General features: G+C 34.6%; 18 protein-coding genes across 21 annotated transcripts; 11 read left to right on the top strand and 7 right to left on the bottom strand.

Moving 5' to 3' along the window:
• Positions 1-2,161: 2,161 nt before the first annotated feature.
• On the bottom strand, positions 2,162-10,583 carry ago (F-box and WD-40 domain protein 7). The gene is made up of 3 exons (XM_077438387.1): positions 10,243-10,583; positions 6,654-6,748; positions 2,162-6,372 (listed from the first exon to the last, which is right to left on the bottom strand). The coding sequence occupies exon 3, from the start codon at positions 6,361-6,363 to the stop codon at positions 4,627-4,629; it is 1,737 nt and encodes a 578-aa protein (XP_077294513.1). The 5' UTR covers positions 6,364-6,372; positions 6,654-6,748; positions 10,243-10,583; the 3' UTR covers positions 2,162-4,626.
• Positions 9,205-10,579, top strand: LOC143917074 (uncharacterized). Its single transcript, XM_077438497.1, has 2 exons — positions 9,205-9,534; positions 9,799-10,579. The coding sequence occupies exon 2, from the start codon at positions 10,086-10,088 to the stop codon at positions 10,431-10,433; it is 348 nt and encodes a 115-aa protein (XP_077294623.1). The 5' UTR covers positions 9,205-9,534; positions 9,799-10,085; the 3' UTR covers positions 10,434-10,579.
• A 2,258-nt stretch (positions 10,584-12,841) lies between the features above and the next one.
• On the bottom strand, positions 12,842-17,380 carry LOC143910810 (sodium channel protein Nach-like). Its single transcript, XM_077429408.1, has 3 exons — positions 17,233-17,380; positions 16,684-17,147; positions 12,842-14,353 (listed from the first exon to the last, which is right to left on the bottom strand). Exons 2-3 carry the CDS (start codon positions 17,132-17,134, stop codon positions 13,926-13,928), a joined length of 879 nt encoding a protein of 292 aa, XP_077285534.1. The 5' UTR covers positions 17,135-17,147; positions 17,233-17,380; the 3' UTR covers positions 12,842-13,925.
• On the bottom strand, positions 17,229-20,726 carry LOC143917273 (sodium channel protein Nach-like). The gene is made up of 7 exons (XM_077438759.1): positions 20,635-20,726; positions 20,364-20,558; positions 20,297-20,299; positions 19,794-19,947; positions 19,190-19,320; positions 17,428-17,515; positions 17,229-17,318 (listed from the first exon to the last, which is right to left on the bottom strand). The coding sequence occupies exons 1-7, from the start codon at positions 20,724-20,726 to the stop codon at positions 17,229-17,231; spliced, it is 753 nt and encodes a 250-aa protein (XP_077294885.1).
• A 95-nt stretch (positions 20,727-20,821) lies between these two features.
• Positions 20,822-28,474, bottom strand: LOC143917282 (sodium channel protein Nach-like). The gene is made up of 5 exons (XM_077438769.1): positions 28,448-28,474; positions 27,548-27,878; positions 21,496-21,691; positions 21,316-21,422; positions 20,822-21,160 (listed from the first exon to the last, which is right to left on the bottom strand). The coding sequence occupies exons 1-5, from the start codon at positions 28,472-28,474 to the stop codon at positions 20,994-20,996; spliced, it is 828 nt and encodes a 275-aa protein (XP_077294895.1). The 3' UTR covers positions 20,822-20,993.
• Positions 28,475-28,763: 289 nt separating this feature from the next.
• Positions 28,764-30,791, bottom strand: LOC143917293 (sodium channel protein Nach-like). Its single transcript, XM_077438779.1, has 6 exons — positions 30,571-30,791; positions 30,278-30,484; positions 30,038-30,194; positions 29,829-29,974; positions 29,638-29,741; positions 28,764-28,873 (listed from the first exon to the last, which is right to left on the bottom strand). The coding sequence occupies exons 1-6, from the start codon at positions 30,789-30,791 to the stop codon at positions 28,764-28,766; spliced, it is 945 nt and encodes a 314-aa protein (XP_077294905.1).
• Positions 30,792-36,896: 6,105 nt separating this feature from the next.
• On the top strand, positions 36,897-47,826 carry LOC143916457 (uncharacterized). Its single transcript, XM_077437579.1, has 3 exons — positions 36,897-36,962; positions 47,372-47,619; positions 47,689-47,826. Exons 1-3 carry the CDS (start codon positions 36,941-36,943, stop codon positions 47,797-47,799), a joined length of 381 nt encoding a protein of 126 aa, XP_077293705.1. The 5' UTR covers positions 36,897-36,940; the 3' UTR covers positions 47,800-47,826.
• Positions 47,827-49,059: 1,233 nt separating this feature from the next.
• tadr (torn and diminished rhabdomeres) lies at positions 49,060-58,828 on the top strand. Its single transcript, XM_077429004.1, has 12 exons — positions 49,060-49,437; positions 51,503-51,646; positions 53,710-53,981; positions 55,719-55,853; positions 55,932-56,089; positions 56,175-56,416; positions 56,506-56,658; positions 57,089-57,235; positions 57,310-57,485; positions 57,567-57,732; positions 57,823-57,978; positions 58,052-58,828. Exons 2-12 carry the CDS (start codon positions 51,517-51,519, stop codon positions 58,183-58,185), a joined length of 1,869 nt encoding a protein of 622 aa, XP_077285130.1. The 5' UTR covers positions 49,060-49,437; positions 51,503-51,516; the 3' UTR covers positions 58,186-58,828.
• On the bottom strand, positions 58,696-66,082 carry PNKP (Polynucleotide kinase 3'-phosphatase). Its single transcript, XM_077429016.1, has 7 exons — positions 65,786-66,082; positions 63,801-64,153; positions 60,372-60,689; positions 60,047-60,292; positions 59,452-59,601; positions 59,094-59,299; positions 58,696-58,999 (listed from the first exon to the last, which is right to left on the bottom strand). Exons 1-7 carry the CDS (start codon positions 65,964-65,966, stop codon positions 58,864-58,866), a joined length of 1,590 nt encoding a protein of 529 aa, XP_077285142.1. The 5' UTR covers positions 65,967-66,082; the 3' UTR covers positions 58,696-58,863.
• Positions 66,083-76,942: 10,860 nt separating this feature from the next.
• Positions 76,943-79,159, top strand: LOC143917302 (odorant receptor 67c-like). Its single transcript, XM_077438789.1, has 7 exons — positions 76,943-77,081; positions 77,185-77,257; positions 77,654-77,853; positions 78,278-78,480; positions 78,608-78,712; positions 78,818-78,973; positions 79,056-79,159. Exons 1-7 carry the CDS (start codon positions 76,943-76,945, stop codon positions 79,125-79,127), a joined length of 948 nt encoding a protein of 315 aa, XP_077294915.1. The 3' UTR covers positions 79,128-79,159.
• Positions 79,160-83,037: 3,878 nt separating this feature from the next.
• LOC143919532 (acetyl-coenzyme A transporter 1) lies at positions 83,038-89,034 on the top strand. Of its 4 annotated transcripts, none has more exons than XM_077441892.1 (10): positions 83,049-83,178; positions 83,271-83,560; positions 83,635-83,863; positions 83,946-84,226; positions 84,296-84,450; positions 86,308-86,504; positions 86,581-86,700; positions 86,781-86,960; positions 88,337-88,576; positions 88,674-88,981. In XM_077441892.1, the coding sequence occupies exons 2-10, from the start codon at positions 83,523-83,525 to the stop codon at positions 88,836-88,838; spliced, it is 1,605 nt and encodes a 534-aa protein (XP_077298018.1). In that variant the 5' UTR covers positions 83,049-83,178; positions 83,271-83,522; the 3' UTR covers positions 88,839-88,981. The 4 variants fall into 4 exon arrangements, with proteins under 4 accessions (XP_077298027.1, XP_077298036.1, XP_077298018.1 ...); XM_077441917.1 differs by having other exon boundaries at positions 83,049-83,173; XM_077441901.1 differs by lacking the exon at positions 83,271-83,560 and having other exon boundaries at positions 83,038-83,178; positions 88,674-89,034.
• On the top strand, positions 88,716-94,937 carry LOC143919554 (uncharacterized). Its single transcript, XM_077441931.1, has 2 exons — positions 88,716-88,849; positions 94,099-94,937. Exon 2 carries the CDS (start codon positions 94,135-94,137, stop codon positions 94,882-94,884), a length of 750 nt encoding a protein of 249 aa, XP_077298057.1. The 5' UTR covers positions 88,716-88,849; positions 94,099-94,134; the 3' UTR covers positions 94,885-94,937.
• Positions 94,938-100,117: 5,180 nt separating this feature from the next.
• On the top strand, positions 100,118-101,192 carry LOC143919562 (uncharacterized). The gene is made up of 2 exons (XM_077441942.1): positions 100,118-100,203; positions 100,339-101,192. Exons 1-2 carry the CDS (start codon positions 100,162-100,164, stop codon positions 101,143-101,145), a joined length of 849 nt encoding a protein of 282 aa, XP_077298068.1. The 5' UTR covers positions 100,118-100,161; the 3' UTR covers positions 101,146-101,192.
• Positions 101,193-106,635: 5,443 nt separating this feature from the next.
• LOC143913564 (uncharacterized) lies at positions 106,636-109,204 on the top strand. Its single transcript, XM_077433443.1, has 2 exons — positions 106,636-107,174; positions 107,247-109,204. Exons 1-2 carry the CDS (start codon positions 107,133-107,135, stop codon positions 108,054-108,056), a joined length of 852 nt encoding a protein of 283 aa, XP_077289569.1. The 5' UTR covers positions 106,636-107,132; the 3' UTR covers positions 108,057-109,204.
• A 4,718-nt stretch (positions 109,205-113,922) lies between these two features.
• On the top strand, positions 113,923-115,068 carry LOC143911105 (uncharacterized). The gene is made up of 2 exons (XM_077429850.1): positions 113,923-114,015; positions 114,088-115,068. Exons 1-2 carry the CDS (start codon positions 113,986-113,988, stop codon positions 114,874-114,876), a joined length of 819 nt encoding a protein of 272 aa, XP_077285976.1. The 5' UTR covers positions 113,923-113,985; the 3' UTR covers positions 114,877-115,068.
• Positions 115,069-118,839: 3,771 nt separating this feature from the next.
• Positions 118,840-120,595, top strand: LOC143921592 (uncharacterized). The gene is made up of 2 exons (XM_077444976.1): positions 118,840-118,942; positions 119,026-120,595. Exons 1-2 carry the CDS (start codon positions 118,901-118,903, stop codon positions 119,806-119,808), a joined length of 825 nt encoding a protein of 274 aa, XP_077301102.1. The 5' UTR covers positions 118,840-118,900; the 3' UTR covers positions 119,809-120,595.
• Positions 120,596-120,610: 15 nt separating this feature from the next.
• On the top strand, positions 120,611-121,752 carry LOC143921691 (uncharacterized). Its single transcript, XM_077445076.1, has 2 exons — positions 120,611-120,755; positions 120,857-121,752. Exons 1-2 carry the CDS (start codon positions 120,711-120,713, stop codon positions 121,664-121,666), a joined length of 855 nt encoding a protein of 284 aa, XP_077301202.1. The 5' UTR covers positions 120,611-120,710; the 3' UTR covers positions 121,667-121,752.
• A 1,761-nt stretch (positions 121,753-123,513) lies between these two features.
• On the bottom strand, positions 123,514-125,784 carry LOC143917312 (cationic amino acid transporter 4). Its single transcript, XM_077438798.1, has 6 exons — positions 125,643-125,784; positions 125,326-125,574; positions 124,286-125,256; positions 124,026-124,224; positions 123,742-123,903; positions 123,514-123,677 (listed from the first exon to the last, which is right to left on the bottom strand). The coding sequence occupies exons 1-6, from the start codon at positions 125,782-125,784 to the stop codon at positions 123,514-123,516; spliced, it is 1,887 nt and encodes a 628-aa protein (XP_077294924.1).
• Positions 125,785-144,179: the final 18,395 nt, after the last annotated feature.

Below are 144,179 nucleotides of genomic sequence, written 5' to 3' on the forward strand. Positions count from 1 at the left end.
CACAGATTACCGTATTTATATATATGATATGATATTCCAAATAGACAATAAATATGTAAAGTAATGTGAAATATCGACAGTAAAACAGAATGGTTGTATATTATAAAAATTAATAACATATTTTAATCAGGCTATTTGTTTACTGAAGTAAAAATTAATTATCAAATAAATACAGGTCAATATTAATATTCTTAAAACAATTCTCAGCAGAGGTATACCAATATTATCGGCACATTTAGCAAATATGTGATTTTGTGTCCCTTTATTACTATCATTATTATTAAAGAATTTTTTATTTTTCCGAAAAATATAATGAAAACTATACCTATTCGGTATTAAATCGAAAACTATTCGGTCAAGAATAAAATGATTTTTTTAAGAGAATTACAAGAAATAATTAAAATAAAGTACTTACCGTTAGTGAAATCAGGTATGATGATGATTAGGGCTTCTGACCCCTGGGTCGACCCAGGACAGACATTCCCGGGAATTCACGGGCTTTTTGTTGTCCCGTGTCCCGGGAATTCTTATATCAAATCACAACAATTGGATTTTAAAAAATCTTGAAAATATACAACATTTTCACGACTGCACGAAGGGAAATAATAAATCAAATACACAAAGAATCGTAAAATATTCTCAAAGGTTTTTTGTTTAGCAGTACATATGTAAGTACAGCGCATTGCCAGAACGTGAAAGTTTTATGAGCATAATGGTTCTGTGCATTTGGCCAAAATCGTTTCTTGTAATTCTATTTTTGGAAAATCTCGATACGGAAGGATGAATTATTTATTATTACCTTACTGATGAATTATTCCGAGTATTGAAAATTAAAATCGAAGAAAGAAGAAGCCTATAACTGATTTTTTTAACATAAATTTTTAAAATTTATAATTTTATACCGAATAAAACATTCTTTAAATGTTGTAATAAAAGCGAATTTATATCATATGGTGAAACTATTATGAAGGGAGTACATATATCCTTCTTGTATTGACGATTCCACAATGGAAGACACTTTTTTAATGAAGAATTAAACAAGGAGTTATCAAAGACAAATATGTATACAAAATAACGTAAATAAAAATAGCCTCGACTTTAAAAAATAAATTAAAATATACAGGCTGACAGAAGAAAAAAACGATAATTTAAAAAAATTGTTTTCGTCCCTTTTACCAATAAAACCAACTTCGACCAAAACTGAAAGAGTTTTTTCCATTGCTGGAAATTTTTGTACCAAATCTAGAAATAGACTTTCGGATTCTCATTTAAATATTTTAGTATTCTTAAGAAGCTACTTTAAATAAGTTTACTTTTATGATTACATTTTATATTATGTGTTGCTTACTTTTTATATTTTATAAATGGGTGTGACCAGTATTCTCGTGACCAGTTTTAGTGTGACGGGTGATCACGTGTGACCGATCTAGAGCGACCGGTTCACATTTGACTAGTAATCACCGAACCATATCAACAGGCGCAACACTACCATAGTATGTATATAATAAAATGGTACTTGCTGGTTATACATATGGTCACATCTGAGCAACGAGTATACACACTTAATAGTACATAAAAAACCTGAATGGCTTCTAGGTGTTGAAAACAGTTTTAGTACACAACCAGTGATTTTCTTTACATCGAAAAATATCGATGAAAATCGAAAACGCATTTTCCTATATACATATTATATCTACATACATACCTACATAGTACATACAGAGCCGCCAAGAGAAAATCTGGGCCTTGGTGCATTCTTTTTCATTACACATACGTAAGACAATTTTATTTGTCATTAATTATTGCAAGCTTTTTTTCCGGATTTTTTCATTATTAATTTTTGGCCAGTATTGCCTTATTGCAGAGAATCTCTTTAAATGGATTTGGATATTATATAACTATGCAACAGTTGCCGAGTCATACCACGATGTTTTTTATTTGAAAAGTCAATGCGTTTTCGATTTTTATCGATATTGTTTGAAGTAACGCCAATCACTGGTTGTGCACCATTTGCGTACTGTCACTTTACTAAAAACTGTTTGTGACAAATTCATGTAACTGCCGTGTATATACATAAGTGTTGTTGCAAGTGTGTATACTCGATGCTGGGATGCGCCCGCATTACCAATAAAGTGAATATAGTATTAAAAAAATTAATTTTAACAAGTTTTTATTGAATAATTGTTTCGTTATAAAATCATCACATAATCATATATAAAATACATAGTTAAATTTTTCATATCTATCAATGAAAAAAAATAATTGAATTTCCAAAATAATTAAATGAAAGTTGACACATGAAACGTGATAACTTTTCAAAAATAAACGCTAGTAAAAAATTTCGGATTGTACTATTTTTCACTTGCATTTATAAAAATATATAAAAATTAGATTTTTTTTATTGTTTAAATTAAATTTAAAAGTTGACGATTTGAAATCATAACGGTGACAATAGCCATGGTGGCATAGCTAACATTTTTTTTTAATAAAACAAAATTTAAAGAGAAATAAATATAAAACAAACATTAAAATTCATTTCATAGCAACAGTATTAATTTCGAAATTATATGTATCAACTTTCAATTCAACACATGTTAAACTTAAAATTTTTCTCAAAATACAAATGAAAAAGTTAATCAAAAAATGAGCAATGAAAAATATAGTTAAAACTAACAGTTCTTTTTATATTATACAATGCCCGACGAATCATTGTGCCTATTTCAAAGATTTACTGTCATCGCATAATAATGCAATTACTCTGGACAAATTTAACATTATTAAATAACATCGCAACATGTTAATACTAAGCAATTAAATTATCAACTGTTAAAATGTCAACACATCATCAATCGTCTTACCCATTTGTAGAGCCCTTGTAAAGCTTAAGATATATTTATTAGTCCTCGTTAATAATCGTAAATAGCTAAAACACAAATAAGTATAAATGGTTTGGAATAAAATTATACAGCTTTGGTGTCAACTATTAACGATTTTTTCCTCGGATTAAAATTACAAAATACATTATTGAATTTCATTAAAGCTCGAAGATTCTAATTTACAACAATGGCATTTTTTTTTTGCAAAATCTGCAAAACCGTTATAACTATATAAATTAAAAATTACATTTACAGGTTGAAAATTTTACGTTTGACATCTAAAATTTAAAAAGAAATTAGTCAGTCATTTTTTTTAATCGTTTTATGCACATCAATCAATACAAACGTATAATAAAAAAAAACATAATAAGAGTATAAATAATTGTATATGGACTAAAACTTATAAAAGGTATGACTTGAATTATTATCTCGGCTATTCGCCGACACTATACGAAAATACGAGTTTTAATATTTAATTTAGATGTACTTGAATCATACATACAACTCGAATTTGAAATTTTTCATATTTCCGTGTTTACATTGCATTTCACTGAGTGACCCGTATTCTCATGTCCATTTTTCCAAGCAATATTTTATAAATGGGCTAAAAATTAACTATAAAATAATATATTATAAAATTTGAGTAAATCCTAGTACATGCGTGTAGAGAAATACATATGTCAAAATTTCACTTCGAGGAGTATTTGTACTTTTCATATACATTATAGGTCGGCATGAATCTTTCATTGATGCATAGAAAATATGATTTCGATAGATCTTTCTGGCACAAATCAAGGTTTAAAATGGAATTATGAAGACCTCTCTAAATAGCTACATATGTAAATACATGGAGTTTCAAAAAAGTGAAAATCATAATAAAAAATACATAAAATCATAGCCTCGGCTTACGGTAAATAAATAATGAGTACATACAAAAACATACAAATGAAAGTTGAATCGATACACATTTCATCTAAACCTATTGCGGTCTTTAATCATTAGCATACTTATATTATGAGAAGTTGACCATGTTAGCAAGAAAGTCTTTCGGTGGTAGTGATGTGTATGAATACATTAATACATAAAAAGTATTGATGAAAAATCATGCACATCACATCATGGTCAACTCCTTGTAAAAGACCTACAGATTCGTCAATATTACGAATGAAATGTTTAGGACAGACCTACTCTGGATCAATTTGAATTACTAACTAAATATATATACACATATAACAAAACAAAAACTATCTAAGCCTAGATCTAATAAATCAGTCTTGATAATGCAGAAATTGTGCACAAGCACAAGATTTAATCGTGTACACCGATACATGTAACTATATACCGTTTCATTGTATATCGCTAAACGCTACAAGTGTACAGACCTGATTTTAACAAAGTAATTAAAACAAAACAATAATTCTCGGAAAACGTCTTGATATTCATATCCTCTTTAAATGCGTGCGTTTAAGTGAATAGTTTATACCGAGAAAAATAACATTTCAGTTTAAATGGCATTTTGACACTAATAGTCCTTATAGTTAAAAGTAAAAATTCATTCAACAGTTTACAATAATCAACATAACCAACTAAAAGTTTGAAATATAAAAGAGAAAAAAATATATAAAACAATTTGAATGTAGATATAGAAATTCATGAACAGAATCAACAAAATTCATAAGCCAGAATCATACCAGACGGCACAAATGTTAACAACGGCATAATTTATAAAACAGGAATTATAAAAGTTCAATTAGTCCTCGCATTTGAGGCAGGCACCTGGCACATCAAAGTCTAAAACCATCAGTTTAGTCTCTTCTGTGCCATTGCGAGATCCAACTGCACACACGAGTTTGGTCGGAGACGCTCGTATCCTCCAAACTACACCGCCAGAGCCACCTGATCCGAGTGTGACTAGGTTGCGTATGAATTCACCAGTCTTCAGATCCCATAACTTAACAGTTCCGTCGTCGGAAGACGTGATTACAAAACGACTGTTCGATTGCAACGACGTCACGGCCGACTGATGCTTATTTGAACCGGAGAGCGTGTGCAAACACTGACCCGTATTGATATCCCACACTTTCACGGTGCTATCGGCATTGCCCGACACTAAGATGTTTGACCTCAGCTCCATTCCGGAGATGAGAGAGCGGTGGCCGTTCAGCGTGTGCTTCAGAGCGCCCGTCTCCACATCCCAAACCTTGATGGAGGTGTCGAGGGATCCACTGATGACGTGGACGCCGTCAAATTGTAAGCTATATATCCTATTAGTGTGGGACGCCAAGGTATGGAGACATTCCGCAGTCTCTGGATTCCATACTTTAACGTAATAGTCATAAGCGCCGCTGACAACTAACCGTCCATCATATTGAACACATCTAACGGCCGCTAAATGTCCGACCAACACCCTCAAGCATTTGCCCTCAGACACTGACCAAACGCGGAGTGTGGCGTCTCGAGAGCCGGACACGACCCTGTCCTTGTAAAGCCTCATGCAGCGAACAGTTGACGTGTGACCGGTCAACGTTTTCAAGCATGCGCCCGTGTAAGCATCCCACACGCGAAGTGTTCTATCTGTTGAACCACTGATCACTATGCGACCGACCATCTGAGATGACCATACACCGCCCGTATGACCGACCAGAGTGAGGAGACATCGGCCCGTGTTGGCAGACCATACTTTAAGCGTAGTATCGTCAGAGCCGCTCAAAATCTTATTTCCATAAAACTGGAGACAAGTGATGACATGATCGTCGTGCCCTTTGAGAAATTTCGCCGTTTCGGCGCTTCTCTTAAAACGCCAATTATTTTCAATTACATGATGTCGCATGTAAGCCGCTTTCCACGAGCAAGCGGTGTCCGGCATAGAGCTGGGCCTTTTCCGCATAGGACCGATTCCTTTGCGTCTGCATTTTTCTTTCCATAAAAGTTTATCGTCAGTGAGGAACCTCCAATAGCGACATGTTTGAGCAGCTCGGAAAAGATCGACCGGTTCAAGGTAGCCGAGAACGGTCAAAGCTAGTTCACGAGGTAACAGAGAAATGAAGTCGCGTTGAAACAAGGGCTCAATAGCCTGCATCATGTGTCTTACTTGATCGGGCGCGCATCTCACAATAAGACTATCGATTGCAACTTTGCGCTCCGCAGGTGACCACTGTACAAATTTATTTAGCCAATGTCGCAGATCTGGTGGATTATTTTGTTGCATATTATTCCTACACGATTCAACTCCTGTCTCGCTGAATGGTTTCTTAACAACTCCGTCTCCTGTGGATGGACTATCATCAGCTTTGCGTTTTCTTCTAAATCTATCAACCTCATCGCCCGATTGAATGCTTTCATCGTATTGATGTTCACTATCGGAACCACTGGAACCAGCAACTTCGGCTTCATAATTTTCTTCTTCAGCACAAGCCTCATTCTCAGATTCGTGGTTCGGTACACATGTACAGACAGCTTCCTCTTCCTCGTCCTCCAATATCAGCATTCTTACGGTCTAAAAACACGATAAACACCTCATTAATACATACATATTTTATCGAAAGGATTAAATTAATATTTTATTAAAAGAAACCATTGACTGCTTACAGTAACTTCGATAACAGTAGAACATTAAAATATACATTTTATTATAATGTGTAAATATATTACATTAAATTTTCTTTTGATTGTTTTTTATTCACTATAAAGCTAATATAAAAACATAGGAATAAGAAATGTTCATTAGTATGTGAACATATTATATTATGACTGAATATAAAATTATTAAACACTGACCTGTTAATTTTGATTGTATCATACGTTCACATTATTCAAAAATGCAAGTATTCTTGTTGACCTTAAACACATGTTAACCCCAGTTTCTATGGAATCTGAAAAAGAAAAACATTTAATGTATATTTTCAGACCGAAATAAATATAATTCTTAATAGAATACTGACATTTTTTCCTGATAATTCAATCAATTTATTCAATTAATGAGAAGAAAAAGAATTTAAAAAATCACATCTTAAAATGATGTTGAATATTCAAATTTTGCACAATACCAATTTTTGTAATATACAAATTGTAACAATGCTATCTACATATAAACTTGCAATTACTGTCGTTTTGCATTTAAGATTTAAAAACAATTTTTTTACATTCGATATTTTTTAAATCAAATAAATATGATATTAAAAAATTAAGCGTCAATTGCATTTTTTAAAAGTAAATAATTTGAGAAATGAAACAAAAACCATTTTACATGATGCTTTAAATACATGTAAATGGAAAAAATTATCAAAACTTTATTTAAAACTAATTTCTCGAATAAAATCCTGATAATTCAAGTTAAAAATATATAAGAATCCTATTTATCTAATCTACCTAATCATTAATGAGTAATTTTTGGGTCCTTGATGGCGCTCCTACTCGCTACTAACTGATAGTATTTAAAACGAAGCAGCGTAAAGCATGGCTAGCTGTCACGTCATTTTCATACAACGCTACGTAACATTGTAAGACGTAAAATACCTTTCTGTTTTTATTTCTAACTAGCTGAACCCGGCATGCTTAGTAATGCCAACGCATTCCAGTTTCCCCGTTCCCGTTTTTGGGCGATTTTTTTTACAGAAACCATCGCGGGCATGCACACAATAACTCGTGGAAGTTTCATCACAATCGGTTGAATGGTATAGGAACGCATACGACAAAGACAAACAGATAGACAGACAGACAAATAGACAAACAGACAGACAAACATTGATTAATATATATTTAATATATATGTAGATCAACTATACTCCTTAACAAACCATTAATGTTACATCCAAGACAATTTAGCCGACTAATCACATCCTTTTTTTCATTTATATACTTAACGATCCATCAATCTTCACTGAATTACCGTGATTCGATATTCAACAATAATTGGTTAATAAAAAAAGAAATTCACAAATTTGAAAATCATGTGGCTGGTTTTTATTTGAATGCTAATTAATTAATTTTACAAGCCCACACGGCAAATGATAATTTTTTCTCCTCAGATGTTAGATTTCTTCGGAATGTAGTGCTGGTGGTGGATGCCGTGCACTCCATAGACTGTGGGACACACGAATACCTAAATCCTCAAAAAGCAGGCAGTTTCAGAACTCCACAACATACAGAAAAAGGATTTTTTCTTACTTTGGCCGTATTGCCCGGAAGAATGTGGAGAGTATGGAGAAGTATGTGAGTATTCACTGAAACACAAGAGGGAAGGTGATAATGGTTTCCCATAAGGTGATTGGATCAAATTAAAGAACTGATGGGATAATCCCTAAACGCCGCTTTCAACTCGGCACAAGACCGAGAGGAGTAGAGGTGGATCGTTAACCGGATTCCAGGTGATAAAAAACGACCACCACGCTCAGCATTGGGTAAACGAGGAAGAAGGAAAGGATTGTGAAATTAGCTAAAGTATTGAATAGAGTTATATTTTACAAGTCAGCTGGACAGGGAAAGTAGAAAAGTAGGATTAAAAATTAACGTAGATAAGACCAAACTAATGTTCAATAGTTATTGCATGCCTGATAGCATTTCATTAGATGATAAAATAGTAGAAGTATTAAATAATTATTTATATTTAGGTCAAATAATTGACACGTCCGGTAGTAAAGAAGAAGAGATAAAGAGACGTATGAGATTAGAATGGAGTGCATTTAGACAAATTAATTTTAAATCAAAAATGCCACTCAGAAGAAAAAGATCTTCGATCAATTCGTATTGCCAGTGATGATATATGGATGTGAAACTTGCGACATTGAACGCCAAGATACTACACAAAGTACAATACACTCAAAGAAATATGAAACGCTGCATGCTTGGCAAAACAAGGAAAGACAGGAACTGGACTACGTGGGTGAGAAGTATGACATGGGTAGTGGATATAGTAGATAGAGTAAAGAGATTGAAATGGCAATGGGCGAGCCACGTGGCTAGAAGAACGGACAAAAGAAGTGCTAGGATGGTACCCGAGAGAATGCAAAAGGGTAATAGGAAGACCGCAGGGAAAATGGGTAGACGAAATTAGGAAAATGTGTGGGGTGAGATGGACGAGTTGCGCAAAACAGACGGGTGGAAACGTGTTGGAGAGGCCTTCATCCAGCAGTGGATGCGAGCGGCTGTAGATGACGAATCTTTAACTCTTTGAAGCATAGAGGTATCAAAAAGGGCCCATTTCTTTTTATCTTTTGCTGCATGGTGGGATGCAATTTATACCACTTCGAAAAATTAAAACTATTTGAAGCACAAAGGTTTATATGTCCCACTAATTAACATTATGTGCAACACGTGACTTTTTTTTGTTTCAAATATCGTGCCGCAAAGAGTTAAGGCTTCTTCGAAAATGAAAAAGTTACACCTGGGTGTCGTTTCTTTTTATTACAAGACTTTTACTAGTTTCACCGAATGCATTCGCAAGACGTTCCTTCCTAAAATATTTAGATCGTTTGAAACATCGCCATTTTGCGAGGTTTGGCCCTCAATCGAGATCTATCTCGATTGTTTTCGCTTCTCGTTGATAAACATAATCTTTATATACGTTTAAAAATTCAAAAATTTTTATTACAGTTTTTGTTCGAACATAAAACGGTCGTTGCGAGGAATGGTAAACGGACTACTAGTCATATGTGAACCAGTCACAGGACAACCGGTCGCTCTAGATCGGTCACACGTCATCATCCGTCACACTAAAACTGGTCACACCAGAAAATTGGTCACACCCAAAAATTCGACCAATTTTTTATTTTTGTGGTCAATTGGTCACACTCAAAAATTAAAAATTGGTCGAATTTTTGGGTGTGACCAGTTTTTTCGTGACTAATTTTCGAGTGTGACGGGTGATCACGTGTGACCGATCTAGAGCGACCGGTTGTCCTGTGACCGGTTCACATTTGACTAGTAATCACCAAACAGGACAAAATATACTCTTTCTCCCATCTATTGCAGCATTGACTGAAATAATATATTAATTAGCCACCGATTGAGTAACCATCAAATCCAATCCACTTGGATCTTTATCACAACTTGATTGGTTGATAATTTTGAAACAAGTGAAAAAGGGCGGAAGGAGTGGGGGGTGCCACTTTGAGTGGACATGAGTGGTGTGGATTGTACACCTGTCAAAGCGAAGAGAGTCGAGTGTACGGGCGAATCGTTCAGTGCGCATGCGCGTCCGCGTGTCGGGGGATGCGGGGCGCGGGCGGGGGTGCGCCTGGAGGTTATGCGCGGAGGGGACCACTCGACCACTCGACCGCTCGATCGCTCGATCGCTCGATCAGTCGAGCGGGGAGCGGGGAGTGGCGAGGGCGAGGGCGAGGGTCGCTCGGGAGCACGAGGTCATTACCGTGGAGGGTCGCGGATCGCGGATCGCGGATCGCGGATCGCAAATCGCAGAGCGCACAGCGTGAAGTAGCTGGTGGCTGTGACGACTGTCGAAGCGATCCTCGTTTCCGTCCACGCTCGAGCGAGCGATCGATCGATCTCGACGAAGACGAAGACGAGGGCGATGATCGCGATTGGAGCCGCGCCGAGTAGCAGTAGCAGTAGCAGTGGGGTAGAAGTGGCGGTGGCGGTGGCTGTGGCGGTGGCGCCAACTGACGGCAGCCGTAGTAGCGGTGGTAGCGGCAGGCCGCAGACCGCACGACCCAGACCTGCCCGTCACCCCGACGCGCTCCAATCACGACCATTACCGATATTTTACGCGCTCGCCAATAAATATGTATAATCAACGACGACAAATATAGACAACGCTAATCTTAGCAGGGCTGTAGAGCCCTGAATGACAGGCGCGTAACTACTATGCCGCACGGGCATGCGGCCCTTTTTAATTTAGGGTCCCAAAAATTTTTCAAATAAAAATCTTGAAAGTCATGTTCAAATTATTCATGTGACTAATATGAAACAATATTTAAAATTTGATACGCAACATATTGCGTGTGGAATGTTCACCCATTTGTACTCCTTATCACAACATTCAATAGTTTTCCATTGTGGTACAGTAATAATAATTATCTGCAATTATTTATTTTATATTGTTGCAAGATTTATTTATTTAACGTTTTGTTGACCATTATGGCATTGCGGGAAGAACCTAATGCCCCACAATGGCCTACATAATAAAATAAAATAAGAGAGGGAGAAAACAAAAGATAAAATAAAAAAATAATAGATACAACAAAAAGCAAAAGCATAAAATTAAGATGCAAAAAATTAAAAAAAGAAAAGTAAAAAAAAAAATAATACAGCATTTAACACAATCATAAAAAACTTTATAGTAATTAAAATATAAAATAAGAAAAAATACAAATAAGGAAATGTCTTGCACCTGCAGCCTGTTCCGATAAATAAGAACAAGCTACAACTACAAAACATCCCTGCGAAGCCCAAATGGAAGAGAGTAGATTAAGATTCCACTCATCCATCACATTCAAATTAAGAAAGTAATGATGAGCGCAGGTTACCAAACAAATATATTAAAATAATATCCGATAATCTACGCTCACCGAGGTGGAAAATATTGCATTCAGAGACGGCAGCAATGATTTCATTGAGATGTCGAATAGCTCTTGGTATAGGAGCCATTCGAAAAAGAACTGTGGGAGCACGAGGTACAACCATTAAATGATGATATCTATCATGATGATATCTTTGATGAAAACGATGTTTAAATAAAATGTCTTCGAAAGATGTAATTGCTTAATATGCGACTTTAAAGGCAAGGAAAAAGAACATTTAAATTATGTGTACTAATTCCCAATTTAATTTAATTTAAAGGGGGTATTTTCTAATATTTACATGCGGGCCCAATTTTTCTAGTTACGCCACTGTCTCAATCGAATGTTTATCCATACGTTACGTATTTAATAAAAAATCTCACCGTACATATTGGGTGCGCACACTTAGTAGCGTCTTTGTCCGTTACGACCAATTGTATTTCGCGGTTCTTCCAGGGGATGTCATTTAGAGGGAATAAGGAGGGGAATTTGCCCCCCTCCCCAGATCTGGCTAAGCCAGGAGCATGCGTGAACATGCGTCGAATGGGTGAACGAAATATATTTAAAAACGGGCGAATTCCACCATATTATGACATATTTAAATAATGACTCCAATCAATTTCATGATTATTTACAAATAAACATTTAGATGTGCTACTTTGGCGTGTCATTTATTTACCAGCGGACGACACATGTAGTCACGCAACAGCAAAATTTAATAGAAATACTTTAGATCATGGTGTTGTGGCAGCCCTGAGGTACTGGCCGTTAAACCATCGGTTGGCCAGCACTTCGAGGGAAGCAATCACTTCCTTTCCGGCTGTGGATATAAATTTTTGTGCACTAACACCGTCGTCTCACTCGCCCCATCCCTATAGTGTTTATAAAATGCTAAACAATATCAAAATATAATCAACACAGAAGAGAATGTACCTATTTTTACAGGGTTTTTATTAGTTTACAACCTTTTTTTTTATAAAAACATAATATTTTCGATGCTATAATATGATCAATATCTTTTCATCGTTGTGGCGGTGATATGAAAGAAAAAAGAAAACGTGATAGGGGTGGGTAATATAGACCAATACTTCGATGTAGCGTAGAGGAGTGAGATAAATTAAAGTCTGCTTAAGAACAACGTTTTAAAATTCGCAATAGTTCAAAATAATTTATTGTAAAAGGTAAAAAATATTTCAAATGGTATGTATAATTATTTACCACCTGAATCATATAGTTAAAAAAAGTACAGAAACATTGTGTCATACAACGACTTTGAGATCATAAGTTTTACCATTATCACGTGATAAAACTTATTTCTTTAGCTAAAATAATCATAACCTTGAATAATAAAGCGTATGTAGGTGATTTTATTTGCCATTATTGATATATTATTATCATTAATTTGTAATGCTTAAATTACATTGTTGAGTGTTGAGGCCAACTGTCACTAGTTTGATAGGTGTTTGCAAATTGTCAATTGCCGAATTTACTATCTACAACAATTGCTCTTTTTATAATTAAGCAGAGCTGTAGAGCTGAAGTCAGATACCAGGCGTTTTAACCAGAATCGGAGTCATTAAATATTGAGTGACTCCTAATCTAATTTCGCATTTAAACGCATCCTTTCCACATCTTTGGTCAAGATAATGCACTAATTATTTACATAACCTTCAAAGTATAAGTATTTTGGGAGAATATAAATGTTTTTTGATGTCTGATTGCATTTACCTGATTAGATCTCCAACTTCTTTTTTGTGGGGGTTTCTGAATATATGGTGTTATTGTGAATAAAAATATTAGAGATTGTCTAATATCTTATATTTTTTTTTACAATATTATCACATCGTTAGTATTGCCTAATTTAACTTGTTTTTATTTAACACATCGAGTGCTAAAACCCGAAATTTTAATAAAAGTGATGGAACATACATTCTTGAAAGGGCAGAAGTTGAAAATGTAATTCAAAAATTCATATGAAAAATATTACCAAGCTTGTATTATATTAAAAATTTCAATGAAAAAAAAAAACCGTTTAATTTTATAATCCGTCGCGATTCACCAAACTTATCACAGAACCAATTTATCTATCAAATTTTAATGTTTACTTCAACAGAGCTAAATAATGAGTTTTTTACACACTTCGACAAAGCTATTGATTATTGAAAAAAAATGCTAAAATTTCTGCTGCGGTTTTCGGTGATCCGATCGTAGCATTATTTAAATTTCATTGTTCAGTTTCTTTAATCATTATATATGTATGGATTTTATTGTTGTAATAAAAAAGCATCCTGTATTTATCCTTATTCTCATAAAACTGCCCTACATTAATCTAGAAAAATATGATAACCATAATTAAATCTTAATATTGTGAACCTCTATGTAGAAAGAATAATTAATCTTTTATTACTCAATTGATTTATTAATAATTACATTGTATGTTACAGTCGTGCATGCAAACTCTAATTTACTTTGTCATAGTTAATACGTATGAGTAAGTGATAGATATAATATATTTTGATGATAATAAAACAACTTATTGATAAAAAGTTTGGTTGAAGTGTCTGTTATTATAATTGTATCTAGTGTTATTATGATGTAAAGAGTCAGCTATCAGAACTGAACGTCTGTTATTATAATTATATTGAGTGTTATTATGTTTTAAAGAGTCAGATATCAGAACTGAACGTCTGTCAATATATGGTTGTATGATTTGTTTTCTCTTGTTAGATTTTTGTATGCCGAATTTTCCCTTCTTTAATTTGAGCTTATTTGTTATATTTGAAATTCTCAAACTGTTCGATAGTTTTTCTCTCCAACTTTGTCGATTTTTAACTTTAATCACAACTGTTTCATCGCCTTTGAGTGCGTTCCTACATCCGCGAACCAAAAGAAAATAAGGTAACTCAACCAAACTCAAAATGCTAGCACCAAGGAAAAGTCCAGCCGTGCCGCCCATCGATACTGAAACATTCAATCGATTATTAGAAGGGTGTATATGTTCACAATAGAGTAATCAGAACATAATGATAAATGGTAATGATAATGTTTGGCCAACCTACATTCCACAATTTGCTTCGAGATGGCGTGACTATATACTATATAATTCAAAATGGGTTAGATATTACGTAATATTCAATAAAAATGGGTAGGGTGAATGGACGCATGTATAATTTTGTAACGTTTTCCATGTAAAACATAATTCCTATGAGTAGTTAGATATGTACGTTATGTAATTCACTCTTAGAAACTTTCAAGGTTTCTTTTGTGACATTCATAGTACAATTAACTGTAGGTATATGAAACATTTTATTGAAGTTTAAAATTGACCCATTTGATCATGACCATAATAAATTGTACCAGTTTAACCAGTTTAATATACATATATGTATTTACACATTTATGATATCAATGCAACGTTGTTCCCAGATTTTATTTATATTCGGTCATTTGGATGATATTATGAGACAACGATGCTAATAGTTGTAATTTTCATTTCATGACAGTCAAATATTAATAAATCATAAATTATTCTCATATTGCTAAATCAGGTAACGTTTTGAAGAAAAACAACTTAGATGCAAGATTTTATTAATTAAGAGTAATATTATATTATGACACCAGTCGCAAAATTCGATTTTAAATTTACGTAATATTCGACTAGCATTACTAACAGTTACCGAAGCAGTCGAATGCTGTGCTTCAAATGGCATTAACTTATAAAAAACATTAATATTCGTCAAACATGATTATTAGGTACACATTTTTATATATTTATGTTACACATTTGCACATTTTTACTGGTTGCTTTGGTGAACAATCCTCAAATTCTTGCAGAATTGAGCTTCAGTGTTCCCAGCTAATTCAAGTACATTAAATGCCGCAGTTTGTTCTCCTCTCCTGTGGTACGTACCAATTTGATGGCTTCGTCGCCTGTCGCAAGGGACATCGAGCTCTTCAACCAGATTTTTGTTAGCTCGGGTTTGTTAATTCTAAAATATGCTGGTCTGGATGAGGAATTGTTTAATTTAAGATCGTAATGGTAAGAACACACAAAAAAGTGCGGTACGGGACGCGTAGGTGGACTCTAGCTGTGAGAGGCATATCTTCTTGTCACTATTAATTCGTACGATATTTATTATTTTGACAAGTTCTACATTTCTTTAAAAATAGGAATCACCGTTATCTATTACTAGTGGTCTTACCTGGCTTCGCTTGGTATTTGTAATATAAACCTAATTTAAGCCTATTTATCTAGGTAACACTCCTTTTTTTTTTTTATTAAATTTATTTGAATCGAAAAAAAAAATTCAAGGACAGCCAATCAGACACGAATGTTTTTTTTTTATATATAAGAGAATCGGAACTGAAATTAGGAACCGGGAATCGGAATTGGAAATGAAACATCAATTCGGATCCGGAACTGAAACATCAATAGGGATCCGAAACTGAAACAGGAATCCCGATCTGGAACTTGAACAGGAATCCGGAGCCGGAACTGGAAAAATAATCGGGATCCGGAACTGAAACCGGAACCGCAATCTAAAGCGACATCGGAATCGAAAACGGCATTGAATTCGATATCGATATCTTTGATTTGTTCGATGACGTCACGGATTCTACGAACTAAAACTTACATACAAAGTCTCTTTCGAAATTATATATTAGATTGTCAAACCTATGTATGTCAATACAAGGTTAAGGGCGAAATCACACAACATGGAATGCGATATGTGGTACATCGACAAGTTCTCCTACATTTCTTAAAACCATGCCGGCCGTACGGTCGTGGTATACGTGCCAGGTATGCCACATTTTTTTTATATATGTTTAAAACTATCTAAAAAAAACGTCCCACATACCGCGCTGTGTGATTTCGCCCTAAAACATCACTGAAAATACTCCAGAAGGGTGAGGTTTACGAAGGGACGCGACTGTACAGATTTGGCCTACCAGCGATTTACCTTAAATGTGTTCTAATATTGCATTTTTTTTAAACATTGATTTATTTGTTTCGTATTTATCTTTATTCCTTTCCTTACTTTGTTTTTGCAATCATATTTCTTCTTGTATCTTTATTTTTACTTTGATGGCCAAAATTGTAATTAAAAAAAAATAAAATATGTATGGGTGTATGAATTTTACAAAAAAATATTCCAAATACTTGTAGATCTCGAACCTTCCCTTCTTTTAGTAGTAGTGGATATTTTTGATTAAATCACCGCTATTCTTTTCCAAATGCGATATGTAAAATATTATGAAAACCAATTGGTTGAAATGCTATTATCACTCACCTACTAAATCTAGTGGTCCTCTGACTACGTTCCTCTTAAAGCGTTCAGTAGGCAAGAAGTCTAAAGATATTTCGACTCTCGAATGCGAATAACTAGTCGCCATTCTATCATCGGCTATTATGGTGATATCGATTTCGGTACATGAGGGTTGACAATCGCAATAAAGCCCCGAGCGACTTCCCCAAGCTGCCCTCAGCACGGAAAGTTCTCCATAATGGTCATGGAGACACATGAGTCCTTGCAGATCGCAATGTTGACTTTGAGAAGTATTAGGCATAAAGAAATTCGTGCAATTGCATATTGCAAGTTGGGCATTTTTCCGACATTGCACCGTACATGCGCTGTAAGAATGATGTGTGTATACAGATGGTGGATTTTCATCAGGATATTGGCATCTTCTACGATCTATTGACACTTCACGAGCTGCCAAATCGTTCTCGATGCTCTTCATTGCAATGTGACGCCTATAATAAATAAAAAAGTAGATACCAATTAGAAATTTTACTTCGATTCACCATTTTTAATTAAAAACGCAAGTGCGTGACTTACTTGTAGTGAATGTTTCCGGCAACGGCCAGTATGTCGGAAGTGAGAGATGTTAGAGCTGGTACTTCTTCTTCGCCAATTATGTAAACCTACATATGAGAGTTCGTTATTAAATAATTACAGTCGTACTTCGTATATATGTACATACATATGTAGGTACTACGTGTTTTTATTTGAATGTATCAATCAATGACTTACGTTTGCCGGAACGTGGACATTAAAAGATATGATACCGGGACCAGTTAATTTGTTATTGTTCATCGTTAAAGATTTACCGTTTGGATTCCTGAAATTCAGAAATTATACAACCTCATTAAATAAACAAAAAATATATTATATATTCTTTTTCCGGTCAGGGTGTGGTTTTTATTTTAGAATGTCACAATTTTCCTTTAATAATTCATCACAAATCAAAGCTGCTAAATAATCCATCCGCTATAGGAAGACACTCAGAACGAAAACAAACTGAGTGGTATGGGACGTCACGTGTCCTTGGCTTCCCGCTATGACTGAATTCGGGTGTACTTGCACGTGCAGAATGCATATGTTTGGGTGGTCGCACGTATATGCATATCCATATGCAACCGACAAGTTTCTCCTACATTACTTCAAATATGGGGATAAAATATCACCAAAAACACTCCAAGAGGTGATTTTTGGAACTGTGTACCATGTATATAGCCTAGAAGTGCTGCATTTTTTCGCATGTTTCAAAGTATCTAAAAAAATATGAACCACGTACCACTCAGTGTGTTTTCGCCCTTAAGAAAACGTACATGCTGTCCTATTTAGCCTTTCAATAGTGTTGTAAGATTGCGGTATGGCTATCGCCATGTTTGGTGATTGTGGCGGAAACCAATTAAGTGTGGCGATAGCCATACCGCAAATTTACAACATGATGCCTTTAGGGCCGGGCCCCGCACCGCTCAACTCGCGAACAACTTGGTTGAGGGCGACCAGACCAATGCATGCAGGTAGATGGGACATGCCACACTCGTCAACTTGTTTGTCGCACACATTTCCATACATTTTTTCGTGTCGCGCAACAAGTCGGCCGACAAAGTTGTACGGTGCGGCCCGGACCTAAATCCACTTGTTTGGAGTCACCTAGTCCCCTTGTATCCTGCTCGCGAATACGCAAGTAATGCATGTGCGACAAAATAGTTAGATTTTCACGGCACGCCACAGGTATGTATGTACATATGTATATATAATATATATTTTTTATGACATAGACAAGTATGGAAATTTAAAAAAATATGTTATAATTATCAGTACATTATTTAAGAAGATCGGGCCGTGACCACTGACGAAGCCGAACACTGACGAAGATCATGCTGTGACCACATGCTCATTTGTACGTGGACGGTCGGGAGAGAGTACGGGAACGGAATGAGGGGAGGGGGGGGGCGATGTGAATTGACCGCAAATTCTGTGTATGCTGAAACTGTTAGAGATAAGAGCCTCAGTTGTGGTTCATGTATCGATTTCTTTCCAAAACCACCCGTTAAAACATCAACGGGCACAATGCTAGTTATTTTATAAAAATTAAATTTTAGCAACCGGCTAATAACACTGAGCAACAAAAAAAAAAAACTACCAGAGTGGAGAATAATCAGTATTAAGTTTGACCCACTGAATTCGAATATGATAATTATTTTTGTTGTATTTATGATTATTCTTCAGGATACTAATAAATAATGTATACATTGCATCAATTTTAAAAAATAGTTGAATTTTATATCGTTTTACACGAATCGGGACAGTATTTTACATACATATATACTTACATACATACATGCACTCGGATATTTTGTGAAGAATGGCTATGTATTTATTCATAATGGTATTTATTAGTTTCTATATGTATGTATATGTATGTATGTAATTCCAATTTATGTAGCTATAGTAGGTGCGGCCACTAGATTTGCAACTATGAATTCTGCAGTGTAAATTTTACCTTCTTTGAATGGAATTAATCGCATAACAGGGTCCGAGTTCCGTGTCTAGAGGCAAGAAATATTCACAACAATCGAAAAAGTCATCCACCCACGTGCAGTTGGAAAGCATTTCGTCGCATTTACTGCGAACCTGAAATAACAATGTGCAAGTAATATTATATTAAACTAGCTGAACCTGGCATGCGTTACAATGCCAGAATAAGGCATGCAATTCCCGTTCCCGTTCCCGTTTCAAGTCATGGTTGGAGCTCAACGCCGTGTCGTCATAAACCAATTCGAAAAGTGGTTACCAACAAAAACATTTTCTTGACTATACAATGGCCCTTCATAATTTCGTGTCGGTAAAATCGTAATTGCGAATATTAAGTGGTTTTTTCCCGTTTTTATTTCACAGTAAGCTTCCCGGACATACAACAAATCCTGAAAGTTCCATCGTAATCGGTTGAGTGGTTTACGAGCCTTTATGAGACATACAGACAGACATACAGACAGATAGACAAACAGACACTTTTCAGAGGTAAATTGATGAAAGCTGCCCCAACTAGTTATTTATTATCTCACTTTAAATTTGTCTTATTTCTATTAAAAATAATTCAATATTACCATATTTGCGTAATAAGTGAAGTTTCCCTTAGGACAGTTCGGGTCTGCGTCTTGAGTGGCGCAAAACTGATATAAATAGTAGCTCACTCCTTTATAGAAGGCAATTTCTTTCAGCACTTCTTCCAGATTAAAATCGTGCTCCGAGGTCCATAACCTATACAAATAACACTTTACGTAATGATAGTAAAAATACTGAGTATACATACGATAAAAATATATAATTCAATAAATTTTGCAACCTCGTTTTTTTTTTTAAATATTACCAACTTTTTTCATATTGTCACTTTTCGATTTTTTAATATTTAAGATTTTATATACATATTTATACTTTATTACTTACATATACCTACACATATATGTACATACATATGTATTTTAAAGCAATCAGTCATTCAGTAAAGTACCATTGATTTAAAAGTAAAACATCGAGTTGAATGTATTCTTATTTCTTTAATACATTTATGGGGTACAGTTATAAATTTAGACATAGTTGACCAAAAAACTTGCTGTACATAAGGAGAAATAAATAAATACAGAATATTACAATTTTATTGTTGTGAAAATGCTTACTTATCGGATGCTTCTTCAATTCTGTCGTTGTTTTCAACTTCACAGATGGTTAAAGATGGGAATTCTGTGTTCCATTCTTTGTAAGTGGTTTCCACGACAAACGATATGGGATTGTTCTTGAAAGCGTCCCAGGAAGCGTACATCAATAGAATTGAACCATACCATGATATCAACAAGCAAATAAACCAGAAAAGTCTAAAGACATTTAGACAGATTTAAAATTAAAGTTTAACTTTTGATTTAAATTTTTTTTCATTTTCATCATAATTACCTTTCTGACCAATGTATTTTTCTATCAATACAAAATCTGATTCCATGAATCGATGTATTTTCTAAAAATTCTCTAAAAATGATTCCTAACATGATGGATTGTAATTCTTTTCCATTCCATAGATGGATACAAACTGAATCGTAAAGTATAATTTAGGATGTTATAAAGGGAATGACAACAACTAGATGCTTGTGATAATACTACCCTTTGTATTCAAGTATCATTTATTTTGTATAATACAGTACAATACAAAAATCAAGTGAATGATACAAATCTAAGTTGATTATCTATAACTACAATATTTGTGTGCATATTAAATGAATCTTCACCCATATTGCTCGAACAGAAGCACAAAGGTTTTATTTGCGTTTGTAGTTTCGCAGCTCTTCCCAATACAACTGTCTCATTTCTGTCTGTCTAGGACGACGAAACTTCGTAGCAGGTCCTCCAAAGAAATAGTAGAAAATTTCCACAACACTGATAATGCTACCACCCAATACCAAACCACATAATCCTCCAAGGCTACCTGGAATGCAATTTAAATGTCATCTACCACTTTGTATGATTAGTATTTAGCACAATGCCGCTAGACCGGTCAGTCGAGAGCTGCGCAATATTATGCAAATGCTTAAATTTCATAATTTGTTATATTAATATTGTATTATAAACATTGATACTTACTGAGTAAATCGTACCAATTAAACAAGAGACCGTGCACCAGGTGAACGACGCTATCTCTTGAGAAGAATACGTGCAAAACGAGGTGATCTACAAAAACTATACCTTTTCTGAAATCATCAATGGGTGTTTTTTTTTAATACCTAACTATTTAAAATAAGGTGTAAGAAAAAAATGGCATACTTAATTTTTGCTTTATCCATATCCGGCTGGCTATTGACCGAGGCTGGTTGCAGTGGAATCGTATATTGATGTGGACGATACATAGCTTCTTCGCATGATGGAAGACAAAAAAAGCATGGCGGCTGTAATCCTTTGCCGGCAACTTCTCCATTTTCCAGCAGTAAATCTTCGCCGGACCAAGCCTGAGCCCAATTGTCTAAAACATATTCGAATATCAATTCAATAATAATATTAAAATTAAATTATATTGCGTACGAGTACATATTATATATATCATAAAAGTACTGCACTACTGAAAAGCCAGCAATTTTCCAGTGAGCTATCACTAGAAAGAACAAAAATTTTCTTTAAGTCATCAAGTTTTCACTATATTATACATACATGTACGGCTGTATGCTGAAGAGAGGGGGGGGGGGGGGAGAAGGTAAAATTTCCTGGGGTCCGACTACTTTTAAGGGCCTGGTCCGAAATGGTAAGCGAAGTATATGAAGCCTGCACATTCCCGTCTGCCCAGCGGTGACGAATTCGTCATAAACAGTCAAGTACTTCATTTTTTTTTATTTTTAATCACTCTTTTTTTGTCGCTAAATTAAATTTTCCCCGGGGAATTTTCTCCCGGCACCTATGTATACATGTATGGTTTAATTATAATAGAGCAAAGATAAAATTGAATAAAATAACAGAATGTATTAGTTATGTAAGCAATTTTTGGTAAAAAAAATCATAAAAATCTGATCAAGGATTGATATTAGATACCAATCATTCAAAAAGTTGAAGTTTCTCACGAGCAACTGATAATGTTTAAAAGCAGAACCGATCTCTTCAAAAAAGTAGCCGAGACCAACTATAAAAAAATAATGAGGTAGGATTAGAATAAAACAACAAAGGAGATCTGTGAATAAAATCATACTTAAAAACAAAGCTACGAGGCAAAATTAGAATTTGTTTCTAAATAGGTTATATAATATTTAAAAAATCAGATAACGTGCATCCAAAATATATACCACGGGGAGTAGTCTATATTATCAAAAATATCACCCAAAGATAAAAAAAGCTTTGTAAAAAAAAGCCGTCCGTCAACATACACATGAACATACATACATATATATATATATATATATATATATATATATATATATATATATATATATATATATATATATTTTTACATATATACCAGGAAGGCCTTACAGGTAAGCCTTAATGCGCCTTCCTGGCCAATTACAAATTACAATTACAATTAGAATGCAGCATTTTTATTACAAGTCGTTGAATTACGAGACACTGAAAAACTCGCAAATTAACGAGACATCTATGAATTGTACATAAATTTTATTGTACATTAATCATACTTCAAATAGTGGTGACATAGTAGGTAGGAAGGATTTATAGCCAATTTTTAAACGGGAACCGTTTCAAAAATTAAATCAGAGAAAATTGGCAAACTCTGATAGGAAACGATCGACCTGCAGTCACAATATCCAAGTCTGACCAGCAGCACTACAGCTGAACTCCGAAAAATTCTTTACCAGTCGAGGTCGGCTCATGGGATCGAACCCGGCGCTTCTCGGTGTTAAGCAGAAGCTTAACGACCGAGCTATGCTGCTGGCTATGTATGTATGTATGTACATATATATGCACTAGCATATCCAGAAATGTCGCGGGTTGAGCGAGCTCGGTGCGGACGTGTGTTTGTGTGTTGTTCCCGATAAGTATGTAGAATTTTGTGTTAAATTGGAGCTAAAGAGGAGGTGCTGGGATGAGTATGTAGCTCTTCTGGCGCCTCGCAAGTTAGTACATATTCAGAATCATTACCTATGCTTGATTTCATATTTTTTAAATGGAATTTAAATTTATAATATTTTCATATTTACATAACTACCCACATAATTTCGATCACATTTCTTTTGATAATAATTTACTATTAACGTCGATTGATTTATTAATGATAGTATTGATAATATTTAACGTTGAATTATTTCATATTTAATATTGAGTGAATGGTTTGATATTTAATGTTGAATTATTTCATAATTGATTATTTAATGTTGAGTGTTGAATTATTTCATAATTGATTATTTAATATTGAGTGTTGAATTATTTAATATTTAGTTTTGATAATTTAATATTTGATATTGGATACTTGTACTCAACGTTAACGTTATTGTTTGGTACTAATTTCATAAATATTATGATTGTGAATAAACTGTCTATATATGTAAATATATCATAAATGGAAACACACGTCCGTCCGCACGGAGTAATTAATAAGCTCAGAGCAGAGCTCCATGCAACCGCTCAGGTCCCCAAGTTGCAAATAGGGGAACGACTCTTGCAGTCAACTGCCATGGCGACATGGTGGTCCTGGACAAGGAGCGCTGAGATAAGAGTGGTGATGAGTGAATCCGTGGTAAGTTTCACTCTATAAAATGTCACACAACACTATGACGGTCTCAGGTCAGCGGCGAGTAAGTGCCGCCGCTTAACAAAAGCACAACCCGGTTTTCAAAGGTACCGTATCATCTTTGACAGAGAAGGAAACTCTATAATAAATCCCTGGTAGTGGGCAGCAGCTCTGCCAGTATAAGATGTCAAAACATTTACTGCGCTGTAGAAGGAAGTGGGAATCCACTGCAGTATTCTCCCAAGATAACTATGATGTACAAAAATAAAAGTGTGAAGAAGTCTGACTCTCCGGCTGACACCCGGCGCCTTCGAGGTTCCAGGTCTCACGGTGTGAAATTGGCTACTGGCCACATGCATGTGACTCACCAGGCATCATGTGGAAAATATGCGACTGGAGAAACTTTACGGAACAAATCCAAAATAGGTACTTGGAACGTTAGAGGACTCCTGAATCCTGGGAAAACACTGGTTGTTGAGAAAGAGATGTACAGTCATGGGCTAGATATACTCGGAATCTCGGAAACGCACTGGAAGAACAACGGCCATTATAAAACTTCAAATGGAAATACGATATATTTTTCTGGTAACCAAGATTCGTCACATAGCGGTGTCGCGGTGATCTTAGCATCTAAATTAACCAGTGCACTAATTGGCTACAACCCCATAAGTGACAGACTTATACACTTAAAACTCAACACGCATCCGTATAAACTAAACATCCTTCAAATATATGCTCCTACTGCAGATGCCGAAGATATTAAAATAAATGCGTTCTATGCTTCACTACTCGATACATTGTCAAATATCTCAAACAAAGAAATGACCATCATTCTTGGTGATTTTAATGCCAAAGTCGGTAATAATAGCAACATTGATAACATAGTAGGTAAATATGGATTGGGTATTCAAAATGAGAGAGGAGAGAAACTTATAAGTTTCTGCATTGAAAATAAAATGTCCATTATGAATACTTGGTTTCAACATCATCCTAGGCGATTGTACACTTGGATATCTCCTGGGGATCGTCACCGCAACCAAATCGATTATGTATTAATAAATTCTAGATGGAAATCATCGATACATAACGTCAAAACATATCCAGGTGCAGATTGCGGATCGGACCATAACTTACTTGTTGCTAAATTTCGACTGAAATTGAAAATGATTAAAAGACATCAAAATAAAGCAATTAAACTCACCAATGATGATGTAATTAATTTTGGCAATGTAATCAGAGAAAAAGATGCAGAATTCCAAATAAATCCTAATGTAGATGTAGAAGAGTCTTGGAAAATTTTTAAAGATCTCATAATTCGGTATGCCAGAAAACATCAAACACCGCAAAATGAACATCGTAAGTCTTTTATCTCTGATTCAACTTGGGTTAAGATAAAAGAACGTAAAAGACTTAAACAAACTGGCATAACATCGACAGAATATCTTGAAAGGTATGCAATATTACATAAAGATATTCAAAGGAGTTGTAGGCGGGATAAAGCTAAATATATAAATGACATATGTGAGGAGATAGAAAAACACGCATTAAAGAATCAGGCAAGGGATATTTTTCACAAAGTAAAAATCGTCACTCAAAAATTTTCACCCAAAACTTGGACAATAGATGATCAATTTGGAAACACGCTTACAGATATTGATGTGATACTCAACCGATGGAAAGAATACTGTTCGGAATTGTACAGTGGTAGTTCGTCGACCTCAATTGTTTCCCTAATTGATGATGTCAGGGAGCCTGACATATTGACATCTGAAGTTGTAAATGCCATAAAGAAACTGAAATGTAAAAAGTCTCCTGGCAGCGATGGTATACAAGCTGAACTTCTGAAAGAGCTTGGTGAAACTGCGATAAAGGCGCTATGTAATATGTGCAACAAGATCTGGGTAAACGGAGTATGGCCGAAAGATTGGGTCAATTCAATATTCATTCCCTTACACAAGAAAGGATCTACAAAAAAATGCGAGAATTACAGGACCTTAGCCTTAATATCGCACTCTAGTAAAGTATTGCTGTATATAATTAAAGATCGTTTGAGCAGTTACCTTGGATGGCAAATACCGAACGAACAAGCAGGGTTTGTAAAAGGCAAAGGGACGAGGGAACAAATACTGAATATACGTCAACTCATTGAAAAATGTCGGGAGTTTCAAACTCCAGCCGTTCTTTGTTTTATAGACTATAAAAAAGCTTTTGACTTTGTGAACTGGGACTATCTGTGGAAAGTTCTACTGGACATGGGAGTCCCCATGCATCTTGTAAAGATAATACATAACTTGTATAATGATAACAATGCAGTAGTTCGAATCAATTCGCTAAACTCGACAAATTTTCGAGTACAACGTGGAGTAAGGCAAGGGTGTATATTATCTCCAGACCTATTTAATATATATGGAGAGTATATAATGCGTAGAGCACTGGATGGTTGGAAGGGTGGAGTGTCCATTGGTGGTAAAAAACTATCCAATCTTCGGTATGCGGATGACACAACGCTCATAGCTAATAATCATGAAGAAATGGCCGAACTGATCCGTCGTGTTGAGACAGAGAGTAATGTGCTTGGCCTCCAGATAAACCGCCCCAAAACAAAAATTATGATAATTGACCGTCACCAACAGCTGCAAAACAACAACTCAGCTTTAAACGGTATAGATGTGGTTGATAATTTTGTCTATCTGGGGTCACTCATATGTAACAACGGCGGCAGCGAATTGGAAATATGGCGCCGGATTACATTAGCAAAATCGGCAATGTCACAACTAACGAAGATTTGGAAGAATAGAGCCATTACAACTGCTGTCAAAATCCGTCTCGTGAAGAGTCTCGTTTTTTCTGTCTGCCTTTATGGTGTCGAGACGTGGACCATGAAGGCGGCGGATAGACGGAGAATCGATGCCTTCGAGATGTGGTCCTGGAGACGGCTACTGCGCGTGCCTTGGACCGACAAACGCACGAATGTGTCTATTCTTGAAGAATTGAAAATCAAGGATAGATTGTCAACAATATGCCTGAAACGTATATTGCAGTTCTTCGGCCACATTGCACGAAGAGGTGAGGAGAGCCTGGAGCGGTTGGTTGTGGTTGGTAGCGTCGAAGGCAGAAGAGCCAGAGGCAGATCCCCCGCACGCTGGACTGACCAAGTATCTGCAGCGACGGGCGCTTCCACGGTAGCAAGTCTTCGCCTGGCCGAATTTAGAACTGAATGGAGGCAGCTGGTTGACCGCACATCATAGTCACGATCCTCAGTGATGAGGGAACCGACAGCAATATATATATCCAGAAATGTAATGTAAGGCTCTGTAGATATGTATGTATATATGCACTAGCATATCCTTTCAAGCTTAGTTATGTACGTGACCTTTGAATTATCACGTACCTGAAAACGCCACAATAAAAAAATCATGCAATTATGTAAAATTAAAATAGAAAGACCTAATACAGAAATCAAAATATATTGTGAATAATGAATTTAAATGTAAAATTAAGTATTTATACATTTGAAATTAAAATCGTTCAAGGAGGGGGGGGGGGGGCATAGTACCCATAGCACCCCCATTTGATTCGCCTATGTATGTATGTATATACTTATTAAAGATCGAACAGAAAATTTCTTAAAACAATATGGACACTAACCCTCCCATCTTTTCAAACACATGATGGCAGTGAGATCGCATACATCGTCGATAAATTGAAACGGTGCGAAGAAAGGTAGACAGCCACAGGTGGTGTGCATATTCCTCAGACGACAGCTGAGCATGCAATCGCTGAAAGAATCGACGAATTTTTTCTTGTCCGATTCGAAAAGACATCCTCGGGTCGATGGTGCCAAACTTTCAACGGCACTTGTGCTAGTTATTGAAACGGCGTCCAATGAAAGGTATACTTCTGTCCTAGGGGCTGTGGGTATTTCATAGCAACCGCCACTGTATACATCGGGATAGTCACCAGAGTTGAAAATCAACACCTGAAAATTATAAATGTTTTATTCAGCATAGAAGGTTATCTAGAACAATGTTTCAACTACAATGCAAGTGCCGAACAATTGAAACATAAATCAAATGAAATATGTATGAAGATAAATTAATAGATAGCTTATTTAAATCTATGTATAAATAAAATTGAATGGAGGTGAAGGTATGTATTTTTTCAGCAGTATTCGGTCCGATTCTGAAACTATAAAAAGCTGGAAGATAGTTTTATTTTATTTATTTTTATTATATACATATGTATATACCAGGAAGGCCTAATAGGTAAACCCCAATACGCCTTCCTGGCCAATTACAAACAATGCAGCATTTTTATTACATAAGTCGATGAATTACGAGACACTGAAAACTTGAAATTAACGAGAAATATGTGAATTTTACTTGTACATAAATTTTATTGTACACTAGCTGAACCCGGCATGCGTTGCAATGCCAAAAATATAATGATTTTCCAGTATTTTCCTATACTTAATTTCAAATTTTGACATAAACTCTTAAGGTCCAGCTTCAGATATGTGTAATGTATGTATGGTAATATGTAATCTACCTCGACTCGGTATCCCAACTTTTTCATTTCAGATTTATATTTAATATATAATTCCTAATATACATTCTAAAAACAGGTTAGTTTCTATGACGATATATTTTCTTTTCGATTCAAATAAATTCGGTCCCGGCCCCGGGGGTACCGAAGGCTCTGGGGGTGAAGGCGGCGGAGGAGCAGGCGACGAGGCAGGGACGTCATTTCAGCTTTTTCTTAGGGGGTCCATTGGTCCATTGTGATATTATATTTGCGGGCTGTCGCTGAGTTGGCTGTCACCGAGTTAGCTGTCGCAGGGCCGAAATAACGCAGTGCCCACTCATCACGGTGCTGAATCATCGCGTCGTCGAGAAAAACCTATCGCCGAATCGGTCTCGTCGCCGAATTGACCGGGTCTCTTTCTAACAATTCGCTCCACAGGTCGAAACATTTCTAAGAATTTTACCCAAGGAATAACATTTTACAAAACAAAATATAACTTTTTTTCCAAAACTAATGGGTGGCAATTGCCCCCCCTATGCCCCCCCCCCTCCCAAATGACATCCCTGCGACGAGGGCTCAGGTGCGGAGGGCGCAGGCACCGGATTCTGGTGTACATATAATTTCGAAAGAGACTTAGTATATATGTATGTTTGTTTGTTCGTGACAGTCAATTTAATTAAAAAAAACAAATGAATATTCAAATAAATTTAAATAAAATAAATCTATTCAAATAAATTTATATAAAATAAGTCTATCCAAATAAATTTAATAAAAGGTTTACTATAAGATTAGTCATGTTTAAGCGGTTTATATTACAAATACCGAGTGAAGCTGGGTAAAACCACTAGTACTTATATAAAACACATATTCGAAAAAGTTTCACATACTGAAATACTTATTTTACGAGATAAACATTAGCTTTTAAAAATGTTTTGTAAGAATTAATTTTGAAACGTTTTTAAAATATTTTAAAGGTCTGTTAATAGTTTAAAATCTATGAATGATTAGTGATTACAACATGTCTCGTATATTAAAGATATTATATACATGTATTCAAAAAAAATTTTTATATACAATATACAAACTCCTGTTTAAGGAGACAAAAAGTTGAGAAAACGAGTCTCGAGATATGTAAGTTGGTACAATGGACCAAGCGCACCTTATAATAATATAATATATGAATATATGTACACTAAATCCAGCATTCGGCACACTCGTATACAGATAATCTTCAAGCATTGGATTCAACAATACAGATAGGCCACGATCTTGTCCAGACATTGCCATTAATTTTGGTCCTTTATCAACAGTCAAATTACTGAAATTATTGATTTACTCACCTTAATTTTATAAATTTTGTTGTGTTAAATATATATTATTATTATAAGTTAAATAATTTAAATACGTTAGAAATGCGTCGCCTATTCTTCCATAATTAAAAATACAACAGAAACCTTCCATAGTTTTGCGCATTGTGAAAATTTGCGAACATTCTCTTGTAACACCTCGCCATATACAACGAATCAATATTTCATCGCAACTGGGCGCCAGCTAAAATATAATTTATTTTTATTTTAATAAAGCAATTTATAAAAATTGCACGAACTGCCGTACATCTCTCATCAGTGTCTCCAGGTTATAAGGTTCGAGGATGCCGTGAAGCGTTTCCATTTCATCATCTTCAGGCATCTCCAAATCTAAAGCGAGACCCAAGAAACTCAGCAACTCAACTAATTTTTCTACGTCATACGGCAGGGACTTGTTGGCAATTCTGAAATGGAAACATGATTGAATATGTACACACATCATTGAATTGTTCATAGTAGGTAGTTTAGTTAGATTGCGAGCTTTTACAGCGACTCGGCTAGTTTTGTTGCTTTGGCACGACTTATTTTATTGTAGGGGCATATTGCTACAGCAGGATGAGGTACAGTAGAAAGAGACACGTCAGTTGGGGCACGTGTTGTAGCCACAGGGGCTAAAATGGCTCCATTTCCGGCTACCCACAGTAGCCAAAGTGCTACTCCAGTTGCTACAGCATGTACTATGCGCCACATCCATCTGAATACAAGTAAAAAAATATTTAGTTTGATATGTAACACCTAGTTTTTGTATGAATTTTTAATAGGAGTTTAATTTAGACATACCTTTCCCAATTTTCCATGGTGTCGTCGACGATATATTGATAACAGTTAATCGAAGAATTTTCGAAATATTCCTTACCGGTCTTTTTGAATCTACCCCAACACACGCCAACGAATGTCTTCAATTTTTCAAACGAATTTAAGGCAAACTTTTTAATTTTGAAATTATTTGGGAGCAATCCTCCATTCTCACCTCCCATAACAATATTTTTTCGTCTGTTCATCTTGGGTATATTATTAGATTTGAAATAAAATAAATCAAATTATTTTAAAAATTAAATTTATACGAAAACATTCCAATGTGTCGACGGAATTGAAATGAATCGTTATATTTGTGAACATTTCAGTAGTGTAGTGAAAATCAATATTTATGATTGTATTCAAAATTTATGAGAAAGCTTTACGAATTGTACCGGATATCCGGCACAAGCAACTTTTATGTGTATGTAGATGAGTTTTAATACTATAAAGTATATTTATACTCGGGATAAACATCTCATAAATAAAATGTTAAATTATCGGGTAGTGCAAACGATGTTCTTTAATATTCATACTGTCACGTTCCAGGGGTAGTTAATCGTTTAAAAAAGTTTATTAGGATGATGACGATTCAGCCAACATTCCAATCAATATTTATTTTTTTTATTTTGTATACATAAGTTATGAAAAATACTAAGGGTGCGGCTTACATAGCCGATTCAATGATTTTAATGTTTTTCCAATCACAAATATTTTATCTTATCGCAATTTTATAGTTTTGTTATTCCCATGTATGACCGTGTGAACATTCCAAATTAGATTGAAAACTCAGTATGGGTATAGTACGTAATAATACATATATGTAGTATATACATACATATGTATGTATGCACACATGTATATGAATTCAATTTTAATACCGATTGAAGTCGACATATAAAAATGGTAATAACACAGTATTTTATTGGTGATCAGACAACTGAACGCACTATTTTATTAGTATTACTATTTCAAACTTTTTGTGGGTTATGTTTAATCTAATATATAATTTGGAAAGAGACTTTGTATATATTTATGTATGTATGATTCGTTCGTTGGTTCGTAGATTTTTTTTTCGATTAATAGGCGCCGATTTGATTTTTTTCGATTCAAAGGATTTGAAGGCGCCCCGGGAGCGAGGGCGCTGAGGGCGAAGCCCTAGGGGGCTCAGCCGCGGGGGTGCAGGCGCCGGATTCTGGTATACATATAATTTCGAAAGAGACTATATATGTTTGTTTGTTCGTGACAGTCAATTTAATAAAAAAAAAGCAAATGAGTATTCAAATAAATTTATATAAAATAAAACTATTCAAATAAAATGAATAAAATGTTCAATATTAGATTAGTCATGTTTAAGTGGTTTATATTACAAATACCGAGCGAAGCCAGGTATTACAGCTAGTAGACTATAAGTTCACATGTCGAAGTGTGATCTTATGTGTTGAACAGTCATGTGTTCAGTTGTCATAGAACCATTTTTTATTATATTTTATTAAGTCAACGAAGATGAATCAAAAGATACCGTCATACGTACTTACGACAAGTGGATGTACTAATGTACGTAGGTACGATTTAATTGGACACTGTTCTGGCGCACGTTGTCCAAGTTGTGCAACAGAATTCGAGGACAATGGGTTGTTAAATTACTATAGTAGTTACATATGTACATATGTATGTGTATCAGAAGCTCAACACTCACGCTGCATTGCGTTGGCCAATGCAAGGCAATAGAAAATGGTGAATCTTCGACGAATGGAAGCGCAACCATAACAATCTTGACCCTGTTACGTGACTTGTGCGTAACAACATTTTGATCGGAGCACCTATATACATACGTATGTATGTATGTAGCATTCGAATGTATGGGGTCAAATTGAGTTTTATACATTTTAAGCTATTTATAAATAAATTTCTTAATCACGATTTTCAAATTTCAACATTGGGGATTAAAAATAATTTCCACTAATTTTATGTACATACATACATATATGTGTGTACAATACAGAAATTTTCAAATAAATCATCCTCTAAAAATTCGATTTGTGTTCATGACTATTGCAAATAAAATTTTGGTGACGTGACAACATAAGGTGATACCGGCTAGTCACTCCATTCTAAAACTTTATCAAGCAGAAACTAATCTACATACTTACATGTATTTGTATGTACAATGTCATTTACGACTAGTCAGTACGAATCGATAACTTAAATTTATACCCAATTACTATGTAAGTACATACATACATACATACATATCAGTGGTGTGTCGTAGAAATCTCTTCGTTTTTATCGCACAGCCTTGCTTACGTATGCGCGAGCAGGATACAAGGGGACTCAGTGACGTCATACAGAGTCCCGTCGGTACATAATATAAGCATTCTTATGAGCCTCCATGTTTTCGACTTACACGAGAATAACAATTTTAAAATACGAGTATACATAACGATAATCTAACTTTGATTAGAAGATGATGCTCCAAATTTCAATAGAAGATAAAATTGCCCAATCTCTCAATATTAATGTCTTGCGGACAAATTTAAAAGCCGATAAAAACCAAAAAGCCAAACAATAAAATAATAAACAGGTGAATTCATTTTACTTAAAGTTGAAAACTTTTGTAATTTTCAACTTTTTTAATTTTTATAATTTTACAAAATTTTGTTAGTTCCATGCTTAAATTTTATTTTTTTATGTATTTGAATATTTTTTTTAGCCTTACACATAAGCGCATTACATCCGCGAGCCGGCATTATGTATACAATTAAAAGAAGTAAATAAATATTATTTTTTGAAATTTTAAAATATCTTTGATGTCTTAATAATTACATTGTTTCACATGTGTACTAACATTTTGAAAGAAAGTTATTGTCAAATATACGTAATATGGAATTTTATGGGATATGGACATACTTTAGAGTTCGAACTGAAGTAAATAAATTTGTGTATGTACATACATAGTAAATACTTGCGTATAAACACTTGCAAAATATTCTATTGCAAAAAAAGTAAAACAAAACAGTCAAACTGTGCAGCTAATTTCCAATGAAAAAGTCAAACGTAAGCTCGATTAAAACCATGTCAAGTTTGAAAATTTCGCCTCATCGAACATAATTTTAGTTAAATAACCCAACAGATTCAAAATAGAATTTACCTTGACCCAAACCGATTACTTCTGTTTACCGTTTTCAAGGTATTGACTCATCCAATACTTTCGACGTCAAATTGCATTCTATTGATGAACCTTGGAATTTCATCTTATCGCGAATTTTAAGTTATTTTAATGTATTCGAATTGTTTTTTTATATAATTTATTTATATTAGTGGGATATTTGTTGATCTGGGGCATTGATCTATTGATCTTTCATGCCAATACCTAGTTTGCACGACGTGGACGTGTGATTCCATGGAAATGCAGCATGACATTATTTTGACCTATAATAAATTCTTATATCATATAATCAAATTTCAATTCACTACATAATAATAATGATAATTTACTTATTTAGACCACTATCTAAATTTACAGTTTTTTAATTAGAACCAGCAGTTTTTTTATACTACCTCTCAGTAGGTACTCTGTCTATGAAAGTTTTACGGTTTGTTTTTACAACTTTGGGATACATATATTACATACAGGGTCATTTATTCGAATCAATCAAATTCGTGATAGGAGGAGAAGTGAAAACAGCTTGACTTACTGCAAAGGCAATATGTAAGAATAATAATAGTAATAATCATTATCGAAAGTTATCGAAATTGATGAGTAGACGAGTGCTTTGTAAGATGACGACAATATATGTATGTACTTAACGCGTGATGATTGCATCAAAGTATGTACATATGTGCATATAATATGTATGTAATTTGTTTTTGGACTTTTGATCACGTAAAGTGTGTTGCAACTTTATTATTTAATTGTATTTGATCCGTTGATTTTCCTATTTTCTAATTTAAAACTAAGAGTTTGATCGCGCAAGGTTCGAGTTACGATCTACAATAAGGTCAACTGATATTCGAACCTTTGCTAATTGAAATCAGGGGTCTCAAACCTTTCAGAACGAGGGCCAACTAGAAATATTTTAAAATTTAGTATACAGTCAGGCCAAATTTCACAGTTTATATTTTATACTTATGTATGTTTATATGTATGTATGTACATATGTATATACCAGAAAGGCTTATAAGTCATCCGCTGTAAGAAGAGACTTAGGTAAAAAGTTAGTACATATGTACATGCTATCTCTTTCAGCGCCTCTCGACCAATAGCATTTCATATAGAAAATAAAAAAATTGGACGTACGAAATGCTATTGGTCGAGATGGTGTGAAAAGGACAGATTTTCACAGTTTTAGTTCAGGTTTTAGTTCACAATATCCTAAAGGGAAAGAAATTTCCCAAATAAAAAAAGACATAATATTTCGAATCATCAATTGTTGTATGGAACAACTGGGTCTACGTGACGAGACAGAATGTTAAATTACAGAAAACAAAAATATCGGAAGGCAAAGATCGAAAATCGAAAGATCTTAAGTCGAAAGATAAAAAAAAAATGGTGCATGGTAAACGGTACATACTCACGTACATACTCACTTAATTTGCGCGAGCAGGATACAACAGGAACAAGAGGAACAGGCTTTTCCTCCCGTATTAATGTGCGCGCGCAGAATACGGGAGGAAAAGCATGTTCCTCTTGTTCCTATTGTATCCTGCTCGCGCAAATTAATTGAGTATGTACCGTTTACCATGCACCATTTTTTTTGATCTTTCGACTTAAGATCTTTCGATTTTCGATCTTTGCCTTCCGATATTTGCGTTATCTGTAATTTAACATTCTGTCAAGTCACGGAGACCAGGAACAACTATGTAAGTCGTCTGTAAAATTTGGCAATTTATAAAAAGGTACGACTGATCTAGATTTAGATAATGGGTATCGCCGGTCTTGGAGGCTTAAGGTTTCTGAAAAACGGGTCTACCCCACGGGATCGAATTAGAAATGCACGAAAAACCAAATATCGGAAGGCAAAGATCGAAAATCGAAAGATCTTAACTCGAAAGATAAAAAAAAGGGTGCATGGTAAACGGTACATAATCACGTACATCCTCACTTAATTTTCGCGAGCAGGATACAACAGGAAAGAGAGGAACATGCTTTTCCTCCCGTATTAATGTGCGCGCGCAGAATAAGTGAGTACGTACGGTTTATCATGCACCCTTTTTTTTGATCTTTCGACTTAAGATCTTTCGATTTTCGATCTTTACTTTCCAATATTTGGTTTTTCGTGCATTTCTAATTCGATCCCGTGAGGTGCACCCCTGAAAAACACATGGCTACGAGTATTACTTTTACCCACCAAGATTATTCAGAACAAATCTGTACATATTTACATAGACATATTCGTAAACTCGCCCCTTTCAAAGGCTATATATAATAATTAATATTAATGCTATACAAGCTAGAGTGATTATTGCAAATTTGTTTTTCGATGATTAATTTTATTGAAAATTTACGATTGTGATTATGAATTTTTATTTTGATGTATTTATTTTGTCTTTTTGTTTTTTGTTATATGTTATATTATTTTTATTATTTCATAATTTTTATCATATTATTATTCTTATTATTTTGATATTTTTATTATACTGTTATTTCTATTTTTTTTTCTTTTTGTTTTCTCTAACTATCTTACTCTATTATCATTTTTGTTTCTTATTTTAAATGTTTGAGCTTTTCTTTTTTTTACCTACATGTGAAAATTATTAATGGTTTACTTAACATAATTATGTTTTTTTACTATCAATCTATGTAACTTAATAAACTGTAAATTTTCCAAATAAATAAATAAAAATAAATAAAATAAAATACACTTTCACTTCACCTAGATCTCTTCAATACAATTCGAATGAGGAGTTTAAGCAGATTCTCATGGATACAGAGGTAATATATGACCAAAATATTATTAAATGAATGAATTCTAGTTTAATAGTAATCTTTGTCATTGTTTGCGACTAATGGAACACTCCAAAGATATTTGTCATGATAATACAGCCCCATGGTTTGGATACGAAGCGAAACAAGAGTTCGTATCGAATTCAAGGATAGCTTCGGATATGATTTGCATTGGATATAACCTGATTGCATTCGAGTCTGTGCAGCGAGAGGCGGCATAATAGCAGTTCCGGATCTGGCGCTTATGCAAGACGTTGCTGACCAGCCGATAACTATGCTGGTGGTGGTGGTGGAGTCAGGATCGAGAGAGGGGCTCGCCATCATCATCGTTGTCTTGGGAGATCACCAAAGTTGACCAGTTGACCATTCAGACGACGAGTGTCGACCGTTACATTCCCTTCCATCATCATGCTGAAAGGCATACAAAAGCGTGAGTGTTTTGACAACTACTATGTTACCCGGAGGTTGCCTTAAAATTTATCCATGTTTGTCTGCTATTTTTTTATGAATACTATTGGTAAGTTTGAGACGGAAATTGTTGCACAATAGTCGTGTCAAATGCATCGCGTTTTGCCGGTTGGATAATGGTGTAAAAAGTGTGTTGAAATGTCAGCCAAAAGTTATGACCGCTAATAACGGGTGTGAACTGTGTGAATCGAGCTCAATTAAAATATGTATGTACGTATATTCAGCACATTGGAAAATATTCAAGTAATATATTTATGTATGTATACAAAAAGTGTTTATAAACATGAATAAGTTGAATGTTTGTATGTATGCAAATAAATCTATAAAGTTTTCAATTCAAAACCACAACATTTTGTATACAATTTCACGATTCTCTAACTGCATTGAGTATAGACTGCATGTTATTGGAAGGGGTATGCAACCGAAGTCAAAATTCATACAAATATTTTAAAAAAGTTTTTCAATCGACTAGTAATATTATAAAATATATGTATAATATTAAATATTTGAGTCTAAAAATGCATTTGTTTAGTTTCTAGTCAAAATATTTGTGACATCAATTGCCGCTTCATTCTGTTTTAAATTATTATCTACCTAATTTTAAATGCAAATTCATTCCTCTTAAGAAGGATTGTTTCACTTGATGCAATATATCAATGCCCAAACTTCGCTTTACGTGAAATATGCGACTAAGCTCCAAATACATATGTACATATGTATGTGTATTTACACAATACTTCGTATTAATATATGTATATATATATATATATACATATATATGGGTATGGACAGAATCCAGGCGACAACATTTTTGACCTTTCTAAGATGAAAAAATCCCAATTCCAATTCCAATTACAATACAAATATTATAAAATATTCAAACGAAGCCATCTACTTTCAAATTGAGTGGGTAGATAAAAATAATCTCGAGTTTTCACGAAAACTACATATACATATGTACATACATACATACATACATGTGTTATCCACATGTAGGTTGCGTACAAAAAAATCAATAAATTTTATAATATTATAATTTAAAATTACATGAAATTTTTATTAATTTAGAAAAAGCCAACGAAAAGATGTAAATATTGACTTGATTTTATTTTAATACTACTAAGAATAAAGATTATGGTTCAAAAATAGCGTTTTTTTATTTTTATAATTAAAATTAATCTTTTATAAAAAATTGATTATCTCTATGCTGTATCTATGTACATATGTACATATATAGCGTTCAGAAGTGTTAATCTTTATACGATTTTGACCGACAGTGTATGTATATGTACATACCTTAAGTACAAAAAAATAAAATATATTGAATCTATTATTATGTACAGATTCCTATTTTTTTAAACATACATACATATGTAATGAAAATATATTCTCAGTTTATTATATGTACATACATATGTATGTATGTTTATTCAAATATGATCCAAAAGAATACAAATTATTCATTATATTGCTGTCGGTTCCCTCATCACTGAGGATCGTGACTATGATGTGCGGTCAACCAGCTGCCTCCATTCAGTTCTAAATTCGGCCAGGTGAAGACTTGCTACCGTGGAAGCGCCCGTCGCTGCAGATACTTGGTCAGTCCAGCGTGCGGGGGATCTGCCTCTGGCTCTTCTGCCTTCGACGCTACCAACCACAACCAACCGCTCCAGGCTCTCCTCACCTCTTCGTGCAATGTGGCCGAAGAACTGCAATATACGTTTCAGGCATATTGTTGACAATCTATCCTTGATTTTCAATTCTTCAAGAATAGACACATTCGTGCGTTTGTCGGTCCAAGGCACGCGCAGTAGCCGTCTCCAGGACCACATCTCGAAGGCATCGATTCTCCGTCTATCCGCCGCCTTCATGGTCCACGTCTCGACACCATAAAGGCAGACAGAAAAAACGAGACTCTTCACGAGACGGATTTTGACAGCAGTTGTAATGGCTCTATTCTTCCAAATCTTCGTTAGTTGTGACATTGCCGATTTTGCTAATGTAATCCGGCGCCGTATTTCCAATTCGCTGCCGCCGTTGTTAGATATGAGTGACCCCAGATAGACAAAATTATCAACCACATCTATACCGTTTAAAGCTGAGTTGTTGTTTTGCAGCTGTTGGTGACGGTCAATTATCATAATTTTTGTTTTGGGGCGGTTTATCTGGAGGCCAAGCACATTACTCTCTGTCTCAACACGACGGATCAGTTCGGCCATTTCTTCATGATTATTAGCTATGAGCGTTGTGTCATCCGCATACCGAAGATTGGATAGTTTTTTTCCACCAATGGACACTCCACCCTTCCAACCATCCAGTGCTCTACGCATTATATACTCTCCATATATATTAAATAGGTCTGGAGATAATATACACCCTTGCCTTACTCCACGTTGTACTCGAAAATTTGTCGAGTTTAGCGAATTGATTCGAACTACTGCATTGTTATCATTATACAAGTTATGTATTATCTTTACAAGATGCATGGGGACTCCCATGTCCAGTAGAACTTTCCACAGATAGTCCCAGTTCACAAAGTCAAAAGCTTTTTTATAGTCTATAAAACAAAGAACGGCTGGAGTTTGAAACTCCCGACATTTTTCAATGAGTTGACGTATATTCAGTATTTGTTCCCTCGTCCCTTTGCCTTTTACAAACCCTGCTTGTTCGTTCGGTATTTGCCATCCAAGGTAACTGCTCAAACGATCTTTAATTATATACAGCAATACTTTACTAGAGTGCGATATTAAGGCTAAGGTCCTGTAATTCTCGCATTTTTTTGTAGATCCTTTCTTGTGTAAGGGAATGAATATTGAATTGACCCAATCTTTCGGCCATACTCCGTTTACCCAGATCTTGTTGCACATATTACATAGCGCCTTTATCGCAGTTTCACCAAGCTCTTTCAGAAGTTCAGCTTGTATACCATCGCTGCCAGGAGACTTTTTACATTTCAGTTTCTTTATGGCATTTACAACTTCAGATGTCAAGATGTCAGGCTCCCTGACATCATCAATTAGGGAAACAATTGAGGTCGACGAACTACCACTGTACAATTCCGAACAGTATTCTTTCCATCGGTTGAGTATCACATCAATATCTGTAAGCGTGTTTCCAAATTGATCATCTATTGTCCAAGTTTTGGGTGAAAATTTTTGAGTGACGATTTTTACTTTGTGAAAAATATCCCTTGCCTGATTCTTTAATGCGTGTTTTTCTATCTCCTCACATATGTCATTTATATATTTAGCTTTATCCCGCCTACAACTCCTTTGAATATCTTTATGTAATATTGCATACCTTTCAAGATATTCTGTCGATGTTATGCCAGTTTGTTTAAGTCTTTTACGTTCTTTTATCTTAACCCAAGTTGAATCAGAGATAAAAGACTTACGATGTTCATTTTGCGGTGTTTGATGTTTTCTGGCATACCGAATTATGAGATCTTTAAAAATTTTCCAAGACTCTTCTACATCTACATTAGGATTTATTTGGAATTCTGCATCTTTTTCTCTGATTACATTGCCAAAATTAATTACATCATCATTGGTGAGTTTAATTGCTTTATTTTGATGTCTTTTAATCATTTTCAATTTCAGTCGAAATTTAGCAACAAGTAAGTTATGGTCCGATCCGCAATCTGCACCTGGATATGTTTTGACGTTATGTATCGATGATTTCCATCTAGAATTTATTAATACATAATCGATTTGGTTGCGGTGACGATCCCCAGGAGATATCCAAGTGTACAATCGCCTAGGATGATGTTGAAACCAAGTATTCATAATGGACATTTTATTTTCAATGCAGAAACTTATAAGTTTCTCTCCTCTCTCATTTTGAATACCCAATCCATATTTACCTACTATGTTATCAATGTTGCTATTATTACCGACTTTGGCATTAAAATCACCAAGAATGATGGTCATTTCTTTGTTTGAGATATTTGACAATGTATCGAGTAGTGAAGCATAGAACGCATTTATTTTAATATCTTCGGCATCTGCAGTAGGAGCATATATTTGAAGGATGTTTAGTTTATACGGATGCGTGTTGAGTTTTAAGTGTATAAGTCTGTCACTTATGGGGTTGTAGCCAATTAGTGCACTGGTTAATTTAGATGCTAAGATCACCGCGACACCGCTATGTGACGAATCTTGGTTACCAGAAAAATATATCGTATTTCCATTTGAAGTTTTATAATGGCCGTTGTTCTTCCAGTGCGTTTCCGAGATTCCGAGTATATCTAGCCCATGAGTGTACATCTCTTTCTCAACAACCAGTGTTTTCCCAGGATTCAGGAGTCCTCTAACGTTCCAAGTACCTATTTTGGATTTGTTCCGTAAAGTTTCTCCAGTCGCATATTTTCCACATGATGCCTGGTGAGTCACATGCATGTGGCCAGTAGCCAATTTCACACCGTGAGACCTGGAACCTCGAAGGCGCCGGGTGTCAGCCGGAGAGTCAGACTTCTTCACACTTTTATTTTTGTACATCATAGTTATCTTGGGAGAATACTGCAGTGGATTCCCACTTCCTTCTACAGCGCAGTAAATGTTTTGACATCTTATACTGGCAGAGCTGCTGCCCACTACCAGGGATTTATTATAGAGTTTCCTTCTCTGTCAAAGATGATACGGTACCTTTGAAAACCGGGTTGTGCTTTTGTTAAGCGGCGGCACTTACTCGCCGCTGACCTGAGACCGTCATAGTGTTGTGTGACATTTTATAGAGTGAAACTTACCACGGATTCACTCATCACCACTCTTATCTCAGCGCTCCTTGTCCAGGACCACCATGTCGCCATGGCAGTTGACTGCAAGAGTCGTTCCCCTATTTGCAACTTGGGGACCTGAGCGGTTGCATGGAGCTCTGCTCTGAGCTTATTAATTACTCCGTGCGGACGGACGTGTGTTTCCATTTATGATATATTTACATATATAGACAGTTTATTCACAATCATAATATTTATGAAATTAGTACCAAACAATAACGTTAACGTTGAGTACAAGTATCCAATATCAAATATTAAATTATCAAAACTAAATATTAAATAATTCAACACTCAATATTAAATAATCAATTATGAAATAATTCAACACTCAACATTAAATAATCAATTATGAAATAATTCAACATTAAATATCAAACCATTCACTCAATATTAAATATGAAATAATTCAACGTTAAATATTATCAATACTATCATTAATAAATCAATCGACGTTAATAGTAAATTATTATCAAAAGAAATGTGATCGAAATTATGTGGGTAATTATGTAAATATGAAAATATTATAAATTTAAATTCCATTTAAAAAATATGAAATCAAGCATAGGTAATGATTCTGAATATGTACTAACTTGCGAGGCGCCAGAAGAGCTACATACTCATCCCAGCACCTCCTCTTTAGCTCCAATTTAACACAAAATTCTACATACTTATCGGGAACAACACACAAACACACGTCCGCACCGAGCTCGCTCAACCCGCGACTTATTATTCATTACCAAAGTTTAATTTAAATTATTCATTACCAAAGTTTAATTTAAAATATCAATCAGAAAACGGGCAAATTGGATATGCGATAAATATGCCGAAATAAAAAAAATATTTAAAATGTAAAAGATTACCCACAAACAAAGTTCAAATTAAAAGTGCTAATTTTTGTACCCGTCATTGTTATTATGGAGTATAATCATGGTTTACTTCAGTGATGCACAGCCTTTTTGACAGATGGGCCAAGTTATCTTATACATATGTATTTTTTAATTGTTCGCGGGCCGCAGTGCGTAAAATTGTTAAAAAATTGTGATATTCAGATTGAGCCGGATTTAGAAGAGGAAATACTTTAGACTATTCCACTTTTGAGGCCCCTCTAAGTTTTGGGGAAAACATTAATTCTGAATATTTTTATGGGGGTTGAAAGTGCTTATTTTAAAATTTTCAAATTACAATATTTCCTGTCTTTGAAATGATAAAAAACCACTAAATAAAAGTCATACGCCGCATATCATTTGATTATCCTAATTTTAATATTATTTACATATCAAAAATTATTTAAATACTTTCAGGTTGCGCCGAATGCAAAATTTTTTTAAAGAAAGTTATTTTTTTGAAAGGAACCATTCTAAAATTATATAGATATCAATGTAGAATATGCAGCGGATAAAGATTCGTTATTGTATTTTGACATGGGTATTTTTCATATTCAATGAAACACTGGATGATATAGTAAATCATTTTGGGCCGCAACAGATATATGTATGTACATATGTACATATGTTCGGGCCACATGTGGCCCGCAGGCCACGGGTTGTGCTTCTTTGGTTTACTTTAAGGTCATAATTAAATATATCTAATCATGATCATCAAAGTGAATAGATGACTGAATTAATAAGTGAAAAAACAGTTTACCGATATTGATAAAACTTGCAGTTTTGTATTTAGGTCACGATGATGATGATCAGGTGGAATAACATGTTCCTTACACCAATATTCAATCGGCCATCAATCAGGGACGGTATGCGAGCGTTGGCCATATGTATTGTATAATATAATGATCGTTTGGGCAACTCATCGCTTCTCCTTTCTAATTGTGTTTTGATTGCCACTAATTGTGATCTTCGACCGGAACAAGAAGTATTGGAGCCGACTATAGTGGAGATGCAAGGTCGCCAAAAACTCAAAGAATTGTGTCAATGGACACTGAAGCATATTTCTTCATAGGAATTCACAAAAGTCATCTCAGGTCAAGTTTGGCCTAAGGGCACTCAAAGTCCATCAAGGAGATCTACATATTTTAAATTTTTCATCGCATAATTTTAAAATTTGATGCTATTTCTATCAGAACTACTTCTGAGAACCATTATCTCCTTGTAATATTTTTCGTGGCTGCTACAGGGAATATTGAACACTTATACGCAACTCATCTGGTATCATGACTAAATTGGATTTCATATTAATACTCCACACCGTACAATTTTTCTTACTCACATTTTGTTCAAATCATGCATATTGACTTATTGAATTTCAGAGATACTGTTTGACGCTTTATGATATTTTATTAGATGGTACAGAGTGTACGGGTACATTCGGCAACAAGCTGGTGTTCACTTATTCTATTGAAGTGATTTTGTGATAAAATGCTAGTTAAATAAATTGTATAGTATTATTAGTGTTTTTACCCGGCTGCGCTCTTTATTTAATTTAAATTAAAATTTAAAATTTATTTGTTTTTTTATTAAATGTATTTGAATCGAAAAAAAATAATCGATATCGTCGTCATAGAAACTTTGATTTATTTTCTATGCTCCCAACAAAACTTACATACAAAGTCTCTTTCAAAATTATATATTAGATATACATATCTTACTTTATTGTATAAGCTTCAGTTGTTGACCATTGTGTGAATGCTGTTTATTTTTTGAGATCCTCGATCTATGTTGGTTTTGGTGAACTAGTTTTCGCGCAAGAAGTTCTCGCTCGAAACGAAGTGAATTAGCGGGCAGTAAGAAAGTGACCGGTTTGCTTTCACTGCCGCAAATACTTCCTAGACTCAAAGTCTGAGTTGAGCTGAGATGAGCTGAATAAGCTACTACATCACTGGAAATACATCGATGGCTCTTGATGTACTAGATTTTATTTTGGATCGAAAATATCTCGTAGGAGGTTATATAATACAATATATGTATATTTACATACGTACACATATACACACATACATATATAAACTACGCGACACATTTCTCAATGTTTGTTTTATGAAAGCATCTACAAATGTCTAATTTTTGTTGCTAATAGTAGATAAGTATTAGGTCGACCGAGGTAATCGAGTCGAGGCACGTTTTCTGTAGAGAATGTGCTAGTTTGCATTATTGCCGACATTTTACAATCGGTAACGCAATCGCATACAATCATCACACGACATCGCCAATTTAAATATGTGGTATCAACTAAACGTATCAACTAGACAGTGATTTTTAACATGACCTATTCAAGCTACCGCCAAATTGGATTATGAAGATTTAAATTAAAAAAAAAACTGAGAAAACACGACATATTGATATTTTTTGTGGGTATGAACCAAGCTTTTACATGCATTTTTTTATTCGTAATAAACGTATTTCTATCAGATATTATAATTTTTTGAGCTTTAATTTCTCAATATATACTAAGTTGACACCGGATGTGAAACGAAACGCTTTAGCCTAGTGAATTGCAGTGGCGATACCTATCGGTTGTTTTAGAAAGCTTGTCACTCGGTTGGGTCCACAAAAAGGGATGACGGGTGGGGAATGAAAAGTATCGCGGGGGAGAGAAGGAATGTATCAAGACGAGATACGATATGATATCGTAACGTATACTAAAAAGAGCCGCCGGCAATCGGATTAGGCCGGGTAGCATCCCAGAGACTGTGTGACCGTTATAATTGGTTTCGAGGATTATCTGCAAACTAAGTGCAAGTCGGCTAAACAATGATTGCACTTAGGCGATATCAAGACATTCTGGACTGAGCTCTGCCAGTATGTGTATCTCTTTAATCATCAATAAATGCTGTGACACGACTTTGGCCTTTTACTTGGATCCACCCACCCCTACGCAACAATATGATATGACATGTCATATCATAAACCGATAGTCTATAATCACATATTGAATACAATCCTACTTTTCTAATTTCTACATTTACAAATTAAAGTATGGTACGTGTCCTTCCATACACTCGGTTTTTTTTATAATTTTCATCTAGGGATTACAATACCGTTTCTACAGAAACAGGTTTTACCGGTTTTTGGTCAAAATTCAGCCGTCCGTAGTACAAAATAGATTACGGGTAGTACCGAAATATAATTTCAATTTTATGTTAGTTGAATTGTTTTGAATTTAGAAGAAAACGTTGTATCGGCTAGTTCAAGGTTTCCTAAACTTTTTATGTAATGAAACACTTACAAACCCAGAAATTTTAACGGAACACTTAGCTTATTTTTAAAGTTGGATAAATATAAAATAAAATATATTATTAAAAAATTTATTATCTATTTCATAAATATAGTAAACAAAGCTCTTAACGACTTGGATGATTTTTAGTCCTTGAATCGCAAATCTTCTTGATATCAGGCACAATAAAGGTGAGTTCAATTCTTAGGTTAGCGTCAACTTTGTTCCTGCACTTTGACCGTTGCAGCATAATAAGAAAATTCTGCTTCGTATAAATAGGATGTAGAAAACGAAAGTAAGACAAAAATAGCTTTTATTGCCATATAGGGGTATACTTCTGACAAACTCGCTCAGAAATCATTTAATGGCTTGAAAATTCATCTACTTTAAAACTACTGGCTTTTCATTTACTTTAAAATTTAAGTCATTCATCTAAGGCAGGAAAACAATCAAAATTATTAAATTAAACTGATGAAATCCAAAATTGAATTTTATCTCTTATTAAAAATTGTATTACTTTTACCTTATATTATAATACTTTTTCCACAATTTTTATTTCCATATCCAATTTCTATTCAAACTCTCCGCCTGTATGTGCTTTGATTTTGAATTCATAAATATCAGTGGAGATTGAAAATCACTCACCTTTCAATTTGAGCTAGAAGTTGTTTAAATGTGTTGCAGCCTATAAAACCATAGCCAAATTTTCGCGGAAATACCAATTCAGGTTCCGTGGAACACCAGTGTTCCGCGGAACATAGTTTGGGAAACCCTGGGCTAGTTTGTATGGATTAGTGAAAGAATGAGTCCACAAATAACCCTTTTTGACCAGCTATTTAAAGGAGCCGCTCATTGTAACATAAATTAAAAATTAAAAATAAAGTATTCTAAAAATATTGTAAATCGAGTTGGAAAGTCACATTTTTGTTTTGAACATTCTTATAGTTATAGAATAGTCTTATTTAACATTCTTATCGTAATACTGTACCCATAACCTTTATTCGTAATATTTAGCAAATATTAACGCATTATTGAATTCTAAAGCATTCGTAAAAACAACTGAGCTGTCGAAACTCATACATATAATATAACTCGCGCACATCGTTGAAAGTGTACTTGCGCTTGTAGAGATATAATTTACTAGTTGAATTGTATTCGAATATGAATGACCTAAAACGCCAGTTGAAATATATTACAACTGAAAATACACTTCGACCGGTAGTGACAGGTCGATATTTTTGGAATCCCTAAACCCAGTCTATGATACTTATTCAATGTGAAATGAATAATCGATATCTTATTTTATTTCAAATGATATACATAAGTATATACAATACAGACAAATTTATATTAAGAACCACTGAGCTAGAAAAACAATCGCTAGGAAAATCAAAATCAATACGACTCATTTGGTTCTTACTGTGTTTCAGAACGAATACAACAGACACAATGGAAGAATATCGGACTGGCGTTATACGTGATATTTTTCTGTGTTTTGACTTGGATCGATGCTGCTCCACAGGGGTTTGACAGGTATTTAAATCCTCATGCAGCAGTAGTCAGGAATGCACAATTGGAAGCAAGATTGCCGTCTCATTTGCGAAATCCTTTTTATCAAGATCCGAGGACCGCCAGAGCGTTAGCCTATTCCAGCCGATTGGCCCCAGGAGAAATACCGGTAAGGTTTTGGTTTTTGTGTATGAATTGTATTGTATTTGGAAATTTAAAATAAAGAATGGTGTTTCAGGTGTATTCGAGGGAAGCTGAAAAAATTCCCAGAAGAGAAATATACAATGTGCTGGTACACGCTGGTTTCATTCCACGCCAAAGATCTCAAAACAGGCTGCAGTACTTATAAATTTATGTGATAAGAATAATTTATTAAGGAATTACAATTTGTAATGTATTCTGTAAATAGGTATATTTTTAAATGAAATGTAGATATATAATAACATATAAACAGAAAACCTTTTAAATTGTCATGGATGTTATTTCAACTGGAGATACGCTTGATTCGATTTCAACAAAGCTTTATGTATTTACTCAATTTACACTGCAATGCAGTATCACGTATACATATAAAAGTTGCTCTGTTATCGAAATGTCAATGCATAAATTATTCACAAAACCACTCGATGAAACAAAATGAATTTCATAACAATTACTAAGAACAATAGAAAATAAAATAAACCCCTTTACAAATAATTCTCGATAGGATGATGGCATATTTTGTTGTAAAATATGACAAAAATCCGTCCGTCATTTGAATACAATTTTTTTTGTGTTCAAATTAAAGGAAGGTAGCTAAAGAAGCTGTCGACGACTTTTATTTCCAAAGTAATGACAGGAACACGACAAAAAATGACAATTTTCTGAAAAGAACGCTCCTGCCAAACAAAATTAATGGTTGTTATGTTTGCAACTGTGCACACTTTGTACATATGTGAGTTTTTGGAACAATGGCGACTTTGAATTCTTGTTAATCAGTGAAAACTTATCATAATCAATCCATTTAAATTGAAAAGAAGTTGATTTATTTATTTTTTTAAATACTAAAAACATCGAAACTCGAATCACTAGGTTTCTAAATTTCCATTGATGGAAATCATAAATTCACGTTTTTCATGTATATACGTATGTACATATATGAATAATTGACTAAATACTAATTGGTTAATTACATATGTATGTATGCATGAAATCAATAATTGAATACATTCAATTATTCCCAAAGCAATAATTGGAAAAAGTATGTATTTTTAAATAAAAATAGCATTTATTTATTATCTAAAATAGATTTCTTAGTTGAATTTAATACTAGAAAGGAAATAAATTCATTTATCTATTTAAAATTTAATTTAAATCAAAAACTTAATATAAAAGAAATCAGAATATTTATGTAAAAAGTAGTCACCAAATTTATATCTAATATTGAAATTCCGAGCATTCCACGCCATAACTGAATGCACAGGAACTGGTGAAATATTTGTGCGGAAAATTCTAGGTAAATTTCAAAATAAGTCATGGTAGAAGTGGAATGAGGGGTGGTTTGGCGCCGAATCGATTCGGCGCGCTGACACTACGTAGACTCCACCCTTGTGTTCAGTTGCATAGGGTTGTAGTCGAGTCGGTGGACTCTGTCAAACGGTACCACTATACCGACCGATCCACCCACCCACCCACCCACCCCCATCCATCAGTGAATAATTCATAAAGGGGAGAGTCGGCGAGCGAACGCGTTTTTACATACATACACACATATATCGATTGTCTCCTATTGCCGCAGCGATCGAGGAAAAACCGGTGCGTGAAAATTAGACGTAGTGAAAATTCCGCATTACGCGAGTGTGGTTATGTATGGCGAATTTCCCCAAAAAGTATACAAAGTATTCGAGTTTGGAAAAAAATGAAAACCACAGTGAGGTGTACATATATCGATCGTTATATTTGACGCATGACGTCATTGCCGTACAACTGTTGAACTGATCAATTTCAGGTACTATAAAATTCACATTTTTATTTATTGAGAATTTCAGAACTCAAATCATATCATTTTGGTTATATAATCAATTTTGACAATTCAGAATATTTTTGATTCTCATAATAACTTTCTATTATTATTTTACATAATAGAACACATTTAGTAGTGTATACTTAGATATTTTTTTCTAATTTTATTTCTTTGTTATTTTATTTGAATTGTTAGAGGTTCAATTGTCTTTTTCTCTTTTTAAATGAAACGATCAATGACTACGTATTAGAATATGAAATATAATGAAACTCATTAATTCCGCTTTAATATACATATATATTTATAAAACGGCCCACAAAAACATACATATTTATTTAAGTTTGGACCATTATGCCATTACAAGAATTCCTAATGTGGCACAATCAGTGATCTCACCCTAATTTTGGAACAACGGGTTTCCAATTTTTTTTCAATTTATATATTTTTTTCATCCAAGGCCCTGTTACGTGAAAATTTAAATTTTAATTAAAATAAATTTCAATTTTTACGTAATAGTGATTTGAATAATTTTTTTTTAATGTTATTTTTTGTATTATATATTAGTTTAAGTATGTTCGAAGTTTTCCAAAGAGCTTGAAAGTTTAAAATCTCAAAACTAAAGTAAAATGAATTTCAAAAAATCACACCATGTATAAAATAACCTTTAGAATCATAACAACATAAAAATATACTTATATAAAATATTTGAAAATATTAATATTTTAAATGAATTAATGAATTGACTAATTTCAAATATTTAGATAATATATAATTTATGAATTATATTAATTACTATTTGGTGTAAATCGACATTAAGTAAATCTACATGTACTTCAAATTCAATTTTTAACAATACTGTTCAGTGAGGACCGCGAGAAGGTTGAAGTTTGTCCCCTCTCAAAGAAAATTATTTGGGCAGGAATGTTAGTTTGGTGAAAGTCCATTAGTATCTAAATTACTTTTAATATATAGAAAATTAAAATAAATTCAAAAACAAGATAATAAATAAAAAAAATAACTATTATATACATTCTGTATTGTTAAACTACAAGAATAAATACTATTAAAACAAGCTCCATATACCTTTTTGGTTATTTGAATATACAGGCAGTGGATGCCCCTGACGTAACCACGATTTAACAAATGGCTTTGCATCAAATTCAGAAAGTGGTTTTCCTAGAAGTTTAATATTCATTAAATGGGATATGTTATCTACAGTTAAACAATTTCTCTGATCACATTAGCACTATTATTTAATAAACGAAATGCCCTTTCAGTTTCTGTAGAGCTAACAGCAATAACTTTAGCCATTTTCTTACCTTCATGGATACTTTTCGGAATTCAATTTATTGATAAATCGCGATCGTCGACATAATCCCGAAAATTGTTAATCGAAATTAACTAGTTCATTGAATTTTCAAGATTTGTATAATTTTTGACAAAGATTATATGAATTTTTAGATTTCTAACAACGGGTTTCCGGAAACCCATGGAAACCATTAGGGTGACACCACTGGCCACAATAGTCGAAAATATAGTAGAAAAAAACATATGTACATACATATACACAGAAAAAATACATTTTAATATATAGTATATACATAGGTATAAAAAAAATAGCATCAAAAGTTCAAACAATAGTATTTGACACACATATGTATATGTACACACATACATATGTGTGTCAAATATAAATAAGTCAAAAAATACTGCGAACTGACTGCGAACTATAGCCGACAAAAATAAATATAAGCATACAACCTTTTCCATAGTTGTTGGTTTGATCATTTTCCAATTACATAATATCAGAATAATGAAATAATCGAGGTTTAAAAAAAATTATTTTTCATTTTTTTCAAATTAAAAGTATTATTTTATATTAATAAATTTTCTTTCCAGCAAAACAATATGTAATTACACTCTATATGTACATACATATATGAAGTTCAATATTATGAAAAATAAATCGAGGATATTGAATTTTTTGATTAACCAAATTTAATGATGAGATTTCGAATATTTGCAATAAATTTTAATCGGTTTTGTCTAGTGCAAACAATCAAAATGTGGTGCGAGGGTTGGCCATCTCGAATGGCTTTAGGCACCATGTGGTTGGGTGCCATAGGAGCTTCCAATTATGGAAGAGGATTAGTCCCAGCTCTTCCACTGGCAGTATTGGCTGCAACCTTCGGAGGTAATGTTTTATTTAACTAATGCCATGACATTTTATATGTATATATGTATGTAGTTTGAAAAGAGCCTTTAATGTTGTTATGACCTTTTCATTGTGAAATCGAATCGATTCTAGAAACCTTTTAAGTAAGCGTCGTAAGCATTTAGTTTAAACTCCTATAGATTACACTGAATTCATCTTATGTTGTATGGATAAATGTTTTTTGAAATGTAAGCAATAAAGTCAAATGAATTATGTATTTACTTACACCTACATACAGTAAAGCGTACGAACGAAATTGGTTTGGTAGCTGTATATCGATTTTTCCATAACTTGATTTAAGAAAAGGTCATTGCTATCAAGAATAACGCGCAATTGTCAAATGTAATTTAGATATATAGTACCTTCACAAATATTATTTGTAGAATTCATAATTAAATGTAATTTTGAATACGAATATAATTCAATATAAATCGGGTTAAAGCTCTGACCGCACTATGCGACAGCCGAACGATCCGACACTTCACAACAGTACGCGACCAAATATTGTTTGTATGAGACATAGCGCACAGTCGCATGACGTAGAACGACACCTTGCGTTAAAGTTGACTTTTCGACAAACTTTGACGCAAGGTGTCGTTTGCGACGTAACGCAAGGTCGTTGAGTGGGGGTTGCCTTGCGACAATTTTTTTCCTTCTTCATATCGTGACTTTGAAATAGAATGTAGCTATAATCTTTTGGTTTTTCTCGATTGTTCTTCTTCCTCGCATATCAAAGATACTATAAAGGTCTGACCGCACTATACGGCCGTCGACTGCTGCAGCACGACACAACACGGCAAAGTTGATACAAAAGGCAACTATGTCGCGTGACGCGTAGTGCGTTATATCGCATACAATTTTATACAAACAATATTTGGCCGCACGCTGCCTTTCATGTCGCAGACGCATAGCGCGGTCAGACCTTAATAGCGTCCGTTTCGTCCATCTTGCTCCGAGGTACCGAACGAATGATTGACATAATTTACTGCGTAGTGTCGCATCGCTGTCGTTCAAGTGCGGTTTACCTAATATTGTCGCACACTGTTGTGAAGTGTCGGATCGTTCGGTTATCGTATAGTGCGGTCAGGCCTTTAAGATCGCCAAGTAAATTTATTAATGTTATAAAGCGTTATTATTTCGCTTTTCAACAATTTAAATATTATTGCTTTGCAACAAAATCTTTTACTAGTTTGCAATTTTTAACGCGACATTTTTTCGTGTTCGATTTCAAAAGTATATAAAATTACTTAAATATCTTCAATAATGACATGTATGTACGTACGTATGTACAATGTTTTTATCTCGCGAAATTCTATTGAACAGATTTAAATATTTATAGGATAGAAATATGTAGACTAAAACTGTACACGTGACCAATAACCGGAAACATATTATAGTTATATAATATTTTCGATAGATTGACGGAGATTTTTTAGCCTTACTTAGATTTTTTTGGAGAAAAAAGATACATACATTTTTTTAGCGCAAATCGTGAGTTAAAATATATGGGTGACCGTGAAAAAGCCGAAAATATTCGTTTATCATGCATACATATGAAAAACGGTTAGTATATACATATATCAGTGGCGTGCGGTAAAACTCTCTCTACCCCCCCGTCGTACATCTTCACTTAATTTGCACGAGCAGGTTACTACAGGAACAAGAGGAACAGGCTTTTCCTCCCGTTTCTACGCGCGCACATTAAACAAGGCTGTATGAAAAAAAGAGAGATAATTTCACCGCATGTCACTGATATATATATGTATATATTATATATACATATTACCGTTTACCATACACCCTTTTTTTTTTGATCTTTCGACTTAAGATCTTTCGATTTTCGATCTTTGCCTTCCAATATTTGCTTTTTCGACCTTTTCACTTTCGGTCCCGTGAGGTAGACCCAAAATATATGTACCATCGTTAGATGGTTGCTTCACATACATACGTTGCATAATATTAATTATGTATATAAATACATATGTACATATATGGGATGATCCTAAATTGAACGTACATATGTATGTATGTGTTTGTTATAGGATGCTGCGGTCGTGGCATCAGATTATCCGGTGGTGGTGGTTCTTCGTGGGGAAGGTTCGGCCGCGAATGGAGTGGACTTTTGGCTCGTTTGGGGGCCCTGGCAGGGGCGGCGCGTGCTCTAGCTGCTACTTTAGATGCTTTAGCCGGGGGGCGAGCTCACCGTTGGTTGTTTGGCGGGCCCCCTTTGCCGCCTGCTGCTGAACCCTGGCCGGATCCTCTCGCCGTCGCTGCACTCGCCTTACTTTGCCTCATGCTCATGTGTGGACTGGAGGTACCCTGAATACAATAGTATGCTTTCGTTTTAAAATAAAGTCTAATCTATAAGCAGCCAGTCGTTATTAGAAGTATGGGGGATGAACGAATGAGACGACTGGCATGTTAATGCACGTGTTCATTATATGACAGCTAAAGGCAGAGTGGTAGTGGCTCTCCGAACCCAGCCGGGTTGGTCCCCACTCGCAGGAAGGCAACCAAACTCGACCATGTCGTATAAGCGACCCGCCACAGAAGTATTGTATCGTATCAACTCGCTTTAGTTGAACGAATTGTGTAATTCCAGATTCCACGCAACTATGTAGTCGCTCAGTCAATTAGTACTGATATTTTGTAATAAAATTCTATTAATTCGGGCAAAATAATTTAATTCGGATATTCTGTTATTTATTTACATTCGGTTGCCTGTATACACACTTAAAGGTATGTTCACACCTATCCAGCAAGACCCCTTATCCTGCAAGTACGGACAGTATTCTTTAGTACATTCTATATGGACGCGCATGAATGCGTAAATGCGCATGCGCGAATGGAGTATGAATACGTCCATATAATGTACCAAAGAATACTATCCGCACTTGCAGGACACCTGCAGGATACGTGTCGTGCTGAATAGGTATGAACAGACCTTAAATCGGCCGCTTAAGTCAGCATTTGTATAAATCATATTGATAAATAAAAAAATGTGAGCGAAAAAAAGTGCACGCGAGTAGTGCAAAATCTTACCTTGTGAGAAATAGAGTGTTTTGAAAATTTTAATCACAATAAAAATTACCCAGAAAAACACAGAAAACCAAAACGTTTAGCTCTGATCAGGACCAGACAACAAGAGAGACTGAACATCTTCAAGTTCATTCATGAAAATGTAGTGTTTTTACCCCCAATACCACATCTACATAGGACAGTGTTCTTTCAATGACCAACAAATACTCAACATGTTTGAAGAAATACATCTGGCAGTCGCGAAGATAATAGAACATAAAAGATGCGGACTGAAGCTATACCTGCTATCCCGTTATTTCCCTGAATTATAGTTCGGGTGTGTTAACTTGCAACAGCAATCAACGAGACAACCTAAATGCATTTTAAAAAATCGATGTCTTGTATCATATTTTAAAGAATATAAATTTTTCAACTCTCATTTCTTTCGGCCGCCTTTATGTTATATTTCAGCCGCCTGTGTGCGTTGCACACATCTGTACACAGTGTCGGTTTTAGGGGGGGGGGGGGGCTGGGTCGGCTAGGGCGCCAAATAAGTTAGGGCGCTGAACGATGCGCCAAAGGCGCTTTAAAATTTAAAATTAGAGCGCCAAAATCCGTTCAAAATTTTAGATTAGAGCGCCAAAGGCGAAAGTTCTTTCTAAAGGTATTTAGAAAAAATTGCCCCAGGGCGCCATCGGGTGTAAGGCCGGCACTGACTAAATGACTGGCAGACAAAATGTTCACTCAAATACATATGTAGGTACAGCAAATCAAGTTGAATTTCTCTGTGGTTGAATGGATTTCGGGGATGTCATTTCAGCTTTTTCCAGAAGGGGACATTTATCTTGGTAGTAGACTAATTCTAGATTTTAATTCTTATGATCAATGAGCTTAATTAATTATATGATATTCATAATATCTTTTCATGCCACCTATTTTTAGTAATTATTTGGACATAATTAATTTTTATTTTAATAGCTAACATCTTTAAATATTTTCAGTTTTAATATTTATAATACTTGTACTTCTACAGAATTCTACAACGTTCACTGCTATAATGATTACTTCGGTGGTTGGAAGTGTTATATTTTTTATAATAATTGGCAGTGTCGGAGTGGATCTTTCAGATTGGCAAGATCAAAGTTTTTTACCGGAAGGATGGAATGGAGTAAATATATATATTTTTAATATACATATTATATTTAAGTTTAAGTCGATAAACATTAGATATATTTTCCATTTTTAGATGATTTTAGCTGCCGGGTGTTGCACATACGCTTTTCCAGAAGCATTGCCTGTAACGGCAACGACGGCAAAGAAATTAAAGTGCTTTGGATTGATGCTAATGCCTTTCTCTTGCATGATGGCCTTAGCTATTTCCTATAGTATGATAAGTGATTATAAGTAATTACACCATTCACTCATTTTAAAAAGTGACAGAAAGCTAATAAATTGTCTTATTATTAACAAATAAATTGCGTGTACACAGGGAATATAGTGATTCAGTAGTACCTTTAGTGCAAGTGTTTGAAACACATCCACCAGGATGGGCAAGACCAGTGATGGCTTCGTTCACTGTAGTTTCTTTGGCATTGGCAATGACTGAAGTTTTACCACAGGCTGTGAACACATTGGTGACAATGGCTGGTCCTGAATGGAAAGTTCTCACCAGGGTATTGACATATGAGAGCTCAACAACTGGAAGCCAAGTGCTTGCAGTATTCAGTGCTGGTTTGTTACACATATGTATATGTAATTACTTTGAACATCAATCAAGATTTTTTTAAATACATTAAACTAATTATATTGAACTTATTCAGGTAGCTTATCAGCTATATTGGCGTTTGCTTGTCCATTGCCTCACTTGGTAAAGTTGACGTGTGCTGGTCAAGTTTTGGTTTGGATTTTAGAGGCAGGTACACTTTTGCATTTACGGTGTCAACCTGAACAACAACAAGCTGAGGATCCATCAGGCATGTATATACAATGTATATCATTTAACAGCCATTCGCCATCTACTTCTGGTTGAAGGTCACTCCAACAAGCTTCCATTCGTCTGTTTTGAGCAACTCTCATCCCACACACTTTTATAATTTCGTCCATCCATGTTCCCTATGGTCTTTCTTTTACCGTTTTCCATTCTCTCGGGTACCATTCGAGAACTTTTTCGTCTGTTTTTGTAGCTGTGTGGCCATTTCAATCTTCCATTCACTTCATCAACCACATCTAACCCACGTATTCCGTTTTCTATCTCTCTTCATTATGCTAAGCATACAGCGTTCCATACTATATATATATATATATATATATATATATATATATATATATATATATATATGATTAGAAAAATATATATGCATATATAACTTTATGACACCGTGTGTTTTTCTTTGCCATTTAAAGATGTAAGATATAAGAGGCTAGCTCCAACACAACCGAGACCTATAACCACAAGACCGAATCGAGGAGCAAGATTGGCAGCTGGTCTTTGGTTTTTACCACGATCTGTGAGACAGGCAGTTCCACCAGATAATCAAAAAATTCATAAAGGTATGCTATTTTGAATGTGTGTACAAATTTATTAAACTTTATACACATGTAACATTGCCAAATGAAATATATAGGAGAAGAACGGGAATGTTTATTATTGGATGAATATGCAACTGCTACATTAGCAACTGGAGAGTCTGATCATTCAGAACAATCTGATGCATCAGAACACATCGCCCATACTTCTACTGATGGTGAATCTTCGACTGATATTGACGCTGTAGTTAAGGAATACAAGGATAAAATAACAGTGACGAGCATTTACAAATTTACATTTATCAGTTACAAATAGATAAAGTAATATTCGTTAATACTACGCATAACTTTCTAGGTGGTCGCATCAGTTCCTGAATCTGGTAGCGGTATTTTGAGAGTTCCGAGTGTCGCATCAGGAAAACGAGCAACTGCTGGAGCCATTATCGTAGTAATAAGTAGTTTACTTGTCGGCATTAGTATTACAGCATCACTACCAGTGTTGCTTTATATTACGTTGCCTAGTAAGTGTAATAAAACGTATTTCACAAATAGACAAAAAAGTATTTCATCAATAAGGATATGAAATACATAATAAAAATAAATTATTTCAGTTGTACTTGGAGGGTCACTGTTGTGTTGGTGGCAACCAGCTCGTCCAAATTCGATTAATGTTTTTAGCTGTATATATTGTGCCTTAATCTGTTCAATATTAGCCATACCACTTTTGGCAGATGCATGGCCTGCTATAGTACTTTTTACGGCTGCAGGTAACGTCTGCGTAAACAATATGAATAGTTCATGTATGGTTTTTATTTATTTTATATGCGAAATTCCCACTAGGATATATAATGTATGCGAGAAGAAGTGCAGCCTGCGGTGGCAGTGGAAGAAGACGAAGTCACAGAGCCCCTCCGTTGCTAGGACCGCGACCAGCCCGAATTTCTCACTTGGATACGGTCTATATTGCCAGGTGACATGATACCGATTCCGATACAGATATGGATCAGCTGGTTTCTTTGGATGATTAGTACACGTATGGGATTGAAATTTCAGAGCCAATTATGTATATAGCTTATTTTCGAATGAAAATAAAATAAAATGCCTTCAATAAAAATGTTAGCTTACATTTATATTTCTCACATCAAAAAAATATTTATGGAAAATACATGCATGCATGATCGTGTCTTATAGCACATTATAGAATGATGAATTCTTACTATGAATTATTAAAATTTTAAATAAATGTTATTAAAAGTTATAATACGTCTTTTGTATAATCCATTCTAATTCTTACAAAGTTAAAACTACAATTTACTAGTTTCGTCGAGTTAATTGTAGTTAAAACTACAATTAACTCGACGAAAATTCTATTTTTATGTGGATTGCTTTAAGGTAAATATGTATATGATGTAATAAAAAATAGAATAATGCGGAATAATGCATGGAATATGTACTAAACATATGTATAATATATGAAACACATTTCAATTTTCTGATAACTTTTAATCCATTATATTATACATACACCGTAATGAATATAAAAACAATATTATGTTAATTTTAGATACATGTTTTATTACTTAGAGACAATTTTTAAAATAAATTAAATGAAAGTCGATAGAAATTTTTATAAATTGCATTTGAAAATAAAATTACTGTCTTTTGCTATTTTCTAAGAGATGCTGAAAATAGAGCGTCTCGTTTTTTTTATCACTAAACTCCGGAACAAAATTCATTTTCTGTATTGCAGAAAACCCTTCTTTAGCATTTGGTTCTACGTATTTCTTTCTGAAATTTAAGTTTAAATAAACATAATAAAGAAACACATACATTATGGAAAATTTTGAATTTCGATTTATGGAAAAAACTCAATATAACTTACTTAAGTCTGCTGTATATCATTTTCGATATGACAGCGTGATCTTTATTTGTAATTTGACGATATAAATTATTGTGCTCACAATGTTTAAGTGAAATATCAAACCAAAGACATCGACATGACAAACGATGACTGTTCGCCACTTCTATCCATTTTTTTCTAGTTTCAATATCGAGGTTAGTGTTATCTACAATAACAGTTTTTTTTTCCTGAAACCGAAATAACCAAAACGATTTTTTCAAAATTTATATACATTAGTAGTTTGCGTATACATATATGTACATATGTATGTATGTACATACATACATACATGTATACATGGTTAAGATACCTAAAATACAATATTAAATAATATATTTACTTTAATAAGCTTTACTGCTGTTGAAATACATTTTGGTAAACTTCCCAATGTATCTTGAGAAACAATTCCATATTTATTTCTGAATTTATTATATAATTTGGCTGCAAAATTTGATTTTCCACATCCTGGAAAACCGACCAACATTAATATCTGAAAAAAAAAGAATAATCAATACTAAATATTAAACTACTGCAGTAATGCAGTAAATATGTATATTATATCTCTTAAGCTCTGAACTATAAATATTATATAATAAATGCAATATGTGCACATAAATCAGTGATACATGCATGCGGTTCTTGTGAAACTCGAACTATGTATGTGTGTCTAAATACACTTTTATGTTTTGAGTGCTTAAAGGCGAGGATACAAAATCGGTTCGGAATGTCCTCAGCTCGCATCAATAATTGCAAACTTTCCACACTTGTTCATGCAGTTCGAGTTCTGCATGAACAGTATGTATGTATATACATACAAACATATATAAAATCATACTATGTATTATAATTTAAATACATAGTGAGGACCCAAGTGCATACATGTACATGGAAATGTACAATATGTATATGTATCAAATCCAAATAAAATTATAAACCTCTTGCTGATCTTGAATAATATTGTCGATATCATTACTATTATGTTTAACTATAGCTTTGATATCGAATAATGGTCTATTAAATGTTGTAGGCTCAGTTTTCCCTTTGAAATGCTGCTCTGGCGTTTGAAATTTTAAATTTAAATTTTCAGCGAACAACAAATCGGCAAATGAGTGATCTTTCTCTCTACCAGCGGCATCACCACAATAAAAACTTTCGTTTATCTTTATGGTTATATCGTTATTCTAAAAATAAAAATGAACTTTAAATTATTTTATTCTTGTTCAGTTGAATTGTATGAACATTAGCAAAAAAATTACAAACCATCTCACACAAAGCAGTCCACATTCCAGTTGCCGGTTTGCGATATTTTCCACCACTCGTGGATATAAAAACCTGAGCAGGAACACCAATCCGGCTAAGAACATTGTCAATCTTCTTTTTGAAATCTTCTGGTTTCAATTTTCTATTTCCGATCGAAGCTTGATTTGTAAATACAACAATTTTGTAACCCTGTCCAAAATAATGTTTGAGTTTATCGGGAACTTCCGGGAAGCATAGTTGCCAATCATCAATATCTTTAGGAAACACATTTCCTGATTTAGTTTTAACCAAAGTCCCGTCAAAGTCATATGCAGCAATCTAAAATGCATTTTTTGATAGAGTTTTATTAGTACACAAACAGATTATCGTCAATAAAATTGATTACAATAGAAATTAACAATATTTTTACCTTGTAAAACGCAATGTAATATTTATTCTATTTAAGTTGTCTAAGAATATTTGAACGTTGCAAACAAAATATATCTTATATTTTAAATAAATATTTAGTTCAATAATGCCCCATATTATATAATATAATATAAAAAAAAAACAATTAAAAATTAAGATTTAAATTTTATTAGTCAATATTTTGTAAATATATGTAATAGTTGATGTGTTATTATGTTAAAGCAAAAATCATTGAAATACGAACAATAAAACGATTTATTAGCTATGTCTCCATTTGTTCATTTTTCGTGCACTTGAGAGCAATCATTTGATGCATGTGTAGCGCATGCGCTTTAGAGTTGAATGGAAATGAAGCGCACACACTCCGAACCAGTCGGATATTCTTGCAACTGTTCGTTTTCGCACTTTCGCAAAAAATTTTATAGAAGATTATTGAATATTTTCGCTACTATGCGACTGCAAGGATAAAATTGACGTAAAAAACTGACGCTTATAGGTCTGTTTGGACTTTCTATAAGTTTGGTCCATTCTATATGGACGCTTTAAAAACTGCGTCCATATAGAATGTACCAAAGAATAATGTTCGTACTTGCAGGTCACCTGCTGCTGCCGATACGTGCCGACTAGGTATGAACAAACCATTAAGGTCTATTCGTACTAGCACAGCACGAACCGGCAACTGCATGTAACCAGCAGGATGAAAAGTATTCTTTGATACATTTCATATGGAAACACTCATGTCTAACATGGCGTAGACGTAACAGCAGTTGCCGACAAAATCTATTCATACGACACAGCAGTACACGTTACAAGCAAAACCAGGTTTCTCTGGTCACTGCCATATTCACGCACCATTCAAATATTAGGATGGCCCATACATCAGCCTTAGCCAAATGTCTGAAGCACCCTGTTTTTTTGTTGATATTTTTGAAATAGGACATTTTACAAACGCTTGGATCAGAATCATGCATCTGTAACACATATTTCGAAAATATGAAACGGTAAAAATCCTTTTTTTTTTTGTTTATGTGGATGAAAGAGAGCATTTCTGTACTTTGGCTCATACTAGCGACAGCTGTCGTGGTAGTTTGTCGTGTTGTAACTTTTGACGATTTGTGTTTATTCATCAAATTTTTTTGAATTATTTAATTTATCATCAAATTTAATTAAAATGTCACAAAATCACGAATTGGAAGAATGGTAACGAGCAAATATTGTGTTATTGAACTCTCAAGGCATTAGCCAATTAAAAATTGCCCAGAAAATGAATTGTTCGCGTGGAGCAGTTCAAAGCAAGCTAAAACACTTTAGGGAAACTGGATCTAACACATCCAAACCCAAATCAGGAAGAAAAAGGGCTACAACAGTTCAAGAAGACCGCAATTTGGTTCGTCTATCGTTAAAAAACCGGAAAATGACGTCGTCAGAGCTGGCTGCGGAAGTTGCCGGAGTTGATACACCCAAAATTTCAGCAAGGACGGTGAGAAGGAGGCTTAATGAAGGTGGATTAAAAGGCTGCAAAGCTAGAAAATAGCTTGACTATCTGAGGCCAATAAGAAGAAAATACTGTTATGGGCCAAAAACATCAACATTGGACATCCGAAGATTGGGCCAAAATCGTGTACCAATATACAGGTAATATTATAATGTCATTTTTCTTCCCATTAAGATTAAATTTAAAATTTTAAGAAAAAAATCTAAATTGTGTCCAATGTCAATAGACGATCAGGAGCATATTTGACACGTATTCCTTGATTATTACAGAAAAGGCAAGGACGCAAAAACAATCACTGAAAAGATTTGAAAAATATACGGAAATGATGCAGTTAACATTGTACACACATGTTTTCGGTGGAAAAAAAATTATTTCGACCTCAAAGCTGAAGAATGGTCGCCATATTGCGTTCGATGAACAAAAATTAAAGGTGCTGATGAAAATATTACGCGTTTAACAGCATTGAAGACTTCTTCCCTGACTTTACTCCATTTGATTTTCAACTGTTAGGGTCCTTAAAAAATTTCGAAATGATAAAAAGAAGTCGAATTTTTTCTTGTTTCGTTCTTCCGATTGAAACTCAAAGAATTTTCTAAACATCGAATCCAAAAATTATTTGGACGTTGGAATAATGTTATTATACAAAGGAATTTATATTTTAAATTTATAATAAAAGAATTATTGAAATCTTTTTTTCATTTCACCTACTGTCAATGACACGATATATGGGCCAACCTATTATTCACGCACGAAGTAGAATTGTGAAAAACGAAAGTGCGCATGCGCAGATGAATATTTTCACAAATGTAATATTGTAACAATGTTGACTCGGCTATACGATACAAGCAATATTGCATCGTATCGTCGTGTTTTGTAATTTATATGTAAGCTGATTTTGCCTAGCCCTCGGCCAAAACTCGTCTGAAGGTGTTGAAACGTGCGTTGCTGTATAGCATGAATATAAGCTGTCGTTTACTTGCGCTGCTGTGCCGTACAGTAGTCGTGAACTGCTAGATAGTATGAATAGACCTTTAAAAGTTTTTAGAACAAAATATAATAACTTATTATTAATAAGACGGCCCCCCCCCCGCCCTCCCCGAAGAATTGAACAAAAAATTTAAGTGTCATTTTATTGTAAAAAGAAAAAAAAGACATTAAACAAAAAAAAGAGTGGCGCTGGCACTCATTAAAGGTAGTCAACAGTATTGATCAAGTGTGAATGGTTGTTGCATGCGTCTACGCATGGTATGCATCATGTTGAATGTTGAAATGAAAATTGAAAGCGAACGTTGAAGACGAAAACAACTAAGTGGAGACATAGCTAGTAAGATATTCTTTTATTTTGGTATTACATATTAACATCATATATATTTGGGAAAAGGAATACATGAAACAATAAGTCATCGATGTTTGGCTTGAAGGCGGGCAGACTGACGTGGTGGAGGCTGTATTACCAATTTCTGAATTATATAGTCATGTTAGATATAAATGCTAAAGTAAACTATATTAATTTTGTAAATACATACCTTATTACTGCTTTTGACACCTTTCTTCGTAAAAATATATACGAGTCCGCCGTCAATATTTTTAAAAGTGCTCTCATCAGTGGCAGTCATTGCTACGTTAGTTCTGACTTTTTTGATATTATAATCCGTTTCAAAATGATTCTTTTTCTTCGCTGAACTACCTGACGGCTGTAGAACTGGATCAAACTTAACCATGTACCGATATGGACCATTCAGAAGAAGTTCAATTATTGAACCATTTTTAACACAAATGTTCTGGTTTTTTTCCAACTGAAGTCCATTTACTCCGGCTGGGTTACTTCCAATGGCTTTAATGCAAACTTGTTGCGTCCTAAAATCAGCAGTGATAATCACTAAAAAACGAAAAAATGTTATTATTATTACATTATATATGTACATATTTTAAACTTTTTTACTGGTAAGCTAAAATTTAAATACAAATTCGACTAATTCAATTTTGCGAAATTTGTTTCACGCCTTTATTAGAAATGTTGAAAATCATGTATAAAATCCACCATTAAAAAATAATTCCACGTATTCAATTGTTTTGCAACTAAATTAATTATATTATTTTTTTATTTATAAACATATTTTCATTTTAATTTGGATATTTACGGTCCTATTCTATAATACATATTGAACGAGGTAATCTTGTATTTATCTAATCTAATATTTACAAATATATTTCTCTATACATATGTATGTATATTTAAACCTTGCTTAAAAGAATTTTAAGTGAAGACATTGTATTAAAACCATTCCTATTGGTCCTCATCCTAAAAAGTTTGAAGACCTTCTTCTTCCTCGTTTGCTCAATGCCGAGTGTCGTGGTCATCGATACCATCTAGAATCCCGTGGATGATCCAGCTCTAGTCCTGTGCCAAGTTGAAAACAGCGTTTAGGAACGATCTCGCCAGTTCTTTAATTTCATCTGACCATCTTGAGAGACCGACCTCTCGCTCGCCTTCCCTCTAGTGTTCCGGTGACTACCAGCTTTTCCAGACTTTCCACATTCTTCCTAGTAATATGGCCAAAGGAGGAAAGAATCCTTTTTCTACATGTGGGGTCTCTCTGAAACTAACAGCTCTTTGTGCGTCTTGCAGTCCATGGAATCGGCCTCCAGCACCACATTTAAAAAGCATCTAACATGTCTTTTTCTCTCTTTTTAAGCGACCATGTCTCAAATCTATATAATGAGTTGGAGAACTAGCAAGATGTGTATATAGAATTAGGACCAACGAGACAAACCTTCCTTCGGGGTCTGTTCCGTTTGAGGGTCCAATTCTAGAGAAAACTATGACAAGGATATATATAAAAAAAAGACTAATTTAAAATCGACAGCAAATAATGAATAAGCACTCCCAGAGTCATGGTGAACATCTACTAAAACAACATTTTTTTAATAGACATGTAAACTTCTAGATGAAATCTTACGGAAGTTAATAAAAATAATTTTATAATTCTTCTGCACTGCGTATGCATACATAAATACCTCTAAATAGAATTTTTATATGATTAAAATATCCCACATAATTTTTTAATTTTGACTATGGCGCAATTTAATATATAACTCGTATCATCTTCAATGTACTTAAAGTAAGATAAAAAGACGTCCCGGATTGTTCGAGACTGACCCAGATTTGAGTTATTCGTCTTGCATTGAACATCGTCCTGGAACAAGTCCAGTATTTGGACACGTAACCTTTTCAACACATTCACAGGAACACAAAGTTGTTGGTTCCTCTTACTTATGTATAGATAGCATTGCGCTATGAATAATATGACAGAGACACGTTTGTCTTGTATCTCGTTTATTTTGGACACACGTCCTGCGTTGCAACGAAAATTATCTGATCTATTTAATTAAAAAAAAAAAAATCCAGGGCATGGGCGCGTTCTTAACGGCACTCTATAGAATTGACTTAAGTTAGTGTAGTATGACCTGAATAAAAAATCCAGATATGTATTAAGCATATTATATTTACACTGTTGCCTCGAAAGGAGTGGATCGGTGATGGCAGTGAGAGCAGAGCGGCCGATCGTGAGAGGTTGTCCATCGGGCAACGTGATTGCAGGTCGCTCATCGTCTACCGATGTAGATTCATTTGCAGTAGCAGGGACCGGAACTGGAACCGGAACCGGAACCAGACGGCACGTGCGCTCCATTATATTCCAAACCGCTACACTAGTACGGAACAGAACGTCACTTTCAAAATGACAGCACTGCAGCGCGCTACCGCAGCGCAATCTAGTGTCTCACTTTCTAAAGGCTGGTCTAAATTAAACGTAATTTACAACCATATGCTTCCACTCTATATACGGTAATTGGATTATTTATTTATTTTGTTAGGAAAATTTACAGTTTTATTAATTACAAAATTGATGACAAAAAATAATTATAAGAAGATAAATCATTTTAAAAATTTTCACATATAGGTGAGAGAAAAAGAATAATTTAAACATTAAAATAAAAAATAACAATAAAATAGTACCAGTGATAGTGGTAAGATAATTGTTCAGACTACGTGTCTGATGGTCGGCTTTCGTGGCCTTACGATCCACGATTTGGCCGATATTTTTGTGCTGGCCACCCTAACAGCGGCTTGCCCACACTGAAAGTTGTTCCATAAACGGTTGGCGCGTAAACACTTGGGTGTTTACGTGGCCCTTCGCTTCTTGCCACCGACCACCAGCTCGAGACTGGTGGGGTTGTGACGATACTTGGAGACCAGCTCCAGTATCCGTCCGGTGTGCACCAGAGGAAGCCTGGTCTGTCTTTGTCCAGAAGGCAGACAACTCAGCTACGCGTGGCTAACCTAAAAAAGCACGCGGGGTTTTGTAGGAATCTCGTCACCGCAATCGAAACATCTATTGCGACGGAGAATACATTTCTCACGCTCAACTATTGACGTCATCTCGATTCGAGAAACTTCCACCCCAACAAATCAAGCAGAACGACGCGAAGTCGAAGAACACCTGCACCCATTTAAGTGCACAGACAACAACTACATTGTAACCCATTGAACAAACATCCAGACTCACTGGAACAAAGGGCGATAAAAACTAAATCGAGTGGAACGACGCCACATATTCGAGAATATTCCACCCTAAACCGCATTCCTCGCATAACTTGCACACGTAAACACCACCTGCGGTTCTCAGAATCAATCGCCAGTAAAGTCACGTGGATCCCCAAAAACAATATAAAAGGAGATCCAACCCAGACAACTTCAGTCGACACACAGCAGCAGACCAGTCGACACACGGCAGCAGACCAGTCGACACACAGCAGCAGACCAGTCAACAGGCAGCAGCAGAACATGCTACATTGACAACCAGTCAAGCTCCAACAGCCACCACGAGTGGACAACAACCAGTCAGACTTCAGCAACCACCACGACAGCAGTCGACATCCAGCATCTGACCAGCTACCACTACACTACCCTACAATGGAAGAACGCTTGCAACGCCGGATCCAGAGCAACGACACATTGCAGATCCAGCGGCCATCACGACACCAAGTCAACAGCCAATAGCCGTCTCGAGAACACTACGATTCCAGCCGCTTCAACAACATATTTATAAACTTGTATACTCAAACAATAAAGTACCTTATCCAAACAAACAGCAGTAATAACTACTAAAACACAGACGAACTCGTCTATAATACATGGCGGACTGGTGGTGAAGAACACCTTCACAACTAGATCAGTCCCCATAGTTTCTTTGTTGACTCCCCCCCCCCCCTCTTTCCCCTTGTTTGCTCTATGTACATTCAACGTGAAAATATAATCATTGTGATCAGATTTACGACCTGTTTTCATTGTTATATAATCTCCCGCCCTTTTTCCACATCACGCATCCAACGCACACTGTACGAAGGAGAAAGGGACAGAGCAGAGCAGCCATCATCAGCAGACACCAGACCACCGACGACGAAGGAAGGCACCTTGAGGAAACCAGCCCCGCTCACGCTTACCACGAGCTATCTCACAAACCGACATCAGGTGGTCTCGATTGAGCACCCCTGGCGTCCGTACAATAATAATATTAATAATAATGTGGTGGCTCGCTATACGACATGGTCGAGTTCAGTCACCTTCCTGCGAGTTGGGACCAACTCGGCTGTGTTCAGAGTGGCTACCGCAATCCGTCTCTGGCTCTCATAATAAAAGCACGCGCATCAACATGCCAGTCGTCTCATTCGTTCATCCCCATAACTGGTGACCCCGATATCGAGCCACGCAGCCTTGATTAACTCAGCATGCCGCCCAACCCAGCCTCGCCGAACCAGGCGGGTAAGCTATCCGCCCGCCGTTGTCGCAACACAACAACAACCGAGCAAACAATGGCTACCTACCTACAACTAGCGAGTCCAGCCACGACGTCAACGTCAGCGCCGCAGTGTATAGGAACGAGCCGCCACTGCATATAAATGGGGGAGCGAGTGAGGTGGCGATCTTGAAAGCTGAAGACAGAGTCATGCACAATCCAGTACACATATAACAGGCCATCTAGCACCACACATTCATCATAGGACACACACACAGCTCGGAGTACCCTTATCAAACATATCGGTGCCCCTGCCACCCCCGCCGCCCCACCAACCGACATCAGGCTCGGACGAGCGGCGCCGGCGCAGCATCACATTGCCACGACCACCGAATGACCCACCGTCCTGCTCGCAGCGTCATCGCCCTCGAATGGACAGACCATTCAGGGCTTTACAAAACCACACGGCGGATGGCCCACGGCAACAGTAATGTTTTTCTCTTTCCTTGTGTAACAATATTTTTTTTCCTTTTGTAATTTTTGTATCGCTGATGCTGGGGGGGGGGGGGGGGGAGTGATGTGCCGGCTCGCTATACGACACGGTCGAGTTCGGTCACCTTCCTGCGAGTTGGGACCAACTCGGCTGTGTTCAGAGTGGCTACCGCACTCCATCTCTGGCTCTCATAATAAAAGCACGTGAAACATGCCAGTCGTCTCATTCGTTCATCCCTATAATAATAAAAATAATAACCTAGATTATACTTGGAACAACAATAAACTAATATATTCAAATTAAACAAATAAGTAAGATAATTAAAAAAAAAATTAAAAATAATAAGAATAATAAAATAATGAAATGATAAAAATAATAATATTGAAGAGTATTCAAAGGTAAGTGGAGTCAGGTCGAGGTACAAGAAAACACGCAGGCAGGTTCCAGTTCTTTATTGCTGCTCGTCCGGTGGAGGTCAGGATCCGAATGCCACCGATCGAGAGCGTACCGTTCTTATATCATAGAGCGCTCAGCGCATACACGTTTATGACACGTCAACAAGTACAGTCATTGGTCAAGGAGTCGGGTGTAGCCATTGGCCACAACGCCCGACTCCACCATTGGTCGGCGTCACCATGACGTCACCGGTCCACGGGGCGTCTCCCTATGCAACGCTACACAACCCCCCTCTTAAGAGAGATCGTCCCGATCGACCCACCAATTTACACCTTAATTTACACATTAATTTACACATTAATTTACACATTAATTTACAATTACAAAACAGCTACATACAATTACAGTCAATATTCGACGGCCTTATACCTTGCGAGTCTATCCAGGTGCACCACCATTAATCGGTTTGAGCCGTCGAATTCCCTGCGTATCCTATATACTACGTCACTAAGTTTAGTCACTATGGTGTACGGTCCTTCCCACAACGATTGCAGCTTTGGTGAAAGCCCTGGAGTCTTGGCAGGGTTGTACAGCCATACTCGGTCACCTGTTTCGTACGCCGGTTCGGTTCTGCGGACGTCGTATCGCGTCTTCATACGGCTATTCTGCATCCGGAGGTGGGCTCTGGCGAACCGATGTACCTTGGCCATGCCTTCGGTCAACTTCGTGGTATATCGGTGTGGATCTTGAGGTTCGCTGTCTGGTGGAGGGCCCCCATATAGTAGGTCCGCCGGCATGCGCAGTTCTCGTCCGTACATCATGGCTGCTGGTGATGCTCCTGTCGCATCGTGTTGGGCCGCTCTATATGCCATGAGGAAGTGCGGAACCAGCGTGTCCCAGTCGTCCTGCTCGTCGTTGACGAACTTCGTCAAGTGCGCCCGCATGGTTCGATTGAGTCGCTCGACCATTCCATCGGACTGAGGTCGGTATGGTGTTGTTCTCGTTTTGTGTACGCCCAGCCGGTCCAGTGCCTGACGGAACAACTTCGACTCGAAGTTTCGTCCCTGGTCAGAGTGCAGCTCGTTCGGGACGCCTAGCCGCGTGAACACTTGTTCTACCAGGGCGTCTGCTACGGTCTCTGCCTCCTGGTTCGGTAGTGGAATCGCTTCCGGCCACTTCGTGAAGTAGTCCATGGCCACCAGTATGTATCGGTTTCCTCGTTCGGTGGCCGGGAGTGGACCCAGAATGTCGACTGCCATTCGTTGTAGTGGCGTCCCCGAAAGGTACGGTTGAAGTGCCCCGCGATTCCTTCGGTGTGGTCCGTTGTGGGCCCCGCACTGTGCGCATCGTTCGCACCACTGGGTGACGTCGATTCGACACGTCGGCCAGTAATATTTTTGGCGCACGTTTCGGTACGTTTTATTGATACCGAAGTGGCCCCCCGTGGGCGCGTTGTGCATCTCCCACATGATTTCGGGTATCTTCTCAGTCGGCACCACCAGCTGCTTTGTGTGACGTGTTCCCGCGGTGTTCTCCCATCTCCGGTACAGCTTACCGCCTTCCACCTCCAATGCGTCCCATTGGGTCCACAGTATTTTCAGTTCCTGCTCCTCAGCAGATACTGTTTCCCACGGTGGTCTCGTTCCGGCGTTCTTCCACTCGACGATTTTGTCGATCGTCGAGTTTGTCATCTCGTTGGGCAAGATCCCTACGAGGGCTACTCGTGCTTCCGGTTCTGCGGGTTCTACTGGTTCCGTTCGGGCCGAGTCGTTTTCTTGATCGGTTGTCTCTGCGCGTGAGCATTTGGGACACTCTTCCGTACACGGCCTTCGCGATAGTGCGTCCGCGTTCCCGTGCTTTATCCCCGGTCGATGAATGATGGTCACGTTGTACTGGCCCAGAATTTCCAGCCACCTCGCCAACTGGCCCTCCGGTCTTTTGAAGTTCTTCAGCCACGTTAACGCTGAGTGGTCGGTTCGTAACGTGAACTTCGAGCCCGATAGGTAGTGGTGGAAGTGTTGAATGGCTTTAATTGCCGCCAATAGTTCTTTTCGGGTCACGCAATAGTTTTGTTCGGGTTTGTTCATTGTCCGGCTGAAATACCCGATCACTTTCTCCACCCCCCCTTGAACTTGAGACAAAACTGCACCGATGCTATGTTGACTGGCGTCGGTGTCCAACACATATCGCTCTCCCGGCTGGGGATACGACATAATTGGCGTGGTAGTCAGCGCTTCTTTCAACTTTTCGAACGCTTGTTCGCACGTCGGTGTCCACTTGAACTCGCGCCCTTTTTCCGTTAGCTGATGGAGTGGTTTCGCGATCTCGGCGAAATTGCGCACAAATTTTCGGTAGTACGTGGCCAGTCCCAGGAAGCTGCGCATTTGGGTTTGTGTTTTCGGAGTCGTCCAGTCCCGCACGGTTTGGACTTTCTTCGGATCTGTCGAAATTCCTTCGGCTGACACTCGGTGTCCCAGAAATTCGACCTCGCGGCAGCACAATCGACACTTGTCTGCATTCAATTTAAGGCCGGCTGCCTGTATCCGTTCGAACACATTGTTTAAATGCACCAAGTGTTCGTCGTAAGTTTTGCTGTGCACGATAATGTCGTCTAGATACACGAGGACATTGCTTATGTCACCGACCACTTTTGTCATTAACCGTACGAACGTCGCTGGCGCGTTACACAACCCGAATGGCATCACTTTGAACTGAAACAGACCGAACTCTGTTACGAACGCTGTCTTCTCGCGGTCTTCCGGGGCGACCGGTACCTGCCAGAATCCGCTCTGCAGATCCAGTGTGCTGAAATAGCTCGCTCCGTTCAACTGGTCGAAAGTGTCGTCGATCCTCGGGATGGGGTGTGAATCTATTTTGGTGACGGTGTTCAGTTTCCGGTAGTCCACGCACATCCTTAGCGACCCGTCCTTTTTGGCGACCGGAACTACCGGTGACGCCCACGGCCCGTGCCCCGGTTCTATCGCGCCCTGCTTCAGTAAGTCGTCGATCATAGCGCGTACTTCCTCTTTCCGTGCTAGCGGTATCCTTCTCGGCGGCTGTTTCATCGGCTTCGCGTCTCCCACGTCGATGGTGTGGACCGCCTTGGTGGTCCTTCCTTGGTCCTTCTCGTCCCGGGCGAACGCTTTCCGATTTTCCCGAATCATGGTCTCGAGGCGCCGTTTCTCTTCTGGCATAATATCGGCCCTCTCGAGTAACGCCGTGATCTTCGGGTGGGGTACTTCCCCGCGGATGCTCTTGACAGCAGGAGCATTTTTCTTGCCTTTCTCGCGTTGCACGCCCCTGATGATACACTTCTCCTCTCCGCCCAACTCGAACGTAGCTCGGACATGTCTCAGTGCGTCCAGTCCCAACAATATGGGATCCTGGATATCCGCCACCGCTACGTTCCACGGAAACTTTTCGCCCTGCAGATTAAGGGTCACCCGTATCCATCGGTGGATCTTGATGGTTTGGCCCGCCGCTTGCCGCGCTCTGCTGTAATGGCCCTTCACGACGGTGTAATCCTTAGGAGAGATCTTCGCGAACAGTTCCGGGTTGATCACCGTGATGCACGCCCCGGTGTCCCCCACCATTCGACACGGCACGCCTCCGATCTCTCCTTTCACGACAAACGAGCCGGCCGTGCCGCTGCCGTCCAGTTTGTTCACTCCGGGTGTTTTGCGTGCACCGGTGATCGGTCTGACCCGTAACAGGCCGATCACTGCTCGTTTCCCGAAGCCGCCTCCTCCTCGTCGTCTTCATCCTCGTCGTTCGTTGGCTCCAGCTTCCGGACCCTCTTCTTGCGGCACAACCGGCTAATGTGTCCCGTTTGTCCGCAGTTCCAACACGTTGGAGTGGTAGTGGCTGGTCGCGCTGTCTGGTCCGATGACACCCATCGTGGGGGTCGCACGGCCGGTCGAGATGGTCTGAACGCTCCCGCGTCGGGACGTACCGTTCTCGACGTTGGTTGTGCCGACCGTTGTTCCTTCACTTCGAAGATGACGGCTTGTCGTGTTGCGTCGGCTCTGGTTATCACGTCCGCTGTAGTCGGGGTGATCCGGAGCGCGCCAAGTTTGGCCCGTAGACTGGGGTACGTGAAGGAGTTCGCCGCTATGCACACGGTCATGCGTTCGACTGCTTCGGCGTTCGTGTGGACGCCCTCCAGCATGTCTTCGCAGAGGGCTCGTATCGCGTCTACGTGGTCCGCGGCTGGTTCTTCCGCACTCCATCTTCTCTGTTCCGCTGCCGCATGGCATGCAATCGGTGTGCCCTGTCGTCTGAAGCGTTGGGCCAGCTCTTCCGTCAAGTCATCGTAGCTCAGCGTCGATGGCAGCTGACTGGCGAAAATGGCGGCCGCACCTCGGAGTTGGCAGCACAGTCGGTCCTCCAGGTTCGTCGTCTCCTTGTTCAGCCGTGCAGCAAACTCGAAGTGGTTGAGGAAGTCCTTCCACCGTTCAGTACCGTCGAACGTGGTGTAGTCGTACCGGTGGGAATGTTGCCGCACCCCGTACGTGTCTCGCTGTGTGGTCCGCCTGTCCTCGTAACATACCTCTGATCTCCTCGGTGGTTCTGGATGTACGTCGGCTTTCGGCTGCGTTGGTGTCGCAGACTTCTCCCAGGACTGCAAAAACGTGGCGAAGGTGTTTTGCAGGGACTGGACCTGCTCTTGGCAGCTCGCCATTCCCTGGCTTAGCTCCTTGTAGCTCGGCTCCGGTGTCCTTGGCACCCGGCTCCTCGACACCCGGCTCCTCTGCTCCTCCCGTCTCCGTCCTCCGTTGCTCAGCTCCCCAGGGCTTTGTTCTCGATTCGGCTCCATTTCTTCCGGCAGCGATGAAGACCCCGAATCCGCACCTTTGTGGCTCCTTGTCTCAACCATGTAGATCCCACTTCTGACACCATTGAAGAGTATTCAAAGGTAAGTGGAGTCAGGTCGAGGTACAAGAAAACACGCAGGCAGGTTCCAGTTCTTTATTGCTGCTCGTCCGGTGGAGGTCAGGATCCGAATGCCACCGATCGAGAGCGTACCGTTCTTATATCATAGAGCGCTCAGCGCATACACGTTTATGACACGTCAACAAGTACAGTCATTGGTCAAGGAGTCGGGTGTAGCCATTGGCCACAACGCCCGACTCCACCATTGGTCGGCGTCACCATGACGTCACCGGTCCACGGGGCGTCTCCCTATGCAACGCTACAATATAATGAAAATTCACAATCACAATTATCAATTAACAACAATGTTAAAGGTCACACGTCTTCACCGGTCACGCGAAAACTGGTCTCACAGAAAAATTGGTCGCATGATAACTGGTCACACAAAAAAGTTGGTTGCACAATTAGTTGCAAATTCTTTTTATTTCCGAAATTTTTATTATTATCGACTAGAAATATGAGCTTCGCACGTCGATACGGACATACTAGTTCTTTCTGTCATTGTAGATTCGATGTGTTAATCATTTTTTTCAATTGTGAATTGTAGGTAGTTGCATTATAAAAAATACGTGTGCTATTTTGTATTTACAATTATTTATTAAATAATATAAATCTATTTACAAACTTATACAAACAAAAAATTATATATTATACATGTATATAAACAAACATCTATTTATAAACTTATACAAATAAAAAATTTTATATTATACAATTATATAAACAAACATCTATTTACAAACTTATACAAACAATCAAGAAAAAAAAGGAAAACATTTTAAATTGATACTTTTCGAGCTTTTATGTAATGCCGCAAATTTATCTATTATGTTATTACAATCTAATAAATGCACCACATCAATTTCAATAAACATAATCGATAAATTATTTTGATTTAACGAATTCCTTAAACTATTTTTAAATCGTTTTAAAACTGAAAACCAACGTTCGCCATTTAGTGTCCTGGCCACACTATTTTTTGTTTTCGTTTAAAAGGGTTAATTGGAAGTGTGCTGAATTTTAAATCGGTAAAATTTCGAGCTAAAAACTCGTATTAGTTGAGCATACTTTTGACTTTTGATTTGAACTGGACGACTACTTAGAGAGATTTGAAAGCTAAAAAGTACTACAGATGACAGATAAAATACCCAACTATAGATTCCAATATTCATTTTGAACAGAAACTTGACAGATTTTAAGACATCGACCGAACAACACCAAGATATAGAAAAATCGCGCGATTTAAAAAACACATATGCATATCTCCGAATCTCGAGCTAATCAACATTTTTAATTACCGGATTCGTATTCACTGGGCATATATCTATAAGAAAAGTCATATCTCGTCTCTGAACCATTTCTCGTGTCGAACATTGTAATTAATACTACCGGTACCACACTACCGAATTTTTCTAAATGAGTTTTAATAAAATTATCAAACCCGGCAAGATATTCGATGCAACTTGAAAAATTTCCTTTTCGATTTGAAAATACGTCCTCTCTATGACCCCGAAATCCTAATCCCAAGCTCGCAAAGCAATTTTACAGTGGCAAAGATTCGTTTTAAAACAGATCGCCAATATCTCCGTTCTGAATCTACTTGTTTTTCTAAGTTTGTATCTACATATATGCCAATTAATTGATAACCGTTTTTGGAAAGTTAACGTCGATTTGAAATGAGCTGGCGAAGATTCGTATTCTTTTAAACTACGTCTTATGTTTTTCCAATCGTTAAATCCTGTTAACAATTTAGTTTTAGCTTGTGAAAATATGTAGTTTACATAATGGATTTTTAATAAATGGATTTTTCTAAAAATATCAACCTGTGTCGGAGAAAATGGCACAGTTTATTTATTAAAAAAAATGAATATTTTTTCAGATATATGCTCTGTCTACAATGCTAAATCCATAGGATAATCATTAGGAGCCATTACAGTATCATTTTCACATTTACTTTCTTCCTCATTTTCATTTTCAGAAAACTGTTTTTCAGTACTTTCTTCAGACGTTGTAGGATGCTGCTCATTAATTTTTCCAAAGGGGTCTTCACCAGTTCTTCTACAGGGCTGCTTTTCGATGCTTTCCAGTGGTTGGTCTTCGTTCCTTTCAGAGAGCTGCTCATCGGTTCTTCTACAGGGCTGTTTATCGGCCCTTTCAAGAGGTTCGTCTTCGTTCCTTTTGGGGAGTTGCTCTTCAGTTCTTTCAGAAGACCGTTCTTCAACTTGTTCCGATATTCTGCCATTTTTAATGTAATTAATTAGCAAATTCTTTTGTAGCAGTGAAATTTATCTAGAACTGCCAAACAATCGACGACGGCGAGAGCAATTATCGTACTTTGTACTTTACATAAAAAAGTAGTCCTTATGAACAATTTGGAGGCCCCTTAAATTTAGAAGCCACAGATATGCGCCAATTTTTCTGTTCGATAATCCGCCACTGTACATAAATGCATACGTATAGTAAAATGAGTTGGATTCTTTAATCGAATTCATATTCCTGGATTTTAAAACATGATATAAAATAATAAATGTCAATCAATAATATCTTCTGATACATAATTGCTGTCCAACTTTTTGAAACTATTGAAGTAATTGACCAATTAAACTAACTTTGATACACCTAGTATATAATTAAAATTTGTAATGTAAAACTTTTACTATAAAAGGAAAATTATTAATTATCGACTATCGACATCGTTTTATCGACTTCTATAATTACACATATAAAAAGTTTTCTATAATTACACATATATGTATATAGCTTTTGGTAGGAATATATTTTAAATATGCCGTTTGTTTGAAAGAATCACTTATTCACCTTCGTCGTATTCGATCTTCTTGTTGTTATGTTGGGCCTTAAAAAGTTCCTGCTTTGTATTAAAAAAAAGAAGATTCAAGAGTCTGATAAAATAATAACAAACAACTTATTGATTCTAAAAATTATAGGAATATGGCCAAAGAAAAAAAACGATTTATGTGAAAAAATAAAATTCCCTCTAATGATATTGGTGTCGATTTCATTTGTTGTTCCTGAAACTATATTCGGGTTAATGAAATCCAACGGATTCACCACTAAAACTCAAACTATTGGATCAATCATATCAGTAATAAGTTTTACTATGAAATATATTATTTTGTTTGGAAACAGGAATGAATTTAAGCAACTAGTGGAAAAACTTCAAGATGAATGTGAGTAATGATATATCATATTGTTATCAATGTCTATTATAAATTTTAAGCTCTTATAATTATATGTTTTACATTTTTTTTTAATTTTGTTGCTTTACCGTAGATGAAAAAACGAAGAAAACAAAGTATTGGAAAATGATGGAATCGAACAATCGAAAATCTGAAGTAATCGTCAAGTACTATTCTTTGTTATTATGTTGTTTAACAGTAACCAGTATTTTAATCGATATTATTGCAAAATTCACTGGATTAGTTCTTACTTCCTTGGCATTACAATATATTATCAAGTAAGTTTCTTTATTATATTGTACACGTGTAAATACATACACCAGGGATGTCGAACCTTTTTGGGTCCACCTGCCGAAAAACCGTTTATGTATAATTTTGGAAAAATTATACATAAACGGTTTTTAAATTATTACACCTCTTCTGTTCATGGTGCTGATGTTTCGATATTAAATTGTATGTACTTTTTAGCCTACTTAAGTTTACACATTAACCACTTCAATATTCTAATGTTTTTTATAATTCAATGACCTTGTATTTTTTATGTTGCTTGTGAATAAAACTAGCCACAGTTCAAATGACTACAATATTATAACGATCTTGTTGTACACGATGTTTTTCATCAAATCGATGTGGCTTACTATTGGGGTTGCGGCCATAGACTGTACAATTGTGTCATTGGCAACACACATATGTTCACACTTTAAGATTTTAAATAAGATGATAAGAAGTGTTGGATTAAAAAGTCAAAAACACTTTGGAGATGGTAATTTAAAATTGATTATAATATTTTAGACTTTATACTACCGAAAATACGTACTAGTTCAAAGTGTACATATGTACATATGTATATACGTATATCAGAGTGAAATACGCACATACAATATTCATATTACATTAATACATACTTGAGAATTGAGGTTTCGATGTAATTTGTTTTATTTTCATTGGCCGTGAAACGTTTTATAATTCCATAAGCATCAAAAAAGCATACTTTCTGCTTGTTGCATTTGTATACTACATACAAATGTATTTACATACATATTTATATGTATAATAATCATACATATGTATTTGTACATATTATATTTCAATATTAAACGTATAAAAAAATAAGATGATAAATTTACATTTTCAAATTATACTTTATTTTCATTTCTAGAATATTGAATATTATTTGTTTATAATAGTGAAAAATTGCACGAGCTGCATTAAATCATCACATTACGCTTGTGAACACGATGCGTTGAAGCAGTTAAAATTGTGCGTCAAAAGACACAACATTGTAATAAAATACGTGGACGATTTTGAAAGGTTGTTCAGCTACCAAATGATGATTGATTTTAACTCGAATGCAGTCAAAACTTGTTTATTTATATTTCAAGCTAGTGTCGTTAGTATATTTATATTGATAAATAAGTACATACGTACTATGTATATGCATACATATAATATAATGTATGTATAACATAACGTCAAATGATTAATGTATAGCCAAAACGTTTTTTTTTCTCTTACAGAATACATCAGAGACGAAAAATGTATTGTTGTACATAGGATTTGCCTCCGCTTCGTTGCTGCAATTATTCATGTTTGCGAAATACGGCCAACAGATAATGACTGAGGTTACTATTGAATACATAATACATTGCATTTTAAATGTTATGAATTATATTATGTTATATTTATTATTTCATATTAAATGACGAACTCATTTAACAATATTACAGTCGTCAGAAATCGCAGACGCTGCATTCGAATGCACTTGGAACAACTACGGCAAAACATTTCGCAAAATGTTGGTTTTGATTTTACAACGGGCTCAAAAACCAGTCGGATTGACAGTTGGTAAATTCTATTATATATCGATGGAGAGATTTGCAAAGGTCGTGAAAATTTATTATTTTCATAATTTATAGTATTTTTCTAAAAAAAAGATATAAAAAAATCATTGTTTTCCTTATTTAGATATGCAGCGCTGCTGCGTCATATTTTACGGTACTTCGAGCGTTGCGTGAAAAATTAAATCCAAATGCCTAAATATTGAATGTTAGGAGACACAAAATATAATAGTTATATGTTGTAAAATAAATATATGTAATTTAACACAAACACAAAATATAATTATTATAATGTACCTAAAATAAATATGTGTAATTTAGCACAAACACAAAATATAATAATTATGATGTAAAATAAATATGTGTAATTTAACACAAACACAAAATATAATAATTATGTTGTATGTAATTTCCAAAAATATATGTAATATATAAAAATATATGTTTATATGTAATTTCCAAAAATATGGTGTTTTGATTTGTACATAAATATGTAGTGAAATACAATGTTTTATCTGGCTAATTAAAAAAAATGTAAATTTCCATTCTTCCCTTGACAGTGAAAAACTATAAAATGCAAATCAGATGTGTAGAAATCGCGTGAGTGATTTTATCTGTGAGTGTAATGGCTATAGTACGGATAGCCAAGGTGCCGCTTATTGTTCAATTGTTGTAAATGCTTTGTAAAAAAGGTTCGGCAAACCTTTAACAATGCATTTACAACATTTGAACAATAAACGGCACCTCGGTTATCCGGGCTCTAGTAATGGCCGTGAGGCAGTTGTCGCGTGAGTGATTTGTCGCTGAATTTTGTAGGTGTAACGCCGTTGAGTGTAAAATCCGTGAGTGATTTGTCATAGAACCGTAGAAATTAGTTTACGTAACCTAACGATCGTGTATTTGTAAATGATCTCATATGTATATGTATGTAGATCAGTGCTACTCAAACGTTAGTCCGCGGCCTAGTACTAGTCCGTGCACCGGCGGTAGCCGGTCCGTGGACAAAGACGTCATTAAAAAATTAAAACAATAGCTTATGACAACGTTGCATCATCTCATCCATTATATAAATTATATAAAGACAAGCCCTGCAAACTTGAGATAATTTGGGGTACTATGCCAAGATATGGGCGCTGATTATGAACAACTATTATCGCATGCTGCCATATGTTGGTTGTCAAGGGGTTAAGTGCTGAAGAGAGTATTTCAGCTCAGGGATGACATCGCTAAATTTCTACAACAAAACCAACAACTTATGTCAGAACTATATCAAAATATAAACTGGGTAGGCAAGCTAGCTTTTTTGACAGATATATTTTGGATTTTGAATGAAATTTTTCCATGCAAGGAAGAATGTCATCTTGTTTTACAACAGCAGACAATACCAATAGGTTAAAACTCTTATATGACTTATATATGGTCCCTGCTTATTGTGCAGGGACTATAGATAAGTCAGGGCAAAATATACATCAATAAAAATAAACAAGACGACACACGGCCAAAAGGTTCCCGCCAGTGGTGTAGTGCTAAATTTTGAGTTGCTGGTACGCTTGATTTTGAACAATTTTTTTTTACAAAATTTTTTCTACAATTTTTACAATACATGCATTTTTACATAACTAATTTCGACTCTACTTAAATGACTTTAAGGTCGAAAACGCTACATGCTCCTCTTTTTCAGTACTTTTCAGATGATTAAAAAGTACTGTTCGGTAAGGACCACGAGAAGATGGAAGCCCAACACCTTACCAGGAAAGCAAGCAAATGGAAAAGGGAAGTAAATTTAGAAGCTAGAATGGTATTAAAAAATTCGGGTGTGACCAACCCATGATCTATGTGTTTGAGGAATATAAGAAGGTTACAAATCAAAATTCGATATTGAACCGTACAGACAGATTATGAAATACTAATAACTATGATGATACAAATTGTGTGCAAATGTATGGAAACTTGCACAAGACAAAAGTTGAACTTCCGGTTGTCAGATTGTTTTCAATTTTTTTTTAATTTTTTATTTTTAAAATCAATATCAGTATTATATTATTACATAAAATTGAATAAAAATAATTTAAAAGGTCAAAATAAAATAATGAAATATTGTTTTAAAAAAAATACTACTTCCGGTTTACGAATTCTGACCAAAAAAAAGTTCAGGGGGGTGGACAGAGTAGTGGGCACAACATTTTTGACCTTTCTAAGAGGAAAAAATCCCACCTCCGGTTCCTTAAATTTGGTGATTTTTTTTATTTTTACTTAAAATCATTAACTTTATTATAAACAATAAATATCAAGAAGCTTAAAATAATTTAAAAGGTCAAAATAAAATAATGAAATATTGTTTTACAAAAAAATATTACTTCCTGTATACAAATTCTGACCAAAACGTTAGCAGCTCTAAGTTAGTACATAAATAATACAAATATAAATTTTCGGCTTAATACGTTCAAGGGTGTGGAAAGAATCGTGGTCACAACATTTTTGACTTTGAAGAGAATAAATCCCACTTCTAGTTTATTATATTTAGTATTTTTTTTTTATTTTCACCATATTGATACAAAGATTGATTAAAAAAACAGAATCAAATTCGGTGACAGGCTTGTTACAATCTCATATAAATACCGACTGACGGCAATAAAACTTAAACTTTTTACTCAAAGCCGACATGAATACATGAATTATTAAACCCTCGAATTGAATAGAATTTGGAATCCTCCATTTTTAAGTAACATTAGTGCACCCAGCTTTTGAAAAAAACATAATAATAGTTTAAATGGTTTTCAGTTACAGATAGATGCCTTTTGCAGAATTGAAATGTAAAGCATTTTACTTGCAGTCAATAATTCAATATCGCAATATTGACATATTATTTTCGGCGATAATTATCGAATTTCAATTTTTTTCAAAATTTATGAAAGGGTACAGAAATTTTGAATTTTTCACGAGAGGGAGTGCTACGTTTTTGGATTTCACGAAAGGGAGCGGTGCTCCATGCGCTCTCGTCCATTTCGAGCCCAGGTAAGGCTGTTAGCTAAGTTATTCAATGCGATACTTGAGGGCGTTTTCAGGAGCTTGGAATGGCTACATCCACACTACCGATATCTACACCCGATATTTGCGAATTCTTCCATAACCAGTTCCTAAATAGCAACCACAGGTTGCAATATTTCGAAAATTCTAAGAATATCGGGTGTAGATATCGATAGTGTGGACGTAGCCAATGGGACGCAGCAGGAGTAAACATCAACGGTCGCCTTTTGATTCGACTTATTTAGTCATTCTTTTTTTAGCTTTCAGTAGTGAATTTGAATTTTTAATATTTACCATTGTAATTCTACATACGAATAATCACAGGAATGGTTTTACGAACACTGCGGTATAGAGTCTACACCGCAGAATCAGGGAATACACTGTAGGTAGGGAAGGTACATATGTTGACCCGGCTTATAGAAACACGTGTGTGCCTATAGAAACACAAGAACAAGAGAATCTTTATCGCTCAGTTTATATAGGTGTGTTTGTATGTACGGCGAAGGAGGTAAATCCTCAACTTCGGAGGAGTGAGCAGGCTGAGCTCTTGAAGCTTACTGGCATTTGGGGATGGTGCGCTGGTTTATTATATACTAGTTGATTGTGCAACGCGTAACTTGGCTGGTGAGATCATATTCTGGAAGATTCCTACGGAGTTGAGGTTATCCATTTTGTAGCTGTACCTCAAGATTTGGTTCCGGGGGGTTCCGTGTACTTGTGATTGCGTATCCGGAGCGAGTTGATAGTGTCTTTGCCCTAGTTCGAACGAGGGTATTTCGGCCAAGGTTGACTTTACGTGTTCGTACAGGACGCGATGATGTAATTGCATAGCTCGAGTTCGATGGGGAAATCATCGACCTTTGGTATAGTACAAGTTGTGCTATATTCCTATATCACCATCAAAATTATCGCGATCCCTATTGAAAGTGTAGTAGTTAATATGTATCGTGATAATCAGTATTATATCCGGGCTATTTTGAAATACGCAATACTAGAATTACGACACGTGTTTAAAGTGTAATACCCCCCATTAGAATTTTAATTTAAAAATAAGAATATTGTGTTTATTTGTGGTTCTGGTCGAATTATGTTTGCTTTAGGCTGATACATGACGTGTACATGTTTGACATTTGAGTTACGGATAACGTGTCGCTTTGGCACACGCTCTTTGATTGTGATTTATTATTTGTTACAGTGAAAAACAATATAAATATCTTAGTAAAGTAAATTTCAATAATTTTTCATGATATACTTATTTATTAATGAATTTTAGACTATACTTTAACATAACCTCTTATTTGATTATATTTTGCAGTAAATTTTGAATACTGCCAAATAAGCAAATAAGTTGAAAGATGTAGAATCAAAGAGCTAATTTGAACATGGCATTGAAATGAGAAAATGTGCAACAAGGAATGAAGCAAATGTGTATTGGACGAATGTATGTTGTATGCAGATCCAATATCCTCAATTGTTTGAAGTGCCAATGATTTAGTATGGCTGTGAATCGTTGGGTGCATTGTATGCAGAAAAGAATGTACCGAATCGCGATTTTAAATGACTGCGAATGATATTGAACATAATTAATACTTTTTTTGTTAAATTGTATGGATATTATAATGAAATAAAATATAGAGTTTTGCGTAATAAATTGTGTAACGTTGGTCCTTTATTTCCAGATTATTTACAATTGGAAATATGGCGTCATCACGGCGTAGAAAATTAGATAAAACAAGATCTCTAGAAAATGGTGATGAAGATGATGTAAATCAACCTAGTAATATTAATGGAGATAGGTTAAATATAGCGCTATTGTTATTTTTATATACCCTGCAAGGTATTCCCCTCGGATTAGGCGCTGCTATTCCTATGCTATTGCAAAATAGAGGAATCAGCTACAAACAGCAGGTACTATACATTTTGAGACAATTTGGGTAAAATTTTTATTTTTTAATGCCTCATTTATTATATTGTACATGAAATGTTTCAGGCGGAATTCAGCTTCGTGAATTGGCCATTTAGTATGAAGTTATTATGGGCTCCAATAGTGGATGCACTCTATTGGAGTAAATTCGGGAGACGAAAAACTTGGATGGTGCCGGCACAATATCTCCTCGGTTTTGGAATGTTATTTCTTTCAATGAAGGTTGACTTCTGGTTAGAAGGTGAACCAGATATGATGCTGTTGACTATGGGATTCTTCACTTTGAATTTTTTGGCAGCAACCCAAGATATTGCAGTAGATGGATGGGCATTGACAATGTTGAAAAGGTCTGATTTTTTTAAGATGTAATGCAAGTATTGTAACCTTTGAAAGTACTAACAGGTTTTGTGTTACAGGTGTAATGTTGGACACGCGTCTACGTGTAATAGCGTCGGCCAGACTGCGGGCTATTTTTTAGGCTATGTGGTATTCATGGCATTAGAGTCTGCGAATTTTTGTAATTCATATCTACGTTCAGAGCCACAAGACGTTGGAATTATCACACTTTCAGGTATTCAAAGCTAAAGATTTGAATGTTATTGTATTTTAATTGATAATCGAGACTTTCATAACACATAAATGTTCGAACGACGTGAAATATTTCGAGTATCTCGTCGTCGAAACTGTATACAAAACACATATACGAAAATGTTTTACACAGTGAAATACTTATTTTACGAGTTAAACATTGACTATTATAAAAATTGCTTTTTAAACATTTCAAAAATATTTTGAAGGTGTTAATAGCCTAAAAATCTATTAATTATCACAATATGCCTCGTATATTAAAGATATTACATACATATATACAAAAACAAAAAAATTTGTATACAATATATAAACTCCTGTCTAAGCAGACGAAAAGTCGAGAAAACGAGCTTCGAGATATTTCCAGTCGGTCAAATAGAGCACACCGATATAAAAGGTTAGGTTTTCTAAGCCCGCTTTAAAGGTCAAGGAATTTGACCCTTAAAGCCCTCAACATGGGGCCACCACCCCCCCAACGAATACAGTCTAAGAGACCCTTTCGTCGGAGAAGTTAGGTATCAAAATTGGTATAAATTAGAAATCAGTTATCCAACTTGGATTCTGAAAATCTTATTATTTATTACTAGTGTTGTGCCCGTTGATTTCGAAAAGGGATTGAAACACGAATAAAAATAAAGTTATATGTTATATATAAGTACTAGCTGTATTACCCGGCTTCGCTCAGTATTTATAATATAAACCGCTTAAACATGACTAAGCTAATAGTAAGCATTTAATTAAAAAAAAAAAAAATTAAAAAATTAAAAAAAAAAATCCATTTTAAAATTTTTTTTTTGCCTTCTAGGGCTTCGCCCTTGGCACCGCCCTGAGCCTTTGCCTTCTAGGGCTTCGCCCCTCCACGCCCCCATGAGCAATTGCCGTTTAGGGCTTCGCCCCCCTTAGCTGATGCCTTTTAGGGCTTCGCCCCTCCGTGCTCCCATGATTAAATGCCGTCTACGGCTTCGCCCCCCTTAGTTAATGCCTTTTAGGGCTTCGCCCCTCCGCGCCCCCAAGATTAATTGCCGCTTAGGGCTTCGCCCCCCTTAGTTAATGCCTTTTAGGGCTTCGCCCCTCCGCGCCCCCATGATTAAATGCCGTCTAAGGCTTCGCCCCCATGATCAGTTGCCTTTTAGGGCTTCGCCCCTCCGCGCCACCATGATTGAATGCCGTCTAGGGCTTCGCCCCCCTTAGTTTATGCCTATTAGGGCTTCGCCCCTCCGCGCACCCATGATTGAATGCCGTCTAGGGCTTCGCCCCCCTTAGTTTATGCCTATTAGGGCTTCGCCCCTCCGCGCACCCATGATTGAATGCCGTCTAGGGCTTCGCCCCCATGATCAGTTACCATTTAGGGCTTCGCCCCATAAGGCTGCGCCCCATGGGACTTCACCCCATGAGGCTACGCCCCCCTGCGCCCCCTTCGGGGCCCCATGGGGCTGCGCCCCCTTTGATGCCCCATGGGGCTGCGCCCCCCTGCGCCCCCTTCGGGGCCCCATGCGGCTGAGCTCCATGCGGCTGAGCTCCATAAGGCGGCGCCCCATAAGGCTGCGCCCCATAAGGCAGCGCCCCATAAGGGGGCGCAGCTTTATGGGGCGCAGCCTTATCGGGCGCAGCCTTATGGGGCGCAGCCTTATGGGGCGCTGCCTTATGGGGCGCAGCCTTATGGGGCGCCGCCTTATGGAGCTCAGCCGCATGGGGCCCCGAAGGGAGCGCAGCCTCATGGGGCGCAGCTTTATGGGGCGCAGCAATATCTTATAAAATTTGCAATATAGGCTTTCAAATATATTTTTTTACTTACACTCGTACGTTATTGATATTATAATTATTTTATTTTATTTTATAGAATTTTTATACATGTGGGGTTGGGTTTTTATCGTAACGACCACACTTGTTGTTGTGATAAAAAGTGAGAATGAACCTATTAAGAGTGGACAGCCAGTAATGGGTTGGCGAAGTGTCACCAATGCTTATCACCAACTCTACAGAATAACTCGCTTACCTTCTGTTAAAACTCTAGCATTAATTTTACTTACGGCAAAGGTACTTATATTCACACATTTTAATTATAATGTATTCTATCGTCTTTATTCTAAATACATTTTTAACTTCATTTCAGGTTGGATTTAGTTCTAGTGATGCAGTTTCTGGGCTGAAGTTAGTAGAAGCAGGGGTACCTCGTGAACAGTTAGCATTGATGATTGTTCCATTAGTACCAATACAAGTTATATTACCTCTTGTGAGTTTTTTTTTCTGTTCAATAAATATAATATGTATTACGATAATTTGTGTAACATCTTCATTTTGTTTGTTTTACAGATTTTGAGTAAACATTCCACAGGAAATGAACCTTTAAATTCATGGTTAAATGCTTATCCTTGGCGGGTCTTATTTGGATTAGTGGCAGCTATGATTGTTGCCATAACACCTTTTATGATACGAACTACTCCAATGTCTATCTATTTTGTACTTTTATTGTGTTTATATGCGTTCCATCAGGTTGGTGCATATTATTTTTACTGTATTTTTTATCCTAACTTCAGGTACGCAGGCTACAATTAGTTCGGTTTTTACATTGCATGTAAAACGTGAATATTTTGGCGCTCCACAATATATGTGAATATATTTGCTGTTTTACGACTCAATAGTGTGTGGCTATCCAATGGCTATCCATGCCTTTTGTGCAGTAAAGCTTAAGATCTTTTGATACATCCTTACCAACTTTCGGTCATTTTCTCACTCTGAATGACTTGTGACTTTCTCACACTGGCCACACTGAACGACTTGCGAGCAACTTGATCAAATGTATGCATTCGTATGGATCTACAAAAAAACCTGTCTTAAAACGTGTGAACATGTTTCAATTGATTGCCAAATTCGCTGTCAAAACTAGTCTCCCTACGCGTGTATGTGTTTTGTTTTGGGGAATATATATACATAGGTATAGTTGTGCGATCTATTTTTTTTATTAGTGAAACCTATCTCTTTTAAAGCGAATATTATTTTAATTAATTTGCTCTCTTTTGTTTTTATTTTTTTTTGTATAGGGCTTTAAAAATAAGCCATTTTAAATTGAAACTGGTTTTTTTTTTTTGATCGAATTGAATCAGTTTTTATTGTAAGTGTGAACTAAAAATTAACTCAAGCCATATTCAACTTTTGTTGATCAACTATCATCGGTCAATCAAACTTGACTAGTGAGAACGCGCCCTTAGTAGCGATAAACCAGCGAATCGCGATAGCTGACTGTATTGGTTAGACAAGGCAATCATAGTAAAATCGCCATTGCATCGACATCAACTTACCATTGTGGCCACAGTTTTACTGTGTAATGTTGAACAAAGAAATCAATATTTATGAGGCATGGAGCTAGTAAAAAAATTACTGATAAATATGAAAAATATGAAGTTTTTTTTCCTTTTAATGTATGTATTATTTTTTCCATGTCGACATCGGTTCCACAACGAAACGTTTATGGACAAATCGTCTAACGTTACAAAAGTCCATGATAAAATATTTACGCGACTAAATGGTTATATGACATAATGCTCATGGATAAAATGATTACCCGGCATAGTGTTCATACATACACAAATCATTCATGTGTTGATGATTATGATTTTTTTTCACTTTCTGTATTTTAAACCTTCAGACCTGTAATGCGTTACAGGATTTAGTGAGCGTGATTTTTTTTCTCTTGAATACACATAAAAGTGTTTCAATATAATATTATGAATTCATATTATTTAATAGTTTTCTATAATAAATCAAATTTTCCTCAAATTTCATTCATGATTTTCTTGTCAAATAATTTAAATTTTTTGTTAATGTTTTATTTTCATAAACGAAACTAAAACTATGTCTTTTATTTATAGGTTTGTCTATTCAGTATGTTCGTGTCTGTGATGGCATTCTTTGCACGAGTGTCCGACCCTATTGTGGGTGGCACATATATGACCCTTCTCAATACTCTTTCAAATCTTGGAAGCAATTGGCCAAATACATTAGCACTGTGGGCGGTTGATCCGCTTACATACAGAAATTGTGTAAATTCATTCGAAAATGCTACAATGTCATTGATGGAAAACACGTGTGACACACTTCACGCAAAAGAGGTAATTATATTAACTAAATGCAATTTGTAGTATAATTTTACGAACTGATTTAAAATTAAACTATGTCTAAATAATATTGTTGTCTTTTATTTTTCAGTTATGTGCTAAGGGAGGAGGCACTTGCGTTACTTCACTTGATGGTTTTTATGTGGAGACTGTTTTGTGTTTCATTTTGGGAGGCTTGTGGTTTTTGAAAGGTAGTCATGCCATTAAACATCTTCAAAGATTACCACTCCATCGTTGGCACCTGACCAAGGACTAGAAGATATTTAGGTCTCACATGCAATTTCTTGTATAATATTACGGTTTATAAAATTATAGATTTTGTACATTAAATATTGGACCATTATTTATAATGATAGAATTTTTATAAATTAAATTGTATAACAATGAAATTGTGTTTTCAAAACGTTTTATTTTTGTTTATATACATATATACGCAGTACCGGATTATTTATAAAAAAGATTATTTATATTATTAAATTAACACAATGGTGGCCGCTGACTCATATTTGCATCATGTTGGTGTCAACGCTTAGTGGCCGCTGACTCATATTTGCATCATGTTGGTGTCAACGCTTAGTGGCCGCTGATGCATATATGATTCACGACTGCGCGAACTGCTTCAGTCTGCTGATATATTTTTGTATTACGTTTTCGTTAATCGTTTCTGGTCGATGATACAATTATGTTTCATTTTTATTTTATATTAGATTTATATTCTTTTTATTTTAATCTATTATATATATTATATATAAAATTGAATGTCTATCTGTCTGTCTGTTTGTCTCGTATGGGCTCCTATACTACTCAACCGATTACGATGAAACTACAGGATCTGTTTTATGCATGTCCGGAAAGATTACTGTGAAAAAAAAATCGCCCAAAAGCGGGAACAATTTTATTTTAATATTTTATAAAAAATCGTGCTGGCCCCTGGCAACGTTCAACAGTTTAACCGCGCGGCTGCTATAGTGTTAAGACGAGATACGAAATTTAAAAAACATGTGTAATAGGGTAATTTTTTAATTTTTTTTACACGTGCACCCATGGACAATACGATTTTTTTTAGGATTTCGTCCGAAATTTCTTCAAACCATACATTTTCAATGGTTTTTTTAACTCATAATTTGCCCTAATATGTTGTTTTTGTTCCCTTTGCTTTATAAATTTTGGGATAGGGTTTAATTCCGGACTATTGTCTGACCATTTTAGTGAGGAATACCTACTTTCTCTTTGTATTATTTTGTGTGTAAAAAAAATAGCCATGAAAACTTAATAAAATGCTATAAAATTTATTTGATGATATCAATCACTTATTTTAAATATAATAAATACCATTTTTGCCCGATGACAATTTGCAAATACAGTCTGAAATTTGAAGTTGACTCCGAAAGATGTTGCTCAATAGAAGGCAGTGAACATGTTTCCAAAATTTTTTCATAGTCTGTAGTCTTCACTGTGCCATTGACAAAATGTATCGCCCCCATGCTGTAATACGAAATACATCCCCAAATCAATTGGCCGCCCGGTTTTTAACTGTTCTCGTAACACACAGGTTACTGAAGCGTTTGTTCGGCTTTCTCCTCACCCAGTTTATTCCATCGGAGTCCCAAAGATTAAAATTGCTCTCGTCAGTAAAGATTACATTCTCCCAATCATATTGAAATAAAAAAATAGTATTTTAGAAAGTAGGGGACCTTCAACCGAGAAATTCTGACAATTCAAAATATTTAGAGGTGATGCGATTTCAATTACCGGTACTGTATATATGTATATATATATATATATATATATATATATATATATATATATATATATATATATAATACTTCTATACTTATAATCAGTCAAATATTTAATAAAAAAATATTTTTCAGAATAGCTGTAAATGTGTTTTTTTCATGTAATTTTCATATATGTATGTATGTGTCATACATAAATACATATGTATATATAGTGGTTTAAGTATACATACTATGTATGTACATATTTATTATTTTTGATTTCGACTACTGTTTTTATGGTACATACATATGTTCATATATGTTTTTATCTCAGTTTGGAGGCTTTCATTCGGACATTGTGACTGGATTAAATATTATCTTAAAATAATATTAATTTGTAACTATTGAAATGGTTTTCAAAAAAGTGTGCAAACACATTGTTTTTTATTTTAATTTTTACTGTTACTCACAATGAAGCTGTTTATGAAAATTTTAGTTAATTTTATTTGTTATTTTTTTAGATAGTTTTTTGTATTGTTATGTTTTAACGGTTTTAGTGCGTTTGAAATTATAAAATTTTTGCAATTGGATTATTACAAATTTAATCTATCTTATTAATTTAATGTATACTAGAACTAGAATACATACATATGTACATTCCACCTACTATTACACACCTTAACAGTGCTATTGTGCTGAGTAGTTAATATTTTGAACTAATATGCTTCATTATGTAAATATTACCACAGTATTTACATACATGGCGCTCCAAACTCAAATTATTTTTATCTTACCTTCTAAGACTAATTTTATGTCAATTTAAAAAAAATTACGTCTAAAGATTGTTCATTGACTATTTTACTTAAAGTACAATAAATGCAATGTGTTAGTCCACGGAATAGCACGGAATGAGTTTAAATATTTATGATATTAATTTATTTATTGAAAATAAAATGTATAAAAATTTCCTACGTACATACATACATATTTATATGTTGCAGTATATTAAATGTTTAAATTGTGTACGTTTGACGTGTGATATGCAATTTTTACGCACAAATTATCATAAAACAATTTATAAAACCACACTGAATTAATTCAATGTATTATTTTTGTAGAATTAATTTATTTATTTACGTTTTTCAAAGTTCATTGCTACACTGTTGATTTGATCTTTTTTTTTTGATTTTTAAATGCTTTTTATTATTACGAAATTATGTTCACAATACATCTTATATCTATTTTAATAGCTACTGATCTACTCATCATTTTCTATTTTACAATTTAATTTAATTTGGTTAGTAACCATAGTATTATATTATTATAATGTTAATCTACAGCATAATAGGAAAAAGAGCTCAGAAACCTATTTACAATCCTTATAAATGCTCATAATACATTTAATAGATAATATTAATTAAAGACTCACTAAAGTCGATGACCTAAAGCAGATTGTGCTAAGGTAATCTGTGTTTATACCTGAAGGGTATAGACATTTTGTTGTAATCACCGAGACTCTAAGTTGATTTGATCTGTCAATCAATTATCATATGTAGATATGTTCTTTAAATTACATAGGTACATCGCACGATTTTGCGTAATTTGTGACCCCTTCCGCCCCCTAATTAGATTTCTTAACATTTTTTGGCATCCCCGTTATTATTTAAAGGAAAAACATTATAAAAATATCTGCTGAAAACGATTTATCTTAGTTGTACATGTTATGCTTTGAAAATAATAATATATGGTTGATTTTGTGATTTCTACAACCTCCCTTTTCTCTTCATCTTAAATTGTCACATTAAAGCACAGCCCTTAAAGGTTGCTCAAAATAGGACCAGTTGTTGGAACTAATATGAATGAGTATACATAAACATACAACAGTTACTTTACTGATCGAATTTTTTATACAATTGAAAGACATGTGTACATATTTTTATTTATGTTTTTGCAGAGCTAGTTAATATGTGATTTAGTTTTAGTTGATTTTAAATTTGTAGAAAAATTTTCAGAAGCAATTAAAAATATATAAACGATTTATTTATGTAAATAAATGCATTTTTTCAACATAATTTAGTCATTTATTTTTATTCTTATAATATAAATACTACGCTCAGTATTGGTAATATAAACCCCTTAAACATGGCTGATTAATAGTGAACATTCGTTTGTTTTTTTATTAAATTTATTCGAACCGAGAAAAAATGAACATTTTACGATAGACAATCAAAGGTGAATTTGACAATGGCCAATCGGAGACGAATTACCCACACACAATGGTTTTTGCATATTATGTGCAGGCTCATAACTTAACTATATTTAAGTAATAAAGCTTAATAACACACATATATTTAAGTAATAAAGCTTATTTCGAATGTTTTTCAAGTATTTAGATCAGTGCTTCTTAAGCCTATTACTATATCTCTGACCTCCCCAAATTTAATAGAAAAATCTGACTGCCCCTCTACCTAATATTTTTAAAATTACAAAATCTCCTTTATTTTAAATATTAAATAACGAGATTCAAACTTTCATATTTATGTGGTCAAGAGATTAGATTATAGCTTTTTAAATTTTATGTAATACAATATTTACGTTGTATTATTATAAATATGAACCGCCAATACAAAATTCTTTTACTCGATTAAAATTTTACATTAGAAATTACTTTATATTTTTCACGATTGCAATTATCGCATTGATAATGCGATTGCAATTATCAATGCGATTGCGTGGCAAAGATTTTTATTCTATATTTTTATTTTTTTCTAAAATATAGTTTTCATAGATTTTTATATACTAGCTGAATAAATATTATAATAGATTAATCTGTATCGTTTGTATTCGCCCATATATCGTTTTTAATGATACTATATTTACAAAATGCCCTTTTTGATTTAATGGCTCTCAATTAAATGGCCATTATTGATTTTTCAAATAACAGAAAACTTAATAATTTGAGTAAGTCAAATATTTATATAACTAGATGTGGCTTCCTAATTTGAGAAGCGCTGATTTAGATAATTACTTTTTTCAACATTTCAACATTTTTTTGGCTCAAAACATTAACTGAAACTTAAACAAATACTGTTATTTTATTATAGAAGTATACATTTGAGATGTAAATTTATTTTACTTTTACATACATACATACTTATGTATGTACATATGTATATTTATTGGCCAGGAAGGCGCATTGAATTTACCTGTTAGGCCTTCCTGTTATAAATAAAAAATAAAATAAAATAAAATATGCATGTATTTTTTTTTTTTTTTTGAGAAAGTTATTGAAATTAATATTTAATGACACTCCTATTTAATATTTAAGCCACTTTTAAATCTATCGTGTTGTTTATATAATATAGAGCTAATCAGTTAAATGATATAAATTGCCATTAGTGTCATTGAAGAAAAAATTTGTCAGCACCTATTAATAATTGTATTTGTAAGTATCCAAAGTGATATAGATCCATATTTATCTTCGTATTAGACTTCTCCATTAGTTTGATGCTCAGATTAAATTAAATCGAATTACATTGACGTACTAGAACTATTTTTATCTTAGAAATTCTAGTATATAAATGTTTAGTATTGGCAATTCATCCGGTTCTGATTGATGATTCAAAAATTTTGCCAAAATGACTATTTCGTTTGTGGTAATTTTTGTAAGTATTTTGTTTCAATTCGACTATTATGTGGATTTCTTGATAACGAATTAATTTATTTTGCATTTATAAGGGGACATATTGTTACTTTTTTTTGTTTTGATAAAAACCATAATTTTCTTGCTTGCAGGCGCTCTTAAACGGAATCAATGCCAGCACTTTCTTAATGTCAAAAGGACTGAAAGAATTTGACAACAAAGAATGCGAAAACCCTGGTTTCATGTGTGATAATTGTTCGACTTCTGCTTTTTGCATCCCGTACCCAAATGGCGATTATGGAAAGGAAATAATTGAAACATGTCCAGCTGGAAGTACCTGTCTAGGTGAAACTGGACGTTGCACAACCGCCTCCAACTATGAGTGTGATGGAAGTTCAACTGGATATGAATTTTATTGTATCCAGCCCGGTGTCTTTCCAGACCCATTCAGTTGTAAGAAATATCACATATGCGTTCCAGGTGAATATTTCTCCTATCAGAATGAATGTGGTCTGGGCTTCGCCTACGACCCTTTGACCACTCTCTGTAGCATAAAAATGGTAAACAACAGTTGCACATCCGTCATACCGAAATGCGAGAAACCCCTACAATCTGGACCAGTTTTGGGTAATCCCAGTATATTTTACATGTGCCGACCGAGATATATCAATGGTAATATGGTAAATTTACCAGACTTCTTCAGCTGTCCATTCAATGAACAATATGATGCGAAATTGGAAAAATGCATCGATCCAACTCCACCATCTGGCATTGACAAGGATGGATTGTGTGTCGACAAAGGCTACTATTACTACCCTGGTGATTGCAAGAAGTATAAAGATTGCCCTGCCAAGGGAAAGGCGCCCGTTATCAGAACTTGTGGTACTTATTATCGATTTGATCCAAATGAGAGTAAATGCGTATATTTCACATGTTGATTGTGTTATTGTTCTATTTATATGTTTATTGTTGAACAATAAAGAAAAGTTGTAAAATTAAAACCAATATTTGTTTTGTATTAATGGTTATTATATATGTATATTTAATATGAAATATTAATGTATTTATAATACTAACACACCTTTGTTTTACTGGTTTCAAATTATGCAACCCATTTTAAATTTTAAAACTTACTAAATATTTTCATAGTTAAAAAATAATTTTAATAATAAACCAGAATAACATTAGATATATATCATCAGATTGCAAAATGTTAATTCACCTTCAATTGGTGCTATCTTAATTGAAATGGCCAGTAACCATTAAACAACACTGTTCGACACGAAAAATGGTTCAGAGACGAGATATGACTTTTCTTAAACATAGATCTATGCCCAGTAGATACGAATCTGGTAATAAAAAATGTTGATTGGCTCGAGATTAGGAGATATGTATTTGTGTTTTTTAAATCGCGCGATTTTTCTATATCTTCGTGTTGTTCGGTCAATGTCTCAAAATATGTCATTTCCTATTCAAAATGAATACTAGAATTTATAGTCGGAAATTTAATCTTTCATTTGTAGTACTTAACTTTCAAATCTCTCTAAGTAGTCGTCCAGTTCAAATCAAAAGTCAAAAGTACGTATTTTCACTTGGTATTTTTTCCCACTGTCAATACTATTTTATATTGAGTATTTTATATTGAAACATGCTTATTGGGATAGTGTTCTGGCCACACTATTGGCTACAAATTAGTTTGAATAGTTTTGTGAAAATACCAAAATAAAAATAGAAATTGATATCCTGGTCAATTTTAATAACAATAATCGGAGCTAGTGCACCCATTGTCGTGTACATTGTGTCGTTGAATCTTTTGAAATTTAACTAATTGTCACGGCACCCCGGCGTGACACTATGTACAGGTATTCCTCGACTTACGACGGAGATACGTTCCTGAACCTCGGTCGTAAGTCGAATCCGTCGTAAGTCAAGGAATATATTTATATTTTTTTTCGGTGATTTTACTTACTTTTATTAATACAGTAATTCAAATGAATTCATATTTAAATTTAAAAAAATTAAACATCTACATCATCCGTACTTATTAATTATAAATTATACATCCTCATCACTTATCACATAGGTACAATCCATTTCTTCATCTTCAGTTTGAGATAGTCGTATGAGTTTTTTTGAAAAATGTGTCTAATTTTGTTTGAACAGTATCCTGTTTTTTTTTCTCTATATATTTCTTGGTAGCATGCGAGATTTTCTTGAATCCTGCGGTTCACATTTGAAAATCTTGCACTGTCTGGGTCCATCATTTCAAACTTTTGTATTCCTTGATTAATTAAATTAAAAGCAGCAGCCATTTATTTCAATACAATTATTTTCAGCGGTTCCGCAGATGTGATTGATTCATTTTCATCAATATCCTCTTCTGCAACCATTTGAGTTTCAAGATCTAATAATTCTGCATTGGTTCGATCTTTTTTTTTCGTGGGTTCAAATCGATTGGTGAGTTTTTTCCATATTCCGAACATACATATGTACATGCTGAAGTAACTTCTTAAGCCGTTAAAGGGTCCATCCCTTATCTATATTTCTTGAAGCATGAAGGATATTATAATTTTTCCAAAATTCTTGAAAAGTTTTTCTTTCTTCTATTGCTTCAATGCCTTGCGCAAATATAATTTTTAAATAATGAGCTTTAAGAGACGCAATGGAATTCGCTTTTCAATCTTGTCATCGATCCGAATCACTAGTAATTTTTCTTTTTTTTTTAATGGGTCCGAGTCTTTTTATTTATTATTTTAGATTTGATTGACAAGGAAACTTTAACGGCTTTACGATGTTTTTCTTTATCTTTTAAAATAGTGGATACCGTTGAATGTGACAATTTCAAATTATTTGCCAAGTCCATCACTTTTTTACCACTATCATATTGTTTTGTCACTTCAAGTTTCATTTCCAAGTCTATCACTTTTCTCCTTCTTTTAACAAGAGTTTCTTTATCAGTCATTATCACGTTTCTTTATCACACATTATAAATGTTCTTATAAATAAAAACTTGAGCACTAATCAACACGAAATTGAGAAAATAAACATACTAAAAAAATAACGAACAGTTATGTAACAAACAGTAACGACCGTATGAGTTTGTTACCGTCGTGCAACTGGTGACGAATCCCAAAAGAATGAGTCATAACTTAATCTAAAAAAATACTGCGATGTTTCATTTCTTCCGAAAGAGAATTCCTCGTTTTCATAACTCACATCCGCTTGAGATTTATCAATAATTTTTTGAAAAATAATTAATTAATAAAAAAATTTTTTTTTCGGTCGTAAGTGCGAACCGTCGTAAGTTGAACCGTCGTAAGTTGAACCGTCGTAAGTCGAGGACTACATGTACGTGTCAAAGTTGCCTTTTGTATCAACTCTGAAGTGCTGCGATGCGTCGCTGCAGCGCACTGTCGCCTAGTGTGGTCAGACCTTAAGCCCTCACCAGTTAAAAAATTGCCACTTGTTGAATATTTGTAATTGCATTATAATATCTTTCTTGTAATTGCATTATAATATTATTAATGATATTGTAACATGAATTTTTTTACTAAATTTAATGTTGGTGATTCGTCTTCGGCCAATACATCTTACATCTTCTTATGTTTAGATTTCCTTTTATTTTGATTCGAATTAATATTCAAATTAGTGCAATATTCAGTAATTACTACAACTATTTTCTATAAAATTCTTAAAATTATTAACGAGCCCCTATCACTATTAATGATGATAAATAAATATCCCGTTCTTTCTTCTGAATTGCAATGATAACCTTATTCAATATATCACTTATGATATATTCCAAATATTCCAAATATTTAAATAGTGGTTTCGCAAGTGAATGTGAATCTATATTTCATTTATATTTTCTGAACATATTTCTTCCGCTATCGTAAATTAAAAATTAAAAATAAAATAGGCGAGGGATGCCTTCGGCGCCCGTATTGTGGACAATTATACTAATTTATTAGTTGTAAATTTTGGTAGAAAAGGCCCATTTCGGGGGCTTCAAGCGCGCGGCTATTTTCATGTAAGATAAACCGCCGCTGTGTACATATGTACATAGTATGTATTTATTAGTTAATTTCATTGATTCGTATCATTGTTAATCTTTTAATTCTCAATAGCGCAGCACGCATTCTTTGACGATGCTTCATTCATACATCTATCGAATTTTAGCTATCGTGTTGTTATTGAGCTTTCATTCAGATAGCAATCGTTTACTTACGTTTTACTACGGTTTTCCATTAGTCTGATGCTAAGATTAAGTAAAATATAATGCGATTGCGAATACAACGAGAATAATAAATTAGCGGAATCGCATCAAAAAGCTTTTATTTTGTCACATGTTTCTCAACACAAATAATCGAATTTAATATGTACACATTCTTAAACTTGGAATTGAATTAACCTTGGATCAGAAAATCAGATGTGCGATTCCCGTTTTTTTTATAAGATTTTTATTTTCAGTAACACCGATTCACTGCTTGTTCAGTTATAATGATTCTAAGCAGTTTATTCCATTTCATCATACTCAGTATTACATATATTATATCATTACAGATATATCAATACTCTTGTAAATAAGTTTTTGAACCCTTTCTCTCATTATATATTTGAACACTAAAATTTAAATAAGAGCAATATTACAAATAACTATTAAGTAATATGAAAAGTGGATCCACCCCAGATATATTACAATTATTGATGGCAATAAAATTCAATATGAAGATTTTGGTTGTGCTGCTCTAAGATTAATTTGGTGTCCAGTTAATATTGTGAATGCTGAAAGATATTTCAGTAAATATAATTTAATTGTAACTGATCGTCGCACAAATCTTAAAGAAGCATTGATGGAAACATGCCCTATGCTTATTTATAACAAATTTTAATTTGATATTCTATTTTTATATTCATGTTTTTTGCCTTTGTATTTTTCATCTTTTATTTTAATTAAAATGTTCGTAATTACAAAATATTTTTGTGATTTTTTATTATTTTTTAATTGTTGTATTATCTTTAAATTGCATCATATATATAAAGACGGTAATCTGTGTGTGTGTGTGTCCTAACTCTCGCCGAACATAATGAACGAATCGATAAAAATCGATTAATTCATTTTTCGACGAGACGACTTTGTCGCGACTCGAACCGATCACCCCAAATAGCCTGAATATGGGTCTAAATTGAGCTAATGGTCTCGGACATCACGCCAAATCCAATTTTTCATTTCGCCTTTTTTTTTTAAACATTAATTGAAATATTCCTTCTCGCCATATAAAAATACGTAATTTTAATAATTTCATTTAGCGAGGTTTTGAACCATTTTTTTATGTATTTATTTTCAATTAAATTATAATTATAATTAAAATTATTTATATTTTGACGATATACGAGAAAAAAATTGATTTCATTCACCGCGGGCGCCGGGAATCGAACCTCGGACCCTCCGATACAAACGCAATGGCCCTCACGAGCTCGCGTCGCATGCCATATCCTCGCCCAGAATACGTGTTGTAAATACACATCATATGTATATGCACGTAATTTGTTATGTGTAATAATAATATTCAACGTTGCGAGGTCAATGACCGTTTGTGTATAATCGGAAAATATTACATTTTGTTAACGTTAACTTTAAGAATTGAAAATTATTACAAATAAAGAATTGAAAACTATCTATGAGAGTCTACGAAAATAACGGTTCCGGTTCCGGATTTTTTTTTAGTTTTATACGGGTATATAATAATTTTATACCCATGCGATGATATTTCATCGGGCTATTCACTAGTATGTTTATATTTATCGAAATTGTTTAATATTTGAAATTAAAGTTTAATAAAAATAGATGCTAAAATTAAACATAAACGTTCTAAAATGCGATAATTCAAAATGAAGATGCTATAAGTACTCGTCTCTACATACTTATGAAAATTAAAAACATTTTAAAAATAAAAATACATCATTTCTTTACTCAAAATAGATCGTTTGAATGTTGTCAATAAAGAAAAAACCAATGTAATAAACCGTAAAATCGTACGATTTGAAAATAATAAATAATTTCGAAAAAATACAAAAATTGAATATAATAGATTAAGAAAGACAGTTTGAGCACATACGAAAGTTAAGACGACTATTTTTATCTTAAAAAAAAAACAGTATATAAATCGTAAAGTACAGTCAAATCAACAGTCGATTAAGACGTATTCGCAACAATGATTGCAAAATCGGGTATTTTATTTATTGGGATAATTTTCGTAAGTACCCACGCTTTTTTGCAGTTAAATATTTCCTTTTATAATAAAATAAACGAGCCTTGCATTAATACTGAACATACCAATATAAACATATTCTGTTAAAATTAATTTAGATTTTTTTTCAACGATTTTCAGTCATATTTGGCCTGCATCCATGCGGCGACTTTTTCCATTTCAAAATCATCTTTGGTGGAATCTCGCAACGAATGCACTCAGACTGGCTTCATGTGCGACGACTGCACGACTTCCGCGTTTTGCATTGAGCTTCCGAATGGTGATTTCGTCAAAGAAGTAGTCGAATCATGCTCAACTGGAAGCACTTGCCTCGCACAGACTGGAAAATGCACCACCGAATCAAACTATGAATGTGGAGTCGATGATATTGGATACCAGATTAAATGCCACAAGCAGTCTGGCATTTTCCCCAACCCATTCAGCTGCAAAAAATTCTTCACCTGCGTCAACATACCTAATTCTGATCAGTACGATATATTCCACGACGAATGTGCCACAGGCTACGCCTTCGATCCTTTGACAACCCGCTGCACGCTGAAAGTGGAAAATAACGAATGTCCTAATTCGATACCAACCTGTCAGAACTCTTCACAGAGTGGAGCGATCGAAGGTAACCCCGCTATATATTATATGTGCTGGCCCAGACAGTTAGTGGACGGTTCCACGATTTATTTCCCAGAGTTATTCTACTGTCAAAATAATTACATATATAATGTAACAAAGTGTATTGACCCAACACCACCCTCCGGTTTAGATAATAATGGATTGTGTGTAGACAAAGGACTGTTTTACTATCCAGGAGATTGCATCAAGTACAAGGACTGTTCGGCTACCGGAAAACCTCCTATCATTAGGACTTGTGCCAATCATTACAAATTCGACAATAAATTGAATAAATGTGTTTTATTCACCTGTAATAATATGTAATATATATTTGAAGGAATAAAAATATTACCGATATATACTCGCTTTTTTAATATTTGTAATATATATATATATATATATATATATATATATATATATATATATATATATATATACAGTGGCGGACTGGCCATACAAGCGAACATGCCCGATGGCATGTGGGCCCCACTATCAGTTAGAAAATATGGGCCCTCAGTAAAAGTAAATAACTTTTTAACTATTTATAGTATATTGCAACTTTGGGACCTAAAGTTTGGGTATTTCAACAAAACAAATTTCTTACTATATACACAAACAACTAATACCTGCTTTAACAGCCCAAGGATCGGTTAACTTTTTTTATTAGGCTCGAATCGTGTAAGTTTCAAAATTTGCGTGGGCCCATTTCCAACGTCAATATTATGTATATACCAATACCTATGTAACAACTAACTACTGAAATATAAATGGGAATAAACAAATTTTCGTGAATAATATAAACAGAACTGCTTAAAGGAATTTTGATAAGACGATTAATCATCAAACAACGATTTAAATTTACTCCATACTTTCAAAATAACATTTGATTATACTTCGATGATATAGTAAGATTTAAATACACAATTTTAAACAGTTTCCGAATATAAAATCTATTCTTAATCTAGACACATCCATGTAAATAGAAATATACGATAGGGGCCCCCTCCCCAAAATCCCGATTTTCGATTAACATTAATTGAAAATATTATGCATTTTTTTCAGGGACGTAATTTGGGGGGGCCATAGGGGGGCACTTGCCCCTCTAAATTAAGGAACAGTGTGAATTTAGAAAATATTATGAATTTAATGATTAATGAGATACTATGGATCTATGAATGCTACGTTTATTTCTTATGTACATATGTTATTTTTGGGTAACTAATAAAATAATCGCTGTTATGTGCTTTGAAGAAAAACAAAACAAAAATTTATCTATTGTTATTACGTACTTACATATGTACATAGATAAAGTGAAAAGACAGTTGGTAGAAATTAAGTTAATTGATAGTTTTTTGATGACTCAGTTTGATGGTCGATTAATGTTGACCATGTGAAGATTTGTGGAAAAAAATTTTCGCTTGCGGCGCTTTTTTCTCTTTTTACATAATATTTTTTTATAATTACTTTTTCAAAAATAAGTTCCTTTTTTTATATTTTATAAGTCAATAAGGTAAAGGATATTTTCCATTTTTATTCTGATATAAAAAAGATTTTTTGAAAAAAAATTCAATTTGACCAATCTTTGCCTGCCCCCCCCCAAGAAAAAGCTGAAATGACGTTCCTGATTGTTTTCTACCGAAAGTAAAAGCCGCTTTTATGCCGCATTCTATTTACCCAGGACAAGGGTTAAAACGAAATATCTGTACAATGAAATTTGTGGATCTATTTTGCTTTTGCCATTTTTCTTGTACCTGAATTTGTTTATTCCCATTTTTGAAAATTTCATTTATTTTTTTCCCTTGAATTTTAGCGTGGTGGAAAGAAGAAAATTTTGTTATATGGGGGGGGGGGGGACAATTTTTTTTAACCCTGGGGGGGCCCCCTTTGACTCCTGGCATGCACTGATTTCAGTCCCAGTCCGCCACTGGGACTGGGACTGAAATATATATATATATATATATATATATATATATATATATATATATATATATATATATATATATATATATATATATATATATATATATATATATATATATATATATATATATATATATATATATATATATATATATATATATATATACATATATTTCTCTGTTTCGCATCCTCTTATGTCCTGCTCGCACACACGTAAGTAAGACTTCTGAACATATAAAGCTGAAAAATTATATGTGTATTCTTTATGTAGAGTTGATAAGATTTTGGTCATAATTCGTAAATCGGAAGTAGAACTTTTATCTTGTGTAAATTTCCCAACATCTGTGTTCAATTTGTATCGAAAATGCTCATAGCCGATATGTGTGATTATATAAATTCGTGGGTTGGTCACATCCGATTTTTTTTACATAAAATCAATGTAATTGCAGTTTTTATATTAGGTGGATTATTTCGATGAATACTAGACCATACAAACTATTTATCAAAAACGAATCAATGAATCAAATTGATGTTTTTTATTTTATTTGATTACATTAAAGGATGTCTTTTATTTAATCTTAGAAATCTAGAAACGGATGCGAACCGAAAATTTAAAGAATGTAGCCAAACTCTAAAAACAAGAACGCCAATATGAGGAGTATTTTTTGCGTGAAACATCGGGAGAGTTTGCAAAATGCAATTGAACGGTTTTGAAATATGCAATTGAACATTTTTTCCTTTTTTTGTTATACATTTGATCCCGGGATCGGAAATTCCTAGCACCAGCGATCCCGGTGCTGAAGTAATCTTCTGGGATTGGAAGCACTACTATCAGGTATAAGCACGTCGATTTTTCCTAGAAAAAAGGTGTTAACTCGCAAATATATTTTGTTTTGTTGTTTGTCTTGTTTTGAAAGATATTTGTAAAACTCGTTAATCCTACGAAACATATTGTTGAATAGGATTGCCTTTTTGATGAAAATATATAAATAAAAAAATTATTAAAAAAAAATTATATCATTCCATATGGTCGAAAATTTTGCCCCCCCTGGGAAAAGCTGAAATGACGTCCCTGCTTTCACTCATACTAGTGCGGTAATAAGATATTTTAATGTTAGATAAATTGAAAAATAAATCTGGCTTTTAAATTTAGTCTTTTAAAATTTATGATTTTGATCCATACCAATTGGAGTGTAGGGATCAAAGCATTGTTCACCGAAAAAAAAAAACTAGCCATTACGTTGGGATATAAATTCAAGGATAATACAGCTCAAGCCCACAGCAACTGCACGTAAACAGCAGTGAGGATATTTTATTTTATAAATATTAGCTACAGTGACATTACAGAGTGTGGATATGGACTAGGGATCCCAATCGAATATTCGAATATTCGAGTATTTGAATTATTCGTCTGATTTTTCAGCCATTCGTTATTCGAATATTATTTGTGTATATATTTTATTATAAACTAAATACACAAAATCAACATGAAAAGGTTGATGACGAAGAAACCGACGATTATGAAGAAAATGAAGATAATGAAGAAGATGAAATGTCTCCATGTGAAGAAACGGATTTTTATTCATTAAAGACGGAAATGTTTGAAGAAAATCACTTTTCGATCGATAATAATCTCTACGAAATTTTAGAAAACATCAGAAAAATAATACGAATATTTAAGAAGTCACCGGCGAAATATACAATTTTAAAAGAAATCACAACGAAAAAAGAAAATCAAAAATTGAAATTATTATTGGCTGTATAAACGGGGTGGAATTCAATGGCAACAATGATAAGACGATTCATTCAAGATTCATTCAAATTTATGCTTGGTACATATGTGCATACATACATATGTAATTACCTTTTTTCTAAATTTGATTGTTTTTTTATTAAATTTATTTGAATCGAAAAAAATATAGTATTCAACCAAGTGAATTGTCATCATAAAAATTTTATTTTTTTTCGAAGTTCCTCAACAAAGATACAAACTTACAAAGTCTCTTTCGAAATTATGTATATATTAGATATAAAAAATATTTATATTTTTATGATTGTAAATCAGCCCTGGGCAAACTACGGCCCACGGGCCGCATGTGGCCCTCCACGTGTTTCATTGCGGCCCACGAGCAATAATCATCAAAAATCAGAAAAAAGTTTACTTTTTTCTAAATTTTTTTGAAAAAATTTTTTGACTTGTAAATTTAATACGATCGAGTGGCTTGAAGCGCCGAAAATTCATTGGTTTTCTTCAAGATATTTAATCGGAATACGCAGATATAATCATATTCGATGGCTTAGCCTAGGAAAAGTCCCCCTTGCGAGTATCATATATATAAAGACATATCATAATATCTGTGTGTGTGCTTTAGCTCTCGGTAGAAAACAATCAGATTTCATTCACCGGGAATCGAACCTCGGACCCTCCGATCCAAACGGCGATGTTCTCACGAGCCCGTGCCGCACGCCATATCCTCGCCCAGAATACGTGTTGTAAATACACATCATATGTACATAATTTGTTACGTGTAATAATAATATTCAACGTTACGAGGTCAATGACCGTTTGTGTATAATCGGAAAATATTACATTTTGTTAACTTTAATTAACATTTTGTTAACGTTAACTTTAAGAATTGAAAATTATTACAAATAAAGAATTGAAAACTATCTATGAGAGTCTACGAAAATAACGGTTCCGGTTCCGGATTTTTTTTTTAGTTTTATACGAGTATATAATAATTTTATACCCATGCGATGATATTTCATCGGGCAATTCACTAGTAGGATGTAAAAGAAAACATCGTTATACAATATTTTTACAATTTAAAAATATTATGGACTTTCCCGACTTAAGCGATAGTGACTGGTTTTGTGTTTTGCAATTACTTTGGACATAGTTGCATACTTATTAAGTATTTAAGTATTACTTGAATACTTTCAACACAATGTTACATGAGAAAAATTTATATGCCCATGATATGGTGAAAAGTTTTAATGGATTTCAATCAAAACTCCGGCTGTTTCTTCAACATTTATAGATTAAAAGGGTAGATCATTTTCCAACCACGAAGTTGCTGGAGATATCAGAAAATGAATTTGAAGAATATGGTGAAATTATCAACGCTTTGAGTAATGAGTTTTGACGAAGATTTAGCGACTTCCGAAAAATTGAGACAAGCTTGGCAATTGTACGAAATCCATTTTCAATATACATATGTATATTGATAATGTATAGACGGAGCCACAACTTGAAATTACATCAATCATGAAATCAATAAAAATTCTTTAAGATCAAGCATCACAGATGAACTCTTACGTACAAGCAGTTTTAAGAATTTCAACTACAAAACTAACTCCTGAAATTAAAAAAAAACTGTTGGAATATTAAAACAGTTTCATTCGTCTCATTAAATTTTTGTTTCTATTTTTTATAAAATTAAAAAAAAATGTTGCTATTCCTTTCATGATAATAAATAATGTACATACATATATCTAAAAATAGTATTTTACTTGGGGCCCACCGCTCATTTTGATTTTCTAATGTGGCCCTTCATTCAAAAAGTTTGCCCACACCTGTTGTAAATCATTCATTCCTGCATGTCCGCCATTACTGATTTTTTTTCGCATACCAACAACCATCAACCGCGTACCACCAAGTGGTACGCGCACCACAGGTTGGGAAACGCTGCTCTATATAATAATTACACTTGCAAAAACAAATTTCATGAGATACAATCATTTTTATATGGTGGTAAAATTTAGCGCTATGTACTACCAAGTGGTACGTGAGTCAAAAAAGGTTGGGAACCGTCGCTGTACATACACATTAGAATAATATGATACTTTGATAACTAACAAAAATAAAATAAAATTGTAAAATAGAAAATGATCAGTGGATCAGTAGCTATTAAAATATATATAAAATACATTGTGAACATAATTTAGTAATAATAAAAAGCATTTAAAAATCAAAAATTATCTTTGATGCGACCTACATACATACACACATATGTACATACTTAAATCACATCCGTTGAAATTCTACGTATTGTTTTTTTCATTGCATTATCACTTCAACAAAGATAAGGTTTAAAGAATAACATCATATTCACCCGATTAAAACGCAGTATGACAACAATTTTAAAGATCAACTAAATAGATATACGATCGCAACGTTTTGTGCCACATATTGTTGATGATTTCTTTCAAATTATTGGATTGAATTTCTTTCAAAAACTGATTAAACCACAGCGTTCACAACAACAAACTGTATCAAATTAGTCACGAATTATCAATTGTTATCAGTTCCTTATAAATATATTAAATCGCAGTGATGCAATAATTAGTACGTGAGATAGCTTCAAAGAGTATTCATCTCAGGTGCAACCATGGAAAGACGCAACATATTTTTACTATCCGCCATTTTATTTGTGAGTAATATTTAATATAATCCTTAGCTTGTATTAATTATTGTCCTTTACAAATCTCTAAATCAATTTCAGATATGCTTGGGTGGGACTACGGCATTCTCTACGAACTCTCTCTTTAAAGGTCGTGTGCATAGCAGGAATATAACGGAAGATGATTGTAAAACTGTGGGCTTCATATGTGACGAATGTAAAGCATCGTATTACTGTGTGCCCTCATCTTCCGGAAATTTCACTCTCGAGATGATCGAAGATTGCGAAGATGCAGGGACAACCTGCTTGGAAAACACTGGAAAGTGCACCTCCCAAACCAACTTAAAATGTAACTCCAGCGTTACCGAATACGAATTTTCCTGTCATCAAGTAGGATTATTCCCAGATCCTTTTGAATGTCAAAAATATCATTTGTGTACTGAAACCACCGAAAAAAGTGTCGTTCCTAAACCACAAACTTACGAATGCCCTCAGGGATATGCTTATAATCCTTTGACTACTATGTGTAGTAAAAAAATCGTCAATGCTACTACTGATTGTAAGCCTTTGATCGTCCCCTGTGATGGTCCTGGTCAGTCAGGTGGGGTTCAAAGTCATCCCAATATGTATTATCTCTGCTTGCCTAGTGAAAATAAACTGTATTATCCGCAATTATATTTGTGCCCCAACGGTTGGGAGTACTTCAACGACAATTGTTTCGATCCTTATCCTCCGACTGGGTTGGATCAAAACGGCAAATGTATTGCAACGGGTCTCTTTTTCAATCCTGCTGATTGTAAAAGATATTTCCAATGCCCCAGCGTGGGTGGGAGTCCTGTCAGTTATCAGTGTACCGTCGGTACGAAGTTCGATTTTAAACAGAAAAGATGTGTAGAGTTTACATGTCAATAAATTTCCCATTTTAATTTTATTTTTATTTGATATTTTTGTTTTACAATTTTGAATTTTGAATAAATAAATGAAATACATGAACATGTTTTTAATTAATATCATAATACAAAGGGCCTGTCAGAGAAAATTTGAGGCCCAAGGCAGCCAATATTTTTGAGGCTCCCACCCCCTCATTTTAAAAATTCAAAACCATGGGGGATGAAAAAGCTTTTCAAAAAATATACATATTTCAAAAATAAAACTAAAAATTTTGTATTTTTTATTTAATATTTATTTTCCTAGAAAAATGCTACACAAAAAAATGAGCAAAATCAGATATTATTTCATAATAATCTAAAGTACATACGTGCTATGTATACAGAAATTTATGTACAACGTCGCGAGTCCATTTAGTCTCTCTTGCTTCAATTTGGGATTTTTTATATATATGTACATATGTATGTATGTATGCAGTGGCGGACTGGGACTGAAATCAGTGCATGCCAGGAGTCAAAGGGGGCCCACCCAGGGTTAAAAAAATTGTCCCCCCCCCCATATAACAAAATTTTCTTCTTTCCATCACGCTAAAAATCAAGGGTAAAAAATAAATAAAATTTTCAAATATGGGAATAAACAAATTTAGGTTCAAGAAAAATGGCAAAAGCAAAATAGATCAATAAATTACATTGTACATATATTATGTATTAACCCTTGTTCTAGGCAAATAGAATGCATCATAAATTAATGCGGCATAAAAGCGGCTTTAGCTCTCGGTAGAAAACAATCAGGGACGTCATTTCAGCTTTTTCTTGGGGGGGGGGCAGGCAAAGATTAGTCAAATTGAATTATTTTTCAAAAAATCTATTTTATATCGGATTAAAAATGGAAAATATTCTTTGCATACACCTTATTGAATTAAAATGAAAATATGAAAAAAATAAGCTTATTTTAGAAAAATATTATGTAAAAAGTTAAAATTTTTTTCCAAAAATCTTCACATGATCAACGAAAATCCACCATCAAACTGTGTCACAAAAAACTATCAATTAACTTAATTTCTACCGACTGTCTTTTCACTTTATCTATGTACATATGTAACGTAATGACAATAAATAAAGTTTTGTGATCATGCGGAAATTCGAACTCAGAATCGATCACTGATCACGTTTAAATAATATAGAAAAATGTGTGCAGCTCTGTGTGTCTGAGTGTTTGTTTCTGTGTGTCTTTTTATTATTTTATATATGTATGTATATGTATAGCCAGCAGCGTGGCTCGGTCGTTAAGCTTCTGCTTAACACTGAGAGGCGCCGAGTTCGATCCCTTGAGCTGACCTCGATTGAAAAGAATTTTTCTGAGTATATCTGTAATGCTGCTGGTCAGACCAGGATTTGTGACTCCTGGTTGATCGTTTCCTATCAGAGTTTGCCAATTTTCTCTGATTTCATTGTTGAAACGATTCCCGATTAAAAATTGGCTAAAAATCCTTCCTACCCACTATGTCACCACTATTTGAGTATGATTAATGTAAATATTACAATAAAAATGTATGTACAATTCATAGATGTCTCGTTAATTGTCGAGTTTAAGTCAGTGTCTCGTAATTTAGCGACTTATATAATAAAAAAATGCTGTATTGTTTGTAATTTGGCCAGGAAGGCGCATTGGGGTTTACCTGTAATGCCTTCCTGGTATGAAATAAAATAAAAATAAAATAAAATATATAAAATTATTTTTATCTCAACCAGAAGTAGTACTTTTACCCTATAAGATCGAGGTATTTTTATTTTTTTCTCGGAAACTTTTCGACGTATTGAACTGACATTTCATATCTAGAATTATAAACCTAGTGTTATATGTAAAATTTCGTGAACACCATTTTAGTTTTTGAGACAAAATAAAGTAAAGGGGACCTTTCTAACGATTCGCTTCATTGGATGAACAATTTCTAAGAATTTTACCCAAGGCATACCACTTAAAAGTAACATACATAAGAAATAAACGTAGCATTCATAGATCCATAGTATCTCATTAATCATTAAATTCATAATATTTTATAAATTCACACTATACCTTAATTTAGGGGGGCGAGTGCCCCCCTACGCCCCTCCCCCCAAATGACGTCCCTGAAAACAATGCTTAATATTTTCAATTAATGTTAATCGAAAATCGGGATTTTGGGGAGGGGGCCCCTATCCTATATTTCTATATACATGGATGCGTCTAGATTAGGAATAGATTTTATATTCGGAAACTGTTTAAAATTGTGTATTTAAATCTTACTATGTCGTCAAAGTATAATCAAATGTTATTTTGAAAGTATGAAGTAAATTTAAATCACTGGTTGATGATGAATCGTTTTAAGCTATCAAAATTGTTTTAAGCAATTCAGTTTATATTATTCACGGAAATTTGTTTATTGCCATTTTTATTTCAGTAGGTAGTATTGGTATATACATAATCTTGAGGTTGGAAATGGGCCCGGCAAAATTGGCCCACGCAAATGTTGAAACATCCATTTCGAGCCTAATAAAAAAAGTTAACCGACCCTTGGGCTGTTAAAGCAGGTATTAGTTGTTTGTGTATATCGTAAGAAATTTGTTTTGTTGAAATACCCAAACTTTAGGTCCCAAAGTGCAATAGTTACAAAGTTATTTTCCCATGGGCCCATATTTTCTAACAGATAGTGGGGCCCACATGCCATCGGGCATGTTCGATTGTATGGCCAGTCCGCCACTGTATGTATGTATATTATAAGTTTCATTTTAATATTTTTTAACTTAACATTTGTTTTAAAGTTAATTTAAAATTTCCTAGAAAATCAAAATCAAAAAAGTAGCAAAATTAAAATATCTTTATTCCAAAAAAAATCAGTAATTATTATTTTACATACCTAAATACTCAAAAACCTAAAATATCTAAAACTCTCAACTTATGTAATAGTTGATAGTGAATCAGTTTTTGACACATACCTACTATTCTGTATTTTGTCTTGATACATTATACTTCTCACTGAAGTGCCTATTTCGATTGTCAATTCTACTTACATACGTACATACCTACATATACCAATCAATCCCAATACAGTCAATCGGAAGAATCCCAATACAGTCAATCGGAGAAAACCGAAAAAGAAAGAAGTGAAAAGAAAAATATTGAAATCGTAAGAAAACATGATACAGGATATAACGCTTTCCTATATTTTCACTTATATTTTAAAAATTTCCTTTATTTTTTTATTGAATTGATAAAGTGTGTTGACAGAAGGGTTGACTATTATGTATTCTTCAGGGTCCAGGGGTTTAGAGGGGGGGGGGGGAATCCCCCCTATATTTGTTCAAGCCAGGAACATACACGTTATTTGATGAATCATTATCAAATCGATTATTTGTTATTTAATCAGTTTAGACCAGTTGAAACCGCAACAAGTTTAAACGTGTCGATTGGAAGATTCTTCAAAAAAAAAAAGATTATATAAAAAACAACCATAAACTGGCCAACTTTTACCCCTCTTCCCGCCCCTGGAAAAATTTATATTATATACGTCCCTGATTAGTAGAGGTAGGACCCAAAGCGTGCTTTTTCCAGGAAACAGGGCGTTTTGGGTCTATTTTCCAAGAAATAGAGCAATCTACAAAGCTAGAGTGCAAAAAAAATGTTCATCATAAAAAACAACAATCCACGGTGAACAATTAACAAAGAACATCGCTAACTTGGACCGCTCTTTACTGATTAGGCGTTCTTGATACACATAAATGTAATATAAGAAAAAGAGGATTTTTTAATTTAAATAAAGTGTTATTTATTTTTAATAAATTTACATTTCTCTAAGAGATTCTAGAAAAAAAGAAAAAGGGATATTCTAGATCAGTGGTTCTCAGGCGAAATTTTACCGTGGCCGCACAGGTGATAATAGTGGTCCCATGGAAATGTCTGGTGGCCGCACCAAATTTAATCAAATAAATTAAAATTACAAAAAAAGTGGATCAATTTATTCATAAATAAAAGAAATTTTAACATTTTGGTATCTATTTATTTAATAATAATGCAAATGGAAATTGCTCAATGCTCCTTTCTATGCAAGTCGCATTGCTGCTTCTAAGTTTGCGTCTGTCAACTCGTTTCTAAATTTGTTTTTAATAAAGTGCATTACACTGAATGATCTTTCGCAATATACGGTAGTGGGATAAATAGACAATATTAATAAAGCAATTGTTGACAAATCTTTATATTGGTTTGTTTCATTGTCACCGTATATTTCCGACCAAAATTTTTGAACCGAAATATTATTAAAATGGTTATTAAGTATTTGATCATGACTAATTTCTAATAATGCATATTTTACGTTAGCTCAGTTAATTAATCTCAATACTGAAAATGATTTTAATCTATTTTATAGTACTATGAATTTTAATTTGTCTTCATAATAAAAGGGGAAGATACAAAAGAAACAGTTTTAAAAATATTCAATTCTTCGAACCTTTCATCAAGTTCCAGATTCAGAGATTGAAGACACTCTATTATTTTAAGTTTTAATTTTAATTTTGAAGTTGTTTCTGTCATCTTATCTATGAATCACTAGCAGAAGATAAAATTGAAAAATTGTCATTTTCAACTTCTGTCACAAGGCTTTTCGCTATAATTTTAGTTTGTCAATGATGAGCATGGTTTCTATAATATAATTGTTAAGTTACTTTTTTGTAGTTTTTAAAATATATATATATTTTTTTTAAATATTAGTATTATTTACTATTAAGTCGCTAGTGGCCGCAGTAAAATCCACTAGTGGCCCCACTTGAGAACCACTGTTCTAGATGGATTTCAAATGTGGTGTTGGAGATGGATGCTGGGCATACCATAAACGGCAAGACGCACGAACAACACCAGCCTCAAGCTGGCAGTCTCAGAGAGACTCCATTACATGTAGGAAAAGGACTTTTTCCTACTTTGGCCATATGGCCAAGAAGAATGTGGAGAGTAGTGCTTCCAATCTCAGAAGGTTAATTTAGCACCGTGATTGCGGCGCTGGGAATTATTGACCTCGGGATCCAGGTGCTAGCACTGGGAAATCAAATGTATAAGGGAAAAAAGTTCAATTGCATATTTTCATATTTCAAAAACGTTCAATTTTGCAAATTTTTCCTGATGTTTCACGCAAAAAATACTCCCATTTTGGCGTTCTTGTTTTGAGAGTTTGGTTACAAATTTTCAAAATAAAACAAAAGCGTTCTGGTTTTGAGAGTTTCTTCAAATTTTCAGTTCGCATCCATGTCTAAATTTTTGTAAGATTTATTAAAACACATCTATCACAGTAATCTCGGTATTCAGTATAGTTTCAGCACCGGGATTCACGGTACCAGAAAACACCGGGATCCCGGGATTGGAAGCCCTAGTGGAGAATCTGGGTAGGCTGGTAGTCACCGGAACGCTTTAGGGAAGGTGGGCTAGATTTCGGTCTCCCAAGAGACGGTCAGACCAGCTCAATGAACTGACGGGATCGGCCAAGATCGGATCAGAACTTGGCCCAGAACAGGCAGGAGTGGAGGTGAATTCCAGACGTCGATAACCACAGCGCTGAACATTGAGCAAATTCGAAAGAAGAAGAGATCCTAAAAGATTCCGCGAGGTTCTGAAAATGATCTGATATGCTCTGTAATGCTGTATAATAATCTTAAGTTGTTATAGAATTGTGTAAGCGTATTCATACATACATACAATATATGTATATTAAAACGAAAATTCTCGAAGAATATTCTATGTACATACATTACTAATCATATCATTTAAAGAGATTAAAAATTCTCAGAATAGAGGACATAGCATGATATTTTAAATCTGTTTTGACGTTCTGTATTGAAAAACAGATAAGTGTGAATCAAAATTTATCGTTCAGATTTGAATTATCATTTACACCTCACAATACACGTTGTTTAAACGTAGCGCATCAATCATGACCGTTCACACAGTTATAATTTTATTCGTAAGTATTTTATAAACCATATTAATACACAACGACTTACATATAGATATTGTTTTTAAAAACTAACTATAGGCATTAACTGGCGGAATATTGGGACATGCTACGGACTTCAAACAGGGATCGAATTCTGACTATTCAGTTGAATGTGTCAATTCTGGATTAATATGCGACGGCTGTGAAAGTTCTTACTACTGTGTCCTCGTAGCCCCTGAAGAATTTGTGGTCGAAAAAATTGAAGACTGTCCTTCAGGAAGCACGTGTTTGGAGAGCACAGGCAGATGCACCACGGGAAACAATTTAAAGTGCAACCAGAGCATTACTAACGACGAATTCAAATGCCATCAAATCGGATTATTTCCGAATGTTTTTGATTGTACAAGCTATCACGTGTGCTTAGCCCACCCGAATGGAACGGTCGACCCTATTCCTAGAAATTATTATTGTGATATAGGATACGGGTATAACCCACTGACGACTCTGTGTAGTGTAAAGCTTTCAAATGAAGGATGTCCTTCTCGATCTGTAAATTGTATGTATATGTACCAGTCAGGTGTGATTGATGGTCATCCTAGTATGTATTATATTTGTTTAACGGGCGATTCTGGATCTTTATATCCGTTTATGTATGTTTGTCCCAACGGTATGGAATTCATTGACGAGACGTGTGTAGACATTTCCCCTCCAATTGGAATTGAAAATGAGAAATGTTTGACCGAAGGAATGTTCTATAATCCAAGTGATTGTAGAAAGTTTTTCATTTGTCCTTATGAAGGGGGAAGTCCTATAAGTTGGCAATGTGGATTAGGTGATTACTTTGACCACAACATACGGGATTGTCGTGGATTCGATTGTCCAAAATAAATATCTGTCAATATGAATTTACGTATTATAAAATGCAGATGAAAAAAAGAGTACAAATAATTAGGTATAAACACGATTTATTATCATGCATATTTTTACAATTTCTTGTTTTATAAAATACTAGCTGTATTACCCGGCTTCGCTCAGTGTTTATAATATAAACCGCTTAAACATGACTAAGCTAATTTAATTAAAAAAAAAAAAAAAAATTAAAAAATTAAAAAAAAAAATTAAAAAAAAAATTAAAAAAAAATAAAAAAAAAAATCAAAAAAAAAATAAAAAAAAAATCAAAAAAAAAATTTAAAAAAATCAAAAAAAAAAATCATTTTTTTTTTTTTGCCTTCTAGGGCTTCGCCCTCGGCACCCCCCTGAGCCTTTGCCTTCTAGGGCTTCGCCCCTCCACGCCCCATGAGCAATTGCCGTTTAGGGCTTCGCCCCCATGATCAGTTGCCTTTTAGGGCTTCGCCCCTCCGCGCCCCCATGATTCAAAGCCGTCTAGGGCTTCGCCCCCCTTAGTTAATGCCTTTTAGGGCTTCGCCCCCCGCGCCCCCAAGATTAATTGCCGTTTCGGGCTTCGCCCCCCTTAGTTAATGCCTTTTAGGGCTTCGCCCCTCCGCACCCCCATGATTAAATGCCGTCTAGGGCTTCGCCCCCCCTAGTTAATGCCTTTTAGGGCTTCGCCCCCCGCGCCCCCAAGATTAATTGCCGTTTAGGGCTTCGCCCCCCTTAGTTAATGCCTTTTAGGGCTTCGCCCCTCCGCGCCCCCATGATTAAATGCCGTCTAAGGCTTCGCCCCCATGATCAGTTGCCTTTTAGGGCTTCGCCCCTCCGCGCCCCCATGATTAATTGCCGTCTAGGGCTTCGCCCCCCTTAGTTAATGCCTATTAGGGCTTGCGCCCCATGAGGCTGGGCCCCCCGGGCCCCCTTCGGGGCCCCATGTGGCGCCCCCTTTTGAGCCCCATGGGGCTGCGCCCCATGAGGCTGGGCCTCCCCGGGGCCCCACGGGGCTGCGCCCCTTGTGGTGCCCCCTTTTGAGCCCCATGGGGCTGCGCCCCATGAGGCTGGGCCCCCCGGGCCCCCTTCGGGGCCCCACGGGGCTGCGTCCCTTGTGGCGCCCCCTTTTGAGCCCCATGGGGCTGCGCCCCATGAGGCTGGGCCCCCCGGGCCCCCTTCGGGGCCCCACGGGGCTGCGCCCCTTGTGGCGCCCCCTTTTGAGCCCCATGGGGCTGCGCCCCATGAGGCTGGGCCCCCCCGGGGCCCCACGGGGCTGCGCCCCTCGTGGCGCCCCCTTTTGAGCCCCATGGGGCTGCGCCCCATGAGGCTGGGCCCCCCGGGCCCCCTTCGGGGCCCCCTTCGGGGCCCCCTTCGGGGCCCCACGGGGCCCCACGGGGCTGCGCCCCTTGTGGCGCCCCCTTTTGAGCCCCATGGGGCTGCGCCCCATGAGGCTGGGCCCCCCCGGGGCCCCACGGGGCTGCGCCCCTCGTGGCGCCCCCTTTTGAGCCCCATGGGGCTGCGCCCCATGAGGCTGGGCCCCCCGGGCCCCCTTCGGGGCCCCACGGGGCTGCGCCCCTTGTGGCGCCCCCTTTTGAGCCCCATGGGGCTGCGCCCCATGAGGCTGGGGCCCCACGGGGCTGCGCCCCTTGTGGCGCCCCTGGCGGGGCCCCATGAAGCTACTCGCCTTGCGCCCCCGCGGGGGTGAATCCATTGAAACGAAAAAAACAAATCGGCGCCCATGGATCGAAAAAAAAAAAATCGAATCACGTGTTCGATGACGTCACCGATCTACGGACGACGACGACGACGACGACGAAAACGACGAAAACGACGACCAAAGATACATACAAAGTCTCTTTCCAAATTATAGATTAGATACTTGTGTTAAATAAACTTTTTTCTTGTTTTGTTTTGTGTATAATTTATTAAAAAATTAAATAGTTGAACACAACAGCTTAATAATTCTACATATCAAAAACGGAAGAAAATGAAATGGTAATTAAATAAATATGTTATTGAATTTCAAAGCATTTATTAAGAATTTCCGTAAAAACGATGATGAAAAATATCAAACAATTGAATAAAGTATAATAATATAATAAAAAAAATACAAAACAAATCGTATTTTTGAAATCGTTCAAATGGTAAAACTATTTTGTTTATTTTCATTGTACTTACATATATACATATGTATATATATATATATATATTTTTTTTTTAATTTAACAATTTAAATAATAAAAGTAATATCTACAAATCATTTATAAATACTTGTTACAAACATTAGATGTGTATAATATCAATTGTGCATGATTTTTGTAAAAATTGTGTATGTTAATGGATGTAAAAACGTATTATTAAACAAAATAAATTAATTGCGAGTTTCTGAAGGCTTTTAATATATTAAATTTTATATACATATACATATAAACCTATGACTGTAAATCGGTATTTTTTTCATTTCAAATTAAAGATTTTCATTTAAGCATTTATACTTTATTTTGCTAGTTCATGTGATTTCAATTGCCGAAGAAGTCTAAAAAATATCAACATATCTGTAATGTCTCATCATCATTTACAGTCATTCAATACCCAGTGTTAGATGAAGGCCTCTCCAACATGCTTCCATTCGTTTCTGTTTTGCGCAACTCTAATCTATCTTAACCAGGGTTGCAATACGTCCCTATTTGAGCCGGGACTGTTCCGAGTTCAACAGACAAATCCCGAGTCCCGCATTGCCTCTGAAAGTCCCGACATTGGTTTGACTTCAAACGTAACAAATTTCAATCCATTAAAGTCGTCCTTAAACCAAACATGAATATCTATTTATTTTATTTTCTTCAATTGCAAAATTAACAAAATTATTTAATACCTATAGATATCTATTATTTGAATTATTGACTTTTTATACGAAGATATCTGTAAATTTTTACTGAAGTAAACGAGAAAAAAAAATGACAAATGGACAATATTTTTTGAAGATCATTCCGCTTGCAATAACGTGTATAAAACTGTAGCCCACATCCTTTCAATTCTACATTCCATTGCAATTGGCGAAAGAATATTTAGTCTAATGAGCGCAACCTGGAGAAAGGAGAGATTAGATTATTGTTAGAAACCGTAGAAGCTGAATTAATGCAATTGTAATGCCTTTAGAAAATTTTTGAAACAAGTTAAAAGTTACGAAAAAACTTTTAATAAAACTCTTATGATTGTATTTTTTTGCATTTAAACCAAAATATAATTCCTGTAATTGTATCCATTCTATTTTAATGACTGTGATTTCTGTGGATTATTAAGTAACTATTTTTTACATGATCTCTCCTACATACAAATACATATGTATGTACTTATTTACATACATTATAATTAAATCAAAATATTTTTTTCGTAATTCATTCATTAATTATTCAGCTTCTATTTTTCGAACGAAATTCGAAATACTGAATGTCCTGATATCTAATTTTGGAAATCTGGCAACCCTGATCTCAACCCACACACTCTTTTAATTTCGGCCACCCTTCTTCCTTGCAGCCGTCACTCCTTTATGTTCTCACTGGTAACATTCCAGCACTTATTTTTTCCACCTTTTGTCTATTGCTTTAACGTTGCGATCCGCCTATTGCCATTTCAATATTTTCATTCTCTCCACTATATCCACTACCCTTATCATACTTTTCACCCACGTACTCCGTTTCATATATCCCCTCGTTATGCCAAGCGTACAGCGTTCTATACTCTTTTGACTACATTAAACTTTGTATTAAATCTTGACGCTCAATGTCGAAGTTTCACATCCATACGTCATTACTGGTAAAGCATATTGATTGAAGATCTTTTTCTTCAGGCCGTAACAAAATTTAAATATAAAAACTTGTTTTAACAATTCAAATATTTAAACATTAAAAAATCATATCTAATCAAATGAAACTGGTCTTCGGACGGTCTTATCATTTTCAATTGATTATATATAGTGAATTATTGAAAGTGTGCGGACGAAATATCTCACAGATCGATAGATCCTACGAAATGATCACAAAGTGGGTTATATTTGCCACCTGTGTTGCGCTTGTAAGTATTTTTTGAAATTAATATAAAAGATCTCAATAGAAATACATATAAGATTTTAATAAGATTAAAAATTTACTTACAAGGTAATTTGCGAATATGCAGAAGAGGAAGATTTTTCCATAACTGGTCTGAAGAACTTATACGAAACACGGACAAAAAATTGTACAAAGTCTGGCTACATGTGCGACGATTGTAATACTTCTTCCTTTTGCATCCTTTTATCTGATGGGGAATATTTCAAGGAGCAGGCAGAAAAGTGTGCTGGACTTCAAACTTGCTTGGAAACAATTGGAAAATGTACATTGCAAGAGAACATTGAATGTGATAAAAACATTGTAGATTACAAATTCGAGTGCTTTCAACCAGGATTGTTCCCCCATCCTTTCAATTGCTCAAAATACTTCATGTGCATAAAAGAAAATGGATTATTAGATCACACACCGATAGAATTGGAGTGCAAAAATGGATTTGGATATAACCCACTAAGCACTCTTTGTAATAAGAAAGAAATATGTGAAAAGTTGATTCAACCGTGTAAAAATCAATTTGATTCTGGATACATTCAAGAAAATCCCAGTCTTTATTACGTGTGTTTACCTACTGATCGTGTCTACTATCCTCAAATATTCGTTTGCCCCTTCAACTATGAATTTAATGGGGAAGAATGTGTTGATCCGACTCCAAAGAATGGTTTGGAAAATGGGAAATGCAAGGCCATCGGGAAATTCTACAATCCCTCAGATTGTAAAGGATATATAGAGTGCACGATTATTGATAGAAATCCTGTGTATAAAAAGTGTGTTTTGGGACTTGTTTACGATCACAAAACAGAAAAATGCGTTGAATTTTCATGCTGGAAATATTAATGAACGCTAAAAAATATTTATTCGTTAATGGAATTAAAATTAACAAAATCAAAACGAAAATTTTTGGATAAACTGAGTTTTTGGATAAACTGACTAAAATTTTTATATAAATATTACTTTATTTACAAATAAGCTCTTGCATTTAGTAATGTGAATTTTAGTTGAAAATAAATTGGTTTATCTGATATTTTTTTATAGTATGAATTATTTAATTTTAAATAACACACACGCAATTAATTACGTTTTTGAGTAACCGCTTTTGAGTATCCGTTTATGAGTAAGCTGAAACTAATCAATAATTACTGAGGTTGACTCACTCAATTCAAATATGACCATGATTCTTGTTGGTTTGCTTTCTGAGATATAATGGGATATAATATGGTTGTTTTATGAGATATAAGCGTGTAAAAAATGTACAATTTTTACAGTTTTTGGCCAGTCTTTTGGTGCAAATCCAGTCTTTTGGTGCTAAAAAGTTAGTATTGTAATCAATATTCGGATTTTTTTTCCATAGATTTTTAATGTTTAACTGTTTAAAAATCTTATAATTAAACATCTAGCGAATTTTAAAAGTCAAAACAATATTTTTTTTTTACATTTTTTCCAATTTATTAAAAGTTTATTTGGCCAGTATTAAAAACAGTTAAAAATTAAAACATATATAAAATATCTGTATTTTAATTTCAATTTTTACTTTGAACACAGCAATGCTAGATTAAATTATTCGCTGTGGTATTTTTTTTTATTGTTCAGTCTTATCGAATAAATAAATCACACCGCAAATGTTATCATTAATTTTTGAGATAAAACACGATCATTAATATTGTATGGATTGATGGGTATAAAAATCAGTGCATAGAATATTGATTTAATAAAAACACTTACGAAGATAAACGTCTACAATGTTATATAAGATAATTCTGCTACTTTTGTGCGCAGTTCAATTGGTGAGGAATTTTTTAATTTCAAGTGAATTCTATAAAATGAAACATTTTGAATATCATTGTATTTTTCGCATGTATTTTCTACGTTGTTATTTCATATTCAGGTGTTATCTCACAATGTTCACTTAAACATTTTCACGGGAGAAAATGTATCGAATGATGAGGGAAATCCCTGCACGAATAATGGAATGATGTGCGACGGTTGCCGATACTCATTTTATTGTATACAATTGAGTAATGGTGACTGGAATAAAATACTAATGGATACCTGTGATGGAAAAAGAACATGCGACCAAACGATTGGGGTTTGTACAGACGACTTCAATTTTGCTTGTCACGAAAGTGTTTTGAGTTATCAATTTGTTTGCAACCAACCTGGAATATTTCCTGATGCATATGATTGTACCAAGTATCATATGTGTGCTGTCGATGAAAAGGGACACTTGAGGACCACTTCAATAGACTTTAAATGTCCAAAAGGATTCGGATTTGATTCTATGTCTACTCTTTGTCATGCTAAGCTTCCTGATGAAAAGTGCAAAACAACTTTACCAATATGCGAGGAGATTGGCCAAACTGGAGATGTTGATGGAAATCCAAGTCTCTACTTTGTGTGCATGCCTTTGGGAGTCAATGGAAAAGTTCTTTATCAACCTCAAATTTTCACTTGTCCCTATGACACCTATTATATTCAGGCCAAAGCATATATGGGAAAGTGCGAAGCTCTCAAAACGGGTCTTATTGATGGTAAATGTGTGGATGAGGGCTTATTTTATAACCAAGACAATTGCGAGTCTTACATTCAATGTTCGGACGATGAAGATGAACCAATCAGTAGACACTGTCCTTTTGGGGAAAAGTTTAATCCTGTGAAGAGAATTTGCATAGAACACGATTGCAGTAGTTTAATATAATATAAAAATTGCGTTTTAAATAACAAAAATAATGAATACATTCAAGGTTGAGGCAAAATTTAATAAAAAAAAGATTAATTTATTTTTAAATAAAATATATTTATACTTTTACGATTTTTTTTAGTATAATAATTTATATATATATGTATATAACATTATTATTATATAATACATATTAATAATGTTATATCAACATATATTAAATATTTTACACAAATTAACTTATTATACTCTGTTAATTGTAAACAGTGAATAAAATTCTAAAAATGATATGTAATAAAGAAATCAACTATTCCTAAAAACAAAAAAAATATAATTATTGACTCCATGAATCTATTAATTCAATCACACATTGAAGTACTAACAAAATAATATCACCTACACATAGGCTAAAAAAATAATAAACTATAAAAATAAAATTTGTGCTATAATCAATAAGTTGCAAAACTTATTATATAAATAATGCGATTATAATAGGTTATTATATATGTACGAACATTTAAGAATAATATTTGCAAAATTTTTGAGAATTTCCATTTATAATTAAAAATTAAATATGTTTGCAAATCGAATCCTTATAATTCATAATATATTATTAATTGATAATAGACTCTAAATATACATCAATACACTTGTATATGTTTGTAATAATACAATAAATTCAGTTATATACAATAATACACGTATAGCATACATACATTTATAATAGTGCCGTTGTTTATTCTCAACGAATACATAGAGATACGTATTTGCAAATATAATATAATATATAATAATTACGCACATAAATATATATATATATATATATATATATATATATATATATATATATATATATATATATATATATATATATACACATATATAATATAAATTCATACACATATAATTCATAATGGGGATAATTCAATGGTACGAGGACGGTGAATCAAAGATTGAGTATTTATTTAATGTATACACATAACAGTCTCACATTTGCAGTATTTTTTTATATTTTATGTATATATAATATATGTATATTTTTAGACTTTCAAAGTTCAAAATATATGTCATTGGCTGCTAAAATTGAATGATACATATTTGAATTATAATTGTTGTAAGGATTGTGTACTCAAAACTAAAACATTGAAAATTTACACAGTAACACAAAGCATGTTATTCGTATAGAAAGCCATAAGTGTCCATTGCGATGGTTTTTGGACACCCAGATATTGCATTTATAGGTATTTAAATATTTAAAATAGGGGCATGCAAACCATATGTATACATGCATATACATACATACATATACATATGTATGTAGGAATACACTGTATTTTACAAACTCATGTAAAATTTTCGAAATCACAATCGACAGTAGTATAATTATTTTTATTTATAATAGATAATATTTTTAAGCATCTTTTTTCAAATTTGTTAGTCCAATTTGAATTAGTGTTTTAATATTTTTTTTATAAATCTTTTTCAAGCAGTGTTTATTATTAAATACAATCGAATACTCATGAAGACAATGTAAAATACTTTTCACAATCCTATCAAAGAAAACCCCCGATAGAAAACATTTACTGATTTATATATGTATGTATTTGGTTTTAATTTTTCAATTAATGTGAGCATCAATCAATCCAGTAGTTGTTTGGTATAAATCATACATTCAACTTACAAAATATCATCATTAAAATGTATACATGAATGTATTTAATTTATGTTACTGTTCTCCAATATGTAACAGCTAACCATTGATCTATCTTTGGATAATGTTATATAATTCCAGAGAAGATCTCTACCGAATGTGTATCCATGAGCTATTTAGTTTGCACCCCCTTATTTAGATCCGGTTTGTAGGTTTATTCTCCTTCTCTTGATACGATTGATTGGTGGTCGGGACCAGTGGATCCCCAGTGGGCTGATGAAGCACTGGCCAACAGTCCACCTGTAGAGTCAGCTCCAGTTCCAATTGCACATCCAGCCTGACTGTGTCTCATTCCGTATCCCAAATACACTACCAATCCTGAAAAAATCAGCAAACTTATTAGTATATTTACCATTGGTGGTGTTTTACAAAACAATGTTACCTAGTGCCATCCAGACTGCAAATCTAGCCCAAGTCAAAGCATTCAGATGAACCATCAGTTCAACGTTAGCAAGTATACTAATAGCTGGTAATAATGGTACAAAAGGTGCACGGAAAGGTGGCCTCACTGGACTTTGTTGATGAGCCCAAATCACTATTAAACCTAATGAAATTTATAATTTTGTCAAAATTGTATAGACAGCAGTTGTAAATAATATGTACTACGATACTATTTAGAAAAACCACGTATATACGTAGGTTGGGAATTTAACAAATTCAACTTACATATAATCATGAAAATAATCAGAGCGGGGATCAACAATGGAGAAGGAGCAACAGAAATGTGTGCACAGAGGATTGCTGCTGTGATGGTATATAAAGCTGTAGATGTGACCACTGCAGAGCCTGGGGCACGTCCTCCAACCAACCATCGTAACCAAGTATGCCTTGCTTTAAGACGACCGGCCATAACCACTTCGTACACCTACAATTGAAATTAATATTATTTTTGTAATAGTTTTGAAGATGTTTAATTGAAATTTTACCTCTGAAGAGATGGATCCTGGATCAGTGACTGGCGTTCCCCCCGGAGAACTCTCAGGAGATATATCCATGCCACCGAGACCTAAAGCTCTTAACTCTTCCGAAGTAGCAGGTCTGTATCGCAAAATTATCACGGCAGCGCTAACTATAGTATACGCCAACAATGTACCTATTGACATGAACTCTACTAGAGTTTCCAAATCGAATAGCAGAGCAATTACCGCGGAAGACAATCCAGATACGATCAGATTGGCGATTGGAATCTGAGTTTTGGCATTGATGTTTCCAAGGAAGCTAAACAGCAAACCATCTTGAGCCATAGCGTACAAACAACGCGGCAAGGTGAACAAAGAACCCAAAAGCGAAGTTGTCATTCCGCAGAGTGCTCCAACTGCCACGGCATACTTTGCCCAGCTTAGATTCAAAGCTCCGAAGGCTTCCGGAAGTGCGGCATCAGGACTTATCTTATAATAAGGAACCATTAGAGTCAGAGCAGCCGAAACTAGAACATATCCCACAGCTACTAAAGTCATTGAAAGTATTGTGGCTACAGGAATTGAATATGTTGGATCCCTAGCTTCTTCGCTAGAAGATGATATACTGTCGAAACCGACAAAAGCGTAAAAACAAGTAGCAGCTCCAGCTAAAACTCCAGAAAATCCATACGGCATAAATCCTCCCTTGCTAGCTGACCAATTCTCAGGATCAGCATAAGAAAAACCGACGACAATGACCAAAACTATAACTCCTAGATTGAGAACTGTGAGTGCGTTATTGATGTAAACTGAAGTTTTAACACCTAACGCTAGCAAAAGGGAGAATGCTATACAGATCGAAAATGCCAGAAGATCAGGATAACGGCCCAAAAGCTTTTCGTGCATTTCACCAGTCCACGCTATAGTGTTGTTGCTAACTGCTCCTCCTAAGATCGAATCTAGATATCCACTCCAAGCTCTCGCCACAGATGCAGCACCTAGATTAAAACAGAAAAATAGAATCAAATGAAATAATAGCATTATAAAATATAAAGGCAACCCATTACCTATCATATGTTCTAGGATGATGTTCCAACCGATGACAAAAGCCCAGAATTCTCCAACGCTAACGTAGGTGTACAAATAAGCGCTGCCTGCTCGTGGTACTCTAGTTCCGAATTCAGCATAACAAAGTGCTGCCAAAAATGATGTAAGCCCTGCTAGCAAGAAGCTAAGAGTAGTAGCACCACCAGCCAGTTCTCGAGCTACAGTTCCTGTCAGCACATACATGCCTGCCCCTACCATATGTCCTATACCTGTTGAGTTCATACTTTAGTTAAAAATCAACATATATATATTTATATATAAAACCATTTATTATAACCTAAAAGCGTTATGTCCAGAGTAGAGAGGCATCTGTTCAGCTGAGTATCGAGTGGATCTTGATCTAATGGTCTTGTACGACCCATACGAAGCCATAATCCTTGTGCTACTCTCGCCAGCACTTGCCTTCTTGCTCCCGCCATCTTTACTGTTAAATTGTATTTTTAAGAAAATTTATTTAACTATGTATATTATGTATAGCTTATGTATATTATAAGGAATATCGATTAAGAAACATAACGGAGGAATTTTTAATTTTTAATACATACATGTGTATACATATATACATATAATATACTAGTGTTTTTCCCGGCTACGCTCGGTATTTGTTATATAAGCCACTTAAACATGGCCAATCTAATAGTAAAAATTTTATTAAATTTAATTGAATAGTTTTATTTTATTTAAATTTCTTTGAATATTCATTTGTTTTTCTACGAACCAATAATAGTTATGAAGTCTCTTTCGAAATTATATATTAGCTAAACGTAGGCTTTATGTATAACCATTTGAAATTTTCCGAAATCTTATTCTTATTCATCCTCTGAGTCATATAAGTAAAAGTATGATGTATAATATTTTTATAAATTTAAAATTTTCAGTCGACTAATTGTCGAGGAATATGTATGAAAATTTAAATTATTTTATATAAAAAAATATGAATTGAACTGATTGTATGAATGGAATTCAAACATATGTTTTGACAATATGGATTGGTGTCGGTTGTGTGCCAATTTGTTGTCGTTAAACTTGAATTTAGTGTAGAGCATTGATTATGGATCCAAAATTAATCATATATAATTTTATTAGAGCTTTACCGGCAGTCTGAAGGAAAGAAAATCAAGGGTGCACACTCACATGATGGCGATGGCAGGAAAGCCGCTGGAAGAATGGAACGTTTCTTGGGAAAAATCCGGAAAAGCGCATGCGTTCAGCGGCGATCGATGGACGCCATATTTAATATACCTGCCTACAAGTGGCCGCTGAAATTTTCCGACGGAAATTCCATCAAGCCATTGTCATACATCTTTTGTTATATGAGAAAATGAAAATCGTGCTTATTTTTCATAATTATTTCGTTTATTTCCATATTTTAAATATTCGCAAATATAGACAAATGTATAAATAAATTTAATGTAACAAAAGCCATCTATTAACGACACGGAAAAACATTTTCGATACAATTACATTTTACAGAACTAACTTCAAGCAGATTCAAGCTATATTCTTAATTTATATTTACTATTCAAAGAAATTCACCTTATAATTAAAATATGAAAATATATGTATATATATATATATATATATATATATATATATATATATATATATATATATATATATATGTATATATCTCTTGTAAAATTAATATATTTTTTTATTATTTCCGAAATTGGAAATTAAAAATTCCTTTTAATATCATATTTAATTTAAATATTAATAGTTATTTCAAATGGTCAAAATTTTATACAAATAAGAAAATAGAACATACAAAGTATCTTTCAATATGGAAACGTAACACGTTTATCATGCCTGGAAAATATTCAGCAAATATTTTGTTTTCGGTTGATTTATAGGCGATCGTTCATTTCATCCAGTATTGTATACTGAATTTGGGTGATTTCAAAAGCCAACAAAAGGCCAAAGGCCCCTCTCACTGGTTTACCAATGAGGGTAGCCGACGATATTGAATACAAAATTAAAATGACATGATATTTTTCAGACACTAATAGTAAATACATATATATATATATATATATGTATGTACATACATGCATATATCAATAAAAAATAAACGAAATTTACTTATGATATACATAAATTGGATGTTGGATGAAAGTATTTAGTTCATCAAATCAAGTTTACATGTACATACTTGTATGAATCCAAATATTTATGTATTTGTAAACAAATATAATACCATTTTTTTTAATTTTTCAAATATTAAAAGAAATCGTTTCATGGATAAAGCATTATAGTAAATAAAATATTACATCAGAATTTAGAACTCGGGGGTGGGTGAGTGTATTCTCTTATTGCTAGTGGTGAAAGGAAGACAAGAGAAAATTCCTTAGGTAATTGGAATTCAGGCTAACGATTTGACCTTTATATTATCACCTGTTCTAACGTAAGATATTGCATATATCGACATATGTATCTAAGTGTATTGTACTTCAACAAGAATTAATAACATTTAAAATAATGTATAGGTATGTATGTATGTACATACAATTTCCAGTATGGATAAATCTTGCCTGAATTGTGTAAATTCTTACATGCATTTAGTAATCGCTAACCAGTTGATTATGTTATGATGTATAAAATAATTATCAGAATTTTTTGCGAATTATCATTGTTTGTTTGGTATTATCGCATTAAAATTATAATTCAATTTTCTAGTTCCTGTCGCTATCGAACTATACAAAAATGTTATGTCAAAGATCATCAAGGATGTGAACACGATCTGTTTATCTCCAATAAATTTTTTTACAAATATTCTATGTGGCAGCTTTTTCACCGTTTATTAAGTCCTTAATCATCATCATCATTTACAGCCATTCGCCATCCACTGCTGGATGAAGGCCTCTCCAACACGCTTCCACTCGTCTCTGTTTTGCGCAACACTCATCCATCTCATTCCGCACATTTTCCTAATTTCGTTCACCCATCTTCCTTGCGGTCTTCCTTTTACTCTTTTGCCTTCTCTCGGGTACCATTCAAGCACTTCTTTTGTCCACCTTTCGTCCATCCTCCTAGCTACGTGACCCGCCCATTGCCATTTCAATCTCTTCACTCTATCTACTATGTCCACTACCCTTGTCATATTTCTCACCCACGTGTTCCGCTTCCTGTCTTTCCTCGTTATGCCAAGCATACAGCGTTCCATACTTCTTTGAGTGCATTGGATTTTATTTTGCATCTTGGCGTTCGGTGTCCAAGTTTCACATCCATACGTCATCACTGGCAAAACGCATTGATCAAAGATCCTTTTCTTCAGGCAGAGTGGCATTTTTGATTTAAAAACAGCATTCATCCGTCCAAATGCACTCCACCCTAATTTCATACGTCTCTTTATCTCTTCATTTTTACTACCAGACATGTCAATTATTTGACCTAAATATAAATAATTATTTACTACTTCTACTGGTTTATCATCTAAGGGGATGCTATCAGGCATGCAATAACTATTGAACATTAGTTTAGTCTTATCTAAGTTAATTTTTAATCCTACTTTTCTACTTTCCCTGTCCAGCTGTGTTAGTCTGATGAGTAGGTCAGCTGAATCACGAGCAACTAGAACTATATCGTCTGCGAACCGAAGGTGACTCAAAAAGCGACCATTGATGCTTACTCCGGCTGTATCCCAATCCAATTTCCTGAAAACTCCCTCAAGCACCGCATTGAATAACTTGGGCGAGATTGTATCTCCTTGTCTTACTCCTTTTCCTATGCTAAATCTATCTGTACCTGAAAAAGTTTTAACCGAAGCTGTGGCATTCTTATATATTGCAGCTAACAGTCCCACATAGGGTTCCGGCACTCCCTGTGTTTTTAGAGCGTTAAGTACTGCATTATGACTAACTGTATCGAAGGCTTTCTCATAATCGACGAAACCTAGGCACAATGGCCGTTGATATTCGTTGGCGCGCTCGATTAGTTCGCCAACTACTTGGAGGTGGTCCATTGTGCTGAAATTTGCCCTAAACCCTGCCTGCTCTATAGGTTGGTTCTCGTCAAGGATATTCTTCAGCCTTTCTGTAATAATCTTCGTGAAGAGCTTGTAGACCGCTGAAAGTAGACTAATGGGTCGGTAGTTCTTGATATCGCTTTTGTCGCCTTTTTTGTGTATTAAAATGATAGTTGCGTTATTCCATCCTTCTGGTATAGCTTGGTTCTGGATGCATTTGCTGAAAAGCCTAGCTAAGATATTAATTAGGGGGGGGCCGCCACATTTTAGTAAGTCAATGGGAATATTATCTTCCCCTGGGGTTTTACCGTTCTTTGCAGTTTTTAGCGCGGCCTCTACTTCGCTAGGCAATACTGCAGGAACCCTTTGGCCGTGTGTCGATTCCAGAGCGGGGAATTGGCCGTTGTCGTTCTCGTATAGTTTTGCATAGAACGTGTAAACTCTGTCTATGATTTCTTCTCTATTCCTAATTATTACTCCGCTCTCTGATCTGATTGCGATCATTTGGTTTTTGCCTAAGAAAAGATCCTGTTTGCACTTTTTCAGGCTACGGTTATTCTTAATGGTATTTTCTATTAGCTTGCTGTTAAAATCCCTGACATCCCTGACTATTCTCTTTTTAATTTCCTTATTTACTAGATTGTATTCTTGCTTATTATTATCCCTATCTAAATTCCTTTTATGCTTAATTAGGTTTTTTGTTTCCGCTGAAATTTTGCTTAATTTAATCTGTTTCCTGAATCCACCTAATTTCTTACCTGTTGAGGTTAGAACCGAACTAATTACGGTGTTCAATTCCTCGATGTCTGCTTCTGGGTTTAATTTCCCGTATCGATTTCCAAGTTCGAGTTCGAATTCCTTTTTCCTAGACCTTAGTTGAGCAAAATCTGGAGAGTTACTGCATCCTTTTATTAATTTCCTACGTTCGCAAGTTATATTAATGGCCATCTTGGCACGGACTAATCTGTGATCGCTACCTATATCTACTTTACTTAAAACACTAACGTCTTTAACGGAGTGCAGGGCATTTGTTAGGATGAAATCGATCTCGTTTCTGTCTCCTTTAGGACTCTCCCAAGTCCACTTATTGTTGGTGTTTTTCCTGAAAAATGAATTAGTGATAAAGAGCCTGTTGTGTTCTGCGAATTCTATGAGGCGATCGCCTCTGTCGTTTCTTTGGCCGGTACCAAAATTGCCTACTGCTCTTTCTGTATTTGCCTTTTGTCCTATTTTTGCGTTAAAGTCGCCCATGATTATTTTAAAGTGGTGACGGCTATTATCGTATGCGCCCTGTATTTTTTCGTAGAAGTCTTCTATTTCCTCGTCTGGGTGGCTAGATGTGGGGGCGTACACTTGGAAGATTTGACAAGTGTACCTGCTCGAGATTCTTAATACTATATAGCATATACGTTCCGATATGTCGCTTATTTCTATAATATTTCTTTCTATTCTCTTATTGATAAGAAACCCTACTCCTCCTATTCTACCATTTGGTAGCCCTCTCCAGTAGAGACAGTTACCACTTTTTAGGATTATTTGGTTTTCCTGTTTTCGTCTTACTTCGCTAAGTCCTACTAAATCCCATTTGATACTTTCTAATTCATTCTCTAATGCAAGCACACTTCCTTCACTCGATAACGTTCTTACATTGTACGTGGCTAAATACAGGTTTCTATTAGCTAAGCTATCATCCATCGTCACTCTTACCTTGTTGGAGGTTTGGATATTATTTTTCTCGCATTTATCCAAGATGTGTTGAGAAAAAGGCGGTACTTGAGAGAGATTTCCATTCAAGGAGTGAGTTCTTACCGCCATAGACTCTTCTCTGTGGTCAGCTTTGACAGATAGTCATCCTAGGTATCACTTGGATCACTTATGAGTTATTACATGCCATTTAACAGGGTTACTTTGTAAGTGAAAGTAGTTAGTTATGGTAATAATAGATTAGCAATTGTTATACTACTTTTTTACAGATCTTTATCGTGAGACGCCTCTTTGGAGACAACGGATTTATATATGTGAGTGCGGTTTGCAATTTAATATTTTAATAATAACTTTAGTAAAGAATATAAAATTACACGAATTACTTTAATATAATTTAAATATGAAAAGAACTGATAGACAGTTGGGAAACACCGTTTCTGTTTGCTATTATTCTATTAAGTAAAGTTCGTTAAAGATTTTTTGGCTGGAAGCAATTATGTGGAAGATTTATTGCTTCTGTGGGACCGAACCTTGGCTGACGAAGGACCCTTTTTTTTGTATTCAGGTAAGGAGATGTATCTCGTTCGTATATGCTTTTGTTCAGATTCGACACAAAAATTAGCACAAAATTTTTCGAAATAACTGATATAAAACCGCTTTTTACGACCGATTTGCTGTTTATTTTTACACTTAAATTATACTAGGATGCAATTAGTAAAATAAGTGAGTAGATGGTTAAGTTTTTAGATTAAATTTCGTGCAATAGCCGGGTTTAAGCGAGTAATAGCGGGGAGAACGCGGAAGCACGTCTTCCCCGCATGACACGAAAGACCGAACTCCAAGTCCTTAATAAGAAGTGAGAAATGAATATTCAGTATTATTTTAGTCGCCATGTTCTTGTTTCGCGATTTCAACTTTGAGGTTTTTCAATCAATATTGAAAACGACACTGGGGTTTATTGTTTTCACGCGTTCATCTCACTTTTTCCACATTTTTTTTCTTTATTTCACCTTCCTTTCTTCTGCCTGGTCAAATGGCTTCCACTCCGCTTCACTCCTATTCGACTGTGAAAAATAAAAATTTACTGCAAGGACCGTAAGTTCACTTCGATTTTCAATCTTGTGATGACACAGATTTATTTCAATTTCGTTCACCATGAATTTATCTAACGTAGCTGATAGAGGTGAGTAGATTAATTTGAAAATCATGTGACGCGACTTGATTTTCATTTTCCACACATTTGAACAGCAAAGTTGGTCGCAACATTATCATTTTGATTGAAATAAATATTGGTATGTTTTATATAATATTGGGTAAAAGTTCCATGTTCCCAAAACCCTACGGAAAATTTTCGGACTAATTTAGTGTCGGGCCACCCGTCCGTCCTAAGGCGAGAACTTTTTCCACGTGTAAAATATACATTAAACGACTTAAGGTGAAAGTTGGTTTCTTAACTATGTTACTCAACTTATGCGATCGTTGTATCTTCAGGCTCTACCGTACTTTCGAAACAGTTTCTTAGGAAAAATTCACCAGACGTACTTGTACATATTATATTATAGTATTCGATATATATATATATATATATATATATATATATATATATATATATATATATATATATATATATATATATATATATATATATATGTGTGTGTGCCTGTGTGTTTTGGGGATTTTTTTGAACACCGTTAGTCCTATCGAACCAAAACTTGGTATCGGGTACTAAAATTCTTATAGACATGTCGAAAATTTTTTTCAAATTTTTCCCTTATAGGTGTCCTCTTTTAAGTTTTTGAATAGGCGATGCGGGGTATATCCTCAATATATCCAATATTTAATCGCCATAGTTCTTTATCAACGCTAAATAAAATAAAATTATATCGCGCGCTCATATTACCATTATTAACCTATGCTTCACCTGTATGGAATAACGCCTCGAATACTAACCTTTCCAAGCTCCAAGTAATACAAAATAAATCCCTTAAAATAATTTATAATACACCCATATATACTAACCTGAAAAAACTGCATGCTATATATAATATTCCGTTTGTTACAGACATTACTAACAAACTAACCAGTAGATTCTATGAAAGAATCACTAATAACCATACTAACACACTTGTGAAGAGTCTCGGTGATTACAACAAAATGTCTATACCCTTCAGGTATAAACACAGATTACCTAAACACAATCTGCTTTAGGTCATCGACTTTAGATAGTCTTTAATTAATATTATGTATTAGATGTATTATGAACATTTATAAGGATTGTAAATAGGTTTTTGAGCTCTTTTTCCTATTATGCTTTAGATTAACATTAGAATAATATAATACTGTGATTACTAACCAAATTAAATTAAAATTGTAAAATAGAAAATGATCAGTAGATCAGTAGCTATTAAAATAGATATAAGATGTATTGTGAACATAATTTTGTAATAATAAAAAGCATTTAAAAATCAAAAAAAAAAAGTTTTTGAATTCAATTATCTCCCAAGCCGCCGACTAAATCGGATTAAATTTTTTTTACATGCAATAGAAATAATAATATCTATAACTTTATATTGTTTAAATATTTTTATCTGAACCGGAAGTAGTAGTTTTACTCTAGAGAATCGAGGTTTTTTTATGTTTTTATCAGAAACCTTTTGGTTTATTGAACTGAAATTTTATATCTAGAAGTTTAAGCGTAATAAAAAGTAATGGATAAAATTTGGTAAGCACACCTCAACCGGAAGTGGCAGCTTACTCTTGTTCGATTTATCATCCACTATTTTTTTCGACCCCTTAAACATGTGTGATCTTCACGAAAAAATTCAAGTATAATTTTTGTATTAATGTGATGAAAATAAAAAAAAATCACTAAATTTAATAAACCGGAAGTGGGGTTTTCTCTTCTTAGAAAGGTCAAAAATGTTGTCGCCTGGATCCTGTCCACACCCCTGAACGTATTAAGCTGAAAAATTCTGCGCGTATTCTGCGCGCCCACATTAACACGGGAGGAAAGGCATGTTCCTCTTGTTCCTGTTGTATCCTGCTCGCGCAAATTAAGTGAGTATGTACCGTTTACCATGCACCATTTTTTTTTATCTTTCGACTTAAGATCTTTCGATTTTCGATCTTTGCCTTCCGATATTTGCGTTTTCTGTAATTTAACATTCTGTCAAGTCACGTAGACCCATACCAGGAAGACCTTACATGTAAACCCAATGCGCCTTCCTGGCCAATTACAAACATTGCAGCATTTTTTATTATACAAGTCGCTGAATTACGAGACACTGAAAAACTAGCAAATTAACGAGACATATATGAATTGTACATAAATTTTATTGTACATCAATCAATCTCAAATAGTGGTGACATAATAGATATGAAGGATATTTAGCCAATTTTACCGGAAATCGTTTCAACAATGAAATCAGAGAAAAGTTGGCAAACTCTGATAGGAAACGATCGACCTGGAGTCACAAATTCAGGTCTGACCAGTAGCACTACAGATTTCAATCGTGGTCAGTTCATGGGATCTAACCCGGCGCCTCTCGACGCTAAGCAGAAGCTTAACGACCGAGCTATTTAATAAGATTTTAATCACACTAAAAATTTGATGATAATTTATTTAAATTACATTAATCAATCGACATAAAATCTGAAAATTAGTAATACATTGCCTGATAATAATTAATTATTGATTCATCCTGGTATATAACTTTTTATCAATCGGTATTAGTTTTTTTACGACTACCAGCGTTCCATTAAATATATGACCTGATGAGGGCTGAAGAAGAGAGGGAGGAGAAGAAATGTCAGAAAAGGATGAGAGGGGAAAGAAGAGTTTCCATGGAAACCATCAGACGCTCGGTAGCCACCGCCCATGAACTGGGAGCCGCCCATCGAAACACCCATCGACCACCATAGTTGCGATAAGAAAGAAAATCTCACACTGACAATGGCCGCACAGCGCGATATTTAAATTTCGGAAAAGCCGTTGTGGGAAATTAATTCGAATTTCCCCCGGGCCGCGGCGCGCTTTGATCAATCAACCCACCGGCAACAAGTGAAGCTTCTGTCCCTCTTTCGCACACTGAAACTTATTTGCGATGGACTGAGACAGAGTGCTTTCGATCATATCCTCACCCTTCTTATTCCTAGTCCAGTCTTCCGCGGATCGCAACGCGATTCAGTCGTGTTTTCCGACGTCTAGACCATTGATCTGAACAGGAAGCAACAGGAGAGACATCGCCATGAAGACTTCATCATTTTCCCTGCGGGTTATGCGGAGGGTAAGTCCACTGAATTTACAAATTTACCATTTGTTTGTACTTTTACACATTTCATATTCAACAGTATGTACATACTTTAAGCATATATATGTACAATAAGTTGTTTCATCTAAGCACTCGATGGTCAGTAAATTGGACTACCCTACTACCGCAATACTACGATTAGCTAAAAGATAAATTTACGATCTAACCGCAGAAAGGTGTATATTCACACTGCTTTAGTCGTAAAACAGAATCGTAAAATATGTATATAGATATATCCACTTCTGTTGAGAGTAGAGATTGGTGCAACTAGTGGCCCTGTCGATTTTTCTCTTTGTCTGGAAAATTCGGTGTTGTGCGCTTGTGGGCAGATTGATCGAATACAGTTTTAAAGGGTTGCAGGATCTCCAAAGGTTTATGAACTATTGTAGAAAGGTCATTATACTAAGTAATACCAATTCGTCAAAGATGATATATTACGATACGATTTAACAAGTAATACATAGAAGTCGATATATTTTTGATATTGTATTATATTTAATAGTCGAAATAAATCAGTGGAAACATTTCTTTCGCACATTGTATATTGTAATACATATATAATTGGTCAACGAACAAAAGAATCCAGTTCTTTTATTTGAATAAAAATACTTTTATTTGAATCCAAAAGAAACATTTTTAATTTGTTTTTTTTTTTTTATATTAACTAATAAACGAATAATTCTGATTATATAGGTTTTTCGTTCCAAATTGACCCTTTTTCATTTCAAATTGTCATTGAAAAGGGGTCAATTTGAAATGAAAAAGGGTCAATTTGGAATGAAAACCCCGTATACATATTAACTATCCATTTAAGTAGGATTTTTTTTCTTTACGGTTTTAAAGGTTTGAATGCATTTAAATATGGTATTATAAAATTTTTATTTTAAATGTATTACATTAAGAAAATATATATTGAAGGTTTCGAATAAATATCTTGATAATTTCTATATTAAGTAGAATATACTTACCGTTATTTGTATGTATCAAGCGGTTTTGTTTAAGTAAAAATAAATTATAGAACAAAGCAAATCGAAAATACTTTATTTCCTTCGAAATTTAGAAAGTTCCGTGCACATTTACCATTTCGTGGCATGTATGGATTTATATAAAATAAGAGCAGAAAAATCTCATACGAGGGAAATAACAAATTTTTATTTTTACTGTACAAACATATGCAGTATGTGATTATAACATTGAGTCTATGAAATATTCTGGCATAACAATTTTATTTGCATGTATCTATGTTTGTATGTACTCAAAATTTATATAACCCACTCTATTTTATGTCACTATTTATTTATTGCTCGATTAAATGAATATGGTTTTGACTTATTAACCAGCCCTAATGAGTATTTTTTAGACAGCGGCAACTTCATGAAAAAGCAACAGATTTAAAAAATTACCAATAAGAATTGGATCAATTTAGTAAAACTACATTCATTAAGAACAATAAATTTATACTTTAAGTTTATGATTTTTGAAATAAAATATGTTTTGCGAGACAACATCGCCAAAAAAGACTCAAGTTGTATTACCAACCACGACGCCTTTTTTCAATGAAATTTCCCATTAAGAAAATTGAATTACTTTTCAAATTATTCTTAGCGATAACGAGTTTTCTTCTGTTAGCAGTAGCATCATCTCGATCTTGCCCTGGATTTGGCTATCAACATCATGTTCGCCGAGGGCGTGTATTGAATATCATTTATTATATTATATTGAAGGTCAAAACTTTAGGAAATTAAATTTCAAATTAACACCAGTTTGAAAACGTAATTTGGAATTAAGTAGGTGTGTATAATGAGTACCATACGAGATAGAAATATTATAAGTGCTATAAACCGTGGCGTGACTCACGCGAAATTTGCATAAATGCTTTTAGGCCATACTCAAAATTATCATATAAAATATCCACATGATGGTGGTGAAGATCTCACCCATTCGAAATATTCACATACTTACAATATTTTCACACTCAATTTAATATTTGCCGTAACAAATTTTTAATGAGTAACAAATTGGATAATCTTACATAATAAAAGGGACTTAATGTTATGTAATGTTTATTTGTAGTCTTGTAAGTAAAACTTAATTGTGTATAAATCCTAATTAGTCGTATATTCTTTCTCATTCAATTGAAATACCTTGCTCACGTTAGACCATCTACATATGTATGTATGTACATATGTACATATGTGTATTGAATACTTTCGTACGGCTAGGAAAATTTTACCCAGTCGTATATTTAAGGGGGTTTTCAGGATTTAGAAGATCGCCTTAGGTTTTAGCTCGGAAAAGAAAACGTCTGTTTATATTGAAAGGCCGATAAATATTGAAGACCGTATCTAGCCCGATTTCGACTTTGCGATAGGGAAAACATTCTCGTACTTATAATACGTTGATAATGTTAAATTGTAATATATCGCGTTTGTAATTAAATATCATATTTATAATAACACTTTTATAATTCAACTTCCGTTTGTTTGTATTGGATTGCCGTTGTAGCATATTAAGTAAATAAGTTGCGATCATTTTTTTTATTACATTCATATATTGGAAATAAAATGTTTGAAATATTGTATGTGAATGTGAATTATATGAAAACACCGTCTTAACAAGAATGAGAAAGTACATACATCTTTTAATGAGTAGAAAAATTTATTTTATATGATGGATATTTAAATACTTATTTTTATTATTAATGGATATTTAAAAACTTATACATATTCTTCTTAACACTTGTCTCTCTGTGCTAAAATGCCACTAGCCACTGTGTTGGGAAAGTATGTGTTAGAATAATGCAAAATTCACTAGTTTATTGAAAAAGTTATTGAAAAAAAGCTATAAAAATCTTAGTATTAAACAAAAAATAAAATAAACTCATGCATTAAACGTCGAAGCAGAACTACCATTCCAAGGCGGATATCATTCTCACACTGACCGTTTACTGCGCCCCGTACTGAAAAGTCCCTCTCTCTCGCATCTGTGAGGCACGTGTACAAGGGGCTTCCTGCGAAAATAATTACTTATGTTGATATTGATTGATCAATGTTTTTATTTCGTAATGACAATAATCGAACCATAGAGGTTTTGATTAGTAATAAACAAAATATGAAGTATATTTGGAGAAACTAAACAAAATATAAGTCCTGTTCACTCGCTATCCATCACAGTGCGGCGTGTTAAGGAATATCTGATTTAGGCGTTAGAATTTTTCACAGAAAAGTGCTATTATATACATATATATATGATTAGAAAAAAATTACAGATGTCCATACATATTAATGTATTATATACATATTAACTATTTCATACTCCTCTGGCAAGAACTGTGGCATATTTTGATTCTCCCATTCCTCGAGGCCTCTGTTTCTTAAATTCACTGAATGGTGCCATTGACATTAATTTGTCATATTTCTTTTCATTCGCTGCACCACTTCTTCGGTTACGGAGGTCGCGACCAACTAAAACAGTTAATAGTTGGCAATTTTAATTGTTATCTGTTGACTTGGCTGTTATATCTTTTTTATTTATTGTAAGAATTCATGTATTTTTTCTTTTGTTCTTAATATGTTTAGCACACTCTTCGCTTTGGTGCAATCAAATAAAATAAAATAAAATATTAAAAGTATAAAAAAAACTATAGGTAGAGAGATAAAATCACTTCACGTTCTTTTTGTATTTATATAATTTTTGAGATAAGTTTATTATTAGATTTAAGCTGAATTATCGACGCGCATAACAACTGTCCTCGATATGTCAATTTGATAAATGTCTCACGTAATCCGCACATTTCAGGCTTTGGGAGTGGACTCTACGTAAATGTATGTATGTGTGCATGCAAAGGCCACTTCGATCGATTTTGTCTTTTATCATATTTGGAATTTCCTCATAGATTTTAAACGAACATAGTGGTAATGCGCGAGTTCACGTGAAACACAATCAAATTACGATTCAATCATTCTAATGCACACCACGTATGTATGTACATACAATATACATCGATATAGTTTTTCTCTATTAAAACAGCAAAAATATTTCATTTCATGTTTCAAAGAGAAACTTATGTACTATGATGAGATATTAATAAACAATTTTATAATGGCCCGAATTATAACAAATTCCCAGCTTTTTTATTTTTAGTTAATTGTGTATGTATAATAATTAATTGGTAGTGGGAGTAGTCATTTAAAAAATCAACATTTCTACAAAAAATAAGTGAGAAATTGGTCCAGATTTCAGCTTCGTATTTCTGAATTTTATGATAATTTAAATTTAATACATTTATGTACATACATATATTGTCAGAGTTATGCAAGTGACAGAAGCCCGTACAACAACAAAATGATAACCACTTTGGCTTATGGTGACGGAGATACGGAAATTCCTATGCTTTTTGACAAAAAATACCTCAAATATTTTGATAGCTAGATATTTTCTTAAGACGTCTATATAAACAAATTGTTTTAAATTGAGAATAGTTGATATTTTCCGGTAAAATTTGCTTTAATTTTACGGAAACTGGGACTGTCACCTTATATTATAAATATGTATAATTATTTAAATTTGACACTTTTTGTTTATTACCAAGAAATTTACGTGAAGAAGGATTTGATGTGACGTTAATGGAATTCGATTGGATAGTAAAGTCAAAGGAATATAAAATTATCAATTTAGTTTTGTTATGTGATGTAGGATTGGTACCTAGACAGACGAAAACGCCCCGACATAACCGCACAGACATTACCGAAAGAGACAAAAGTACGAGAGACATAACTGTGCGGCAACAAAACCACCCAGGCAAAAAGCGCTCAGCGACAAAACCGCGCCAGAATATGTGAAAAAATTTAAATATCAATGAATAAATTATCAAATCAAAATATTCGACTACGTTCCGAATAATTTTTCTTCTCAAGAATTCTTTCGAGATTTATCATTTCTCGAGAATTCTCATAATATACTTATGAAAAATTAAATTTATCCGAATATTTCTGACACGAAAATGATTTAAAAATCTCCAAAAAGTATATATAAATAAACCACGTGCTTTAAAATTGACGACTAAAACACGATTTATTGATTATTGAAAAGAGAAACGATAAGATTTATTTTAATTAATTTTAAAATTTATAATATACTTCACATAATCATAAGTTTATCAAATTTGATGACTAATGAGTCATTTTTAATGACTAAGGGCGAAATCACACAGTGCGGTACGTTGAACGTTTTTTTTATATAGTTTTAAACATATATAAATAAAATGTCGGATACCTGGGACGTCGGTGACCGCATCGAAAGGTCGAAAAATCGAAAATGTTCGTTTACCATGAATACATTTGAAAAGTGGGTAGTATATGTATATATCAGTGGCGTATGGTAAAACTATCTCCCCCCCCCCCATCTTAATTTGCGCGAGCAGGATGCAACAGGAACAAGAGGAACAGGCTTTTCCTCCCGTATCCTGCCCGCGCACATTAAGTAAGGCTGTACGACAAATAGAGATATAATTTCACCGCATGCCACTGATATATATATTATATATACATAGTACCGTTTACCATGCATACTTCTTCTTATTGATCTTATTGATTGATTCTTATTGATCTTTCGACTTAAGATCTTTCGATTTTCGATCTTTGTTTTCCGATATTTTATTTTTCGATCTTTCGACCTTTCGATTTCGATCAATGTAGCCCAATGCGTCCCTTAACGTGGAAAGTACAAAATTGAAATCGAAAGTCAAAATTTAAATTTAAATTTTTTGTATATTCTGGAGCGATTTTGTTGCTGAGCGGTTTTGCTGGGGCGGTTTTGCTACCGCGCGGTTATGTCTCTCAAAGTTTTGTCCCTCGCGGTTTTGTCGCCGAGCGGTAATGTCGGGGCGGTAATGCCGGGGCGGTAATGTCGGGGTGATTTTGTACTGAGCGGTTTTGACCTCGTTTCGATTGCTATTCACAAAGGTATTTTTTCTTCTAGAATAAATAATACATTTACAGGGAAAAAAAACTGAGGGAACATCCTGTCACCAAACTACGTATAAAATAATTCTTCGCAGTCGATTTTCCGAACGCAAACAAATATGTGCTCGAATATCGCTCGTTTTGGTGCCCAATTGTGCAAGAAAGCGCGTTGAATCGTTCGAAATCAAGTTACCAAGAGAACGTGACCATACCGTACATCGCAAAAATATACATACGAGTAGTACATATTGTGTACACACTCATATGTTTATGAAAAAAGCCTTTCATAGGACAATCAATCATCTACGTGTGCGAGCACAATGTGTGCGACGACAAGCATCACATATAATACATATTTGTCAATATTCAAACCTCCCCTCTTTCTCGGCAAACATTTCTCGGATATACGGTGGAAAATTTGAAAAATCGGTTTATGTGTTTTATATATATATATATATTTATTTATATATGTATGAACATAGCTGATGCTTGTGAAAAATAATTTTGGAATATTAAAAATACTTTACATATTTGATAAGACATGGTTCATAACCGTTGCATTCCGGACTGTTCGACCGGCTGAAGTACTCACATCTATATTGTTGAGCTATGTATGTAGATATAAGGCAATACATTAAAAGGTCAGTTTCTTTTCATTGGTTAAATAGTTTTAGAGATATTCAGAAATCACAGTGTGTGCATTTAAATTTCATTACTAAAGGTGCATAAGGTAAACTGAGCTTTTTGGGTAGTATGTATGTATTGTTTTACCAGCAGTCTGACTGATAATAAAATATATTAATTTAATGAATATATGTTTTAAATCGGAATAGGTCATTTTTGCCTTCTTATGTGTACATACATATGTATAATATATTCGAACAACATGTGTGTTTTATAAAACGAAAAGATCATTTGTTTTTTTTTTACATTATAGATGATGTTGCCCTTTCCAGTTGATTTAATAATGAAAAACTGAATTTTGTTATTTTAAATTAATACTTAATTTATAAATTATTCTATAACGCAATTTTTTAGAATCAAAAATTACCTTAAAACAAATCGATGAATAACTAATAATTAATAAACAAGACAGATAAGATATTTTCTTATCTCTTAGAAGAAAGTTAATTCCTTAATTATTCTTGATATGATATTTTAAGATCAATGATCAATCATCTTATATAATGATATTTTAAGACCAATATGCATTAAAATAATTTTACTTAAAATATTTACTTAACATTAAAATAATTGAACACAAATAAAAAAAAAAAAATTAAATATAAATTGATCGTAAATAAGTAGCTATTAATAATAAAAAGCATTTATAATAGTAATTATAATTTATTTATTATTATAAAAATAATAATAAATATTATTTATTTATTATTATAAAAAACATTTAAAGATCAAAATGAAATGACTATTTTTGTACCTATGTATACCTTCCCCATCAAAGGCTTTGCACGCTGTCGATCAAAATTAATTAGTTCTGAAATATTTACATCAAATTGTAGGTGCCTATCTTGTGATTAAACAATAATTATGAAATTTATTTATTACATCAGAATGAATCATATAAAATTAATTTGTGGCATAAATCGTTAGCAGTCGTTATGTAGGCACATACATATTTAAGTATATAATATGTATGCATAGTAAACAAAATAACTAGTTGTATATTATATTGTGGAAATTGCGGTCGTTGTAGAACTTCGGTCGATATTAGTCGTGGTTTCGAAACATTCCTTTCACCTACAGAAATATGCGAAGCAATCAACAGGTTGACGTTGAATAATTATTGGTACGCATTTGTACGCATATATGTACATATAAATTCATATATAGAGATATTAAAATTTCTCGAGCATTTCGAGAAAAGCAATCGTACAAAATGCATGTATTTTTGAATCGGAAAATGAGCTCGTCGATACGAAACGTCTGTTGGAGTTTGGAAATACTCCTGAGCAAATATCCTTTCCGGGTAATTCAATTGTTTATTCATTCGAGAAAAGTGTCAGAATTGTTCAGAGCACGTAATTCACAGAACGTTTAAGTGGCAGGTGAAAAAATAGAAAGAAAACACAGTGATCAGATGAAGGCTTTTTTGAAAACGCCAGAAATAGTTTATGTATTATATCCAACGGTTCAATTACTCACAATATAACTCGTTTAAGGGAAATATCGAATTAAATCAGTCCATTATGCTTATAACACCCAAATATCAAAACGAGTCAGTTTGGCTTACTTATGTTACCATTTTTTGATTTCAAATTAAAGCCATATATCCAAGGAAGTGTTCAGTGACTTTTATTTTCAAAATAATGACGCTAACATGAAAAACAATTGATTTTCTGAAAAAAAAAAAGTTTCTGCCATACAAATATGCGTTGTAATTTTTTTGTATACGAGTTTCTGGTAAAATGGCGAATTTGAAATTCCCGTTTTTCAGTCAAAACTTATCATAATTGACCCAATTAAACTATATGTAGGTGGATATTGAGTGCTTATTTTTTGTAAATAGTAAATAAATCGAAACTTTTTCAAATTAAAAAGATATAAGCCGTTATATTTGAATGTGACGGACGTCTAATTTTCAGTACCAAAAACACTATTTCAGTTTGACTTAATTCACAAATTGTTATCACTTCTTTTAATTCGATATATCCAAATTCTTAAAAAGCAGAATAAACGTATTATTGGCTACCAGTATTTTAAAATATTTTTAAGCGCAAAACATTATTTTTAGTGTTTTGCGAGATATTTCTCAAAATGAAGAAAAGTAGACTATATTGCCACTTTCTATTATAACGGCTCATATATGGAAAAAACCTTGACACTGTTTAAAATCGATGAATTTTTTTCTTTAA

The sequence above is a fragment of the Arctopsyche grandis genome, chromosome 1 (assembly GCF_051622035.1).
Source record: "Arctopsyche grandis isolate Sample6627 chromosome 1, ASM5162203v2, whole genome shotgun sequence".
Classification (NCBI taxonomy): Eukaryota; Metazoa; Arthropoda; class Insecta; order Trichoptera; family Hydropsychidae; genus Arctopsyche; species Arctopsyche grandis.

What these genes read in the sequence shown, in the direction of transcription:
- LOC143917282 (XM_077438769.1), bottom strand. Translation starts at nt 28,474, where the DNA reads ATGAAAAAGTTGGGATACCGAGTCGAG. An exon ending in ATGGATAAAGCAAAAATTAA is followed by an intron (nt 21,423 to 21,495) that starts GTATGCCATTTT and finishes TGATGATTTCAG; the next exon opens with AAAAGGTATAGTTTTTGTAG. An exon ending in TAATTGGTACGATTTACTCA is followed by an intron (nt 21,161 to 21,315) that starts GTAAGTATCAAT and finishes ATTGCATTCCAG; the next exon opens with GTAGCCTTGGAGGATTATGT.
- LOC143917312 (XM_077438798.1), bottom strand. Translation starts at nt 125,784, where the DNA reads ATGGCGGGAGCAAGAAGGCAAGTGCTGGCGAGAGTAGCACAAGGATTA. An exon ending in CATCCTAGAACATATGATAG is followed by an intron (nt 125,257 to 125,325) that starts GTAATGGGTTGC and finishes GTTTTAATCTAG; the next exon opens with GTGCTGCATCTGTGGCGAGA. An exon ending in CAGGATCCATCTCTTCAGAG is followed by an intron (nt 124,225 to 124,285) that starts GTAAAATTTCAA and finishes TTTCAATTGTAG; the next exon opens with GTGTACGAAGTGGTTATGGC.
- LOC143919532 (XM_077441892.1), top strand. Translation starts at nt 83,523, where the DNA reads ATGATATTGAACATAATTAATACTTTTTTTGTTAAATT. An exon ending in TACAAGTTATATTACCTCTT is followed by an intron (nt 86,701 to 86,780) that starts GTGAGTTTTTTT and finishes TTTGTTTTACAG; the next exon opens with ATTTTGAGTAAACATTCCAC. An exon ending in GTTTATATGCGTTCCATCAG is followed by an intron (nt 86,961 to 88,336) that starts GTTGGTGCATAT and finishes TTTTATTTATAG; the next exon opens with GTTTGTCTATTCAGTATGTT.
- LOC143919562 (XM_077441942.1), top strand. Translation starts at nt 100,162, where the DNA reads ATGATTGCAAAATCGGGTATTTTATTTATTGGGATAATTTTC. An exon ending in TATTTATTGGGATAATTTTC is followed by an intron (nt 100,204 to 100,338) that starts GTAAGTACCCAC and finishes AACGATTTTCAG; the next exon opens with TCATATTTGGCCTGCATCCA.
- LOC143917293 (XM_077438779.1), bottom strand. Translation starts at nt 30,791, where the DNA reads ATGAACAGACGAAAAAATATTGTTATGGGAGGTGAGAATGGAGGATTG. An exon ending in TGGAGACACTGATGAGAGAT is followed by an intron (nt 29,975 to 30,037) that starts GTACGGCAGTTC and finishes ATTATATTTTAG; the next exon opens with CTGGCGCCCAGTTGCGATGA. An exon ending in ATAGGCGACGCATTTCTAAC is followed by an intron (nt 29,742 to 29,828) that starts GTATTTAAATTA and finishes CAATAATTTCAG; the next exon opens with TAATTTGACTGTTGATAAAG.
- LOC143919554 (XM_077441931.1), top strand. Translation starts at nt 94,135, where the DNA reads ATGTCAAAAGGACTGAAAGAATTTGACAACAAAGAATGCGAAAACCCT.
- LOC143910810 (XM_077429408.1), bottom strand. Translation starts at nt 17,134, where the DNA reads ATGAAGAGCATCGAGAACGATTTGGCAGCTCGTGAAGTGTCAATAGAT. An exon ending in AGGACCACTAGATTTAGTAG is followed by an intron (nt 14,354 to 16,683) that starts GTGAGTGATAAT and finishes TGAATGTTTCAG; the next exon opens with TATCGATGGGCGGCACGGCT.
- LOC143917074 (XM_077438497.1), top strand. Translation starts at nt 10,086, where the DNA reads ATGCGGGGCGCGGGCGGGGGTGCGCCTGGAGGTTATGCGCGGAGGGGA.
- LOC143916457 (XM_077437579.1), top strand. Translation starts at nt 36,941, where the DNA reads ATGCTGAAAGGCATACAAAAGC. An exon ending in GCTGAAAGGCATACAAAAGC is followed by an intron (nt 36,963 to 47,371) that starts GTGAGTGTTTTG and finishes ACTGTGTTTCAG; the next exon opens with AACGAATACAACAGACACAA. An exon ending in TGGCCCCAGGAGAAATACCG is followed by an intron (nt 47,620 to 47,688) that starts GTAAGGTTTTGG and finishes ATGGTGTTTCAG; the next exon opens with GTGTATTCGAGGGAAGCTGA.
- LOC143911105 (XM_077429850.1), top strand. Translation starts at nt 113,986, where the DNA reads ATGACCGTTCACACAGTTATAATTTTATTC. An exon ending in ACACAGTTATAATTTTATTC is followed by an intron (nt 114,016 to 114,087) that starts GTAAGTATTTTA and finishes AACTAACTATAG; the next exon opens with GCATTAACTGGCGGAATATT.
- LOC143917302 (XM_077438789.1), top strand. Translation starts at nt 76,943, where the DNA reads ATGAAATCCAACGGATTCACCACTAAAACTCAAACTATTGGATCAATC. An exon ending in GCCAACAGATAATGACTGAG is followed by an intron (nt 78,713 to 78,817) that starts GTTACTATTGAA and finishes ACAATATTACAG; the next exon opens with TCGTCAGAAATCGCAGACGC. An exon ending in CGATGGAGAGATTTGCAAAG is followed by an intron (nt 78,974 to 79,055) that starts GTCGTGAAAATT and finishes TTCCTTATTTAG; the next exon opens with ATATGCAGCGCTGCTGCGTC.
- LOC143921691 (XM_077445076.1), top strand. Translation starts at nt 120,711, where the DNA reads ATGTTATATAAGATAATTCTGCTACTTTTGTGCGCAGTTCAATTG. An exon ending in TTTTGTGCGCAGTTCAATTG is followed by an intron (nt 120,756 to 120,856) that starts GTGAGGAATTTT and finishes TTTCATATTCAG; the next exon opens with GTGTTATCTCACAATGTTCA.
- tadr (XM_077429004.1), top strand. Translation starts at nt 51,517, where the DNA reads ATGTGGTGCGAGGGTTGGCCATCTCGAATGGCTTTAGGCACCATGTGG. An exon ending in GCTTGCAGTATTCAGTGCTG is followed by an intron (nt 56,417 to 56,505) that starts GTTTGTTACACA and finishes GAACTTATTCAG; the next exon opens with GTAGCTTATCAGCTATATTG. An exon ending in TAATCAAAAAATTCATAAAG is followed by an intron (nt 57,236 to 57,309) that starts GTATGCTATTTT and finishes TGAAATATATAG; the next exon opens with GAGAAGAACGGGAATGTTTA.
- LOC143917273 (XM_077438759.1), bottom strand. Translation starts at nt 20,726, where the DNA reads ATGTTAGGAATCATTTTTAGAGAATTTTTAGAAAATACATCGATTCAT. An exon ending in AAAATACATTGGTCAGAAAG is followed by an intron (nt 20,559 to 20,634) that starts GTAATTATGATG and finishes AAATGTCTTTAG; the next exon opens with ACTTTTCTGGTTTATTTGCT. An exon ending in TCACTTATTACGCAAATATG is followed by an intron (nt 19,321 to 19,793) that starts GTAATATTGAAT and finishes TTGTTATTTCAG; the next exon opens with GTTCGCAGTAAATGCGACGA.
- PNKP (XM_077429016.1), bottom strand. Translation starts at nt 65,966, where the DNA reads ATGGAGCGCACGTGCCGTCTGGTTCCGGTTCCGGTTCCAGTTCCGGTC. An exon ending in ACTCCTTTCGAGGCAACAGT is followed by an intron (nt 64,154 to 65,785) that starts GTAAATATAATA and finishes TTCGTTTTTTAG; the next exon opens with TGATTATCACTGCTGATTTT. An exon ending in CAGCAGTAAAGCTTATTAAA is followed by an intron (nt 59,300 to 59,451) that starts GTAAATATATTA and finishes TTTCGGTTTCAG; the next exon opens with GAAAAAAAAACTGTTATTGT.
- LOC143921592 (XM_077444976.1), top strand. Translation starts at nt 118,901, where the DNA reads ATGATCACAAAGTGGGTTATATTTGCCACCTGTGTTGCGCTT. An exon ending in TTGCCACCTGTGTTGCGCTT is followed by an intron (nt 118,943 to 119,025) that starts GTAAGTATTTTT and finishes TTTACTTACAAG; the next exon opens with GTAATTTGCGAATATGCAGA.
- ago (XM_077438387.1), bottom strand. Translation starts at nt 6,363, where the DNA reads ATGCTGATATTGGAGGACGAGGAAGAGGAAGCTGTCTGTACATGTGTA.
- LOC143913564 (XM_077433443.1), top strand. Translation starts at nt 107,133, where the DNA reads ATGGAAAGACGCAACATATTTTTACTATCCGCCATTTTATTT. An exon ending in TACTATCCGCCATTTTATTT is followed by an intron (nt 107,175 to 107,246) that starts GTGAGTAATATT and finishes AATCAATTTCAG; the next exon opens with ATATGCTTGGGTGGGACTAC.